The 121,896-nt window shown below is 39.2% G+C and overlaps 6 protein-coding genes, 1 long non-coding RNA gene and 1 pseudogene across 13 annotated transcripts; 4 read left to right on the top strand and 4 right to left on the bottom strand.

The window, feature by feature from the left end:
- Positions 1-3,168: 3,168 nt before the first annotated feature.
- On the bottom strand, positions 3,169-5,674 carry LOC115734457 (putative anthocyanidin reductase). Of its 2 annotated transcripts, none has more exons than XM_030665259.2 (6): positions 5,446-5,674; positions 4,619-4,780; positions 4,279-4,496; positions 4,002-4,161; positions 3,669-3,879; positions 3,169-3,584 (listed from the first exon to the last, which is right to left on the bottom strand). In XM_030665259.2, the coding sequence occupies exons 1-6, from the start codon at positions 5,657-5,659 to the stop codon at positions 3,422-3,424; spliced, it is 1,128 nt and encodes a 375-aa protein (XP_030521119.2). In that variant the 5' UTR covers positions 5,660-5,674; the 3' UTR covers positions 3,169-3,421. The 2 variants fall into 2 exon arrangements, with proteins under 2 accessions (XP_030521119.2, XP_030521128.2); XM_030665268.2 differs by having other exon boundaries at positions 3,169-3,578.
- Positions 5,675-9,182: 3,508 nt separating this feature from the next.
- Positions 9,183-9,666, bottom strand: LOC125313977. The gene is made up of 2 exons (XR_007197717.1): positions 9,613-9,666; positions 9,183-9,580 (listed from the first exon to the last, which is right to left on the bottom strand). It is a non-coding gene; the product is annotated as an uncharacterized LOC125313977 (long non-coding RNA).
- Positions 9,667-9,908: 242 nt separating this feature from the next.
- On the bottom strand, positions 9,909-12,746 carry LOC115734489 (50S ribosomal protein L24, chloroplastic). Its single transcript, XM_030665313.2, has 4 exons — positions 12,521-12,746; positions 11,025-11,063; positions 10,620-10,850; positions 9,909-10,362 (listed from the first exon to the last, which is right to left on the bottom strand). The coding sequence occupies exons 1-4, from the start codon at positions 12,623-12,625 to the stop codon at positions 10,162-10,164; spliced, it is 576 nt and encodes a 191-aa protein (XP_030521173.2). The 5' UTR covers positions 12,626-12,746; the 3' UTR covers positions 9,909-10,161.
- An 892-nt stretch (positions 12,747-13,638) lies between these two features.
- LOC115734439 (calcium/calmodulin-regulated receptor-like kinase 1) lies at positions 13,639-19,117 on the bottom strand. Of its 4 annotated transcripts, none has more exons than XM_030665232.2 (8): positions 18,845-19,117; positions 17,643-18,014; positions 16,915-17,068; positions 16,120-16,246; positions 15,338-15,423; positions 15,167-15,238; positions 14,806-15,009; positions 13,639-14,365 (listed from the first exon to the last, which is right to left on the bottom strand). In XM_030665232.2, exons 2-8 carry the CDS (start codon positions 17,954-17,956, stop codon positions 14,030-14,032), a joined length of 1,293 nt encoding a protein of 430 aa, XP_030521092.1. In that variant the 5' UTR covers positions 17,957-18,014; positions 18,845-19,117; the 3' UTR covers positions 13,639-14,029. The 4 variants fall into 4 exon arrangements, with proteins under 4 accessions (XP_030521092.1, XP_030521102.1, XP_048131353.1 ...); XM_030665242.2 differs by having other exon boundaries at positions 17,643-18,009; XM_048275396.1 differs by lacking the exon at positions 18,845-19,117 and adding an exon at positions 18,643-18,760.
- An 11,215-nt stretch (positions 19,118-30,332) lies between these two features.
- LOC115737309 ((-)-germacrene D synthase-like) lies at positions 30,333-78,132 on the top strand. 2 transcript variants are annotated; one of them, XM_048275391.1, is made up of 8 exons: positions 30,333-30,347; positions 48,524-48,682; positions 75,489-75,768; positions 76,117-76,492; positions 76,693-76,911; positions 77,025-77,163; positions 77,333-77,581; positions 77,707-78,132. In XM_048275391.1, exons 2-8 carry the CDS (start codon positions 48,542-48,544, stop codon positions 78,001-78,003), a joined length of 1,701 nt encoding a protein of 566 aa, XP_048131348.1. In that variant the 5' UTR covers positions 30,333-30,347; positions 48,524-48,541; the 3' UTR covers positions 78,004-78,132. The 2 variants fall into 2 exon arrangements, with proteins under 2 accessions (XP_048131348.1, XP_030525229.2); XM_030669369.2 differs by lacking the exons at positions 30,333-30,347; positions 48,524-48,682 and adding an exon at positions 74,942-75,082.
- Positions 31,053-34,575, top strand: LOC115748333 (scarecrow-like protein 21). Of its 2 annotated transcripts, none has more exons than XM_048275388.1 (2): positions 31,053-31,209; positions 32,523-34,575. In XM_048275388.1, the coding sequence occupies exon 2, from the start codon at positions 32,568-32,570 to the stop codon at positions 34,284-34,286; it is 1,719 nt and encodes a 572-aa protein (XP_048131345.1). In that variant the 5' UTR covers positions 31,053-31,209; positions 32,523-32,567; the 3' UTR covers positions 34,287-34,575. The 2 variants fall into 2 exon arrangements, with proteins under 2 accessions (XP_048131345.1, XP_030540681.2); XM_030684821.2 differs by having other exon boundaries at positions 32,430-34,575.
- Positions 78,133-86,165: 8,033 nt separating the features above from the next.
- Positions 86,166-90,777, top strand: LOC115737298 ((-)-germacrene D synthase-like). The gene is made up of 7 exons (XM_030669346.2): positions 86,166-86,399; positions 88,295-88,583; positions 88,737-89,109; positions 89,210-89,428; positions 89,610-89,748; positions 89,840-90,088; positions 90,343-90,777. The coding sequence occupies exons 1-7, from the start codon at positions 86,262-86,264 to the stop codon at positions 90,634-90,636; spliced, it is 1,701 nt and encodes a 566-aa protein (XP_030525206.2). The 5' UTR covers positions 86,166-86,261; the 3' UTR covers positions 90,637-90,777.
- Positions 90,778-109,917: 19,140 nt separating this feature from the next.
- On the top strand, positions 109,918-112,875 carry LOC115748663 (annotated as a pseudogene).
- The last annotated feature ends 9,021 nt before the right edge of the window (positions 112,876-121,896 follow it).

The following is a 121,896-nucleotide window of genomic DNA, read 5'->3' as shown; positions in this document are numbered from 1 at the left end:
GACGCAATTAATCTAGAATTGGGGGAGTTGTTTGTTGAAATATTGGCAAGGAGAACTTAGGAGGGACTGCTTTAAGTAGAAGAATGAGAAGGCTAAGATAATTAGAATTGAGTTTACAATTAATATTGTTGCAATTGCTGATGATGTCTCGAATGATGATGATGTTTTGTTTGTCATTGAGGATTTGTCGTGTGATGGATGGATTATTAATTTTGGTTGTTCCTTTCACACACACACCAAACGAAAATTATTTCATTACTTACCAAGGTATCAATAGTGATAAAGTGTATTTGGAGAACAACGTAGGAGTGCGATGATGTAAGTGTCGTTGATTTCAAAACCGGAATGTACGACGGTACCATGAGCACATTGAGTAGAGTGAGGCATGTTCTAAAGTTGAAGACGAATCTAATTTCATTGAAATACTGTGGATTCAGTTGTGTGTTGGGAAGGTGGAGTTCTAAAGGTTGTTAATGCATCCCTGATGATATGAGAAGAATCAATCATGATGGCTTGTATGAGCTTCAAGGTGAAAAACTAACGGTTTAGCTACGGAGATGTCGGATGCACGTGTTTGAGAGTATGAACTGTGGCATATGCATTTGAGGCACATTGGTGAGAGAAATCTAAAGTTCTAAGTAAAAGGAATCTATCGCATGTAGTTATGCGATCGAGGAACCTAATGTATACAATTGTTGTGATTTGAGCAAACAACAGAAAACGTAGTTTAGTACGACAGTAAGAAAAATAATGGAGATTATGAAGTTGATTCACTTGTATGTTCATAGGTTATCGCAATTTCTTTCAACAAAGAGTACCAAATGTATGCCAACAATTGTGGATGCCAATATAACCAGGACATTGATGTTTAGGCTAAGATACAAGTCTAATGATACTGTTAGGATATCGGATAGCTAACAACTTTAATTGAAAAGAATGATGGCAAAATGATCAAGCATGTGCGAGGTGACAAAGCATATAGTTATGCTCATAGCTGTTAAATAAATTATGCATGAAGGAGGGCATAATGAGACATTGTACCAGTAATAGTAAACTACAACAGGTTACGGAGTCGATGAGTAAAACATTAATAGAGACTACTCATAAATTGCTTTATAGTGTTGGTATATTTAGGAAATTCCTGGCGAACTACCTAGTGAATAGATATCCATTGACCGCGACCATATGCTTGACTCTCGAAAAAGTGTGGTTAGATGATGTTACCGATCATTCAATTTTTAAATTATTTGTTGCCCGTGTTATGTTCAAGTGAGTTATGATTAGCTCAATGGGATGGCAGGAAAACACACATTCTTAGGCCATGCACATGACGAGCGGAGTTATCTAATCTCCAATGTTTTTTGGTAGGAGTGATTATGACAATTTTATATGGATCTAAACGGTATGGTAATCGACACTCATGATACTTCCGGTGAAGCATGTAATCAGTGTCGTCAAAATTGGGACTTTTGGCATGTAAGAGGTGTGTTCGGGCATTTGCTAACGAGACTCGATTTAAGGGTTGACGGGAAAATCATGCTTCGTTACCGAAGAACCGATCAGGCGAACGCTCGTGCCTTTTCGCGGTGACATTGGCCCGGCATTGAAAGCCCTCCGGGGCCTAACATCATATCATAACTGCTCAATGAATGTGTCACTAACCAATTTATTGTACACACCACTTGTCCGAAACCGTGAATGAATTCAATGAGATGTTCAGAATTTCTAGTACTCCAGAAACCCTAAAGAAGGAGCCTAGGGCCTACAGCTTTTAGGTTAGATGAGACGGACGCACGGACATTTAATGGGGAGGCGGTAGCTTCAACGGAGGAAGGACGAACGCGCCAAAACGGGATTTGATTTTGACAATTCGTCAGGACATTTCAGACCTCGATCCTCCGCAGCAGGAAAAAAGATGAGAAACGGATGAGAAAAGACCCTCCGAGTAAATGAGCGCATCTCTTGTCTCGGGTTTGCTTTTCTGATCTTCTCTGAACGAAAGAGATATGATTACTGGTTAAGATCTGAAATGCTGCAGCACCCAATTGCGATCCATGTCTTTAATGGCGATTGGGTGGAAGGTCACGGTGGCTTTTCTCTTCTAATTGCTTCAGACGGAGCTTGGAAGATAAGAAGATGAAGATGAAGATGAAGATGAAGAGAGAGAGAGAGGATCATGTCCCAATCGGATGTTCTGCTTCGGACTCACTCAAGAACAGTCTTTTGACTTTTACCCTTTTCGCTGAGCTTGAGTTATCATGCCGGAGCTGTGTAACTGATGTTCTTCTGGTTCTTGAAACTTTTTTGTTGACCATTTTCTGAATCCACGAGACTAATTCTCTAAAAAAAATCTTAATTTCGTGTTCAGTCTCTTTCGATTTTTTTTTATCAGAATAGATTCTCAATTTTAGGTTTAGGAATTTTTTTTTGTCTCAGAACAAAAATATGGCTTTACATCCAATTTCAAATCTATTTTGAACTTTTTTTTTTAATCATATAAAAAATTCGAAACTTTAGGTTTAGTCCTAAAATATGCACCAATCTATCCAAAGAAAAATATCAAAAAATTATTAAACTCTCAATCTATCCTCAAATTTATCTCATGATCCGGTTCCAAATTGACATGACTTTTTCACATCACAAAGTAACGGGGTTATATGTATGAACTGACGACCTGAATAACAAATCCACCCCAATAACAAAGATTATTTAATAGAGGGCTAATGAGTATAGATTTGAAATTAGAGTAAAAATTGATGAATATTGGAGACAGGTTTGGGAATGAACCTCAAGTTTGAGATTTTTTCCGAGACAAAATTTTTTTTAGGGCAAATATCGGACTGTACCTAAAATTAAGAGTTTTTAAGGAAATTAGGCCCCGAACATAATCTACTGCTCAGACATGTTTTATTTTAGAAACATTTGTCTTTGGTCTTTGCTCGAGTTCAGAATTAACCCATTTGGGATTTTTCCAAATTAACAAAACGAGAGCAACTTCCATGGCATCTGCCGAGATCTATGGTCAAACCTGGCGTTCATTAATGCAGGTCCCATTTTTGAAACCCATCTCTCATTCAAACGCTAATTGACTGAAAGCTCGTCGAGTCCCATGAAGTTTTAAACTTCGGCATCATCAATGTCTGTAACTGCTATTAATGTGTCGTGACAACAGCAAAAACATTACTTTAATCTGGTTCAACATCCGACAAACATGGTCGAATGGTCCCGGGAGAATTGACTTTGTAGTGTTTGGTGTCAAACTGTATCGCATTACATATGGGGTAAGAGTAAGACAGCTCTAACCCCAACTCCAGAACTTCCATCCTTTCCAATTCAGCCAGAACTGAATCGTTTGTTTTTTCCAGTTTTATAGCCCCATTGGAATTTGGCTTCACAGATTGCAAAACAGAAGACCAAGTTTTTAAGTTGCTAATGGAGGAAGAAAGCCAAAGTTTATGCAGGCAGTCACAGTTTCATGTATGATGTCCTCTGCTCTATGCTCATAGCTGAACCCCAGGTCCCTCAATTTCTTCGAAGAAATCTCAGCTGGGACTGACTCGTTCTGCTGATCCACCAGCCTGACACTGAGCAAAATATAAAGGGTTTAAGTATGAACATTGTCCATGCAGTATGCAATTTTTATTTGTGAATTCATCCCAAAAAATTACCTTGTTATATCCGAGCGTGGATAATTTTTGGCGAGGTTTCGGATCAACTTCGACATGGGGCAGCTTTCAGCACAGCATATGTATTTGCCCTCTGCCTTGGCATGCTCCATCAAGAAAATGTGACCATTGCATACATCTTCAATGTGGACTACACCGACCGATCCCATCCTGGAGTTCACAGCAGATAATATCCGGAACATCTCGACTTCGCCTGCGCAATACAATTGGCCACGAGTTCACGCTTGTTTAATGCCTCAGCGAGCGAAGTCGAGATGTTACCGAACCCCCCCAAGATCCCATAATCTACTCAGAGTTAAACTAGCAAGAAGCTACCTGTGACTGGGGACAGGAGAACTCGTGTGCTGGAAGGAACAGAAGAGGTGAGGAACGGGCCGCCAACTGTGGCGGTGACCACCGATACAATGTCGATCCCTTTCTCTCTTGCAAATTGGAATGCTGCTTCCTCCGTTAGGAGCTTCGACAGCACATAAACCTGCCACAATATCTCATCATCTATTTTGCTAATTTTTCACATTAACCGAAAAATAAATAAGAAATAAATTCACCAGTATGCTCTCGAATATTGCTGGTAAATGAAAAGCGAAACTACCCATCCACTGGTTCTAGTCTTCCACACATGATCAATAGGAGTCTGGCAAGATTCATCAACAACATCTCTCCAATTCCCTGCACTGTCCTTGGCAGTCACTGTACTGATGGAAGATGTGAACACCACCCTCCTCACTGATTTCGATTTCAGGCATGATTTCAGGAGGTTCAGGGTGCCCCGGACCGCCGGATCGATGATGTTCGAATGGACATACGCATCTTAAGGAAAAAAAAAAAGATTCAAGGAGGAAGCACTTCTTATGGGATTCAATGAATCTCTTGGGCTATTATAGTCACCATAAAAAGTTGCCAAAGAAGCTGTACAATATAAGTGAATCTACCGGTGCACTCGTGAACATCGAATTGCATCGAGGCGGCGACGTGAAAGACGCCGTTGCAGCCCTCAACCGCCTCGTCGTAGCTCCCGTCATCCTGCAAACTAGCTCGGAATAACTTCAAGCGCTCACCGCCATCCCACGTCGATAGCAGATGCAATGATTTAGCTGCGGGACGAGGAAAGCCGGAAGCTTTTCTAAGTGATTGGGGCGAATTTTGAAGATAGTGAAATTAGGCGAATTTCAAAGTTAGTAAAATTAGGCTGAACAGTCTCCAACAGAGCTCAAGTCGCAATGCGACATTCTCCAATGTTAGTGAAAGCACCTTTCAAGCCAATCAAATTAATAAAGCCAATGCTAATTCTTGCTGCTAGTCGCTTAGTTGCTTCCCTAGGATGTAACAAGATGGACAATTTTGGTGAGAATGGAATAATTTGGTCAGTCCTAAGATCTTAACCGCCAAAATCCCGGTTGGAAATCTACTTTTGATGGGCCAATTGGGCTGTTCACGATCCCATGGGGCAAGTTTAAGCCCGTCCAGAACCAAAACACACATTGTTGATTTCTCTCTCCGGGGCCAGCGGTCAACATCAACAAGACTTCAGACATTCCAGTAATGAAAGCAAAGTTCGGACGTGTCAACCTTAGCTCAACTTAACTCAGTTTATCGAAAGCCAAATTACGGCCAAAACACGACTGGAGGAAGTTGAGCATCAAAGGCAAACTAGAGGGCTACAAAGGAAAAAAATTCAAGACACTCAAAGCCTTCGGACTAGACTCGGATTCGCCAACAGTAAAGGGAAACAATGAGAGGAAGGGATGGAGATGCACACCGGGATCGCGGACCGCGGCGTGGACCTCGTAGCCGCGTCGGAGAAGAGACTTCACCAACCAGGACCCGAGATAGCCCGTCGCCCCGGTGACACAGTATGCAAGGGCAGTTGAAGTTTTGCCATGGCCTTCCATTGCCGTTCTCTCTTCCTCCTGCTCGTCTTCTTCTTCTTCTTCTTCCTCCTCCTCCTCCTTCTCCTCCTCTCTGCAAAACATGAGAAAGGAGCTTCTTTGTTATGATGGCCCTTTGGCCCCTACGGATGGATAGAGAATTCGGGAAGGATGAAAATGAAATATCTAGTTCTCGGTACTAATGATTTTGCCATCTATAGGCAGCCACGTCTTCTATTTATAACAAGAAATGTATCATGCCAAATAAGTACAAATGTTTAAGTACAGTTGTGTGTGTAGTTATGTACATACATATATATAATATGCAAACCATGTCAGTGCTTTACATCTATACCTTGCCTTATTAGACAGGTGGAAGATTTTCAAATCGAAAGGAAGTCCGATAGCTTCACTTGCCGACATAAAAAAAAAATTTCTATTAGCTTTGATATAAAATCCCAACTTGGGTCATAGCAGGGTGACTTTTGTTTGTGTTGAGCAGCTTGGGTGTCGTATCTTATTGCTTTTGTGCCTCTCCCACAAACATGTATCCTCGCTTTTGGACCTTGAGTTCTCAAGGTAATCATTCCGAATGAGTCCTATTTTTGTTAGAAAGTCCGACTCAAAAGGTTTCACTCATAGGTAAGAGAGATCATACGGGCAACATGGGATATTTTATACCCCTCTCACGTGTGAATCGAGTCAGGAAATGGCACGTGAAATTTAACGAATTAAGATTGCATGTTGTCGCGACCTAAAAATTGGTTTTTTCAGGTTAACGGATTATTAGGTTCAATTACATGCCAAGATTTTAAATTGGAGCCGCCACTAATCTTTTATGGTAGGTAGATTAGAAACCTAAATAAAGTATTCGGGAGAAAATACTTTATTTCATACGAACCAGAGATTAAATGGATTCGGGGACTTGGTTACATTAACTTTTCAATTAATGCCCTTTCGGTACCCGATTTTCATGAAAAATCCTTAGTTTGATGATTTGAATTAATTTTTTTTTGGGGGTTTTCTTTTATTAAATGCAATGCTAATGCAATTTACCTATATGACATGTGAGATGTAATGACATAGCAAAAATACGTGACATGGCATAATGACGTGGCAAATATGCATGACAAGGAAAATATAATAATGCAAACTAAACTATAATGCTATGCAACGTGGATGGTATTGTTTGGTATATTTTTGTGTATTTTCGGATTCATGAAAAAATAAAGGTAAAAACTACCCTAACGTGAAGTAACATCTAATTTAACTTAAGAAATTGATTTCTCAAAGTCCTAATTTTATTAGACATTATTTTCATGCAAGAAGTGAAGAGAAATGTGATTAAGCTTAAGAAAATGTGACATCTTTTTTGGGATTTTTTAGGAAATTATTTAAACCATGAAAACAGTGAAATTTGAACAAAAATAAACAATATTGCCCATAAAACACCTTTAAATCCGAAATTCCGATTTTTATTCACAACATCCCCCGAGATTAGGGTTAGCAAGTGAATATATTATAGAATTACCGTCGTCCCTATATACATAGGGACAACCTTGAAATTCTATTTAGGAATTAGCGATCCGCTCCTCGAGATCGAGGATTTGATATCTAATTCACACGTACGGGCACTATCGTACTTCGAGATCAAAGTCATATGTTGCCTTTAATGTACGTTTTCCGAGAGACAAGGCACAAATAGGGAGCATGTGTTATGGGCAATATTGCTTACTAAAGTTCAAACTTTATGACAATAAATGGCAAACAATATGTAGAATATAAACATGCTAAATATAAAAGTAAAAATCAATCAAGGCCGCATGAATTTCGAAAACCCATAGGGGATTACCAAAATTTTAAAGGGCATATGGCCCTATCCACAAAGGATATCGTTATCTTTTAAATTTAGGAAAAGTTATCTCTTGAGATCTTCAAAGTATATTAGATAATTTTCATGTTTAAAAGATATGATAAGGGTTTTTTAAGGATTCCAATTTAGACACGAGATAATCTTCAATATTCCAAAAGATGTGTGTAATATTTTTAAGATATGATAGGACTTCAGATTATCTTAAATTTAAATCAAATATCCAAAGATATACCATGCTCAAGATATGTACAATTTTGAAAATAGGAGATATGCTCCACGTTCAAAATCCACCAAACTAGACAACCATATATCCGAAATTTACTTCATTCACCAAATATTCAAATCAAGCAACTAATTTTCCGAATATCAATAGATTAGAAAGGTTACCTAATTTGATCTTGAAGCAAACTTGAACGCCAAGCGACTTTGCTTAGACCGATCGGCTGAGATTTGCACGCCTAAGGAAACCTTGGCAAGATGAACTCGCAGCAACTAATTTGAACCTCACTCCATGCCAATTTGCAAGGAAAATCACTCTAAAACGCCAAGCTAATCGTCTTTTAACAATGATACAAATCTGCACCGATTAGTAGCAAAGATACCCAAAAAAAAAACAAAGTTGTTTTGTGTTCAATTCAGCAGTGAAAAGCCACTAAACAGCAGCTAGATTACTCCCTTAACAGCTTGTGGAAAACTGGACTAAACAGTGGCCGAATTACGCACTAATTCGCAGCAAAATAAACCTCAAACAGCAGTGAAAATAGGGCTGGAGAGCAGTGGATCCGGGCACCAATCAGCAGAGAAGAACGGCCCCAGACAGTGGCAAAACCGGTATTGAACAGCAGGAAGATTGGGTACTCAGCAGCAAGATTCGAGGTCGAATCAGTAGCAAAAAAAAAGGCACCTAGCCAGGAGGAGAAGCACCAAACACAACCAATCCACGTTAAAAAAAACTTCTCTCTTTTTTTTCTCTTATGCTCACGTGTATCCCTTTTCTTTTTGTGAGCAGAAAACCCACCCCCCAAACAAATAGTTTGGTGGTCTCCCCTTTTATATTAGAAAAATGTGCATCTTGAGAGAGATGGTCTTTCCTTTTTGTAAATATTCACGCATATCTTCTTGATTTTTATTTCTTTTTGCTCCTTCAGCTGATATATGAATATATTCTGCTTGATTTCCCCACGCCCAGACCATAATTCTTTCTCTCTTTATTGACTTTTTTTTTTTTTTTGGAGAACTAAAACTACCCTTCTTTTTTTTTTTTTTTAATGCATGATAAGAAAAATCAAAATTTAGGTGTCAACACATGTGTTACGTATACCATATTAGAATCCAACTTTAATTATAGATGAAGGAAGATCATATGCATATGAAGAGCTAATGAATTCCGTAAACAATGGATATGATATATTTTTTCAGACGTTTTACTACATTACAAACATCGGATTTTCCTTGCATGCCATGCACCAGTATATGTCCTTTCCTTCTTGATGTTAAATATCCGTGTTCTGAAATGAAAGAGATTTATTTCGCGTTCTAATCATGCGACATCATTTACTCTGTTGATTGTCGTGATTCACGACGGTGGACTACATCGCATTTCCACCCTTTTGAGCAATTTAATAATCCAATCACGTAACAGATAAGAGTTTGCGGGCGCTACACGACTCGACATCGGATATGGCATTTGGGTAGGGTTGGTGGGTCATTTCATCCTACAGTATTCTGCAACACTCAGCTCGAGCAACCTAAACGTTAGAACCGCCAAAACTCGCGCAAAACTCTAAACGGAACGGACAAGAGAGCGTCTCAGAATCTCGAAGATTGTGCCAATTTCGTTCCAACGACGCCACAAACATTTCAGGGTTTCGGCACGGAAAACAAAAGCAAGGCAACTTCAACAGTGGCGTTTAGCAATTGCCTGCTTTCAGAGTACCAAAATCCAAGACTTCACGAGATGAATGCCTAATAGAAGGCTTACCATATAACTACAAGTTGCCAACCTCAAAAACAGATCTCTTTCGTTGGCATGCGGACGAGAGTTGCACCAGATCTCATCCCTTTTCCTTAGAAACAGACGAACGGTTGTCGTAACTGGGAACAAACCAATGACAATAGCCAACTGCAGTGCAAACACAAAGAAAAGGGCCAAACTGCAGTGCAAACACAAAGTAAAGGGCCAAACAGGGCTCCCAAAAAAAAAAAAAAAAGAGAAAGTATGATTACATTTAGTAGGCTCTGAGTTGGCTGATCTTCATGTGATGTATACAAAAGCTGTCCGCATACACGTAAAACTCCAGCAAGTGTCTTTCCTGGTTGCACAACTCATGCTCTCGTTAAGGGGGCAGGAAGAAACAATTCAACAACCATATCAAATAAGAAAAGCACGATAAGCGCGCAGGAGAATAGCAATGGCATCATTGCCAATCCGATGAGCCGTTGTTGCTAAATTGGATAAATGAAACAGTTTGAAGGGAGTGAAAAAAACTAGAGCTTGTCGAAAAATTTGCATCTTATCAATGACATTCATCTTCCAAAAGTGAAACAACCCACATTTCTTTTCGACACGAATGTACGTGAAACTTGTTTTTCCTATCCTACCATCTGAATGAGGGTGTGGAAAGAAATGATACCATTTCAACTCTGGGAAAAGGGTCAAATGAAACTGCTTGAGAGGATTGATGTACATAAAGAGATCCAGAAACTCCAGTCTTATGAAGACATGGAGCCATTTCTATGAGGTTGCTGCTACTTCAGTTTTCTCCTTGCTCTCCTTCAATTTATTCCAGTTCTCCGCACTGTCAATGATCTCCCCAGTTTTTATGAGGAAGCGGACTCTTGTTCCATCATCGAGCACTTTGTGACCCACCCGACTTGCCACTTCTTGATCTTTGGAGTAGAGCATCACATTTGAGCTGTGAATAGGCGCTTCGATCTGGATAAGAAAATTTGACAAGTATTCAGTTCTCATAACAAAAGCCCAAGATGAAATTCATTTGAAATAGACATTCCTATTACATCCAATTGATGTCATTCCAAGTATAAAACTGCTCAATCAAAGTCGCTGGACGGCTATAGGGTAGATGTAAGATACTGATATGTAGCTCTAGAAGATACAATCCATAGATATGAACTAATCATCCAGTATCTTCAAGGAACTAGCTCAAATATCAGTGGTAAAGTGAGAACAACCTTGATAATTTGCCCGGGTTCACCTTCTTCCCTGCTCTTCACATGCTTTGTCTTCAGGTTTATCTCTTTGACAACTATGGTGCTGTTGTGTTTGAAGATCTTAGATATTTCCCCTATCTTTCCCTTATCACGTCCAGCTATTACCTTCACTGTATCGCCCACCTTGACATGCATTTTATGCAAAACAGGAAGGCTGTTTGGCTTACATGTTTTCTCTCCCCAATGTTTGAGCTGCCAATGGGAAAAGAAAAACCAGTTGATAAGTAGTAAAGTTGATAGCAAAAACAGTTCCCTTTTGTAAGCGTAATTCAATTCCAACGCTCTAAAAGAAACAAACCCCGAAAAGTCAGACCAGAGAGAGAGTCAGAGAGAGAGATCGCTCAGAAAAACATAAGCAATGCTAACCTTTGCAACAATGAGGCATGGCTTCTCCACTGAATTGACCTGCATTGAGGAAGGGATCCAATGAACAGAAATGAGTTACGCCTCAAGATATGTTGGTAAGCACAACAAAATAGACACACATTCATGACAAACTACCGCTTTTCTTTTTCTAAAAAAACTACTGAAGAGTCTGCAGACCAGGGCCATAATGTCAGCATGGTGTTCATCAGTAGACACACCATAATATGTCATACAAGACACTCCCCAATAAGAATGTGGTTTCATGGTTACAGCGAGCGCAACAGATTTCACCTCTAATTCACTTTCTTTCAACGTACCTATAAGAACTATCTGCAAGCAGCAACTACTAATTCCCAATCCTAGCTGTCCCTACAGAATGTCTGTCCCAACGACTAAATTTTATCTGAAACAAGAAATCAAAGGTAAAAGACGTCTCTTTCACTTCAATAAAGCATGGTGTGTAGCACCTGCAGAATAATGAGAAGAAGACAATGGAACCCAGCCATGGCCGGTGAGGAGAGCCAGATGGGATATATGCAGGTTTCATTTCAACATTTCTCACATGAACCCTTCACTACTCCTAATGATAATACCAAATTGGAAATAGACTCTGTCATATTACAGATTGAAGCAGTCAGATGAAGCCACCAAATTAAGACGATTCACTTAACATTATCCGCCAAGCTACTTTCGACATGTTTCAATGAACCAATAGGTATATCAATTATCAAATTTCAAATGGCTTTCAGACCATGCAGATCAACAATAGAAGAAGCTTAATCAACTAAAACGCAGTGCCTATCCATCAAAACCAACATACAGCAGCTACTTGCGAAGTGAAACATAGTGAAGGCACATCCATTTAATTTGTGCAACTGCGGAATGACATTTACAGTATTTCTATCTTCGCTGCGTAGACAATGAACGGTCAGACACTGCCATGCCGATACCTTTTCTCGGTGATATGTTCTATGCACGAAAATGAGCTTCTTATCTCATCTCCAACAACTTTGGAGAAACTACTGTTACATGATTCCTAGCAACATAGAGGATTACTAGCAACAAGTCCTAATTTAGTGTAATCACTTTCACCCCGCAGCTCAATCCACGAGAAGCACAATCCTTTAATGCCTCAGATTCATTAGCCAAAGAACATATCCATATGACCCAGATTCGAAGGAATTAACAAACTCGAAAAAGATGATAAAAAACCATCGGTCTTATATGATATAAACAGACATCCCGAATGGGCGAATATCAGGCTCATTCCCTTAAGAATGAAATACATTGGGCATACGCCGAAATCCAGTTTACTGCACTCAAAATCCACCACTGAAACACTGAATTAACAATATGCGACGAAGATCGAGAATTCGACATGTGCGGATCAAGACGTATCGAGGGCAGTAGGGTTTGATTTGGTCCTAAGCAACAAAACAGATGCAGCTTTGAAATTCTGGGAAAACGACTTGAAAGATTGAAAGGACAAAACGTACGGAGACTGGGTGGAGGAAGGAGGGAGGGACGCGTTGGCCGAGGAACGAGCTGGAGGAAAGAAAAAGCGAAGTCAGTGAGCTCTGAAGAGCAGCCGTGGCCGCCATGCTTGTCTTCCCCTGTTTTGCGCCGATGATTTGGTCCGAAACTGAGAAGAGAAGCGAAGCGAAGTCTCCTGCTTCGGCGAAGGTGATGATGATATGGATAATACGGAGAGAGAGAGGGAGATGGGGCAGAGGGAGAGGGAGAGGGCTTATTCATTTCTACAAAACGACGACGTATCTGCTGCTTTTCGGGTTTTTGAAATTTAGATGCTTACAGCAACGACGTGCCGTTTTACAGGGAAAGGGGCCAACCATGGAAAACTGAAAATAGATCTAAGAGAAGGTATTTGATCTGTATTTTTTGAAGGGATAATATTACGAAAAATCTCAAACCGGTACACTAATAACAAATTTACTTCAAAGAACCCTAAACTGTTTGAGAGATCTTGGTGTGTGCTCATCGTTGGCGTGCGCTCATTATTGAATCTCATGATCGCCCACAGATTGTTTACGATGACAGATAATAGAGTATGATTCTAGCTGCAAACCGTACTTTGTTATTTGATTCTTAAAATCTTTCTTTTGACAAAAAAAAAAATGCCTCCTTATTTTGAATTTGAAGCCGCAACTCCAGATAAATTACTTGTGCAACGTCAAAATGTACAAATAACGTATATGAGATATATAATTAATAGAACAAAAAATTAAAAAGGAAAGAGATCTAAAAGATATTTTTCCTAAAATTCCTACTTGGCCCATTTAATTTATTTAATTACCACTCCGGTAAATATTTTCGATTACTAATAAAGCCAAAAGGGCACTGGGAAAATACAAAGACTATATTAAATTTGTATTAGCCCACTAATTCATACATAATTTGCTCCTTATTCCCTCTTTAAAAAAGGCAGTGAGAAAAGGAATGCTTTCTAGATTTTGGCACCCCTCATCATCAAAATGTGATTTTCTTGGAAACCTTCAAGAGAGCGAGCAGATGATTTGATCCCACTTCAATAACCACAAAGCTTCTTAGGATGGTGGCGCGGAAAAAATTGCCGAACGAATGAAGAGTCTTAGCATTTAACAACTGGAGAAAAGGATTCATCTTCACCTCTCAGACAGAGAGACAATGTGGGAAGAAAAGAGGAACATTTTAACAACTAGACATAAGACATTTACGTTCAGTCCCTCTTTGCACGACCATGTACAGAACCAGATGGTGCAGTCAGCTTCGTCTAAAGACCGAGGATTCGGAAATGAAATGAGCAGAATATGTTACACGACATTAGCAGCGAGACCTACTTCCTTTACTCGAAGAAGAAAAACGCCGGCATTGGGAAGATCTGCCCGCCTCCTATCTTCTTTCCCATTGTACAGATGTCACAAAGCAAAACCAAAAACCAAAAACAAGATGGCAAAAAGAAAAAAACAAAGACACAAAAAAAGAACAAATGGCGCAGAACTGTTCATTTAGACGTCAAAGGTGTCGGCTGTACTGTCCACAGACTCCTCTCTCCGGTGGTTGCTGGTTGGAGTCTTACTTTCTTGTTGGTCAATGTCGATGGCAGTTTCATCGGTGGCGGCAGATAAAGACTTCCTGTGATGCTTTCTACTGTGCCTCAACTTCAAGATCCGAGACAAAACCTGTACAATGTCTCTCATGGAAGGTCGTCTTCTTGGCACACGATTGATGCATTTGTATGCCAGAGCCGCCACATCATTGAGCTCTTGCAGATCAAATTTCCCTTCTAAGCGAGAGTCCACAATTTCCTCCCACCCAACTTTTCCATCAGTATTCATGGCCGCCTATCAAGCATACCACGTAGTTGGACAAGAAACAAATTAAGGCATATATACTAAAACCAGGCTTGACGATGATACAGAACATTTGAAACATGAGAAAGAAAAATACGAGACAATTATAATTTCCGCATAGCTTCTTTTTACAGGAAATATAGGCAATATGAAAAGCCACTTTTTCTTTCCTTCCTTTATAGTGCCTTGTGCGATGGGGTGAAGGCGCCGTGGTGTGTGAAAAAACATTAAACAACAAATATGTTTTGTTTGCCCAAGCACTTCCGCAGTAAATTGATCACAGAAATTTCATATTGGTTTATGATATTCCAGTTCAGAAACCTAGAGGCTCGGTACTGCATGTTCTCTTAGCATTTTTTACTTTAAAGAGTGTCTTTCTACTCTCAACAGGCCATTCAGTTTGGGGGGTGGGGAAGAGAGACAGAACTCACAAGCTCAACGTATTCCATGAGACCCTGTTGGGGATTTCTGCCAGCTATCAGTTCAAATAACAGAACTCCAAAACTATAAACATCACTTTTCTTTGTAAAAGCCTTGGTGGAAATATATTCAGGATCAAGGTATCCAAAAGTTCCTCGTATGTTAGCAGCATTTTTGTCTACCATCTCCTCTCTTGAAAGTCCAAAGTCAGCAACCTGATTGAAGCAGATAAGCGAATATTCAATTTAATTCAGAAGTTATGCATATCCATGTGGATGTATGGTTTCAGCAAGCAGCAAATTCATAATCATTCAAGAAACGAAACAAACAAATAAAAAGATGAATCCCCTAATGCATCTAAATGAGATATACCCTTGCTCTCATGGTCTGGTCCAAGAGAATATTGGAAGACTTGATATCTCTGTGGATTACAGGAGGAACTGCCTGAAATGAAATCACAACATTGGCCATATTTCAACCAAGAAAAAAAGATTTAAAAGGAAAAAAAGGAAAAAACAACATCAGTTACAGGCAAAATCTTACCCCATCATGAAGATACTCCAGACCCCTTGCCACATCTAGCGCAATATATACCCTCAAGTCCCAGCTCAATGATTCCTTGACGTCACCTGGAAAAGTATGTGCTACTTACAACATCATACAGCAGAATGCACCGTCTCCATGGTAAATCACACACTAATTTTTCCTTCTACCTAACAAGGGGTACTTAACTAGGAAAGTTGTGCAGTTTCCTTTAAAATGCTCTTTCTTACAGAAAAATCTCTCAGAGAAAGAATTGACTCCACAAAAGGACATTTTCTATACTCATGTCAGGCAAGATAGTTGATGGACAAAAGATTGTCGTACTTCGTCATTCATTCAGCCAGCACTCAAATCATATCATTTAATCGTTAGCCAAACCATTCATAATCATCTAAAATAATAGGATATAGCAGTTTACAGGATTATTCGTAGTTAGGCCTTTTTGTGAGACAGGCATATAGAAGGGAACAACTATCTGTTACATTCTCCCCAGAGCTTTCTCACCACTGAACCAGTGGCAATAAATCAACTGCTGCTGGACTGCCCTATTTTTCATAAACACCTAGAAAGACATTCCTCCATAAATTATAATGCCAAAAAAAACTCAGACATACTTGGGAAAATATGGCGGCTGATGTTACCTTTGCGCACTTGAAATTTTATAGCTTATGAACATGCTTGTCATGTACTGAAATTCATTTTTCTAACATGCATTTCATTCATTTGAATAATGCTCTCTGAATATGTAATCTCCTCTAACAGGAAGTAGATTTTAAGCTTACCATACAAGTGAGAGGCCAAGCTGCCTTTACTCATGTAGACATATACAAGCATATGCTGGCCCTTTTCTGCACAATAACCAATCAAATTCACAAGGTTCCTATGATGCAACCTTCCCAATAACTTAACCTGCAAAAGAAATACCCATATAGGCACATGTCAAGGAATACTGTATAACCTAGGATGAGAAGGAAATCAAAGAGAAACAGTGAAGACTTATGTGGAAATTCATATTGCTGAATCCAACTAGGACAAGCATCGGTAAAAGGTAACGTTTATATAATATCTGCCATGGCATATCTTTTTATTTGGTTGGTTCGAACAAACAACAGATTCCATCAAATTCATGCTCCAAACATTGAATGAAGCATAAAAAGTGTAGACAATCAATAGATGATTCAAATCTAATTTTTGCAGGATTTTAGAGAAGATCCCCTATTTAGGATTGGAAAAGAGACATTTCTCTAATTTCTTTTAAGTCCTTCCTTTGGAGTAAATATTCAAGGTGGGAATATGCAACTCAACAACCAAAGCCTGTAAATACACTAAATTGTCCACCTCACTAGACTTTTGTCCAGAACTGTCTACCTCACTCCAGTGAGTGCTTCCTTTTTGAACCCATATTACTGAACACGTAATTAAGTGGTGAGCAATTTATTAGTCTTGGGATGCAAGCTATAACATGTCCACCAAAGAACAAGAGAGTAACATAACTGCTAGTGTGAGTGGCAACAAGGTCAAAACTGTGTAAGCTGTAATGTGCCAAGTTAACAACGAATAACACCTATAATCTCTACCTCTGTATGGAATTCTCTCTCCCCTTGCTTGGAATCGGTGGCAAGCACTTTGACAGCAACTGTCTCTCCGGTTGACATCTGAGCTTTGTACACTGGACCAAAGGCACCTTGCCCAATGACTGTCGTGAAATTGCAGGTTGCTTTCTGTAGGTCTCTGTAGTAGCATCATAAAGCAACCTCAGCCACGAAAAGGGCAAAAAGCACAATCAACTACTGTAGTCAGAAAGGTCATATTCCATGATATGAACTACAGTCCAGCGTGAAGATTTATTGAGATGCAATAATTTGTATTTCCTATATGAAAGGGGAGTATCAATCACGTTTACTAGCCCCAACAAAGGAGAGCCGCAAGCAAAGACGTGCAGGTAAACCCGCAAGTCTGGAAGAGGACTTAGACAATCAGATGATAATATCAGGCACATCACGTGTAAACAAGAAAGAGCAGCAGGACAACCACGCCACCAGAGTTATATATTAGGAAATTTCAGTGGACCTCTATAAGTCTCAAAACATTACATTCTTACTATCTCCACCATGTGCAGGAGCAAGAGTTGAATCGAGTAGAAAGATAATCATGCTTCAGCTGATATCTGCTAAAGAGCTAACTTGCAGAATCTACTGTCTTGTTATTACTAAATTTAAGCAGCAGCCAACCCAAAACTTCTTAGGTGCACACACACTCCAAAACTATATGAGTAATTTAAGCCAAAATATTAAAACCAACATACCTGTAAGAATACTCGGGAATTCCAGAGACAGACACCGTGTTACTCTTCTTAAATCCATCAAGCCACACAGACATGCCAATGCGTCCAGATTTCACGGGTGATTCTGGACCAATTGTGGAGTCCGATAGAATAGCACAGGCGTCAACCCCATTTGCTCGAATCGGGATAGTTGCAGCCCTCCTGGAACTGCTGTTCCCTATCTGAGACCGCTTCCTCTGGTATCTAATGCAAAAGAGTGCCAAAAAAGCCAAAAGCACTCCGATCACAACCCCTGCCGAAAGCCCGATGATCAACCCGGATGATTTGGCATTCATCTCCTTTGCCTTTGGTGCTTTGACGCGTCCTATTCAGTTCTCCAATCCATTGCCTGCACTGCAAAATGGCGTTCAAGCTCTTAGCAAAACCAGGTCAAACCATTGCCTTCACAGTCTACTCTGACGAGTCGTGGGTTTTGATAATTCAGAGGTCAAACGCAGAAACATACTTTGATTTTCCCAGCCACCAAAGAGCCACCAAACAAAAAGTCAAAGGGAAATTCGACCACAAAATGAACGAGGCATCATCTAGAACTCAAGAGGGTAAAAGTCTTTCTCTGGCCGGAAGAAGAGACTTAAACTAATGACAAATAGTTATGATGAAAGGACATATTTAGGGATGATAACGTTTTTTGTCCTCCAGCTCTCGTAAACTCCACAGAAGCTACATCACAGATTCGTCTTCTGAAGAAACGGAACAAGCTTCCTCACATAAGATCCACCATTAGAGACAGTTGTTCGACTTGATCGAGCTTAAAGTTCAAATTAGTGCGAGCTGCTTAGCCCGAACCCAGAAAAAAAAATGGATGTCTCTACAATTTATTTTACTTCCATATTTGCGAAAATGCCAGCACCGGAGAAAGAAAATTTCGCACCGGCAAAAGAAAAGGACCAACCACAAAGCGATGAATTCTCCGATTGGTCTCAGAAGAAGATGGAGAAAATGCACACAGAACTAGAGCTGCGAAGACATTCGAAACCTCAGGAAGAGAGAACTGCGACACAGGCTCGCATCTCGCCGATGGCGGACTCCCCAGATCGAAGACGCCTTTAAGCGAGCAAGAAAACCCAAGAAGAAAAGCGAAGCAAGACGCGCACGCACACTGCTTGAAAACAAAGCGTAATGGCGACCGCTAGATGTAACTGAAAGTAAACTCCGAAAATTACCTGCCAGCACAAGTTTTCCCGAAACGGTCACATGCCTTGCTTCTCTCCTTCTGCTTCACCCCCGGAAAGAAGTTACAGAGAGCGAGGGAGAGAGCGAGCTAGAGACAGAGAGAGAAAGAGAGCGACGGCTAGCTTGGGAACGAGACGGGAGATTCGAAGGGTCCGAGCCGGAGGAAGGAATCGGCTAAGAGGAGAGGCGTGAGGAACACTGGAGAGTGTGGCGATGAAGACGACGATCTGTCCCGGACTCTGCAAAGGAAAGCGAGGGGCCATTGCCAGGAGAAATCAAGTTAAGTTGTCTCTCGTCGAGGGTCGGGTCGGGTAGCTCACGATTTTAAAAATAGAGAAAAATAAGCTGTCTCTGTTATGAAATACATGAATTAATATTTAGAAAAAACCTAAAAAAAAAAAACTTTGGGAAAAATTTTTTTAAAATTTTTATTTGAAAAAAAATCCTAAACTACCATGTGACACATTTATCTCAAACTCTCACATTTATCCCAAACTTTTTTTAATTATAATAAATTCAAAATATTCGACACATTTAAAATAAATTTTGAAATGTGCCACAAATATAAGTTTAGATTTTTATGTCACAAAAAAATTTTGGGGGTAAATATGAGGTATAATTTTAATGTCATAAAAAATAAATGGCACAGAATAAAAATTGGGATTTTGGTGTCAAAAAAAATGGAAATATGCACAATTGGCATAGTTCAGGGTTTTTAGTAGTTTTTTCCCTAATATTTATTATATTCATGTATTTATTATAATACATTTGTATCTTACATTCTATATACATCTCCATATCCAATGAATATTCATTTTTCTATCCGATGTATGTATTAGCAATAAGTACATCCTTATTTTTCTATAAATAGAAACTTAGTTTTCGTCATTTGTAGTGAGTCAGAATAAAAAATCTCCCTATTGGTTTTCTCTACTCTCTGTTTTTTCTTTATTGCATACTTGCAACATAATATTTTACAACAAAATCATTTTTCTAAAAAAAAATTAGAGAAATTACAAGTAAATGATTATTTACACGAATATTTTTGTTGGGAAATGTATTGCCATGTTGCCAATAACGGAAAAAATGTCCTAAAAATAAGAAAAAAAATGAGTGGGGTGTGACCACATAAAATTTTTTAATATAATATGTTACATTTAAACTGTCTTAAATAGAACTTATTAGCATCATCAATTGAATGCGATACTTGTAACGAACATTTTTCAATGGGTCGTACAGGCACGCGTCTGTAGAACAATTGTTGAGCATGCTTGGCATAAAACAGTTCATGCAAGTTATTTCTCGCTTGGAATTCGTGCCATTTCTTGTTATATGCAATCGGAGTTTCGAGAAAAATGAGATATTCTTTTGGTGTTACGCCTCATAATTCAAAATCGCAAGCTCATATCACGGCCTTTGCATCCGAATAAAAATCCTATTTCGTGCGTACCAGAAATCCGGTTCAACCCGACCCGCTCGTTCGGCGTTCCGGATCCGTTCCCCAAATTGCCATTCACCTTTCGCAGGTTTGACATGTGTGTCCTCTTTGAAATTGGTTGGGAATTTTGGGGATCCGCGCTTTGAGACCTTTTGAATTTTTGCGCCTTCTCTTTTTTTTTTTATTAATTATTTTTTTAAACTTTTCCCGAGTCTGGTGACCCCTTTTATATTTGTTGCTGTACAACTGGAGCACTTAAGTTGGATTGGTGCTGTATAGCCCGGAAAATTATTTTAACTGCAGTAAAAGTCAATGAGAACAAGAGCTTCCAACTAACAAGAAAAATCATCGTCCGTGGACGTTTTGGCATTTTGATTTACTGAAATGAATGATAGATTTAACCCTCCCTAGCATAACAGGATATGAGTCGAAAGTGACGTCGCCCCAGTTTCATATATTCATGGGAAGGCGAGACTTGTTGAAGAATAGGTGAATCGATATCTCAGATAGGTTTCCATTTTTGTCGGGGTGGTGTGAAGTTGAGCTAACCCAAGATAGGAACAAGCCAAGTCTATTGACTCTAGTGTTGGATAGCATCAGCCTAACTTGGGAGATTAATTGAAGATGGGGGTCTATCTCTTTCTACTAAGTATGGTATGTCTAGTGCCTAGGGATGGAATTTTCCAACTTCGATGGTATTAAATGCTTTGAATTCATCAAATACGGAAAGCCACTCAGGTTGGCATGATAATCATACTTGATCTTAGACCAAAAAAAAAAATCCAAAAATAGGGGGAAGCTATCGCCACCCTCATCTCGTATCAATCGAACTAGACGTGATCGGTTTTTCGATTTGGTCCCACCCTCGTTTTTTTTTTTTTGTGATTTACTGTTAAATTTTTATTGTCAACGACATATTCACAAAACCATTTCTTGTTAATTGCATCACGTCGTTACTAAACCTGAAAGTTACTAAACATCTTAGGTTTAAGTTTACGTTTAGGAAATTTTAAAAAAAAAATTATTCAGTCCAATCCTATTTTCCTTGAAACCGAGAACCGGATCGATTGCAACCGGTTCCAGTTTCACGAGAGTCAAGAATAGGACCCAATTGGTCGGTTTGATTCGATTTGGTCCGGGAAGTTCCCCGATTCAGGCGAGCCATTATGCTCGGTCCTAAGTCAGAATACCAAACCTCGTCATCATGGTGACGAAGCCTGTTCAAAGAGGTCTCTCCTCCTTTTCCAAACATTAATCCACTCGAAAGCAGAATTCTTCATTGCCAGTTGAAGTGGTTGGCAGTGTGCGTGGGATTCTTTTGCACATGGTCTGTTCAATCGAGCATGAAGAACGCTCGTGAATATTGCTTCGGGTAATTGAGGAACGGATTAGACGGACAGGTGGGGCGAAAAGTGGTTTCGGTGAATTCGCAACCGTCGATGTTGGAAGTTTAGATAGGTAAGAAAAATAAAATCGACGGTGGTTAGTAAGCAACTGTCAACCAAATCCCCACCTAATCCCAAAACAAATTAATTAATGAAGAGACCATCATCGAGTAAACATGCTGGGAGATTTAAGGGGAGACCAATTGAAACCCCCCCAAACGGATGACGTACCATGAAAACAACTCGGGAAATTTTATGATCGATTAGGGTTTTGGACTCTTCTTGTAGAAATCAATGCTCTGTATTAATAATAATCTTCGGTTGACGAGGGGTTCGATCGATATCGACAACGCACACACGTCGGTTGTCGATATCGATCTCGCGTGGGTAGATTAACACGGGACAAGATACTTCGAGATTGAAAACTTCCTTGGCTATAATTCGGCGAGCGAGCTGAAAAGGTGGAGAGGGTGGGTTGGTAATTTCAGTTCGGAGCAGATTATTTTGACCGATACTCCGAATAAAGGCGAAAAATTGGGTATTCGATGGCAATAAAATGAAAAATGGAAATAAAATTAAAAGGAAAGAGGATACAAAATAAAGTGGAAAGGGAAAGGAGGGAGTGAGATTGCCCCACACTTGAGGTTTTGTTGCTCACTTTCTTCGTAAAACCCCACACGAGGTAAAGCACGAGCCTTTTTAGGCTTTTAATTATTTTGAAAACGGTCCAATAAGAATGCCTTTTTTCTTCAAAAAATCCTCGCGTGAATTCATCCTCGAAACGAGATTTTGCTTTTGATTATCATGTTTGATCGCGATTTGCTGTAATAATTTTACGCGATAACTGCTTCTACGTATTTTTGAAATACAGATATTTTTGAAATACAGTATGATCCTAATCTCTTTAGACATTCGATACTATTAAGTTCGGCCGCTTTGTGTTTGCACGCATTAGATCACCCTCGACTGCCGTCGTGTGTGAAATAATCGCCGAGGTGAGGCGAACGTGAGTTAGGGTCGAATATCATAAATGGCACGTGGGGACTAAAATGTAAAGATTTGCAGATCGGAGGGCACGGCTGCAATCTAGAAGGTCAAATTTGAGGCGGAATAAAGCCGGCGGGAGAGGGTGCGGCGCGTGAAACGACCCGACGAGGCATGCCGTTCAGACATTCATTCTCTGTGGGAGTCAGCCCCAAAATTAAGAAGTGGGCCCCAATTCGTACGGTCAATATTATGTTTCGTCGTGCCTTCCCACGATCGGCGTTTTGGGCCACCGTTGCATTTGGGTGTTGGGTCCTTTTCTCAACGCGATCCGTAATAGAAGGCAGGAGTGGAGCACCAGTAAGGCGGCCACAGAAACAAATCCGAACTTCCAAAACACCTTCCTCGATCGATTCACCGGGCACGACGGGAGCTAAGAATTCGGTACATTTACGATTCGTGGTATGAGGAATCGAATTTGCGACTCGTACTCTTTTTTTTATTATTTAGCCGACCCGACATGCCGGAACTCTTGAATGGAAATGGAAAATAGGCGAAATTCCAGTTCCAGTTCCAATTCCTGAAAATGGCACAATCTTTAGCGCAAATTTTACGGGCAAATGCAAATGGCAAGACGACGTGCGTGCGTATGTATGGGAAAGAATTCGTAAAGGTTAAAGATCAGTCACCCCCACCCCCCATAAGTCAAGTGCTCGGCCAGCGGATGACTGATAGCGGGTCGTGTTTCGGAGCTAACTTGGAGGTGAAGACGTTTGGTAATACCTTTTGGGAGAATGGATCATCATGGGTGGGTGTCCCTTGAAGCAACGACTGGATCGCTTTGATTTGCCACCTTCTCCCGAGGGGGGGCCCAAGGTGCATGTGACGATGCACATGTGGTCTCATGTGCTCTTTCGTTTCCTCAACTCATTTTCCACGAGTTCGCTGTATCTCTTTTGGATCTCATTTGCATGTTGGTGAATTGATTAAATGTCTCTGTTGGGAACTATAAAATCCGCCGAACGGGTGGGTGGATCGGATTAGAAATGATCCGACTTAGATAGACACATTCATGTCCGACCCGTGTCATATTTCTAAAAAACTAACATATTTAACCCAATTTAAGAAAACCCATAACCAAATCGACGAGAGGGTACAGAGCGAGCGAGCTCGGGATTGATTGAGGGCGAGAGAGAACGAAGAGAAGAGATGGTTATAGAGATTAGTTGGTCTAACTAAGTAGCAAACTCATTTATATCTCATTAACGACCCATTTAACTCGTAATACGCTTAACCATATTTATGACATATTTATTGAATATAACCAATCCATGTACCAACCCATCCTATCATAAACGATTTAAAAGATGAACTTACGATCCATTTTTGCAGGGATTTTCTTCTCTTCTTTACTTTTTTCCGCTTCCAATTCCGTCGCCATGCCTGGGAAGAGGCTTGACGAGGGGCTCTGCAAAGTCCTTTCATGGGCCGCCGAAGTTGAACACAATGGGCTACAAAGGCTTGACCCAAAGCTCTTACCAAATCCTTTTTGCCTATTGTAAACAAACGTAGCTACGCAGCTCCTCAACGCAAGAGCCACCATAGTAATAAATGGCGGTTCCGCTTCATATAAGCAAAAGGTTTTGTCATGTACTTGCATTGCAAAGGTGCCTCCGTTCCGCAAAAAACGAACAATTTAATTAAAAAAAAATTCCAAAAATTACCGCTCGTACTGCCTTCGCAAATGAGTGAACGAATAAGTATGTTTATTATCTGCAAAGATGCTTTAAACATTTTTTTTTATATTGACTAGTTATTTCGAGCGGCATGAATACGATGAAAAACGGTTTTCAAATCGTTAATTTTCAGCCAAACAAACAAAGAATCGCGATCAATTATTAATCCAATAAAACCTTCAATAGGTTTTATGATAAATAGCACATCATGTTTTAATAATTAAAAAGAACACAGAAGATTAGAGCGCACATGGTAGATGTACGATTTATCCTCGAGACTATGCGGGTTGACGTTTTAACCAATTCCAGTCAAGAACATTCCGTTTGTCGATATGAATTCGAAGTCGACAGCGTTAAATAGACCTCCCATTTTCATTCAAACATTCGGGTGGTCAAAGCGATTGAGGAGGTGTCAAAATCAAAGTGGGCAAACCTACGTTTGACTCTGCCCCTCCGAGCTTCGACCGACAGAAAAATTGTCCAAAAAATCTTAAGCCTATTGTACGACGGTTATTTCAATCCTAAGCTTTTTAATTATGTCAATTTAGTTCTAAATATTTTGACGATTTCATAATTTAATCATGATTTTTTTGACATTTTGTTAGTATAATCATTTCAGTTGATTATAATCGATAAATTTTCAAATGTTCAATACTAAATCGAGACAATTGAAAGGTTTAGGACTAAACCGACAAATCATCAAAATATTGACAATTAAATTTGACACGATTAAAATGTTTAGAACTTGATTAACCGTGAGATTAATAATATAATTAGATTTGTTAGACAATTATCCCACCGGCCGACTGTGTAACCTGGACTGGTTGGGTCCCAGTCAGGGTGACGTGGCGAGGACCTTTTGATAATCGCACGTGGGGAGCGCGGCGGGCGGTATGAAATGGGCAACTTCCGAAACGGGAACACAACCTCGTTGGTCGGGTTCCCACGTATTTCCGTGGCTGGGGACCCCTGGTTTGATCGTCGGCCTTCGATTGCAAAAGTGGACTGGCGGCGGAAGGCGACTATTCCTTTGATTCACAAAAAAATCAACGTGTGTCGCACGTGTGTTTCTGTACCTTTTGCGTGTACTTGATGTGAAAACTCTCGTTAGATCTCTCCCTATTTGGTTGACAGGGCAGCTACTTGATATCAGCGCACGTTGAACTTGAAACTAGTCGTCCACGGTCCAAAGTAGTATGGTAAAATTATCTAACCAGTCCTAAACATATTCAATAAAGGCATAGACATCACTTAAACGCAGCCTTAGGGTCATGTCGGTTTGGCTCACTGAACAAAAAGCCTATGCTGTGCACGATTTCCGCTCTTGCCATGATGAAAGCGCAACTAGCAATCAAAAGGCGATTGAAGAATGTCGTGAGCAGAAGCAACTGATGTTTCGGCCATTCAGTTGACTCCTTGCCGCTAATTCGTGCTTGCTGTCACGCCGGCAAAAGCCGGAGTTCTAGCCTATTTATCTTATTGGATTTGAATTAATGACTATCGTCGTATAAAGACGCTAATCTAATCATACAAATTAAGTCGTACACTTTTCAATCTAATCCATTAGTAGTAAACCTTTGAGTGAAATTTCAATATTGTCATTCAAGTAATTTTTCACCGGAAATAATGAACACGACAATTTAGTTATTGACGGACGCCTTCCGTGGCACACCGCATTGACTGTTGATTTCTAGTAAAATTTGAGCGGTGGGACTATGTGAGAAATTGCGCAAAAGTTTAGGATTGAATTGGTAAAAATTGAAAGTTTAGGAACGAATTGATATTTATACAATATGAGATACTCTTCCGAAATGAACGAGATCAGAACGTCGACATCTATTCATTCCCGCATTCTCCAATTCCGAATTTTGCAGCTCAACACAACCGACGCAGTACGCAGGAATCTGACTTCATTCCCCCAGCCCAAAGCAAAATCAGAAATGTAAACGCAACTTTCACAACATTTTTATTTTTTGCTAAAAGAAAATACTTCCATTCCATCAAAGCAGTGCAAATATTACAAGAAGGAAAATAAGCCTGCATTAAGATGATGATTAAAGAAGATTCTACTAACACGATATTTCTTAATTAATCCCACGCAAGTGAGAATCTCCGGGTTTGCTTCCCGGAGATTCTTGTCATTATTGAAGCAAGCTCTTTTGTCTTTCTTTTGGTAACTATTTTCACGTCGATGTTAGTCACTTTCGCTTATGTAATGAGGGATGATGTGTAATCAATGAAAAGCAAAATCTTTTTCTGACTTTCAAAGTAATGGATTACGTTAGATCCTAATACTTTAGGATTTGTACAAGTTTGACTTGCAACAAGATTGAAAAACTTACCGAAAGAGTCAAACACTTGTTACGTTTATGTCAATTTAAGCATCCACGTCATTAATTTAGAGACAAAATTGATCGGATAAACTCAATTGAAAAAAAAATGATTAAATTGACACAATTGTAATAAATTTATGAATTTTTAATAATTTTTCCCAACAAAATTGACTTATTGGGTATTATGTTAGATCCCCCTTTCTCTATTAGTTTTTTATTTTCCATTTTTTCTTAGCAGTTTTTTTGGCCAAACGCTTGTTTTTCTTTAACACTGGTTGGGAGTGGTATGCCCCTTTCGAGATAATATTCAGTAGTTTGCAAGCTACTCGTGGCGTGCATTTTTTCACTTTGAATTTATTAAAAATTGACATGTATATACCAAGGTGGATTTATTTAAGTAAAACAAAAAATCTCAATCCATATCAGTTTTTAAGTTTTCCATCTCCTTCAATGTTTACTCCTCCATCTCCAGCCACCTTGAGCCAAACAAACCTCCTCATCTCGCTCCGCTGTCGCGTGGAGTTGCTGGCGGTGCATCCAAGGCAACGCTACCGGGTGTCCAACCCTCTCCACCGACCGCCATTGCTCATAGCCATGGAGGAGCAGCAGTAGCTGGAGCCATGGTCGCATATCTTCAACCTGTCGCGAGGAATGACTCATGGATTGCCAAGCTCCTCTTCCGTCATACTTTAGGTTGGCTCCATCTTCCTTTGTTGTCGCTCACCCTCGGCTGGTTGTCGACCCCATCCATGGCCGAGCCACCTCTCCATGTCATGGCGACTCGTGACTTTGCCCGTCCAGATCCGGATTGGAGGTGTGCCTCCAAATGCAGTCGCGTCCTTGCCTTGCGGTCATCTACAACAAGCTCAAACAAGGAAGAAAAAATCGAAGAACAAGGTAGACGCAGGAGTTTGAAAGCAGTCCATGGCCGGCGATTTCGCCGATGGGGGTCGGCCTAATCACGGTGCCGGCGACTCCACCGGTGGCGACGATGGGAGAAGAGCAGGCGGACGACTATGAGACTCTGGCCGGATCCGAACCCTAGCTAAATTGTAGTAAGGGAAAAGGGAGGAAGAGATAGAAAATTTTAATTTTTGTATTTGTTTTAAGGATATATTCACTAGAAGTTCTAAAATTTATCACAAAAGCGAAATTGAGATCTAAAACTTGCAAAAAGTACAATTGAGTCCTAAACCTTATTAAATTGGTGCAATTGAGTCCTTTCATTAACACTGTCAATTTATCTAATAAAAAATGCTGACGTAACATTTTTTAATAAATTTCTCTATTCTAGCATGGTATTTTCTATTATTTTTTAATTCTTATTTAAATCAAATTGAAAAAACTAAAAAAATACTACAATAGTAAATTTAAAAAGCTAAAATAGAGAGAGAGAGAGAGAGAGAGAGAGAGAGAGAGAGAGAGAGAGAGAGAGAGAGAGAGAGAGAGAGAGAGAGGAGGGGCACAGGGCTAGGCAGCCTCTTATGAGCCCCATTGCCGAAGGGATCAGCAGAGGTCACCAACCCTAGGCAAGAACGAGTGAGACTTGCTCAAATCCGGGCGACGTTGACCCTTCCCCGAGGGCGGCGACCATCGCTTGCTCCTAGTGAGGCCTCGTTAGGGCTCACCAGCAAAACAAACAATTGTCGAGTGGACGTGAGAGGGCTAAAGACACGTCCATGGCTATGTCTGTACAAGAGAATCGACTCGGTTGGGTTTGAAGAGGGAGAGGGGAAGAGCAAGGAACATATGCGATGGAAGTGAAGTGTAAGCAATGATAGGCTTGCCTAGATTCGAAGTTGAAATGCCTCGCCCACGTGGGTTGGCGATGCCTCGTTAGGGGCGGGCGATGGATGCCAGCCCCAAGGAAGGGCCGACATTGCCCGGATCTAGGCAAGCCTCACCTGGGGCCGGAGAGGCCGGCGAGCATCGGCCACCTCGCCCGGGACCGGCTACTTTTGTCGGCCCCTCTAGCGATGGGTAGTGGGGTTGCTGCGCTTCACCGGTGAGGCCCCGCCCTATAGTTTTTTGTTAGTTTGTTTGTTTTTTGAGCCTTTTTTTTAATATAATATTTTAGTCTTTTTTAGTTTTTTAAATTTGATTTAAATAATAATTGAAAAGAAAATAAAAAAATGCCACTTAGGATAGAGAAATTAATTTAAAAATGTCATGTTAGCATTTTCGTTAAACAAATTAAAGGTGTTACTGGAAGAACTCAAATTTTATGACTTAATTATATTTTCATGATAAATTTTAGGACTTCTAATTCTAGGAAACGTATTGCTTTTTTTAATTTCGGGTCATACCCATGTGTCAAGTTCTGTTGGATACAAATAAAAAAAAATGCCACGCTGATGTGGCGCTTTGAAACCACTCAATGTTTTCTCGCTCTTTTCGGTAGGAGGTACTTACGCGTGCCACGTAATATCAGAGTGTCAAAGGGACGAGAGTCTGATTGCCACGTGCCATCGCATTTTGCGTCTGCTTTTTCCTATTGGGATTTCTTTTTTGGTCAAAATATTGGGAATTTAATGGATAAGGTCAAATTTGACGATCATTCCGACCACAAAAAAAAAAAAAAACAAACAATCTGACGATCAGAAAATATCTGACCTGCCCTGGTCACGCTAGTGTCACGTGATCAACCACGTCACTCAGTTGATGACAGACGGAACTCAACCAACACCGCGGTCCACGCGCCTCCACTTCCACTTTTTTTTTTTGGTGATCTTTGTGGTCCCGCATCCTTCTTTCTTCCTTAAACTTAAAAAAGAGTTAGACCAAAAAAATAAAAAAAAACTAAAAAAGAGTTCTATGCAAAAATAGAAATTAATTTTGGACAGAATAAAAGATTTAAGAACTATTTTGTTGGTAATGAAAATTGTATTTGATTAATTAAGTCCTTGGAGCTAGTGGACTGATTGAAAATTACCGATGCGGACACCAACAGGGGTAGGTGGATAATTTTTGCACTTTTTATTTATAATTTATTTTTTACATTTCCACTTGTGAGTGGCGAGGCCTCGCTCAGCCTTACCGGTCCCGGGTGAGGACGTCCTCAACCAGATTTACAAAGGTCATCGACGGCGAGGGCTTGCAAGCCCTCGCCAACCATTTTGAAAAAAGAAGAAAAGAAATAGAAAATAGAAAAAGTAAGAAAAATTCATAAAAAATTAGAAAAAATACTCTAAATAAGACAACCGATATCTATTTCAGCGATTTTCAGGCCAAAATTAGACGAAAATACTATATTGGCAAATAGTTAAAAAGATCGTGACTAAATTGCCCATATTGAAAAGTTTGTGATTGAATAGGGTGCCGCACAATAGGTTTTATGATTTTTTCAATAATTATCACATAAATTATATGAGAGGATTCGTACGAGCGATCAACGTGGATTTTCTTTTGTTTGATTTCTTGCGGTTTCCCTCTTTTAAAACTCTAGAAATGAACAAAAAAAACAAAAAATCCAAGTCGAGCATTGAGAAAAATTGACAAAGCTTCTCGATCCATTTGTACAAAAACACCGGTGTCGGTGATTGATTACGAAGAGGTTCCATCTCCAAAATATATTCCCTTTTCTTGTCATGGTGGAATCCCTTTATCCATGCTCTGTTCTTTTTTCTACAACGAGAACGAATCGAAACTCTAATACAGTTTGGTTTTTTGTAGAAGAAAACTAGAGAGTAGCGGAAAAATCACGCATTAATCATAATCCCTAACTAACCATTTCTAAATATCAATGATATCAATTAAAATTTCATGGTCACGTCTCATTTCTCTAGTCTATAGAGCGAATAAAAAGGAACATATATGCCGATCCTAGTCAAAAACCTTGTTACTCCTAACCAACATTCTCGAAAATGTTATAAAAACGAAACGGATAATGCTGCGCATGTTATATTAAGAGAAATCACTATTAGGTCGACAACAATGGGAAATCTCCCTCCTCGATTATAATATGAAGTCTTTTTGTAAAGCGTCTTATCATCCATAGTGACATTCTTTTTGTCACGTGGCCTTTAGAGAAATAAATTAATTTTCAATTTCTTTTTGCGGTCAGAAAACAAAATTTCGGATTACATATCCAAGCTTTGCATCAATCAAAGCGCGTGGTTCTCATGTAAGAAAGAGCGTGGAACTTTCGGCGTTCGCACATCTCGCGGCGAGTGTGGTCGGCGCGTTCATCCGTTAAGAACGCGGGTCTCCGTCGCTCCGACCAGCATCGCCGTTACCGTTAGTCCATCCGTACGGGAGAAGACATAAAAGCATCCGTCATCTCTCTCTCTATCTCTTCTATATAAACGACCACATGCGAGCTTCGTCTTCTTTCGTCTTCTTTCGATTCTTCGTCGTCGAACTCCAATTCCGAGTCGCCTCACGCGAAAAACATAGGAACGAAGAACATTTTGTCAGATTTCTCTTCGAAGGCGGTCAGAGTTCCTCGATTTTGACTCCGGAGGTGTCGTGTGAGCTGAGGTAATCCACCGCCGTTCATTTTTTCATTCTGCTTTTTTTCCGAAAGTTCATCTACATGTGGTGGAGTTAGTGTTGTGTTTGATGTTGTGTTTTTTTTTTTTTTTTTCTGTTTGGGCCTGATGAAAACAAAGACTGAGGAGACATAGCCAATTCGCTGTCGAACTCTGTTGTGTTCTTTTGGTCGGCGATTTTGGGATTTGAGTTGGGTTGATTAAGCAAGGGGTTGATGAATGATGAGGGCGTTGTTCTGGTATGCTTCTGCTCCTCTTGTAATACTGCCGCACAGGTGTTTGAGGACATTTGAATGTGTTTATCTTCATTTAAATAGTTGGGTTTCGATTCTTCTTCTTTTTGAGCCACTAACATCTTGGTTTCTCTGTTGTATCGAGACACTACAAAAGTATAACCTATGGTGAAGTTTCTTTGAGTTTACGATTTCAAATTTTTTTCTTGAACCGAGTTGAAATCGAGAGTTGATTGATCTAGGTGCTTTTGTTTCATGAATTTTTTCTCGCGGATTTGAAACTTCTTTTGAAGCGAAAGAAGTGAAGCTTTTACATTGTTTTTGGTTGTGTAAAGCTTGTAGAGTGCCATAAGCATGGATGGCATCTAGATTTTTTAGTTTCCTAGTACAAAATAGTCTTCACAATGAACAAAGAGAGTAGTATATGTGCAGTTATGAGGAATGAGAGCTTAGAGCCAAGGATGTCTTTTCTGAGAGCTTGTAAGCCACCTGGCAACCTCTCTGCCTGAGTTTCGTCCAAGAGCTAGTTGAGATGCAAGTATTGAATAGCTTATAACTCAGAGTTCTACATTTTTTGAGTTGCCTAGGCTTTTGAACAAAAAGAGGTCCTAACAGAACCTGAAACAATAACCTCAAATGCAACATTTTCAGATTCTGATAACAAGGGATATTTCAGTTTTGATTTCTTAAGACAGTGGAATTTCATCTGTTTAAAAATCAAAATAAACTGATATCGATACTCTCTGTTTGGGTGTCCGTGCGTGCATGTTACAGACATGAGATTCAATAGGGCAAATCCTATCTTTTGTATTCGCTTTGGCTGTTTTAGTCTTCCTTTTCTCGTGCGTGTTTCATGAAGCTTGGATCTTCTGTTCTCGATCCTCTCTATTTTGCACCTCACAAAATCCTTTATCCTTAGTGCCTCTGTACATCTTAATGACCGTGGGACTTAACTAGCATCTGCAAATAATTGCAGGGGGCTATATCTGTTCATCCTGAGCCACTGTTGAAAGTCCACTAGCTATTGGAAAGCCCAGGGGATACATCTCCTGTTGTGATCTATTATGAGCTAACTGAGAGTTTTCTGACCAGAGGCTCATGATACTGCTAAAGCATGGAATCACACCCACCATACAGATACAGTGAGACAGGTGCTGGCTTATCTTTCACATCTTCTCATCCAACTGTTCCATCTCTTCCCAGCAGGTTATTTGGGCATTCGAAGTTTGAAATTAGGGAATCTCCTATCTCACCCTTTTCGACACACTTTGATAGTGAGACACTCAGCGTGTTAAGCGATAGTCAGGAGCAGCACAGTTCTACGGACAATTATTCAGGAGTTAGCTCTTCTTGTAACTCTTCACTCGAGACCACCAGCTGTTTCCAAAGGTCAAGCCCATCACAAGACGGGTGCAGAGACAGCTTGCTTTCATGTTCTGGTAGGCCCATCTCACTGCAAAATGAGCTTCATTCACAGAACGCAGCTTATACCTTACAAGAGCTAGAGAACGTCTTAATGGATGATAAACAAGAAATGCGTGTCACAGATACTTCTATTGGGGAACTCATGTGGGACCAAAATCCCCATGGTTCACAATTTATTCGCCCTGAGGATGCTGTTGCTTTCATTCAGAGCCAAACGGGTAAAAGCGTTCATGCGGAGAAACATAAAGAAACTGTTGAGGAATCATCGGTTCAAGATGTTCCTCCAGGTGATTTGAAGCAGCTGCTGATTGCCTGTGCGAAATCTCTTTCTGATAACAACATGCACGAATTTGAGAAGTTGATTGAAAAAGCCAGGAGTGCTGTATCCATCAGTGGAGAGCCCTTACAGCGTCTTGGTGCCTACATGATAGAAGGACTTGTGGCCAGGAAAGAGGAATCGGGTTCTAACATCTACCGTGCCCTTCGATGCAGAGAGCCTGAAGGCAAAGACTTGCTTTCCTACATGCACATTCTGTATGAGATCTGCCCATACTTGAAGTTTGGGTACATGGCGGCGAATGGAGCCATTGCCGAAGCATGCAAAAACGAGGATCGGATACACATCATAGACTTCCAAATTGCTCAGGGCACCCAGTGGATGACTCTCCTTCAAGCGCTTGCCTTGAGACCTAGCGGTCCCCCTTACGTGCGGATTACAGGGATTGATGACTTGGTCTCCAAGTACGCTCGTGGGGCCGGATTGGAAGCAGTTGCTGGAAGGTTGGCGGCTATCTCTGAGGAATTTAAGATCCCGGTGGAGTTCAACGGTTTGCCGGTGTTTGCCCCAGATGTTACTCGTGGCATGCTTGATGTCAGGCCTGGGGAAGCTCTCGCAGTGAACTTCCCACTCCAGCTACACCACACGCCAGACGAGAGTGTTGACGTCACCAATCCAAGGGATGGGCTCCTGAGGATGGTGAAATCGCTTTCTCCGAAAGTGATCACATTGATCGAGCAGGAGTCAAACACGAACACGACGCCGTTTCTGACTAGGTTTGTGGAGACCCTCGACTACTACTTGGCAATGTTCGAGTCCATCGACGTGACCCTGCCTAGAGACAGGAAGGAGAGGATAAACGTAGAGCAGCACTGTTTGGCTAGGGACATTGTGAACATCATTGCGTGCGAGGGGAAGGAGAGGGTGGAGCGGCACGAGCTGTTCGGTAAGTGGAAGTCTAGATTGACGATGGCAGGATTTAGGCAATACCCTTTAAGTAGCTACGTTAATTCAGTCATAAGGAACCTGCTGAGGTACTACTCTGAGAATTATACGTTGGTAGAGAAGGATGGTGGCATGCTTCTGGGCTGGAAAGACAGGTTCCTGGTTTCTGCTTCTGCATGGTACTGAAAATGGGCCGGAGTTTCAAATATTCACGGAGAAAAAACTGAAAAACCCCATCTTAGTAATAAGAGTTATTGGATGTACATGGCGTTGCAGATCGTCTTCACCATGTGATCCAATAGCTTGCCCTGTTATATTCATGTTCCAACTGCCTAATGGTATTCTATCTTTCTGTTTGTTCATTCTTTATTTTAGCTACCTGTTGTTCTTGCGTGATCTTTTGTATCTACTTTTCCTTACAGCAGACATCCTTGTGTATATAAGTTCCATTAAATTCCATTATTAGGTTTTATCGTGAGGACGTGCTATTCTATATTATGTGCAAAGTGACGAAGTTCCGTTGTCAAAGCAGCTCATGTCTCCTGCTGGATTATGCCTTCAATGAGTTGATCATACTTTTGAAAGTATATCAGCACATATTCGACTAAGCTTGCAGAAAGTGTAGAGAGAGGATTTTTATTTTGTACATCGTATTTATCGGGTTTAGGACATCCGGAATCATCAGGATCTTAGTTGACGCAGAGGCTCTGGACATTCCGAATAAGTCCCCTTTGAAATGATGTGCAGCCCATCGCTGTTCTGTCTTTCCAAAGCTACTTGAGCCTCCGTCGACTTTTGACGAGTTTATTATACGGCGAATGGTATGCGTTCGTTTCGCGAAATAAATTAGCTAACACGAAATGAAAAATTCTCTCCCTCAAACGATATTTTCAACAAGAATGGAAAATTTTGATCCCACGCCCAATTTTTACGTGCTCGAACTATTATTTCTATCAATTGTTTATGTTTAATATTGAGGCAATACGTGCAGCAACAGAGCAACATAATTTCATCGTAGTAGAAATGTCGCACATTCAAGTAAAAAGGAAGCCTTTTCAGTTGTTGCATTTCATAAGAGAATGGGGAAATCACATTGGTGGGGCCATAGGCGTAATCGATCACTAGACAATTTCTTTAGTGAACATATCATATCGATGAATAGGTCAATTAAGTTAGTATATGTATCATAGACAATTCTTGTATCGTATGATAATTTGTTCATTTCTATGATTTCATTCTAGTCCATGTAACAAAGATGGTTCTTTTTTTCAGTAAACAAGTACAAGGTATTTCTAATCATTTTTAATCACAAAATTCACAATGTAATTCTTTCGTTAATAATAGACTTCTTTTCTTAGACCTTTTACAGGAGCCAATAGATGCCAACTTTTTATGGATATTTGACGGCAAAATTATCAAAAAAGCCATAAATATATTATATTTGTGCCAATTCAGTATTAAACCTTTCAATTTGATCAATTTAGTTTTGAACCTTATAATGGTTTGCCAATTTAGTCTTTCCGGCAAATTTAGGCAGAAATCCCTAAGTGGACATCGGTAGTGCCACGTTGGATAGACAACCAACGCCGATGTGGATAGTCTTTATTATTCTTTTATACTATATTTTGTTTATTTATTTTCTTATTTTCTTTCTTTCTACGAAGTTCGGTGAAGGCTTCACGGCCCACGCCCGCGATTGGCAAGGGCTTCGTGGTCCTCACCTAGTGGTCAACAAGGTTTGGCTCGCCCTCACCTGTGATTGGCGACTCTCGCTGGGCTTAAACGAGAAAAAAAAAGAAAAAAAAGAAAAAAGGAAAAAGAAAAAAAAAAACAAATTATAAAAAAATTAGAAGTCTACGTCGGTGCCAAATGTGTCACATAGGACGTCCCACGTCCACTTTAGTAATTTTCGATCAAAATTAGCCGGAAGGACTGAATTGACAAATTGTCAGAAGGTTTAAATCTATTTTGGCCAAATTGAAAAGTTTAGGATTGAATTGACACAAGTGTAATATGTTTATGACCTATTTTTGGTAATTTTCCCTAGACTTAACATTACCAAACTTGCATCTTACAGTAAATGTGCTACTTCCATAGGCACAAAATGCTGTTTCTCAACTTGGAAACAATCAGCAGCTTCATAATCTCTCTCGCATTTATATGCATAAAAGTGACCTTTCTGTTAAGTTAAAGCCATAGACACCTCATCCTCATATACCCATTGAAGTTAAACTATAAAATATGACAGAATGTAATTCACTTGTGAAACATGACATCGCCTTTCATGCACGACAAGGAAGTGACTGATATATTTAGTCATTTTATAGCAGTTCCGCAATTATCACAATTGCTGTACATTCTGCAGAAATTATTCAGAAGCGACTCTTTATTATCCTGGACTGTAATTCTGCAAACTTTTAGTCGATTCACGGGATTATTGCAACAAGATGTGTTGTTCAACAAATGTTACCTTTGCCTGGTTTTCACATCAGTAGGTGTCGGTGAGGCAGAATCCCAAAGTTTGAATATGCTATTTGTCATCTGAGGGGCAAAAGCATTCCGTGCGCTTAATCGTTGAGAACGGCATGGGTTACTTCTGACTATATGACTTAACAGAGTTTGAAGAGGCAAGTACTTTAGTTTGTTATCTCTTAGGACTAATGCAAAAGAGCAAACAAACGATGCAATTTGAGTGAGAAATAAAGCATAAAATGAAATTCGACCACGGTGGATTTACGTGGTTTGGCAATGTGCCTACTCCACGGGCAGAGATCGACAAGATCATTCTACTGCAGTCAACAAAGAGAAGATTACAATTGTTTGAGACACTTACATCAAGCATTGTCCAATCCTAGATTACAACTGAACCCACAAGAATCAATGACAAAATAGGAGTTTCTCATGCTCTCAACTCTCTTGAATGACAGGTTTCAGAAACTCCCTAGGAATAAGATATTAAAAACCAATGCTTAAAATGAGGCTAAAAACCTCTCTTCAATTAGAACTTGGATGATTACAGCTGAAAAAGAACTAACTGGATATTACCAACCAAGTTGATATATGGTTCTAGAAAAGAGAAAAAAGAACAAACTACAACTGGACATCAGTAACCAAGTTAGTTTTTGTAATATACGTTTGGGGGTGTTAGTGGTACGGAAAAAGAATTTGGTGTATGGGTGTCACATTGGGCAAAGTTTGGGGTAACAATGTTACACCGGCAAAATTTAAGCTTTGGTGGAACTTGCCTAATCCAATGCCAACTCCGTCTACTTGCATTTGTTAGGGATATGCATGAATTATGCCCTTAATTGACAATTAATCGATGAAGAAATCGAGACAATCAAATCCTTGAATTAAGGAAATGATCACGTACATTCCAGGGAAGTAGAATTAGTATAATTTCTTTCCTTTTCATTAGCTATAATACAAATGTTATAAATAACTTCATTGTACAAAACATTTTGATATAGAAAATGATACACAAGATAACCGTTCCTTTTTTAACAAATTCTTTGTCCGTGCGAGCTGCCAATTTTTACAGTCCGACGATAGTTTTATCATATCGGCAAAAGTTCGGGATTACAAAGAATTTGGAGGAAGTGATGCCCCGGTGGACATAATCGAAGGTTTTCAGGTTGTGGAGGAGCAATCACCAACATGCATTTAGCTCCGACAGGAGGCACCGCAATTAGGGTAAACAATGCATGAGGCTATTCAATTACAACTCTTAAATGGAGCGCAAACTTTTCATAGTTCCCAACTCTTCTTCCCCTTTTCTCTCTGTTTTCTTTGCGGCGCAAACTGTTCTCCATCTGCAGATCGTAGCTAAACCCTCAGTTACATATTTCAAAGAGAACCGAGTCATGTGAATTCGTCGGTCCATATTGTCTAACAATACTGAAGTATTTGATAAATGAAGTGCCTAACATGCATTGGATTTGGCAAATAATTTACAGGTGGTGGAGGGAATCAGACGTAGCAGAGGAACTTTCCATTTGCAAGAGACAGGCTTGTGGAGTGCTACTTCTGGATTCTGGGAGTATATTACGAGCCAGAGTTCGTACTCGCTAGAAGAATTCTGACCAAGCATGACTTCCATTATTGATGACATCTATGATGTCTCTGGAAGAATTGGAACTCTTCACTGAAGCTATTGAAAGGTAATAACTGAGGTCTTGCTCATCCAGAAACAAAAATACGAGCTCTCGATGGTATCCATATAACAATCTGGCGTATTTCCATTAGGATTGCGGGTGGAGCATTGATGCCATAGATGGACTGCCGAAGTACATGCAAGTATACTATAAGGCACTTCCTGATGTTTATGATGATACTGGGAAAGCAATGCCCGAGAATGCGTTGGGGTGCGGTTCATACTCTCCATCTATATGAAAGCACAAAAATCTCGCTCTTTGGTGATCAAGTGAGAATACGAGGGCCGCTCCGATGGGGATTTCAAGGGGATAGTGCCTCCTGGACGTCACGGAGCTTTTTTAGTTTGAGTATGTGTTTTATTTATAGTTTGGGTTTGGGCCCATGAATAACTATTGTTTAATATAATCTCTCTTTCTCTTGTAATTGAGAGTTGTAATAGAGAGGTGGAAGGTGTTAATTATAATGGAATACTCTGCTAGATGTAGCCCTAGTTTAAGGGTAAACTTAGATAAACCTATGTGTCTTGATTTCTTTTTCTCACATTTACTCTCTATTTTGTTGCTTTTGTGCGCCTAATCCTAACATAAGGGAACATCATACGAGCTCTACTATGCAAAAGAAGCGGTAAGAACTTTCCATATTGCATCCGTTCAACTATTTTTAATTCAGACTGGCAATGAGAATATAGTTTCTATCGGTATCTCTATTAGTCTAGAAGAAAATTGTTCATAACCGTTGTTGTCTGACGACGTGTGAGAATTCGATTATGTAATTGACTATCGAACTCCCATATCGCGCCTTTCTCTTTCACCAGTTGTCCATAGAAGATGCGTAACTCTCCAATGAACTACCTTGTGTATTAGGCGATCTGATTATCCAATTACCATGTTGATCCAAGAAAGAACAAAAAAAAGATGCGTGCAAGTTGCATTTCCAAAGTTCTTCTTCGTCGCCAAGTAGTTCTATATTGATGGGATATGAGGAGCGACCAAAACGTTTTGCATCGTTTGTTCTCTCTTGCTCAGACGAAAAAAACCCGTAACAGGGTACTTTTGCTGAAGCCAAATGGTTCCATCAAGATCACGTACCAACCACTTCGTTTGTGAGAATGGGAGGATAAAGAGTTTTGCTGATGCGGGCTACTTTAATTGAGATTATAATTTACCGTTTTACGGGGTTGATCTAATAAGGTAAGATATAAAGATTCTTAATCAGTTTAATATTGGCTTGGCTTGTGCGAGCCGAGTTGAGCTCGGCTGTGGTGAGACGGTGAAACTCTATAAACAGTGGTCAAGTCTCTCCTCTAATTGTATGAACTCATAAACAGCCTCGAGAGAGATTGCCTTAACACTTGATTTCTGCCCGGTTAGGAAAACAAAATCAATCACTTCAATAACGAAGGGCGCACACAACTTTCTTGATTCGTCTTTTGCAATGAAATTGATATATCAGTAGTTTTTCTACTGTGAAGTTGCTTTTCATTAGTCGAACTAAACAATCTCACATCAATAGTTTCTTTTAATCAAGCGAGCTAAAAGTAGTGATGGAGGCCATCGAATGAACAGATGACAATGCATTTATGATTGACAGGCTTTCACAAAATGTTCGACATGTAAAATTTGGGAAAATTGAACAGTCGGTCCTAATTAGGGGCAATTGTCCAAAAAGTTGTAATCCAGTAGCCAATTTAGTCCTAGACCTTTTGAGAGCTTGCCAATGTAGTCCTAAACCTTGTAATGAATTACCAATGTAGTTTTTTTTTTTTGAAAAATGCTTCCATGACAGTCCGGTAGTACTTGTCGGTTATTTCGATCGTAGATGCACACACCATCACCACGTGTTTTGCATAAAGCACTCATTAATTGAAAAATCGCGGGGTCAAAAAATAATGACAGTCTTGTCAGACTGCTAGGGAACAACTTTTTTTTTTTTTGGGTCGAATTACCAATGTAGTTTGCCTAGCTAATTTCAGCCCTAAATCGTTGACGTGGAAGTCTACTCTTTAGTTTCCTAGCATAATTGTAGGACATCCAAAGTGGGAAGTTCCTTGTTGGTCTTTTTGAAGTAGCTTTAGGTTTGATAATGATTTCTTTATGAAAATCCAAGTGAGAGCATACTTGGTGGAAGCCAAATAGTTCCACCAAAGCCACGTTCGGATGATGGAGGAGTACCCGCCCGTTGCATTAACCAGCATCGGTAGCGAATTGATATTTGTGACATCGTTTCTGGGAATGGGAGATATCATTCATAACGAAAGATGCTTTTGACCGGTTATTATTCGGCCACCCCAAGACAGTGAAGGCTTTGCAAGTAATCGGGCGGCTCAGGAATGACATTGCCAGACACGATAAGGTATACAAAAGCTATACAACTTTTTGTCTCATAGGTTTTATCAACAGGAGAAAACTAACTTCCACGAGAAATTATTTTTTTTTTTGTTTTTTCAGTCTGAGCAAGAGAGTGGTCACGAGATGTCTTCTGTGGAGGGTTTCATGAAACGATACGGAGGAAGAGGCGAAGTGTGCAAACAAGTGTATGAAGATTAAACGGACCACCACGTTAATGCCTGGACCAATTTTAAAGAGTTTGTGACTTGTCTGCTCCTCGATCCAATGCCAATGTAATGGGTTGGAAGAACAAGATTTAGGATGTGCTTGTTTCAAGAAAAATATTTTCCGGGAATTCGTTTTCCGGAAAGCGATTTCCTGGAAATCCTTTTCCCCGAAAAATGGTTTGTTTTTCTTTGTTTAGTAATATGTTGCCGAATATTTTTTTTTTTTGGTGTTGGTTCTCATTTAGAAAACGATTTTAATATAACTAATCTCACATATAAAAAAAAGCCGATTTGATTAGCACCAAAAGGTTTATACTATTTTTTATATTATATTATTTCTTTATTAATTATAAGTTATTAATTTTATTTCCTTTTCTTTTGTCTTTTTCTTCTTCCTCCGCAGGTCGCTAGGCCTCGGAGATGACCAGCAACCGGCCACACAAGGTCAAGCTCGCCGGCCTCGGGCGACCGGCCACAATGGTGGGCCTCTCACTTCCAAATTAATTTATTAAGTCAATGTTACTTAATAAATGGATTTTCTTGAGGACTCTAGCAAATCTAGTGTTTGAACTCGCAAAATGAAAAGGAAACCTGACTCTCTGGAAGTGTTCTCCTGAAATGGAAAATGGACATGATTTCAAAAAGCAAACCGATAGAAAACATTTCATAGTTGGGTTAGTACCAATGTATCTATCTTTCCATGAAACATTAGAAAAACCTGCTTGGATAGCTACTGCAACAACTAATAAAAAAACAAGTCCATAGTTTAGATAGTATCGGATAGTATGAAGAGCAAACATCCAAAGTCTAATACTTGTCAATTTCCATTTCCTCTTCTATTTACAAAATCTTCAAGTCGTAACTTCTTTAGCTTGGCACTCTTGATAATGAATGCTTTTGCAACTTTCTCATTGTCCACCAAATAACAAAAGGCATATACAAGGGTGGCTTCATCAAAACCTTCAACCTCCATCGCTTCTTGGTAGAGCTCAAGAACATCCAACTGATTTTGACTCATCTTTTTTAATGCACAAGCAACCTCTCCAATTTGCTCCGAGAGCATTGCAAATTTATCATCATTATTAGTGGCACGACTTCACTTTCTATTAACTCTTGATGGATCTTCCATTCCTTCCGTAGTATTGTCACTACTATCATCTAAGTCAATTGAGCAGTTCGCATCCACAGTAGGAGACAAGTCAATGTAACCAAATTGTTTTGCAAAGTTTCTTGTGGCCGTGTCTTTTCCAGCCACCAGAGTGAGTACATTGTACATCTCGATTTTCTTGTTCAAGCACTTCTCATGGGTAGGATGTGCCTGCAAAAAAATCATAAAAACACAAGTATATAAACAGGTAGATTAAGCCAGCTACGATTACAGCAAGACATACAATATGCTCATCATCTATCAATGTCTTAGTTTTGTATATGTAAAGAGCATACGATGCATAAACAAACAAAAAAACTATAGGAGCCTCCAATTTTTGCATATCTCAACATGTTGCAAAAGAAACCTCATGGATCAATGAATTTCTAACAACCTGGATATGACAAACAGACATGTAAAGTTACAATAATAACCAACACCATAGGTACATGCATCCTTTTCCATGAGTAACAATGCTAAGAGTATAAGTTACATTGAAACCCGAAAGGCATATTACCATTATTTCTTCATCATAAAGTTCCTTTCGAAGAATTGTGATCATCTTCAAGTTGTGGTCCCATTGAAATCCACTCTTAACCCGCAATTTTTGGATGATAGCCCAATTGTTTTTAATAGTTCTAAGATGATTGTCCACATGGTCATGCTTAGATTTAGTCCCAAATCTATCATTTATAGCTTCAGCAACTCGAGCAAAGAAAGATGGTTTAAAGGTGGCTGAAGGTTTGTTCCCCTTTGAAGCCTCATCAACTAGTATCTCTTAAAAATTATGCTCCATTGGACCTGACCATTTGAAATGCTTGGCCTTCCCTTCTCTAGTCTTGTCCATTACTACATTATCGGATATATCCAACACAAGAAAAAAGAATAACACAAAAATAAACGTCATTTTACTAATGAGACAAGGGAAACATCATGATGATTTGGAGTAGTAAATCAAGTTCACATTGTAAAAACTCCTTCAATCACAAAGTAGTAATCTATACTTCATATCACATTAAAAACAACATACAACTTCTAAGAAAAGTACTAAACATTCATTCTATGCCTACTATAGTCATCCCACATTACACGTGCGATATCATCTTTTTTTCCTACCCACTCTCTATTTTCCTCCCTCTCCTCTCTTTGTGTTTGTTGATGTCTTCTTTCTTGACTTTGAGATTCAACCTCATTAGGTTCTTGCATAAAAGGATCATTTGGCTCAACTCCCATAATGAAGTTATGTAGAATACAACATGCTAAGATCACGTCGACTTGAGTATCAAAAAACCAATAGGGTTCCGCATCCAATACATGAAAACGCCTTTTAAGAACCCCGAATGCCCTTTCTACCGTAGACTGTAAAGATGAATGACGATGGTTGGACAACTCTTGTGAGCGGTCATTAAACTCCTTCCTGTGATATCGAACTCCACAGTATGGTGAAATAGTTCCCATTAATTACAATATTTCAGGTCCATTCTCACTATTCTAATTGGCATGACAGACCATTGGGTTAATTCTAATTAGGGATATACGGTTCTAGGTTCCTTACAGGTTTCACCCGAAACATAGAACCTACCCGTTAGAACAAGTTCATTGTTTTTTGGAATCTATAACCTACCATGCATACCCTGGAACTTGGAACCTACCCTGTCACAAGGTCCAGAGTCCCGTTCCTGGGTTACCCGAGAACCCGTAAATTTTAATTTATTCTTTTTTTCATATTTAGTTAAGCAAAATGAGAGTGAACGTAATAACAAAAATTAAAGTATCTCATCTTTCAATAGTAACAATCCGTAAGAGATGAACACATTAACAAAATAAACAATCCATAAAATGAATAGTGTAGGCAAAAAGCTTTCCATAGTTCATATCATGGAACTTCTTAACTTTCAAATTTTGGCCACCAAATGGACCAAAGTTCATCGAAGTTGGATGGAAGCACCATGTTATCATCCCTGTAGAGATTCTCCTTGTATCAGCTAAAGAAAAATATCACAGAAAGTTGGATGGAAGCACCATGTTATTTTGATACATCAACTTAATTGAAATTATCTACAAACCATGCTTTATCCGACAATGTCAAATTTGACCACCTAAAGACCTATGTTTTCACAACCTGCCCAGTATGCAAACTGATAAATAAGGACCTGTTCAGCGCACTGTTAATTAAAGTCATTGTCCAGCTATGTTAAAACAGGTAGCACAGAATAGTGGTTAGCAATGGATGCACAAAAGTTCAATAAGCTCGGACAACTTTGGTTCAAGGGCATCGACCCGATAGAAGTTCTGTTCACCCAAAATCTAGTCAAACACGCCGAACATGGTTGACTTAACTAGCACCTAAAAGGACGCGCAAGAAAAGTAAAGAAAAGAAGCGAATAAAAATAGATGCTTTGACTTACAAATCTAGTGACGGGTTCGAGTTGCACAATCATAGAATAAACGAAATAATAGAGAAATAATTTTTTTTTAAAACCTTTAAAGTACAACCGTGTATAGAAATTAAATATTTCGGTTGAGACTTGTCTATTTGCATTTGTTGGGGGGAAAAATAGGGTAAAGAAGATGGGAACCGCTTGCACTAAATGCAAGCCCTTTTTTTTGAGTTCCGATGCAAGTTCCTAGAAAAATAGAACCAGCAATCGGATCCTGGCCAATTGGAACTTGGAACCGGATCGGGAACCGGCAATTCAGTTCTCCAGTTTCCATTCTACCCTAAAACCATGCTCACACCTAATTCTAATTTGTTTGCCCCTTGTAGTTTGGGAAAATTGTCCAAAAAGTCCTAAACATATTGCACTTTTCCCAATTAAATCCTAAACCTTTTTTGTTTTGCCAATTGAGTTCATCCGATTAATTTTAGCTGGAAATTACTAATGTGGATAATGGCCGTTCTATGTGTACGTGGCACGGCTGGCACCGATATGGAGAATTTCTAATAATATTTTATAAAATTTTAGTTAGTTTTTTTGTTCTTTTTCTTTGCTTTGTCGACCCTCACCCAAATTTGGTGAGGCCAACCTCGCCATGTCCTCGTACGCGGTCATGATGGTTTGGGCGAGGACAGTAAAGAAAAAGTAAAGAAGAAAAGAGAACAAAAGGAAAAAGAAAAGAAATTAAAAATTCAAAAGAATAATAAAATATTTACGGCAATGATGGTTGAGCCGATAATGCCACATAGTACTGCTGGTGGCCACGTCAGCGAATTTCTGTAAAAATTAGCAGGATGGATTCAATTGGCAAAACATAACAAGTTTATGACTTAATTGACACATATTTAGGACTGAATGGACAAAAATACTGTATGTTTAGGATTTTTTGGACAATTACATAGCTCTCATCATCGAGTTTAAGTTGAAAGCAAAGGCCTTTAATTTTATACTTTTATATTTTAAATTGTAATCGGTTGCTTGAATTAGGAATGTGACAGAGTTATAATACACCATAAAATAATCAAATGCATATTCTTCGCGTTCTTCCACAGAAATACAAGTAAACCTAGAATTGAACTCAACGAAGCGCATCTACTTTACTACTCCCAGAGCATTGACCACTCCTTCTAACGTGATTTGCACGGACATCTTCAACAAGTTCAAGGACGAAAATGGGAACTTCGATGAAAAGCATGTGGGTTCATTCGAGAAGATATTCTGGACGAAGCGCTTTCTTTTATTTTGATCATGTTGAATCCAAGGATAACGAACAACTTAGGCCCTCCTCTTGCGAGACAAGTCCTTCATGTCCTAAAGCGGAAAATAAGTCGAGGGCTGTTGAGGCTCAGGGGAAGACGTTGCGTTCCTTTGTCGAAAATGGAGTCGTCACATTATCTTCTTATTGTGACTCATCTTATAATCGCTGATCGTAAACTTTAAATAGTCATATTTTACTTTTTGGAGACCCTACGCACAACTAGACTTGTCAAACGGCTGAGTAGGATCACGTCATAAGTGGTCCGAATCAAATTAACCCGTTAATTCATTTATGACCCATTTATTTGTAATGCAAATTTCTTGAACATACCCGACCCGACTCATACCCAACCCATGCCCGACCCGACCCATATTGTTAATACCCTTCCATATTAATCTCAGTCTAAGAAAAACTTGTTTCTTATAATATTTTAATTTTTTAGAAATATTATATTGCTAAAACACTTCCATATAATAAATTTAATGGAAAAAATTTATAATTTTTTAAAAATAAATTCTTATTTTTTATTTTCCTTTTTTGTATATTTTTATTATATTATATCTTTTATTTCTCTTTCTTTCCTTTTGTTTTTTTTTTCCTTATGAAATCAAGCAATGGTCGCCGGTCGACCCTTGTTGGCCACTAGGCGAGGCCCACGAGGTACCCTAGAAAGATTATATCCCATTTGAATGAATGAGGGTTAATATATGAGGTGAAAATTACCAAAGAAGTCCTAAATCTATTGCAATTGTGCCAATTCAATCCTAAATTTATTAAATTCCTGCCAATTCAGTCCTAAACATTTGTATTTGTGCCAATTCAATCCTTTCGATCAATTTTGGCAAGGAACTGCTGACGTGGTGCGGTCGGCGCCGACAATTATTAATAATATTTTTATTTTTATTTTTATATTTTTCATTTATTTAATTTTTTTTGTTTTCTCTTCTTCTTCTTCTTCCTCCTATGGCCAGCCGCCAAGCCCGATGATCAACCAAAGGAGAGGGTCGACGAAACTCGCCCCCGCCGGCCACCAATAATGGCGAGCGTTGCTCGCCAGCCTCGCTGTCGCCGTACAAATGGGTTTTGAACCCATTTTGATAGTTCTATGAACAAGACACAAAAATTGTTATCGTTCAAATTATGCACTGTAGTTATGGCTATAGTTTCCAGATAATTCGTCATTGACTAAATTCCCGCTTATATCTTTGCTGTAGTTTCTGGGTGCTTCGTTGTTGATCGGCGTTGTATCTTTATATTTTCAGGCTTTGTCGTCGGTTAAATCCAGCAAAGTTATGTACTTTCAATTTTGTTCGAAGAAAATTTAGTAGTTTCCTTATGTACCTGTGGTATTTCTTGTTCGGAATTTCCACAGAACCTATAACTTTTAATAATAAAAAAAAATGGCTTTCAATAAAAGGATTTCGTTGAAGACACAAAATTCAGCGAAACATCTTTTTGGCACGCTTGATGGGACAAGTGTGATTGATTTGAGGAAGTATGATGCCGAGAACAATGAACCATCCATAGCCTGATCATGTTATATGACTACCTAGTCTGAGACCTTAACTTTTCCGGCAGTAGAGCCAAGCCAAGGATGTAATGTCGGAATCCCAAGGCACTTTACGGAGGAGTAGGTGATGGAGTTAGCACCAAACCCCACTTTGGTGGCTACCATGAAGAGGCTGTTCGAGGAACAGAAGAATAAGATAGCAAATCACATAGTGAGATGCATCTCTGATGTGATCAGGTCGATGATTTTCAATGCAATCAACTATGTCATCTCCAAGCCCTTCGAATTAGTCAATGTGAATCCAACCCAAGACGACAGTTTTCGGGTATGTTCCTCCAACTAATAGGCAATTGAACGGTGTAAATAATTTAGGCCAAATAATCCCGCCACCAGTGAGAATTTTGCAAAGTTCTGAAAATTCTATTTATACCGAACCTAGGGGCCAGGAAAAGCAAGTTTATTGACTTCAAATCTTGATCAAGTGGCTGTATTCGTATTACAATAATTAAGTACCGACAAAGCAATGATCACGCCAGTATATAGGAAGTTACGTGGGTTGACCCTATATAATACTCAAGGGAATTCAAAACGCATGACTTTATTGTTTTCACTAGCGAAGATGATCAATTGTTGTCAAATAGGTTAGCCAACTTTTGGCCCAATGTGGAGAGGCAGGAACAATGAATTCCTGAGACTTATGTTGTTCCATTTACTGGGTGTACAAATTTATCTCCTAATTCCATTCATACTTGGGCTGAGATGAAAGACAATTTCATTCTTAATCTTAATAAAAAGATACATGGATTGCTGAGTTGACCAAAATCTATCAATACGATAATGAGTCCGTTGATTAACTTGTTACTCGATTCAAGAGGGCTAAAAATAAGTTCTTTACTTCTCTCTCAAAGAAAGAATTCACAAACTTGCATATCCTACTCCAAATTGAAGCAAAGCATTGTGATGATCCTCGTGGATTAAAAATCCCAGCGGGACCCGAATCGTGCGAGTCCGGCTAAGTTATAAAACTTGACAAGTTTTAGAACTTGATTGTACTTTAGTTTTAGGACTAAATTGTACTTTTGTACTAAGTTTTAGGACTTGATTGTACTTTTTGAAAGTTATAGGACTAAATAGCACTCTTGTGACATGTTTTACGACTTGATTGCATTTTTAAAAGTTTTAAGACTCAATTATACTTTCATGATAAGTTGCATTTATCCCAATAAACAATTATCTTTTCTGTTCCTCGGATGCTATAGCCTATAAATACACATCAACAAGGTTTGGACACTCCCAGAAAAGCCTCTACCCTCCCTCCCTCCAGTGTTCTTTTGCTATATTCGGTCAGACGCCTGAATCTAGGAAATAGCAAAAGAGAAATGTCTCTTCAGAGTTCAGCAGTCCCGTCCTCTTCTCCTGCTCAAGAAGCAAGCCCGGTCGCTGAACGCCCATCAGCAATTTTTCATCCAAGCATATGGACTGATTACTTTCTCAAATATGCTTCTGACTCCAACTCGATGGTACCATTTCAGTTGTTTTTTATTTTCCTTTGATTACTTTCTGTAAACTCTTCTGTTGTTGTGTCTTTTAGAAACTGAAAGTAGAAAGAACATTATCTTTGGTCGATCGGGTCATGGGGCAACCTAATATGTTTCTTGCATTCTTACTAAATTTACTTTTTGTTGAACTCTCTATTTTATGTTTTCCGTAGAGTTCTCATGGCATAGTAGATGAACGAATTGAGAGATTGAAAGGAGAAGTAAGGAAGATGTTGACAGGTGCTACGGATAAGCCTTTGCAGAAGTTGAACTTGATCGATCAGATCCAACGCTTGGGAATTGCCTACCATTTTGAATCCGAGATAGATGAGCAGCTAGAACAAATTCATAGAAGCTATTTTGAGTTTCACTGCGGCGATAATGATGCCAACCTACACACCGTCGCTCTTCTCTTTCGATTGTTACGACAACACGGTTACAATATTTCATGTGGTATGTAATGTTCCAATTCTCATTGGGTGATCAGTGAGCGAAATTATATTGTAGAGACTGGCTCGATAATTCATTTGATTGATTATAGTGAACAAATAATGTCACTAACATGTTTAATTTACTTTGATGCTGATTTGTTTGTTCGGTAACCTGTTTGGGTATAGAATTCTCATATCCCGAGTTCTTCGAATTTTCTTGCCTTGAAAGTTGAATAGTCCTTTCTCCTAATTCCTTGTTTTAGGACGTCATTTTTCCATGGTTTCCACTTGATCTAGATATTGAATATGATGCTTTTCACAGCATCATCTAACGACAGCATCTTCTCCCACATTCCGTTTGGCCATACAGAAATCTTTAACAGGTTCAAGGACAGCGAAGGGAATTTCAGTGAATCGATCATCGCCGACGTGCAGGGACTGCTAAGTCTATTTGAAGCTTGCCATCTAAGTTATCACGATGACAATATTTTGGACGATGCACTCGCTTTTACTACAACTCACCTTGAATCGATTGATAAAACAAATGCAAGCGCAAATCTCAAAAAACAAGGGAGTCATGCTCTACATCAGCCAATCCACAAGGGTTTGCCAAGGCTAGAGGCGAGGCGTTACATTCAATTCTACCAAGAGGAACCTTGGCATAATGAAGTCCTGCTCTCCTTGGCTAAGCTCGATTTCAACTCATTGCAAGAGCAACACCGGAAGGAACTCGGCAACCTAACAAGGTTAACTTCCTGATAGCATGTCTAAAGTACTTTCTGCATCATTGATGCGTTTGCCTTAAACTGATTTGTTGGTAAACTGTAGGTGGTGGAAGGATTTACACATAGAGAGGGAGTTCCCATTTGCTAGAGATAGGCTCGGGGAGCTGTATGTCTGGATGTTAGGGGTTTATGTCGAGCCGGAGTATGAGAATGCTAGAGAAATAGCAACCAAAATGCTGGTCCTTCTTTCCATTCTCGACGACATCTATGATGTCTATGGCACATTCGAAGAACTAGAACTCTTCACGGCAGCAATTGAAAGGTATAGTTGGCACTCGGAGGCCTTTCAAAGTTTGCCTATTCTGAACTTACTATAATTTGATCAGCTGTTGATTAGGGTCAAGTTTTATATTTTCTAAACTCGAACTCAGGTGGGAAGTCGATGCCAAAGAAGGATTGCCAAAGAGCATGCAAGTGTTCTATGAGACGCTTCTTGATTTTTATGATGAAATTGGCTATGAATTGACCAGAAAAGGAAGATCATACCGCCTCTTCTATGCTAAAGAAGCTGTAAGCCTTTGATGTTAATCATTCAAATTTTTACTCTGTCCAGATAAAGATTAGAGACCATCGTATATCTAAGTCCACCAAATACATTAAAGCTCGAATATTGACGTAGCTTTATGTTTGATAATGAATTTTCAGATGAAAATCCAAGCGAGATCGTACTTGATCGAAGCCAAATGGTTGCACCAAAGCCAAGTACCGACGATGGAGGAGTACATGCCTGCTGCATTAACGAGCATCGGTACTGAATTGACATTCGTGACAATGTTTGTGGGAATGGGAGATATTGTAACAAAAGATGCTTTAGACTGGTTATTATTCAGCAACCCCAAGATAGGAAAGGCTTCGCAAGTAGTAGCTCGGGTCATGAATGACATTGCTGGACACCAGGTATACAAAAGCTATAACAGTTAACAACATCAATTTATCTAAATTTTGTCTCGTAGGTTTTATCAAGAGGAGAAAAAATAACTTCCGCGAGATCTCTCTCTCTCTCTTTCCTTTTAGTTTGAGCAAGAGAGAAGTCATGTGGCGTCTTCGGTGGAGTGTTTCATGAAACAATATAGGGTTACCGAGGAAGAGGCGAAGAAGGAACTTCGTAAACAAGTGGTCAATGCGTGGAAGGACATGAATGAAGAGCTGCGCCGTCCGACCATCGTCTCCATGGAGCTCCTCGTGCGAATGATCAATCTTTCGCGATCCACGCATGCGGTGTATGAAGATGAAACAGATCACTACGTGAATGCTGGGACCAATTTCAAAGAGTTTGTGAGTTCTCTGCTCGTCAATCCATTGCCAATGTGAGGGGTTGGAAGAACAAGATTTAAGAATCAAACCGTCATCGATCGCGTTAGACATTTCCGAATCTGCTTTGTATACTATTTGAATTGTGTGTTAGCCCTTGATCGTTGCGTACTATGTGGGGTTCCTTTTCTTGATCAATATCAAAGACAATTTATTTTGACTATGCTTATGACGGTCTTAGTACTCTGTCACCAGCATAATTTACAATATCTAATGCTTGTTCTCACTGTTTTCGAGTCAATATCTTATACTTTAGCTCTGTTCTTCTTTTTTTTTTTTTTTTCCGTATTGGATGGATGTTCCACCCAAAATTCCATCTCCGACTTCCGTGGATTAGTAAGTGCAAAATAATAAGTTCCGTTTATAAGGTATTTGTATGGAACGCATAGCAAAAGCCCGATGCCTTTACTCGGGAAGACCGCCAAAAGGGAGCTCAAATCTGAGCTAGTTTGCATATTCAATTGGATCTACTTTCATTCAAAAATTTAAAACAATGAGTTACGAGTTAATAATTATGATATATTAATTGCTCACCACTACATCAATTCTCCGATAGAAGACTTCTCTAACAAAACTCACACGTGTTTATCAACAATCTTCCCCTCACGTATGTGCTCAATGTTAGGTATGGTTTGGCTTCATTTAGGTATCTTTCTGCTTCAACTTATCTCAATGTGAATTTCCACGTGATGTAATCTCAAGTTAGCCATTGATGATGATTGTTGTTTCCCCTCATGTATGTGCTCAATGTTAGGTATTCTTTGCCTCAACTTAAGTATCTTTCTGCATCAACTTATCTCAAGTTTAATTTTCACGTGATTGCAATGCACCTGCAACTATGTACAACAAACATCATCAATTGCGAACTTGAGATTACATCACCCATTATTTCTATCTTGCGTTCACCAAATCAACTGTTCATTGTTGCTTCTCGACGGACCAAACATGATAGCAAATTTTCACCCGAAACAAGCATTGATCATGAGATTTCTTTCTTGAGATATTCACCAAATACCGGAATGGATTGAGGGTGAACATTAATCAATCATCGGCTATGATACCATTTATTGGGAGCACACAGTAGAAGCCTTATACCTTCATTCAAGGAGATTGCCAAAAGGCAGCCCAAATCCGAATCCGTTAACATATTCAGTTGGACATACCTTCACTCAAAAACTTAAGTCAATAAGTTAGGGGTCAACTATAATATGTGAGACTTCTATAATAAAACTCATACGTGCATCTCAAAAGTATTAACCAAGACCAAAAAGTTCCACGAGAGGGTTCTTCCTATGGCCTAAGATATGTCTTCAAGATTAAAACTTCAATCCGAGAAATCTAGGTCCATCCGATTGTATTTTTGATTTTCTTCCGATTCTTTCATTTTTTGGGTAGTAAGAGCAAAAATACTGTCGCGACCTAAAATTTCAGAAAAATTTCAGGTTAATGGATTATTAGATTAATTATTTAATTAACCTAACTCGGACTCTCCTAAGGCTATACCAAATCGCAACTTAAAGTTCAATTGATTAACATGCAATGTATTTTAATTTTGAAGCCGCCACTAATCATTTATGGTAGGTTGATTAGAAACCTAAATAAAATAGCGGGAGAATTATTTTATTCCTACAAATCAGAGATTAAGAGTTTGGGAACTTGATTACGCCAAATTACTCTGATGCCTTTTTGGAACCATTTTATTTCATGAAAAATCATTTGAGAAGGCAACATTAATTGATTTTAATGTAAGTCACTAACAAAGGTTATCATGTGGGTGCACGATCAATTAATGAACATCCAGAAGTCAATATAATCAAGGGAGCATGCGCCACACAAAATTATTATTATTTTTTATTTTCGATTTTTTTTATATGAATGCATGAAAAACTATGCTATATGCAATGCAATGTTATGAAAATGCAAGACTAAACAAGATGTCATGCAAATTAAATTAAATTAATATACAAGTAAGACTATGGTTTAATTAAATTAACTACATGACATATTAATTAAAACCTAGACATGCAATTCTAATACACAATATAAGCTAAAATGCAACCTAATATGACATGGCAAGAAATAATGACATGACAAAGATTACGTGGCATGGATGACATGGGAAGTATGACGTGGCAAGGATGATGTGGCATCGATGACATGGCAAGGATGAATGATTTTTTTTTATATTTTCGGATGAATTAATTTCCTAAAATAGAACTATGTCAAAACAATTTTTATCTTGTATATTTTAGAGTTTACATTGACCTAAACCCTAATATATTGAAGATACATTATTTTAAACATAAGATTCTATTTAAACATGCAATTTCTATTCTAGTATGCAATCTAACCTAAATAAAAAAAAATTAGATATGCAATATCTACATGATGCTATTTTTGAAAAGATATGCAATTTTAAATAAGGAAAATGAATGAATGCAAATCTTTTAGAATTTTCAAGATTACATCATACGACGGATATATTCTAAAAGATATAACAATCAAACAATTCAAATCAAATGAGGAAAGTGAATATGCCTATCAATGTCAATCAAGAAAATGGATATATCAATTAAGTTTTGAAATATTTCTCGAATATTTAAGTGAATCTTTAATTCGTAATCCTACGATTAACGATTGAACCCAAATCCTTGCCCAATCAAGTATTTCATCAATAATCTTAAAGGTGGACATTCTCGATCGTGTGACAAGTTGCGAATTAGGAAAGAAAATTTTTCTAATCAACCTGTATTTTAAAAAAAATATCCACTTCGATGCAATATTCAGGATATGCAAAGAAATCACAAAATAAGCAAGTGAATATATTAAAGTTCAAGATAGGAAATTTACCTTGTCTTGCAAAATTTGCACTTTCCACAAATTGCACACCAAGCTTCAAGCGATGGACCGAACGGCTAGGGAAATTCGTACTCACGATTAGGATTAGCAAAGCGAAATCATAACAGCTATTTAGCACCTTAAACAGCACCGAACAGTGGAGATATTGCGCCAAAAAAAAAGTGATGATCGGTCTCAAAGGACTAGCAAAATCTGCACTGAAGCATTAGCAATAACATCCAAAAAACTGCACTGTTTTTCAACCTAACAGCGGCTAAATTGAGCACCAAACAGTGATGAAATCAACCTCAAACGACAAAGTATCCAACACCAATGCACAAGGACTTCAAATGCTAAAATCTAGCTCGAACGGACACCGGACATCAGCGGAAAAAGGCTTGGACAGCAGCTGAAACCAGTGTGGACAGCAGCGATTTTGGACCCTGAATAGCAATCAGAAGCACCGAACAGCAGCAAGGGATCTTCGGTTGATAAGCAGAGGCGTTGAACAGCAGTAAAAGACCTACGAACCAGCAGGCAAAGGTGCCGAACAGCAGCAAAAAGGGGCCTCGGGGGGAAACCTTCAACCTTTGTCACCGTTTTTCCTCTTCACGCCAATCTCGCGTGAATTTGATGTACGTGCAGAGAGTCTTTGCTCCCCTCCTCCGTAGACGTCTTCTTTGGCTCACTCCTCCGTGAGTTTTCCACCAAGAAGAAAAGAGACCATGATTCTCTCTCTGGCCGTATGTGTATAATGTTTGGTCCCCTTCTGGCGAATAGTCCATGACATATGTATATATAGGCGTGAGATTAGGGTTTCTTGCCCATATCTCTTTCCTATTTTCATTCAAAGGACATATTCTGATATTTCTACGATATTATCAAAACAATTCGCTCATTTATCCTTTAAGATTTGAAATATGATAATATCTAGATTAATTCCCCCCAAACCAATATTACGAATTTTAATGAATTAATTGCTTCCGTCGCCCGTCCTATAAAATGCAAATGTAATGCATGAATGCTAAAATTAATGATAAAAATGATTTAATTATTTTTTGTGACAACTAAAACTAATCCTCTCTTTTTTATGCAAGATAAATGATTTAAAAAAAATCAAAATTTAGGTGTCAACAAATACTTGAATGAATGGGACTAAACTAAGCTCACCTGTACTTTAATCTGCATGCTATTGACATTCACTTTGTCCTTTTATACGATGTAGGAATCTTGGCTTAATTAGCTCAAGGACCATGGTGGACAACGTTGACACTTAAGCTCCATATGTTTCGCAAAACATGAATACTTCAAAAAATATTTTTCTAAAAATGATCACTTGTATTGCTTATAAAAATGAATGAATGGAAAATATTTTCATCGTCAAGGGAAATATTTAGACATAAATTGTTGTTGGTAATGAAAATATTTTTTATTGACTAACTATTTCGAGCGAAACAAATAATTACTTTTAGGAACATGTTGTTCAAATCATTTATTTTTCGCGATACAAATGGAGCCTTGTATACAATCACTTGTTTTATATGTTGCAAGCTATGTGGTCATTTTCATATTTACGAGCATTACGTGAATTATGTAGCTCTCTTCATCGAGTTCAAGTTGAGAGCAAAGGCCTTAAATCAAGTACTTTTAGCTTTTAAATTACAACCGGTTGTTTGAATTAAGATTATGATAGAGTTATTGAATGAGTCAAAACCAAATTAGAAAACCATACCGAATCGAAATTTTTTGCATTTTCAGTTCGGGTTATTTCGGTTCGATTTGGTTAACTGAATTGTAACCGAAATTCTCAACAAAAGCAGAAGGCGCAATTTAAAAGTCCCTCTCTTTTTATCCGATCAAAAACACAAAAGTCCCTCTGTTTTCTCACCCAGTCAAAATCGCCCAGAACCCTAATCTCAATCTCTCTTCCTATCTCAAAAGCTTGAACCGATTTCGTAGTCAGTTTGTGTCGCGATTCTGTTTGATTCAACTACTCACCTTATAGATTCGCTTCGGTTTTCCTGAAAATCTGGAGCGAACCGAACCAAATCATTGAGACCCTTAATTATAATACACCATCCAAAAATCACATCATATGCATGTTCTTTGCGTTCTTTCACAGGAATACTAGTAAACATAGAATTAAACCTAGCGAAGCGCATCTATTTGACTACTCCCAGAGTATTGACTGCTCGTTCTGTCGAGACCGGTGCGGACATATTCAACAAGTTCAAGGACGAAAATGGGTACTTCGATGAAAAGCACGGGGCTGGTCGCCAAGGATTGCTAAGTCTGTATCAAGTCGGCCATTTGCGGGTTTCATCGAGAACATCTTCCCGACGGAGCGGTCCAAATATTATTGACTAGTCCTTCTGTTGTGGTTTGTACAGACATCTTCGATAAGTTCCACGGACGAAAATAGGGAACTTCGATGAAGACGATGTGGCGAAGTCCGCACGAAGCCAGCCATTTGCGGGTTCATCGAGGGCATATTCTCGATGAAGCACTTAGAGTATTATTGACTATTCCTTGTTCAAGGACGAACACAGGAACTTCGATGAAATATGCACGTGGCTCGATGAATAACTAATTTATTTTCGTAGAATGAGTTTGGATAACAACTTGTTGTTGGAAGAGAATATTGGCAGGTAAAGAGAAATCACAATGTTGAGTGATCAAAGTGGAATCAAATGGTAAACCTCGTAATCGATTGAACTTGCACCACACAAGATCATCGTAGACCAAAATCTTGGCTGTTTCTTGCGTACCAGTAAAATGTGTAGACAGACACTTGCCAGCTGGAGTGGTTTGTATTCTGCGTCTTTTCAGAAATCTCTTTTAGAATGACCCTGCGATCATAAATTTCAAAATAACGTGAATGGAGTTAGTAGCTCTTGGAAAGGAAAGAAGAGTTTCTTTTACCTGAAAAATGAGGAGGTCAAGCAGAAATAACACCAGGTACAACTACAAGGGAGGGCCAGTGTACACACATCTTTTTTTTTTTCTCAGCCATCTACTTAAGTAGTGCAATGTAAACACCTTCAGATATATTTTTTTTAACCGAACAGAAAATAGTGTGAGATGTTTGGTATGTCGTCACAAACATATATTTGATGCCAACACATAGGTTGAAACTAGAGACGGACGACATATGCGGTATTAGTAGTGCAACGTAAATACTTTGTAGCATGATTAGATATATCACAGGACAACTATTAGGGTAGCTTGATTAATGGGAAAATTACCAAAAACGTCCTAAACCTATTGCAATTGTGTCAATTCAGTCCTACACCTTTTTTTTTTGTGTCAATTCAATACATAACTTTTTGCGTTTGTGCCAATTTAGTAGTTCCAGCCAACTTTGTCCGGCTGGCACCGACGTAGATGTTGACCTACGCTAATGTGGACACCGTTGCTAATGTGGACAATTTGTAATAATATTTTACTTTTTTTCAATTTTTTTCCTTTTTTTCTTTCTTCCTTTTTTTTTTCTTTCTTTTCCTCCTTCCTCTAGCCGGTCGCCAGTGAGGGCGAGGTTGGCCTTGCCTAGGCCGAGCCTCGCCACCATCGCTGGGCAAGGCCAACTTCACGCTCATCGGCTCTAGTGGGTCACCGATCCGGCGACCGGCCAAAGGAAAGGAGGAAAAAACATAAGAAAAAAGAAAAGGGAAGAAACGAAAAAAATGAAAAAATAAAAAAATATTATTAAAAATTGTCCACATTAGCACTGTTGACACCTAAATTTTGATTTTTCTTAAATTATTTATTTTCACAAAAATGAGAATTGGCCTTGATTCTCACAAAAAAAAATTTAATTAGTTTTCATGCATAGCATATATAACTTAAGCATGCATTGCGTTTGTGTTATTTCGCGCCAATGACGGGATTTGGATCCAGATTGACATGCGGAAGACCAGAGCCCATATTCCATAATTCGGCCATCATAAGGGAGCAAGTGTCGAAAATCACAAGGCCTCGGGGTCTAATTTTCAGTCCACTAAATTTTGATTTCGAAAAAGGCCTTTTAATTAAAGTTTACTAAACAAAATAAGGCCAAAACTTAAGCCCGCATTATCGGATTTTGACCTAGGGTTTCTCTATATAAACATGGCTAGGTCACGTGAAGAGGGGGACGGAGAAAAAATTCAGAAACTTGAGAGTAAAATCGCGAGAGGAAAGAAAAGAGGAGAAGCTCTCTCGGAAAATCCCTCCAGCCGAGAACTGCGTCTTCGTTTTGGGCAATCCACTGTCCTTGTTGAAGTTGCTGTTTTCATCACTAATCCTTGTTGTCCACTGGTCTTTGCCCATCAATCCAGTCCACCCATGAAAGCAAAACCGTGAGACGTGGCCTCCGACTTCATCAACTTTCGTAGCAATCATTGTGGTGATGCAATCCGAGAACTTCAGCCATAGTGCCGCTTAATCCCGCAGCTCGCTGTTGAAAATCCACTGGTGGTTGGTTTGCTCGCACCTAGCCATTCGGACCGAAGTGCTAAGCGTGGGGTGCAAGTTTTGAACGAAGATTCAGATCGAAAACTCACCTTGATCTTCACGGTGCTACCAGCCTTTCGACACCACAACCGTAGCTGTGCCATCGCCGAACCGCAGATTGTCCAATACTATTTGTTCACCGATCGAGCTGCTGTTCAAGGTATTCTTGTGCTCTTGTTTAGTCTTCAAGTCTAGCCACGATCCAGACGTTTCTTAGCTGCTGCTCAAGTGAGCCTTGGGGCTGTTTTTAGAGCTGTTTGTGGGTTGATTTTTCTTCATATTGGTCTTGTCGTTTGCTGATATTCCAGATTCATTCCGCTGCTGATTTTTCTGCAAGTTGACGTCAACACAATTTTTTTTTTTACGATTGCTTGTCGCTGATCACTGCATGCTTCTTTGTTCGCTATTGGGGCTGATTTACACATTATCTTGAATCAATTATCCTTGCCATTCGGTGTTGTTTAGCGGAGTGTTCTGTAAAGGTCCAAATTTGTTTTTTTGCAAATCCTATGAGTCGAATATCTACGGGAGCCGCAAGTTCCACCCGCGGATTGATCTTTCGAACTTGGCAATTGATTCTCCAAATTAGATAAATTATAGTTACTCAATTTAAAATTTCGAATTTGGGAGCATCTCGGGATATTGTGCATATATACTTTCGGATTACTTTGAGCATATCTATGAAAAAGTTTGTTGCTTGAATCTGGTATGTTCGAAAATTTCTGAGTAAATCTGGGATATCATCCTTATCTTCCTAGATACTTAGCATATTATCTGGTAATTTGATTGTGAAGTGATTTGGATCATGTCCGCAAGATAGCAATAGATTTTTTTTTTTAAATGTTTGAGCATATTTCGTAGCCTAATATGACTTTCGAATATATCAGGTATATCTATTCGGCTATTGGAACACATCTTTAAAATTTGGAAAGCTATCTAATATACTTTGAAAAATTTCAGAAGACAATTTTTCCATATTTTAAAAGATTTGAAATCCTTTTTGGATAGGAGCTTATCTCCTTGAAAATTTCAGAATCCCTTAAGGATTTTAAAAATTCAATAAATATTTGCACATCTTTAAACAAAACTGCCCATAACACATGCTCCCCAATTGTGTCTTGTCCCTCGGAAAACGTACATTAAAGGCAACCTATGACTTCGATCTCGAAGTACGATCGTGCTCGTACGTGTGAATTAGATATCAAATCCTCGATCTCGAGGAGCGGATCGCTAATTCCTAAATAGAATTTCAAGGTTTGCCCTATGTATATAGGGACGACGGTAATTCTATAATATATTCACTTGCTAACCCTAATCTCGGGGGATGTTGTGAATAAAAATCAGAATTTCGGATTTAAAGGTGTTTTATGGGCAATATTGTTTATTTTTGTTCAAATTTCATTGTTTTCATGGTTTAAATAAATTCCTAAAAAATCCCAAAAAAGATGTCACATTTTCTTAAGCTAAATCACATTTCTCTTCACTTTTTGCATGAAAATAATGTCTAATAAAATTAGGACTTTGAGAAATCAATTTCTTAAGTTAAATTAGATGTTACTTCACATTAGAGTAGTTTTTACCTTTATTTTTTCATGAATCCGAAAATACACAAAAATATACCAAAAAATACCATCCACGTTGCATAGCATTATAGTTTAGTTTGCATTATTATATTTTCTTTGTCATGCATATTTTCCACGTCATTATGCCATGTCACGTAGTTTTGCCATGTCATTACATCTCATTTGTCATATAGGTAGATTGCATTAGCATTGCATTTAATAAAAGAAAACCCCAAAAAAATTTTAATTCAAATAATCAAACTAAGGATTTTTCATGAAAATCGGGTACCGAAAGGGCATTAATTGAAAAGTTAATGTAACCAAGTCCCCGAATCCATTTAATCTCTGGTTCGTATGAAATAAAGTATTTTCTCCCTAATACTTTATTTAGGTTTCTAATCTACCTACCATAAAAGATTAGTGGCGGCTCCAATTTAAAATCTTGGCATGTAATTGAACCTAAGTTGCGATTCGGTAGGACTTGGGAGAGTCCGAATTAGGTTAGTTAATCTAATTAACCTAATAATCCGTTAACCTGAAAAATTCAATTTTTAGGTCGCGACAAGCACCGGTATCCACGTCAGCATTGATGTCCACATTAGCTCCAATCAGCGTCCACGTCGGTGTCGACCGACCAAAGTGGATCGAAAAGACTGAATTAGCACAAATACAAAAGGTTTATGACTAAATTGGCACATGAAAATATTTCTGACTGAATTGACACAATTTCAATAACTTTAGACTTTTTTAGTAATTTTCCGTTGATTTTTTCAAAACCAATTTAATATGTTGTTTTTTTTTTTCATTCTTCTATGTTGGCTTTGGTTCAACGTCATAACTAGAAACATGAGACATGATGGAGTGTGGGGAGGGTAACACGCGCGATGTTGCTATTTTGTTTTCATGGAGTTGAGTGCCCAGTAAAATAAAGTTAATTAATTATGTAACAGTCATTGGTGACTGTAATACTAACGGTCTATTTTGGATTGCAAAGAAAATGAAAATTAGTTAAAAATTAATGCGGGGTCAACTCTTTTAAGAATTTGTGGCTCGCAATATATTGTTATTCTCCCAATCAATCAAAAGGCCATTTTTTTAGGTGATTGTGAAAATAGCGGTCACCAAAAGACTCTTATATAATAAATTCTCTAAAATAAAATAACAACAGAAAATAACTTATGTTGTTCATTGTATAGTAACACGCTGGTTGCCAACCTAACAGAAGAAGTTGAATCAATTAACAATAAAAAAAAATGCACAAAAAGTTCAGCGGGGCTCTTTGCGCCCCATTTTGACTAAAACACTCATTTATCTTAAATTAACTGACCGTAATAGCCTTCTCTCTCTCTACTCTCTCTCTGTTCAATTTGTTGTTTTTCTTTTACCAAGCTAACCGACAAAACTGACTTTAATATATCTCTCTCATCGGTTTCATAATATAAATGGCGAATTATACCTAACAAGACTTCATCTTATCATGCATCATGCTTTACCTGGAGAAGGTTGTCAATTTTAATTAATGGTCTCATGTTTCAATCACAAAAGCTAAATAGAAGACTAGAAATTTGTGCAAATGAAGGCTTACAAACGCACATTTAATTGCCTATTTTGTTATCAAATAGTTTGAGCGAAGCTATATTTCAAAAGTTGAAATCTAAATTTCAATCCAAATTTCAATCCAATTATCTAGTCGATCTTGATCAAAAATGAAAAGAATTAAAAACCGATTAAGATGTTGGGCGGGTTAATTTGTTTTAAGTATGATAAAAAGTTAAACATGCTTATATTTAGATCATATTGAAATGAAAGATAAGCACAAAAAGCCAAAAAAATAGTGGGGAGAGAAGCGTACAAAGAAAGGCCCTGCTCCTAATAAGTTGCGGAGTTCTACCAATTATTTATATCGCAATGGCTTGAACGAATCCGACGAAGAATCCCTTGCTTGATAGGGCTTGAGGTTAAAAATCCAAGATGAAATCTCGATGCACCAGATGTGGAAAGTGGCCTTGTTGTTCTACTTCTACCATGAAGGAAATATTAATTCAATCTAATAGAAAGTGGATAAAAAATTTTGAAATATGGTTAAAGTAAAACTTTCCTCTCAAGCAAGTTAATGTGAGTTTGAAAAGTGAAAAAGGTATAACAAATTTTTCAACCCCCATCTTGTAATTCAGATTAAAACGAGAAAAGCTCAAAAGAAAATACAAAATAAGCCATGTTTAACTTTAGAAAGCTAAAAAAAAAAAAAAAATTTAGAAAGCTACAAATTTATTCTAGAAAAACAAAAAACCGACAAGATCAAGATTGGCTAGATAATTAGATTCATGTTTAATTTTCAACTTTGAAATATACACTCATTCATATTTTTGAATTAAAAATAGGCGATTTAATAGCATATTCATAAGCCATTTGATGCAGAGGAAGGTAACTTGGAAAACAATTCCAAAAGATAAAAGTTTGTTTTGAATGATGACGATGATCTTAACAATGACTTAGGCACCTATTTATAGATGGGTCGCCCTTTAGGAAACAAACAAATACTCAAAATCAACTAATAGAATTAAAAGAAATTGACAACGGGGAAAGTCTTCAAAACAAACTTGAAATCTCTTGCCGCGTCTAATCAAGGGAAACGACGCTCTTACAACGATCTCGCAATCTTCGTTGATTGCCAAAATCAACGTATTGTATCTTCTAAGAACTCCCAATCTTCTTTGATTTGATATATTGTTTGCTTTTACGACGCTCGAACTTTTCGATATACGCATTTGCTAACTATTCTACATCACCATCATAAATAAAATTTCTAATCTTCTCTACAGCTTTTATTATTAAAAACATGAGACCATAAAATTGGTAACTTTTTTTAGGCAAAATAATAATAGGATGACATCTTGTCAGGCGTAATGAGGCATCTATATTATGGAGATGGAAATGTCGCCGCCTTAAAAGTCCATAGTAATTGGGGTCGCCCTCTAATCCAGCCGACAGAACAACACAAACCACCCCCCGCCTCCCCCTTCTTATATTTCAAAATCAACGCGGGCCAGCAAGACATGATATGTACGAGTCTGGGGAGTGGTCTTTTCCTTCGATTTTTGTTCTTAAGGTTTGAATTTGACACAAATTTTATATGAAATTCAATCACAAAAAAAAAAAGTCAAATATCACGTAAACAGTCAATACAAAAACTAGCCCCAACCAAAAAAGAAGTAAAAGGGGGAAAAAAATTACCCCAACAGCATTGGTTGGGTCGAGCAATGGGGTACGTAACAATTTCTACCCAAATAAGACTCAATAAGAACAAGAAACAACAATTAGGTAATACAATTATTTGTTCATTTCTAAGTTTTATCATTTTCAAGAAAAGATTTGGTTGTGTCAATGTCCTTTTTTATGCGACATGGTCCTGCACCAAAAATTGTTTTAAGCTATTATCAACTTGCATCATTCGGATGTAAAAGATCAAATTGATTAGACACATAGTAATAACATAAAAGAATTTATTCGCGTGACTTGAGACAATGGGCCTATTTGGTTCAGCATTTCCAAAGGACAATGGGGCTCCATAATCTCTTGGCCAAATACAAATAGCGTTTGGTTCGTTTTTTGCTCAACTTTGAGAAAATGTAATTGCATTTCCAAATGCCTCTAAAGGCCTTTAGCCTAAAGTAGCTCTAGAGCTACTTTGAAAAGTTACATTTCCGGAATGCAACTAATGTTTTTTCCTTTTAATTTTGTCACCTCCACCTGTTGCCACCTGCTGTCGCCCACCGCCGCTCGTCGATCGCAACCCATCGGTGCTCGTCCACTCGCCACCCGCAGCCCGCCGCCCGTCGACCACCACTCACCACCGCCGCCGGTCGACCGGCTCACCACCGTTGCCGCCTGTTGCTCACCATCGCCGACTGTCAACCGCTGCCCACCACCAGCCGCTCACCACCATCGACTGCGCCCCATTGCCGCCTACCGCCGCCCGCCGTCGCCCGTCGATCGCTACCCATCGCTCACCACCGCTGTCATGCCCCGATCCCCGGGTACGCAATAACCCTATCAAATCGTCTCGGGTAATAAAAGGACAACATCTCGGGCACATCATCAACCCATTCTTTTTATCTTTTATTTAAGCGCATGTGGAACGTTCTACTTCCCGGGACAATAATATAAACAACATAGATAGAACAATATGTAACCCAATCATGACATCAGCAAAAGATCATTTTTATTTATATATATCGTTAACCCCGTGAAGTATATGTAAACACAAGCTTTACCTCAGGGCCACTTTCTACAACCGCACAAAAGATACCCGTTTAGGGTCGTGGTTAATACTACTCCAAGCTACTCCATAAAGAGACCAACGTTCACGTTCTCTACTCAGATCCAGTATATCGCTACTCCATAGTTAAGAACCTGAAAAATTATTAATAACAACGGGTGAGATATAAAATCTCCATTAGTCAACGTCTAAGTCCAAATAGAGCGCCGATTTGCTTAGGGCGGCCTAAACATGCAAGATAAGTATCGATAATAGATCAATAGCATGTGACTATCGCCATGCTTTATCTACTATAGGATCGGGCACAACCCATTAGTCAATCATCAATCACATGCAATCTTACCCTACTTTGGCCCACACGTTGAACAATACATAACATGACAATTAATTGCACACAATCCAAGGCATACAAACCGAACACTCATCACAACTTGCATGCGCAATGCGTCACACGTGTTCTAATTATTAATGACCACTTGGCCACGGCACAACCCTAAGGTTGGCGGTCTTTTGGCATGACCAGGCATCATCTTGCCCCCATCGGGCATGGCAACCGATAAACCATGTGATTCCGAACTCCGGCTGGCATGGACATATCGAAATAAGGAGCATCGGTCCGCAACTTGCTGCGACCGGCATCCGATTAGCCGTGTTATTCCAAACAACCATCAGCACGGACTGCCATGCATCCAATAAGTCATGTGATTTCGAATTCCCGCCGGTACGAATATATCGGGCATCTAATAAAGCGTGTGATTCCGAATTCTCGCCGGCACGAACATATCGGGCATCCATCATGTGACTACACGAGCACACCATCCAATCAAACCAATTTATATCTTTGCATTTAGTCCAATACACAAACGGTCGTGCTCAAAACTCGACTCAATACCATTTTTCACGCTTACAAATGTAATGGGATATTCACACACGATCACATGAACATACCTTATCTACGACGATTTGCATTCATTAAAAGGTGATTAAACATTAACAAAATATTTATGCACCCAAAGCACACATCAATCACCAAATAATCGTCCAATAATAATTAATTAATTATTCGACCATAGTTAATTAAATTAATTAGTCCAACCATAATTAATTAAAGTCTACTTTAATTAATTTACCCAACTTTAATTAGCTAACTCACCTTAATTAATTAACCTACTCCAATTAATTAACACATTAATAATCGACCAACTCGATTTCGGGTAAATAAAATGATCACGATTAATTAAAGTAACTAGAGTTAAATAGACTAACCATGATTGGTCATAAAGTAATTATGGTTAACGAAAAGTAACTCCAGTTATCTAAAAGTAACTACGGTTAACTAATAACTAAAAGTAACTACGGTTAGCGAAAAGTAACTACAATTAATAAAAAGTAACTATGGTTACTTTAACTAATCGAGATTGACTTAAACTAATCGTTGTCAACTAACTTAATTGTAGTCACTAATCTAATCCAACCACGGTTAAATAAACTAATTCATAATTAACACTAATTAATCTATCCCCTAAACGAAACTAACATCCTTATCGGATATTAGGGATTAACTCACTATTAACGACATTCGACAAGGAAGGCGGCGGCGACTACTTGGGCGCAACAATGGGAGCGATTTGCTAGCAGCAATAACCGCTTGGCGACAGCACAACTTACGGGTCGGCGGAGGTCGGTAGTGGGTGCCGCGGGACATGGCTTAGATGCACAATTAACTAACGGAGCAGGAGGAGGCGGCACGGCACCGTGGCGGCGCGGCGACGTTGAGGGATGGTTGGCGACGACGAAAGGAGGAGGAGATGGTAGTGGGGTAGAGTTGCCGCAAAAGAAAAATGGAGGGGGAGAGAAATGGGGTTCGGCTGCTGGGGGGGGGAAGGGAAGAGAGAGAAGAGAGAAAGAGAAAATGAGAGAAAAAAAAAGAGAGAAACAGTGATGGTGATGGTTGGTGGGGACCACAAGTCAAATCACTATTCACTATTTCATCATATATATATATAATATATAGGAGTAAAACGGTAATTTGGCTCACGGAGATAAATTAGTCTACCGGTGCTAAAAAGGGAGGGCTATTTGTCAATTCACATCCAGGGTTCGGTTATGGTCAGCTCGGGTGTGAAGGATCTCGATATTACGACGTGACGGTTCGACTACCCCGACTTGACTTTCTTGGACCGACGTCTCGGGATATTTCAATTATTGTCCCTTAAATCTTAAAAAATCCAATTTTATTTGCCAGTCTGGAATTCATGATTTGAAATTCATCGAATCGCCCGTCGATCACCACCCCCCGCTCATCACCTGACCCCACCGCTGCCCATCGACCGTCGGTAATTGGCTAGCGCAAGTAGTTTAAAAGTTCTTTTTTTATATAGTAAAAATACTTTACAAAGTGTATTTTTGTGATGCCGGAAAATTCGGATTATGTAAATTGCCCGAGTTCAATAAAAGGAAGAATTATTATTGAATTCCGGTTGGTAAAATTTTGGATCGTAAGGAATTAAGGGACGAATTTTGGACGGTTCTCGATTTGTCGTTTGATTTCGATTGGGTTTCGAAATCGTAGTCACCGCGACTTAGGATTTTTAATCCTTGCGGCTAGACTTTTTCCCGACCGAGCCTAGCTCGTAAAAATCCAAATTTTATTCTCGGTCAATTGAGCCAAATGACTAATGTTACTCATTTTGCCAAATTATGAAATCGCCGTTGGATATTATGCATATGAGACGAAGAAAATTGATTTGATGAGACCCGTGGGCCGCAACTACCAGTCAAATCTGGTCAACCAGTCAAAGTCTCTCTCTCTCTCTCTCTCTCTCTCTCTCTCTCTCTCTCTGCGTGCCTGCTTGCTCCCCCCTGTTCACTACGCGACGCTTTCTTCTTCCTCTTCCCTCACTCATTGAGCCACCATCTTCTTCCTTGGTTGTTTTTGTGCGACCACCACCTCCGACCACTTACGTCATAGTCGCTCGTTCGTCGCTGGACAAGACCCACGCACCCCTTGCTCCGTTTAGAGTCCGAGAGGGCCGGTCTTTGGCTGGCCACTCTCTAACCACCACTATACAGCGCCCACTCCGCCCCCCCCTACCCCCCGCACGGGCAGGACACCTTAATGAGAAGCCACCTACACCTTTTTCGTCCAGAGCCCTTGTGGTTGTTCCACCCTCTCCCGCCTCACCTTCGACCCACCGCCCGCCGACTACCCCAACCCGTCGCCCTCGACCTCTAGTCATCCCACGGAGCCATCGGAAGCCGGCCGCCGCTTATAGAAACCTGAAATAGCCCCGCCCCGCCTCCCCTATTTCACCCGAACATCCCATGTTTAACGTTGCCTGGACTTCTTGTGCCTAAGACCTCCGAAGACCCCGATCGTGGCCGAACCTTCCCTCAGCCCTTGGACCACCCGAATCCCCTCCGAGCAGCCCCAAATGCTTCTGTCCTACTCAGTTTTTCTTTGCCCAGCTACTGTTCATTGCCGACCAGCCACTATTAGCCTAGACCCTGTCCCCAAGCCCTGTCGTCTGTCCCGAAGAGGTTATTGCCTCATTGGACCGCCCTTGGCCAAGTTCGAAACCCGGAGTTTAAGTTGGATCACGGGTCGTCGATTGGATCGTCGTGCCGGGCCGAGTTCGGGTCGTCATCGCCCGGGTTGAGTTTGCACGAGCTAATTAAAATTGTGAGTTACCCCCTAACCCTTGGTTAGGATGCTAATTGCGTTCGGAATTAAATTAATTAGCTAATTAGGGTGTTTAGGTAGATTAATTACGGTCGGGCAAGATAGAAACGTGGTTTAGGCTAAATGACCTTAATTAGTTAAGATTAGTCAATTAGCTAGGTTGTCAATAGCTAATTGGTGAGTAGAACTGATTGATTGGATTGATTGTGTTGATTGATCGCGAGCGAGCGATAGGTCAGAGACGAGAGCGCGATTGGCGGTCAATTGAAATTGAAATTGTGACTAATAATTGACTAGCTGCAATTGATGAATTGATTATTGAATTATTGGATGTCAATGTTGGATTTGACTGTAGATTGCTTTGGGGGTCCGATTAGAGGATAATCGCTCCAAATTACTTGATTTGTCAATCGATATAATTGCGCATTCATGTGACCTCGTATGAAATCAAATTGCATGATTTTGCACGAAAATGGCCTTGGGCCAAGTATTTGGACATGCGAGCGTGAGCATTTGACCTAATTCAAAGAAATGAATTAGCTGGTTGTCGAAGTGCTTGAGTGGTCACATAATGGGATAATTCTGACAACCATTGTCTTCCGGTTGGTCGGTCCTGGAAATCATTGTCTTATCATTGCTGGACGCGCGCCCATTGTCTTCTAGTTGTTCGTTTGCCGGTTGTAGCTTGTGAAGGGTCGAAGCCTTTTTAGGATTCCTATTAGCTCAGTGCCGTGTCGACAATCATTGTCTTCTCGTTGCTCGAACGGAGTCACATGGACTATCAGAAGTCGTCGCCGGAAGTAAGAAATGATGCCGGGTCTTGCCGGAAGAGCACCAACTAGCCTATTGGATCTACGGGTCGGTTCCGATAATAAATGGATTACGTGTGGTGTCCTGTGTATGCAAATCTTGTGATGCTTTGCCAATGGATTAATTGGGGTGGTCGGTCTGACTGTTGAGTCAAGTCCGCATCGTATTATGTGTAGCTTGGAGATTAAGCTTGCATGTGATTGAAATATCTGCTCTATGTTGATGTGATTGTTTGTTAGGACATCCGAATGAATCAACGCCCTAGCCGGGCTTAGGCGTTGACTCACCGAGATTAATTTCTCACCCCGTCATTGTTAACCATTTTCGAGCGGTGATGGAGCTTGTGGACATTAATCCGAGGATCGTTGTAGGATTTTTGGGAGTAGATGAGGGTTTAACCTTACCCGACCGTATGTGTTTTTGAGGTCTCGGTGAGCCGCCATAAAGAATGGGGTTGTATATGTTTACTATAGCTCAGTAGGGTTAAAATTCATCTACTTTGGCTTTTTGAATGAAATCCATATAAAAATCATTATTGTAATGCAAATTTTTCAACACAAATCCGACCCAATCCGATCCATATTGCTAAAATACTTTCATATTTAGTATAATTTAGAAAAACTTGTTTCTTATGAATTTTTTTAAAAAAAAGTTATATTGCTAAAGCTATTTTTTCTTTTCTTTTTTTATTATTTTTTCTTTTAAGTCCGACGTGGGGTCCAACCCTCGCCTAGATCTAGCGAGACCCACGAAGCCCAACCGTTCGCTGGTGAGGGCCATGGCCCTCGCAGAGTGGCCAGCAGCCAGCGAATCATAAAGATGCTACACTGGAAGCACCTAGAAACTGCAGCAACGATGCACCGCAAATGGCTGGCTTCGTACGGACTTAGCCACATGCATTTCATCGAAGTTCCCGTGTTCTTCCTTGAACAAGGAATAGTCAGTAATACTCTGAGCGCTTCATCGAGACAATGCCCTTGATGAACCCGCAAATGGCCGGCTTCGTACGGACTTGGCCTCATCCTTTTCGTCGAAGTTCCCTATTTTCGTCCTTGGAACTTGTTGAAGATCGTCTGCACAAACGCAGCAGAAGGAATATTCGATAATAGTCGGAGCGCTTCATCGGGAAGACATCTCCAGCCACCTGCTTTTCATCAAAGTTCCCATTTTCGTCCTTGAACTTTTTGAAGATGTCCATACCAGTCACGACAGGATGAATAGTCAAATACTCTGGGAGTAGTAAAATAGATGCGCTTCGGTAGGTTTAATTCTACGTTTACTCGTATTCCTGTGAAAGAGCGCAAAGAACATGCATGTGATGTGGTTAGGCATAGAATAAGAATATTGAGTCCATAATAATAACATAAAAAAATTCTTTTCTTTTTTACTATGGACGTAGCCAACCTAACAGAAGAAGAAAAACAAGTGTTGATCCCTAACTCATACGAGATCCAGTCGCATTTTCTTGGCTATTAAAAGACTCTACTAAACAAAGATGGGTTGTCAAGAATATAGAGGAGATAGGATGAACAATTGGTGAGATCTAGTATGGATAGTACCGGCAGATCTCTCGGGATTTCCTCATTTATTATCCCTGAGGAAGAGGTTAAGTTGGCCATTGCGAATAGCTTAATGCACTATCTCTCTTCAATCCTTTGAACAAAATGCGGCAAAAGAACAGAAAATTTATGGATCAGCTCCATCGTCTTCACTTAATAAGAACTATGATATCACCCCAATGATGCTTCATTGACCAACCATAGAATCTTATTTATTAAGTGGAACACATCAGCTGCCTGCTTTTAGGTTGAGCGGTAAAGGTTGGAGAAGAACAATCATTTATTCTTAAAATTTGCATTCTTACGAACAAAGAGTCGGATGAAAAAAAAGGGAAAAGCCCTCCATTCCTAATTTTTCTGTAGCTAAATCCTCCAAAATTACAAGAATTTTTAATTAGCATGGAATTCAACCTCGTGCTTTTTGAAATTTCGAGAAGAGTTGCTTTTTTTTTTGGTCAAGGAAGTGTTGCCCTTTGGAGAGCGGTGAAAGTTGTCAAACTCGGAACTGATGTCGATTTGGAAAGCACAATCTTGACAGATATATCCTTCGTCCTCTTCGGTGGTGGCGGTGGTTAGCGTTATCTCTGGCACATGAGAGAAAAAGACATGAGCCTCCAATATCAACCGGCAAGCACAATCTTCATAGGTATATTTCTTTATCCTCTTCGGTCATCAAACCTGCAGATTTGGTTCTCTCTTTCTTTGAAGTATCTACCATCGAGTTTTGCGTTTTACTTTTATGGCTGGCACGAACAAGTCAAAGAACGCAAAGCAGAGGTTTGGAGAGTCTTTCGTCCATGTGTGAGCGTGCCGTGACGAAGCCGCATAGTGAAAGAGCCGCCGTGCGAAGGTGAAAGTAAACGATGGGCTTGAACACTCGATTTGTGATATTTATTTATTTGTAAATACTTTAGATTTGAATGTAATCCAAGAAACACTCAAGTATGTGGGTGATTGATTGATTGATTGTAACTTTGATTCTGTGATTATTAATGAATTATTTGCTGCTCTCTCCCCATACAGCACGTATCGACATTCGGACCGAATCATGTAAATCTCTAATGTTTTTATTGTTGTTTGTTGTATTTCTCCGGCAATTTCACGTCAATTTAAATTGAGAGGTTCTGTCAGTTTCTGCAATAGCATTACAACATGAATTAAAAAAATAGTCCAAATGAATTTAACTTTCCTTTTTTTTTTAGTTTTCAAAATAAATTCTCGACGGCCAGAGCCATCCAATTTAACCCTTCAAATAACTAATCAAATTTTTTAGATCAAATTGGTTGGGTCTAGAATAAGAATATTGAGTTCATCAACTAGCGCCATTCGGATGTAACCTTTTAGAAGTAATTCATCTAATTTTTTACATCAAATTGGTTGGGTTTAAAATAAGAACATCCATTTTATATGATCTTCTATCGGTATCAAACTGTCCCACGTCACTACCCATTATATTATTTCTTCCACGGTTTCATTTTGTATGCCTTTTTTCTTGACGTTACAATAATGTCCTAGCTAAACCCAACCATAACAGGCCCCCTTTTTTGTACTTCAAAGTCAAACTTCCTCCCTAAATTGAATAGCCTGTCAATCCCTTTTCAATGCGTATGACCGTGACCGGTGATGGCCTGATTCTTTAGTTCATGCATATAAAGTATAAACTACATCTCTCTAAACTGGACTCTTTTCCCTGCCTCAAGGGCGGGAATGCCGCCATCATGCTTGGCAACGCATGTGGGAAGCATATCACCGGTACAGTACAAAGTGTATTTTATTGGAGTTGAGGAAATAGTCTAGATGGATTTTACTTTCTTTCTTTTTTTTGGTTTCGGAAGTAACATTATCAAATTGCGTCATTCGAATGTAACCCGTTAGAAGTAATTTATCTAATTTTTTAGATCAACTTGTTAGGTATAAAATAAAAATATTGAGTCCATAGTAAGATAGATAATAACAGAAAATATTTCTCTTGTTTATTGTATAGTCAAAGGGATGTTGGCAACCTAACCTAAGAAGAAAAATAAGTTTTGAACGCTAATTCATACTAGATCCGGTACCATTGTATTGGGATTAATAAAATAGGCCAAATGAATTTGACTTTCTTTTCTTGGTTTCTGAAGTAACTCCCATAAGCTAATGCCATTTAGTTGTTTAGATTAAATTGGTAAGCTCTAAAATAAGAATATTGAGTTCCTTAACTAGCGCCATTTCGACGTAACTTTTTAGGAGCAATTCATCTAATTTTTTAGATCAATTTGGTTAGATTCAAAACGAGAATATCGTTTTATATGATCTCTTGTACATACCCACTTATAATTGTAACAAAAAGAGGCATTGAAAATCCATATATGTCCCGTGTCACTACCCATATTTTGTTTTTCGTGATTTCATTTTGTAGCCCCTTTTTCTTTAAGATACAATATTGGTGGAGCTAAATCCAGCCATAACAAGTAAACAAGTAGGGTAATAGATTACTTTAATGAATTAAGGGCTTGTTTTGTAATGTTTCTATTCCTCTAATTCTATTTCACGAAATTTGAAAAAAAAATTAGAAACATATTTGGTAACGCAAATGGTTTCGATTTCGATTATGCTCCCGGGAACACTTTTGGACCAAAAATAAGAATCAAAATAAAATTAGTTCTTCAAAAAAGAACACTATTGAGGATAAAAAAGGCAAGAATAGTCTTCTCTTATTATTGTTGAGCGCCCGCGAGGTGTGGACTAGGTCAACCTGACCCGGTCCATATTATTTTTTTAATAAAAATTTCGAAAATTAATAAAAATAGAAAATGATTAAAAATTCAAAAAATGGAAAATGATTAAAAATTCTAAAAAAAGGAAAAAAATCATAAAAATTCCAAAAATTCCCAAAAAACCTCAAAAATTAGGAGATGGGTCATTTTAACTGGAAAATCCTATTTTTGATGATTTTTTCTTTTGATTTCTCCCAAATGATGATTTCGTCCCTCATGGGGAAATTGTTCCAAAAAATCCCGAAAATTTCAAAAAAAAATCCCGAAAAGTAGGAAATTGGCCCATTCAACTAGCCAATCCTATTTTTAGTGAACTTTCCTTTTGATTTTTCCTAAGCCTTGCCTAATTTGTTGCCGGAGTACCATGCTGCATCGGTGACCATCCGTATGGTATCCAAAGATAAAACCGAGCTACCTATGTGGCAGAAATGGATTTTATTCATTATGAGCAATAAAGAATCATTAGAGTCATCTATTTCATCCTTGGCATATGCATAGCCTCAAGAGAAGCATAGGACAACAACGATTTTAGCGTATTATCTTTTCAAGGAACAAATCTAAAGCATCTCTATTTTGGCAAAAAAGATGTTATGGTGCAAGAGGATCACAATTGTGGGGTCTAAGGAAAGTCATCAAATTTGATTAAGTAATTATTTGATTTAAATAAAAAAATTGAGAAGAGAAATTATTTTCCAGAACAGAAATTTTGTGCAATTACTTAACGAGTTTCTATTTCAGGAACAAAAAATTTATACAATTACTAAACGCGTTATGATTCTTTAAAACTCATCCAGAGAATAAAATAAAAAAAATTGATTCTAATTAGACTCACTTTTTTTTTGGAATAGAAATATTATTAAATAGGCCATAAGTGATTGGTGAATTTATTGATATTGGGAATGACTCTTTTATTTTAATTTTGGTTCTTAGGATCTGCAATTTGAGATACATTATTTGTCAAAGCAAAGCAGCCATTATGACATTCGGCCTGCCAGTCCCCCCACATACGAATGGCTTACGTCTCTTTCCCCTTTCTACAGTTTGAACGAAGCTATCTCCCTGATGGAGTGGCGTCGTTGACATTGACGGGGGGCATTATTGCATTTCCGCCCATCAATCTTGACCATAATTCTCACCAGATCAAATTCTCATCAGATCAAATTTTCTAATAAACTCGACGCACGTTCTAACACGATACGCAGACATTCACGTAATGAACAGAACATAGATGGAGGCAGAATAAATAAGGCTCTATTTGTTTAGTAAAAAATAAAATAATCTGGAGAATATTTTTTTTTAAAATGATGACCTTTTTGTTAGGAAAATAAAATGAACAAAATATATTTTTTTGTCTATGAAAATGTTCATACATAAATTATAGCCAATAATAAAGACATTTTTCATTAGCTATTTCTTTCAAGCAACACAAATAATCATTTTTAGAAAAAATATTTTTCAAATTATCTATTTTTCACGAAACAAACGGACCCTAAATTTATTATTGCCTTTTTTGTTCCCTAGATGCTATGGATAAAAATTCTTAAGCGGGCTCCATATCAATTTTTAATTTATTGTTAATTATTTTTTATGTCCCAAAAGCGACTGTTAGCATACAGTCAAATCCAAAGGCGGTTATACAATGAATTCCCGCCTATAAATACCCATCAACAAGGTTTGGACACTACCCACAAAATCTTCTACCCTCCCTCCGGTGTTCTCTTTATCCATACTCGAGAAATGTCTCTTCAGAATTCAGCAGTCCTATCCTCTTCTCCTGCTCAACCAAAAATCCCGGTGGCCGAACGCCCATCGGGAATTTTTCATACAACCATATGGGGGGATTACTTTCTCAAATATGTTTCTGACTCCAACCCCATGGTAGCATTTTAAGTTTTTTTTTTTTTTTTTTGTTCTTCTTGGATTACTTTCTGTAAACTTTTCAGTTGTTATGTCTTCTGAAAACTGAGGGCACAAAAGAATAATGATCTTGGATTAATGAGGATCATCCCACAGCATTTGGTAAGCAAAGAGAAATGAAGTTCCAGTTGATTGGAAACTCCATTTGGCATGCCCATATGGTCTGACTTAAACAAATGTAGGAAAGAACTTCTCTACTATTAACAAAACTAGTCTTAATGGCGTAATCTTTAGGCGATTTCGGTTCGCACTTATCGTGGTCGAGCGGGTCCTGGCCAACCTAATTTACTTTATTCATGTCATTTTCCTCTTATTTTTGTTGTTGTTGTTGTTGTTATTGAGCTTTCTGTTTTTGTATCGATCGTAGAGCTCCCATGGCCTAGCAGAGGAACGGATTGAGAGATTGAAAGGAGAAGTGAGGAAGATGTTGACAGGTGCTTTGGATAAGCCTTCGCAGAAGTTGAACTTGATTGATCAAGTCCAACGCATGGGAATTGCCTACCATTTTGAACTTGAGATAGATGACCAGCTGGAACAAATTCATAGAAACTATTTTGAGCTTCACCACGGTGATAACGAGGACGACCTACACACCGTCGCTCTTCTGTTTCGATTGTTTCGACAACAGGGTTACAATGTTCCCTGTGGTATGTCATAGTCCAATTTCATTGATTGATGGATGAGTTGGTGAAATTATATTGCCGACAGTAGCTTGATAATCCATTTGATTGATTAGAGTGCACTAATAATATCACCACCATGTTTAATTTACTATGATGCTGATTTGTTTGTTCGTTAACCTTTTTCTGTATATAATTCTCATATCCTGAGTTCTTCAAATTTTCTCGCTTTGAAAGTTGAACAGTCCTTTTTCCTAATACCCTGGTTTAGTATGTCATTCTTCCATCATTTCCAACTGATCTAGATATTGAACATGATGCTTTTCATAGCATCTCATGATAGCATCTTCTCCCACATTCCATTTGGCCGTACAGAAATCTTTAACAGGTTCAAGGACAGTGAAGGGAATTTCAGCAAATCGATCATCGCCGACGTGCAGGGACTGCTAAGTTTATATGAAGCTTGCCATCTAAGCTATCACGGCGAAGACATGTTGGATGAGGCACTCGCTTTTACTAGAACTCACCTTGAATCAATTGATAAAATAAAAGCAAGCCCTAGTCTCGAAAAACTAGTGAGTCATGCCCTACATCAACCAATCCACAAGGGTCTGCCAAGGCTAGAGACCAGGCGTTACATTGAATTCTACCAAGAGGATCCTTCGCATAATGAAGTCCTGCTCTCCTTGGCTAAGCACGATTTCAACTCATTGCAAAAGCAATACCGGAAGGAACTCGGCAACCTTACAAGGTTAACTTCGTGATAGCATGTCTGAAGTAGCTGGATGTTCTAAAATCACCAAATTGCTGTAGATTGATTAGTATGATTGCAATCTATCCTAAATCATTTTTACGTGACAAGGAGCGGTGATCTCTTTCGATCATCAGTCTAAAGTACTTTCTGCATCATTGATGCGTTTGCCTTAAACTGGATTTATTGTTTAACTGTAGGTGGTGGATCGATTTAGATATAGAGGGGGAGTTCCCATTTGCTAGAGACAGACTTGCGGAGCTGTATGTCTGGATGGTAGGAGTTTATTTCGAGCCGGAATACGAGATCGCTAGAGCAATAGTCACCAAAATGCTGGTTTTTCTTTCCATTCTCGACGACATCTACGATGTCTATGGTAAATGGGAGGAACTAGAGCTCTTCACGGAAGCAATTCAAAGGTATATTTGGCACTCGGAGGCTTTTCTTAGTTTACCGATTCTAAACTTACTTATTATAATGTGATCGACTGTTGACTAGGGTCACGTTTTATATCTTCTAAACTTGAACTCAGGTGGGATGATGATGCCAAAGAAGGATTGCCAAAGCGCATGCAAGTATTCCACAAGGCGCTTCTTGATTTCTCTGATGAGATAGGCCACGAAGTGACCAGAAGAGGGAAATCATACCGCCTCTTCTATTTTAAAGAAGCGGTAAGCCATTCGACAGTTCCATCAATCAAATGCGATCTCTACTCTGTCCACTTGAAGCAGAACATCGAGTTTTCAGATAAGGATGGGAGAGGGCCATATATCTAGGTCCACCAAATACACTTAAAGGTCGAATGTTGACGTAGCTTTACGTTTGATTATGAATTCTCAGATGAACATCCAAGTGAGAACATACTTGGCCGAAGCCAAATGGTTCCACCAAAGCCACGTACCGACAATGGAGGAGTACCTGCCCATTGCATTAAATACCATCGGCTGTGATCTGACGTATGTGACATCGTTTCTGGGAATGGGAGATGTTGTAACAAAAGATGCTTTCGAATGGGTATACCGCTACCCCAATATAGTGAACGGTGGGCGAGCAGTCGGCCGGATCATGAACGACGTTGCCGGACACAAGGTATACAAAAGCTACACAACTGAACCGAGCAAAATTGACTTATCTAAAAGGTATGTCTCGTAGGTTATAATCAATCGGAGAAGAAATTAATTTTCGCGAGATGTGTTTTTTTTTTTTTAAAATAGTTTGAGCAAGAGAGAGGTCACGTGGCTTCTTCAGTGGAGTGTTTCATGAAACAACATGGAGCAACGGAGGAAGAGGCGAATGAGGAGCTGTGCAAACTGGTGGTCGATGCATGGAAGGACATGAACGAGGGGCTGCGCCATCCGACCGTCATCCCCATGGCGGTCCTCATGCGAGTTATCAATCTCGCACGAGCCACACACGCTGTATATGAAGATAAAACGGATCACTACGTCAATGCTGGGACCAATTTCAAAGAGTTCGTGACTTGTCTGCTCGTCAATCCATTGCCAATGTGACGTGATGGGTTGGAAGAACAAGAGTGAGTGCCGAGCCGTCATTGATTGCGTTAGGCAGCTTCGCGTACGATTTGAATTGTGTGTTGTGTTAACCCTTAAGCATTGCTCCTCTGGCCTTAGAGCCCCCTTTTCTTTCTAGTTGATTCCAAATAAAGGAAAACAAGAGGAGTCTGTAAGAAATGTGAACGTTGGAACATATTAATGCTGTGTACTATGTGTGGTTCATTTTCTTGATCAATGTCAAAGATATTTTATATTTGACATATGTGTATGACGGTCTTAGTACGGTATTACGATATCGAACAGAAATGGAAACCTAACCTACATTGCATAGTCTTCGTCATATTATACTCATCCATATCATTACTCAATGCGACTGAGTAATCGCATCTTAGAATGACCCTGCAATCATAAATTCCAAAATAAACGTGAATGGAGTAGTAGCTGTTGGAAAGGAGAGAAGGGTTTCTTTCACCTAAAAAAATGAGGACGTCAAGCAGGAATGACACCTGGTACAAGTGCAAAGGCCGGCGTACAGACATCTTTTCTTCTCACAGAGAGTGATGCTACCGAGTCGGAAAGGGCCTAATGAGAGCTCTCCCTACATGGACTTGGTCCCGTAGAATTTCATTACAAGCGTAACAGGAGAATCCCACAATTGAGATAGGGACCAAGCATCTTCCACATTTGAGATAGGTCCTGTTTGGTTCAATTTCGGGAGAGTGTCTTTAGGAAAATGCAAAAGCCTTTCGGCTAAAGGAGTTTTTCCGAGATCTAAGTAGTATTTGGTAGAGTGTATTTTACAAATACATAGGGAAGTAACTTTGACTTTAATGCGTCCGGTAAAAATTACACTTTATAAAAGACTTTTGTTAATATATCTTTAAAAAAGAAAATCTCAAACTATTTGCTGATCGAGCTCAGCCACCGGCCTGGGTTGCGCGACCCAAGCATCACTTGAGGTTGCCAGACCCTAGGCCAATTAGAATTTTCGAGGACATTCCCGAAATTATGAAAGTTGAGCTAGGTCAAAGTTGGAAAGAAAAAAAAAACGTCTCTTTGCATTATGAGAATGCTACTTTTCAAAGCAGCTCCGGACCTACCTTGGGCAAAGGCCTTGTCGCATTTCCTAAAAAACTGAGCAAAAAAACGAACCAATAGTCCATGTAACTGCAGCTCTCGACACATTCAAATGAGCTTTCCAGAGTTTGGCACTCTTAACTGGTACATACTGTCTAAAAGCAATGCGAAATCCAATTGGGAAGTAAGAAACTAATGATGTAGAGGCAGCTTTCTTGAGTGCTTTGAGAGGTGGGATGGTCCCAATGCGATGAGCTAAGAAAACACTGCAAAATAGAGGGAGGGAGGAGCTTGTGAATCCACGTCCACGTGAAATGAAGTATCTACGCTCTCTGCCAATCCACATATTAGAAGCACTTTACGCATTGTCGACACCTGAGTTTTGACCAATCATTTTAGAAATTTATCGCGTAGAAAATTAGGAATCGACCCCCAACTCCTATCAAAACAACATCATTTAATTCCATATAGTTCCATAAGCATATATATGTGTATATATAAACTCATGAAAAGTGTATTTTAATGTGACCGGTGGTAGACGGACTCGAAGATTCTGAACTTGACTAACTAATTGAACCGAGCCCGTGGATTGAAAATACGGCCAAGTCCATTAATAATTTAAAATGGCCGATATTTTTGCACATGCACGTGGCGTGCTAAACATGGACAGACTATGTTAGTTGATCAAAACTTGAGAAGCAAACGGGCAATCATATCATGAAATTTCCGGGGGTGCACAACATGAAAAGGGAAGAATAAATCTCACAGCTCATGACATGAGTATGGGAAGGCTCGGTCGAATAGAGTAAAAACATGAAAGGAAATAGAGTTGAGGACACGAGTGGGAACGAACACATCTCTAGATTTCCTCAAGGTAAGAGCGGCATATACTCTGAAGTCTGTTGCACGGACACGACACGGGACACGGGACATGACACGACACGACACGACACAACACGCCGACACGCCGTTTCTCAAAAAATAGAAAATTCCGACACGTTGGGACACGTTGTATATTAAAAGAATATTTTTTATATACAAAGATAATTTATTATTTTTATGACATTTTATAGAAATAGAGAATTTACAAAAAATAAAAAATAAATTTCTACTGTAATTCAGCCGGTAATTTAAGCTCAGCCAATCAAGGAAAAAAGATAATAAAATAAAAAAGAAAAATGAATCACTTGACCGAAGGATGCTTCCCGAAATGACTTGATGAGACACAGACTGAACGCTCTCTCACTCTCTCCCGTCATCTTTCGTCTTCCCCACGTCAATGGCTCTCTCATCTTCATCTTCTCATCTTGCGTTTTCCCAACGATCTCTCTCCTCTCTCTGATTTTGTGTTGCCCCCCTCTCCCCCTCCCCCCACTCTCTCTTTACTTTTAGGAAATATCTCGTTCCCCACGCTAACGCTCTCTCTCCTCTCTCATCTTCTCTTCTCATCCTGTGTCTTCCCAGCGCTCTCTCTCATCTTGCGTCGCCCCTACCTCTCTGTCTCGCGAAGCAAGCGACGGCGACGGCGACGGCGACGGCGACGACGACCTCCGTGATTTTAGCTGCCTCGTCTCTCCTCCGGCGTTCGCTCTCTGCTCGCTCTGGCGCTGGCTCGCTTTCTACTCGTCGCTGCATCTGCTTCTACCTACAACTCTGCACTCTGTCTTCTCCTCCAGATCCGCGCTTTCCCCGCACTCCTTCTCCACCGACTTGCGGTCGCCGGCTCTCTCCTTCATCTCTGTCATGGCTCCAGATCAGTACTTTTCACGCCCTCCTTCCTCTCCGACTCGCGTGTCCCGAGCGTGTCACTGGCGTTGACTCCGTGTCAGATCTCCGACACGCGTTGACCGCGTGTCGGACGCGTATCGGAGCGTGTCGGACGCGTGTCCGTGTCCGATGCGTGTCCGACACCGACGCGGTTGCCTTCTTCACGTGTCGGTGCTTCATAGCTCTGAAGTCTCTTGGCAAGGGAGAGAGAGAGAGGAAGAGGAAGTGACGATAGAGAGAGAAAGGAGCTAGTGACGACCAGAAAGCGAGCAGCGAGCGCCGAGCAGAGATGAGCTTCGTGTGCACCGGAGCAGAGAGCGAATGAGCAGTGGAGGACAGAGTAAGAGAGCGCCGGACGAGAGACGAGGTAGCCAAAATAACGGTCGTTGTCGCCGAGTCGTTGGCTTCTTGAGGGCTTTTTTCCAAAACATAAGTAAAAATAAAAGTAATTTTCAAATCAAATGTAAAAAAAAATTATTTACCAGACCAGGTGCTCGGGCGGCCTGCTCGGCACTTAAATTGCCGAGCTAAGTGGGTTGCTCCACAATTAAACTACCGAGCAACCAGCAGCTTTTTTTTTTTATTGTTGCTCGGCACAGTGAGTGCCGAGCAACAATCTCTTTTTTGTTTTGTAATTTTTTTATTTTCTTTTAATTATTTTTCAATTTCTTTTTCTTTTTTTTTAATCTTTTTATTATTCAATTTGTTTTCTTTTAATCATTTTTTAATTTCTTTTTCTTGTCGCTCCGTCCGTGGCCTTGTCATCTCGCTCACTCGTGCACCACGATGATGTGCCTTGACTCCGCGGCCCCGTCGCCTCACTCGTTTGCTCACTCACTCGTGCATCACAATGATGCACCTCGACTCCACGGCCCTGTCGCTTCGCTCATTCGCTTCCTTGTTCGTTCTTCTTTTTCTTGTTTTCTTTTAATCATTTTTTTATTATTCAATTTGTTTTCATTTAATCATTTTTTTAAATTTCCTTTTCTTGTTGCTCCGCGCCCCGGTCGCCTCGTACGTTTGTTCGCTCAATGACGCGCCTTGACTCCGCGGCCCCGTCGCCTCGTTTGTTCGTTCGCTCGCTCGAAGACACGCCTCGAATCCGCGGCCCCATCGCCTCGCTCTCTCATGCACCACAAACAAGGGAGGCCATGGGGCCGCGGAGTCAAGGCGCGTCATCGAGCGAACGAACAAGCGAGGCGATGGGGCCGCGGACGGAGCGATGAGAAAAAGAAAGTAAAAAAATGATTAAATGAAAGCAAATTAAATAATAAAGAATGATTAAAAGAAAATAAGAAAAAGAAGAATGAGCGAGCGAGGGAACGGGGCCGCGGAATCGAGGCGCGTCATCATGGTGCATGAGCTAGCGAGACGACGGGACCGCGGAGCAACGAGAAAAAGAAATTTAAAAAATAATTAAATGAAAACAAATTGGATAATAAAAAAATTAAAAGAAAACAAGAAAAAGAAATTAATAAATGATTAAAAGAAAATAATAAAAAGATTACAAAAAAAAAAAAAAAGATTGTTGCTTGCCACTTTGAGTGTCGAGCAACAATAAAAAAATTTCAAAGAAAAAAGCAGATGGTTGCTCGGCAATTAAATTGCCGAGCAATGAAGGTTGCTAAATATAGAGCCAAGTTCCACTCGATAGTAAGATTTTTTTTTTGATATGGTAAATATATATTTTTTCTTTTATTTCTGCATTTGGATAAGCCTGCTTCTCGAGACAGAGGTGAGGCGTTTGTGTTCCAAAAGAGAGAGAGAGAGAGGGGGGGGGGGATAGATGTCGCGGGGAAGAACACAGGAGAGAGGAGAGTGAGCTTGGGGAAGTGTGACGATTTTTTGAAAAAGTAACGAGAGAAAGAGAGAGAGAGAGAGGAGGCTGGGGTAGGGTAAATAAGACCGGTCCCCATATTTTCGACTAGATGGCCCCTAATTATTTTGAAAATTTAGTCAACTTAATAAATTATCCAGGTAAAAATACAACGACTGATATGACTTTTATGATCGACAAACTTGACCAAAATATTCGAATTCAATACCAAAAAATGCATGATAAAAACATCACCAATCGCACTCAAAAACAAAATGACAAAAACAAGATGAAAATAAGACTAAAAAGAGAGTCTTGAGGAAGAGAGTGCGAGTTGGGAAAAATATGAGCATGACTTTTATTATTCTGTTTGTTTTCAATTTTTTTTTGATTGTATAATTTATATATAAATAATTATATATTATTGTGCGAGCAAAAAACCCGAGAGGACCGTCCGGGCACGGTCCCATTTATTGGGACCGGGACCGACCATCCACCTCAAGACCGGACCAACCCGGCCGGTTGGGGGTCATTTGCACACCCCTAAACTGGGGAAGACGCAAGATGATGAGAGAGGAGAGAGGAGTGGAAGAGACGCAAGATGACAGAGGAGAGAGAGATGAGAGAGAGAGCGTGGGCATTCAGAATCAGAGGTCTAGCCACATCTGGAGCATTCAATTCAAATGGTTTAATTTTCTTTTTATTTTATTGTCCCCCCCTTTTTTTTTCCCCGTAAGCTGGCCGCAGTCCATGCTGGAAAATTTCCTTTTTTATTATAAGATCTCTTTTTATAAATTCTTTATTTTTATGATTTTATACATAATATATATATATATATATAAATATATATATATATATATATATCTTACATACAACGTGTTCAAACGTGTAGGAAACCTCTATTTTTTTTAAAAATGTTGTGTTAATGTGGCGTGTCATATCACGTATCGATATCGATGTTATTTAGATTGAGACACATTCTCAACAGCGATGTTGCTTTTGGTTTGCTGATTCAAATCAGATCGCTGTCCAGCACTCTCACGTTCAACATTCGACAAGCTTTGCTGTCTTTTTTTTGTTTTTTTTTCCCGGACGTTCTAGCAGCCGGACACATTGGTTCTCCTGCCGTGCCCGTGAAGTCCGTTTGCAGCCACCAACATTCAGATGGCATGTCAACATGCCATGTCATCCATCTTTGCTATATTGTTATCCTGCATGTCGCCATGCCTTGTCATCAAGTTTGCTACATAGATGGATGTTTAAGAGTCTGTTAATGCTTTTAGAGAGTTGTGCCTTATCTACAAAGTGTTGTCGGCCGCTTAATCCGGGTGCATTTGTTTTAGGAAAAAGTGTCCAAGATGTTCTAAACTTATTGCATTTGGGTCAATTTAATTGTAAATCTTTTGATTTTGCCAATTGAATTCTAAGCCTTTTCACAATTTGCCAATTGTGTCTATCCGATCAATTTTAGTTGGAAATCCCATACGCGAACGCTGACCGTTCTACATGGCACGACGAATGTTGACATGGATAGTTTCATAATTTCCTTACAAATTTCTAATTTTTTTTTTATTTTCTTTTTTTTATCTTTCTTTCTCACTATGTCATATCATTCATGTCATGTTCACATGTTTGCCATGTCATTGCCATGTCATATCACACTCGTGCCGTGTCATTACTTGCATGTCATTTATGTTGCACATTAGGTTCATCATTTGTGCGTCATTTAGATTGCATGTTAGGCTCATTTAATTACATGACATTCAAGATTAGAATTCATTTTTATATGTCATTAAAGTTAGGTTATTTAAATAAATGATTTTCATGACATTCTAGAATAGCGAGCCTCTTTCATGTCATACCTGTGTATTTGCATTTAACAAAAGTTTGCATTCATGCATCGCATGTAGTATCGCTTTCATTTAGATAAAAGAAAACATAAAAAGAATTAATCCGAGTTGTTAGACCATAGAATGATTAAAGCCTAAACTTAGCAATCTAAATAAAAGCTTTGTGGCAGTTAGGGAATTAATGCGCTTGCATTGAGGTATCTAATTTCTTCCACTCCCCAGAAATTTATCTATTGCTTTGATTTATTGAGTGTTCATTGATGTTTGCGCACCTGCATGATCACGTCATATGTCGGTTAGGTTAAAACTAATCCAACTTGCTTGACAAAACATTTTTTTCGAAACAAATCAGAAAAAGTACCGAACGAACGTTAGAGTAATTTAACGTAATCAAATTCTCGTAGTCGTAGTAACCCCTAAAGAATTGAATTACAACATTAAACCCAAGTATGGGAGGGCCACGAGCTCAGCCGAGTCCACTGAAATCTCTCAACTCCAACATTCATGCACCTTCCACGTTTTACACCACGTCAACTATCCCCTTCAGGTTTTTGTTTTTTTTTTTCTTTTGGTCAAAATCAGGAGCCACACGACATGATGAACATGTCCATTCTTGATCAGACGCCGCGCGGGGCCATGAAAGCGGAAAGTTGTGGGAACAAACACTTACATCTCCATCGCCGAGCTAAATTTGTGGAAATGCTGATTGGAAAATGAAGGGTGGAGTAGCTCTAACAGCCTGCACCAGTCGCGGGTTAAACAGCCATTGCAAAATTCTGTACGCTACTCATGTTAAATGTGGTCGATCAGTCGGCCCCATATCTTGTAACCCCCTTTTTTTCCGCATAAAACCCGATGATGATGTAATAAAAAATAATTATGTGATTATCTTTAATTTATTGAGAAATTACCGATATGTTCTAGGCCACAAAAAAATTAAATAATAAATAATTAAAAATTATTATGGGGTTTACTTCTTTCAAAAATTTGTGACTCACAAGATGTTACTTTCACAATCATCCAAAGGCGGATATACTAACAAAACTCTTTGGGAAGGAAAATTAATAATGCAATCGCTAAATGCCAGTGTTTCATAATACACATCAATAAGGCATCTCAACAAACAAAACCAAGGTGAATCAGGACCTCAAATGAACATTTCCAGTAGTTTGGGATGATTGAACATTTAACAATAAATTAAGGGACCCTATCAAACAAATTAAAACTTAAAGAATGGCATCGCAAGTTAGGTCAAAACTCAAGCACCATTTATGTCATCCTCCCTTCGTGTAAGGGGCACATAAATCTCTATACATAGTGTCAAATCAGATTACTAATCCGTTTTAGGAACCCTTAGACAAGACTTTTTAACCCACGTGTATTAAATGCCAGTTGTTGTTAACCAAAAATGTGACTTTGTAGTTGGCATTTAGTAGAAGGATGGAGTTGCTTTAACAGGGCATAGGAACGCCAAAGCTCCTCGTTAGGAGTATCTTTTCGTGAATGTTGACAAAAGTGGCGGTGGTGAAATCTTAAGCCATTGATAATCTCACTCGTGTATGATTCATCAAAATGTGATTGGTGGGTCTCAAAATAAGTCTAAGACGAGGTGGTTATGAACACGATGTCTATAAATAGACATCAAGTTTTGATTGTTCCGACGGCAAAGAAAACCTTTCCTTGCTCTTCCATTTGTGTATCGGTCCAACACCCGCAACCGAAACATAAAGAAAGAGACAGAGAAGATGTCGCAAGTTTCAGCGATTCCATCTTCTTCTCCGGGTAAAGGAAGAAGCCACGCGATCGAACGTCGGTCGGCGGGTTATCATCCGAGCATATGGGGGGACTACTTCCTTAAATATGCTTCTCCCTCCAACTCAGTGGTCAGTAATCCTTCTGTTATCTTCTGCTTTTGTTTTTCCGCAATTGCATTTTGTAGACTTACTTCGATTTCCTTCAGTTCCACCACATCGCTTACATGATAACATTTGGTCTCCTACATAAACGCGTTCCCTACTCCGCACAAAAAAGATAAAGTTGGAAATTATAAGAAGACAAAAGAAGGTTGAAAAACAACAATACCACACTATGTCCTCGGGAGATTACCAAAAACGTCTTAAATCTATTGTATTTATGCCAATTGAGTCTAAAATCGGGAAAATTACCAAAAAACTCAAAAACCTAATGTAATCGTGCCAATTCAATCAAAAATCTTTTTTTTGTTCAATTGAGACTCAAATCTTTTGTATTTGTGTCAATTCAGTTCATCAAGCCAATTTAGGCCGAAAATCACTGACATGGACATTGGCTGTCCTACGTGGCGTGACCGAGACACTAACATTGACAATTTTAATAATATTTTTAATTTTTTATTATTTTATTTTATTTTTCTTTTTTTCTCTTTCTCTTTCTTTTATTTTGCTTCGCTTCCTTCTTCCTCTTCTAGCTGGTCGCCGTACCTTGTTGGCCCTCACCTCCAGCCGGTCGTTGAAGTCCGAGCAACTAGCCGGAGGAAGAAGGAAGGAAAAAAAGAAAAAGAAAGAGAAAGAAAAGGAAAAAGAAAAGAAAAAAAAAAATAAAATTAAATATTATTAAAAGGTGTCCACGTTATTGCGGGCCGTGGGTTGCGTCACGTATGATGGCCAACGTCCATATCAGCGATTTTCAATCAAAATTGGTCGGATGGACTGAATTGACATAAATGCAAAAGGTTTATAATTGAATTAACACAATTGCAATAGGTTTAGGACTTTTTTGGTAATTTTCTTGTCTAAAACATTTCAATTGTGCCAATTGAGTCCTAAATTTGTTCATATTTTGCCAATTTTGGCCGAAAATCATGAATGTAGACTCTAGGCATCCTAATGGCACAGCCAACGTTGACGTGAGATAATTTTTAATAATATTTTTTTGGTCTTTTATAAATTTCTTCCTTTTCTTTTTTTATTTTTTTTTTTATTTTATTTTTACCCCTTAGACTTTGGCCGAGCGAGGGTCAACAAATCTGGCTAGATGAGGGCATTGTGGCCCTAGCCCACCCTAAGTCTAGGAGAAAAAAGAAAAAGTAAAGAAAACAAAAGAAATTTCTAAAAAAAAATATTAAAATATTATTAATATTGTTCACATCGGCGCCGATCGTGTTACGTGGGATGGTCGGCGTCCACATCAGCAATTTCCAGTCAAAATTGGTTAGATGGACTCAATTGGCAAAATGTGAAAAAGGTTTAGGACCCAATTGATTACAATTGAAATACTTATGACTGAAATTGGCACATGTACAATAAGTTTAAGACTTTTTTGGTTATTTCGCCTTATGCCCTCTGCTAAAAGAAACATCTCATTATGGCATTGACCCCCTCCTCTCATATGGTCGTGGTTCTCTCACATGTCATGTGAATGAGAGCATGGAACATCGAAATACGTAAATCGGGTACACAAAAGGGGCCATGAAGATTAAATCCATTTTGTAAAATATACGTATCTCATGCTTGCTTTTATGGTTCACCATTTTGTATCGGTCTGACATCTACGTACGAAGGCCAACAAAAAATGTGTCCAGAAAATTCAGCAAATCGTCGTCTTAATGCTAAAGAAAAGAGCCAAGTGTAATTTTGCCTAGCAAAATGCTATTACGACATCGATTCCTTACTAAAGTTAGAAAAAGAAGTAGAAGATAAACCAAAACGCAACATTATAGGAATAGGTCTTGGGCCAATGAACTTTTAATGCACTTAGTATCGGAGAGAAATTGACATATGTTTTTGTCTGTTGTGCGTAGGATGATGGCCATGATCAGGAGGCGGAACAAGAAATCCAGAAGCTGAAGGACGAAGTGAAGAGGTCGCTATACGCTAATGCGGACAAGCCGCTCCTGAATCTGGACATGATTGATCAAATACAACGATTAGGCATTGCGCACCACTTCGTGAGTGAGATCGATCACGTGTTGACACAGCTTAATGAGACATGTTTTGTTCGCAACAACGGGGATCGGGATATTGATGACCTCTACACGGCTGCTCTCCTCTTCCGATTGTTGCGACAACATGGCTACCGAATTTCATGTGGTGAGTCGCCCTTTCTTGTTGTTACTGATAATATCTACTCTTCCGGTAACCAGCACGTCACTGGTGTTTAAGACCGGTCGTGAAGGATCTCCGTCTAATTAGGGATGTTTACAATTGAAATTCCTTATTTCACTCACTCTGGTCTATAAGCAGACATCTTCAACAAGTTCAAGGATGCCAGTGGAAAGTTCAGTGAGAAACATGCCGGCGACGTACGGGGATTACTGAGTTTGTATGAAGCTAGCCATTTGAGCGTGCATGGAGAAGAGGTTCTTGATCAAGCGCTTTCTTTCAGCTCAACCCATCTTGAATCCATCAAAGAGCAACTAAACCCTCCTCTCGCAACACAAGTCCGCCACGCCTTAAAGCAAACAATTCGCCGAGGCGTGCCGAGGCTCGAGGCCAGACGATACATCTCCATGTACGAAGAGGAACCTTCACATAACGAAGTCCTAATTTTGCTAGCCAAGTTAGATTTCAACCGCTTGCAAAAGCAACACCAGGAGGAGTTATCTGATCTTGCAAGGTTGATCAATAGTGCAATCACATGATTAAAATTGACTCAGAGTTTATACTCCGTGGAAGGATTTCACTAAGTAATGGACATTGCTCCCTTTTACATGTAGGTGGTGGATGGGTCTAGACTTCAAGAGCAAGTTACCATTCGCAAGAGATAGGCTCGTGGAAGGATACTTTTGGATATTAGGAGTTCATTTTGAGCCCGACTTAGCGGTTGCTAGAGGAATGATGACCAAAGTGATCGCACTCACTTCAGTTCTTGATGACATATATGATGTCTATGGCACCTATGAAGAGTTAGAGCTCTTCAGTCAAGCAATCCAAAGGTTAGATTCTCATCTCTGCTTCTTGGTCGATTTTGTTTCATCTATATTTGCATGAAATACTAGATGTGCCGAAAGATGATGGAGTCGATTGATCAACCTTTTCATAGTTATAACGAGGGCAATATAGTGGTTCCCAAATCCTCGTGTGTATACCCTATCTTATAATATCTTATAATTTCAGGTGGGACATCGATTGCATAAATGAACTTCCAGGGTACATGCAAGTGTTTTACAAAGCACTTATTGATGTGTACATCGAAATTGAAGAAGGACTGGCTTGCACAGGAAGATCGTACCGCCTCTACTATGCGATAGAAGCGGTAAGATCGGACTGTCTCTAGTGTAATCTAAAATCGTAAGTGTTGTTTATCCTCTATTGGTATCAACGTAATAATCTTTTGCATTCTTCAGATGAAAAGGCAAGCGAGATGCTACTTTGCTGAAGCAAAATGGCTGCACCAACAACACAAGCCCACGATGGACGAGTACATGTCCATTGCACAGGTATCCAGTGGTTATCCATTGTTAGCCATCACGTCCTTTGTGGGAATGCCGGAAACTGTCACGAAAGACGATTTAGATTGGTTGTTCAACGACCCAAAGATCCTCAAGGCTTCAACAGTCATTTGCAGGCTCATGGATGATTTGTCCACTCACAAGGTACCTTTTGTTCCGGCACGTCTCCCAACTACTAGGAAACATTTTACGTACCATGTAGGGATGATCAGGGTCAACGTCAGCGACTCTCAATCAATAGAACTCAATTGGCAAAAAGCGAAAAAGTTTAGGACTTAGACAAAATTAAAAGGCTTAGGAATAAATTGGCAAAAATGCAATAGGTTTAGAACTTTTTGGATAATTTTTTCAAACATCGATGGTCTTGTTTAAGCGTCTTTTTATATGTATCTTTGCAGTTTGAGCAATCGAGACAACATGCGGACTCGGCAATGCAATGTTACATGAGGCAACACGGCGTCACTGAACGAGAAGCGGAGAACGACCTTCGCAAGCAAGTTGAGGACGCATGGAAGGACATGAACGAGGAGTGTCTTCGCCCGACCGCCGTCGCAATGCCGCTTCTCATGGGAATTCTCAACCTCACCCGAGTGATGGACGTGCTGTACAAGGACGGAGGAGATCACTATACCAATCCTCATATTTCGCTGAAAGATCACATAAAATCGGTGCTTATGGACCCGGTGCAATAGGTTGGACATGCAAGTTAGTGAATTAGAAGTTCATAAGCTGGACATTGGAAAACCAGACCGATAATTCTATGGATGATGCATCTGTACGTGTGTACCATGTTAATGAAGTGACATTAATAGTATGTTTGATTGATTATTGAATATGGCCAATGCAAAAATCTATGACATAACGTTAGAGAGCTTGAATGAAAGAATTTAAGAAGGGCTCCTTTAAACTGACAGGAGCTAATGTCACAAAGCATTTCATTAGATATTTTATACTTAACAGACAAATCTTTCATTAGTGATCATAAAAGTTCAATATATTTGGCAATCGGGTCGCTAAAATTTGATTTCAATCACCCAATACACTTTAACATTTGGTCTTGTGATTGATGCACTTTAACGAGAATTCAATCAGTTTGCCAACGAAGTGCTAATATGGAAAACATACAAGCAATTTTCTAACCGTCACATTGTTATCATTGCATATCCCTTGTGTCACCATTCGCCGGTCACCTTCTGATCAAAATGTACTAACTACTGAGAAATTGAAAGTTTGGTACATTCGATAAAATGACTACGATTAGAAGTCGGTGGCCAATTATAAAATAAACATTAGTAGGATAAATGTTAGTAAACGTTTGTCGCGACCCTTCCAAAACGGTCCAAGGAAGGGGGTTTAGAACTAATGTTGAGTTGGGAGCCAATCGTCCTTAGTTAGAGCTGGTTCTCTCAAACACTTATCCGCGCGACATCGGGGTTTTCGTTTTAGTTCTATTTATTCTATGGGAATTGTACATGATAAGGAGTTGTCAAGTGATATACATAAGTATATCTCACTTCCTACACAACGAGAGATCTAAGTGTCGGAACTTGTTTGTACTAGTTATTTAACTCCCTTTCGGTACTTAAAATCGATTATTTATCAACTTTGTATCTCATGGCGTCTTTTGATTCGGTCAAACTTTAAACATTTATTAACCAGAAAGAAGGGAAAAGGAAAAGAGTAAAAAAGAAAGTAAAAATACCGCCGCTGCACCTAGCTTATCAGTTGGAAATATCTAGTATGTACTAAAAACCCGGTTTAAGGGATCAGATTGAATCATGTTTCATTAGGGCCTAATACCAAAAAAAAAAAAAAAAATCCAACTTTAGCATTTGAGACAATTATATCAAATTTTTTTTTTGTCTCATAAAAAATCTCAGATTTTATTTTTGTCTCAATCCTACCGGTCTAATATCCAAAAAACCCATCAACTTTAGCATCTATCCTAATTATGTCCAAAACTTTTTTTTTTTGTCTCATAAAAAATCACCAACTTTTACTTTTATCCCAATTTTATCACCGTCAGCCTTCCGTTCATAATCACTATTAGTTAATCATACGTGGCTTGAATTTTCTCACTAAACTTACCAATGAATCTTTAAAATTTAGAAATAGTAGGTTTCGGGGATAACGAGATTTTAGATAATTCGTCCGAATATCTCCATATCTAGTCATTCTTTAGGCTGTTGAGTGTCGAAGAGAATACGAAACGCGCCGTCTTGAGTGACTATGTATCTTTTGGCAATATGTAGGGGAAGTAAATAACAGAAGAGAAGTTCGGGTTTTTCTCATATTAGCTTTGCTGAGGTGTAATTCATTAATGACATGAAAACGCCACATAAAATTAACTAATGATGATTATAGATGGAAGGCTAATGGTGGTAAAATTGGGATAAAAGTAAAAGTTGAAGATTTTTTATGAGACAAAAAAAAAGTTTTGGATATAATATGGGACATATGCTAAAGTTGAGGGGTTTTTTGATACTAGGCCCGGTAGAATTGAAACAAAAGTAAAAGTTTATGGTAGAATTGAGATAAAAGTAAAAGTTAGAGGTTTTTTATGAGACAAAAAAAAATGGATATAATTGTCACAAATGCTAAAGTTAAAGGTTTTTTTTTTTTTTGTATTAGGCCATTTTATTAGTGTAATAATGATGTGATTTTCAGGTTATGCCCCTTTTCTTACCTAAAAAAAATCCGTATTGTCGATGTAAATCTGTTTAGATAGTCTCTGAATATCCTATTCATCAAATCAAAAGGGGTAATAAGAAATCTATATTTCAATACAACATGCAGACTTGACTATGCAATGTTACATGAGGCAATACGGCGTCGCGGATGCAAAAAAAAAAAAAAAACAAAATAGATTTTCCTTAACAAACGACAAAAAATATTTTTCTATTCATTTTCAAGTCTTAGCCGAATACCGAAAAATATTGTCATTTTTGGGAAAATGACTTTCCGAAAAATATTTTTCAGAAATATCATATCTTCCGTGAAGCGAACGGAAAGGGCAGTACCCATTGCTCACGAGAATACACTTCTCCGTCCTTGTTCATGGCCACACCCGCGGGAGTCCAGCAATACCGCGCCCTGTTGCTCCACCGAGACCCATTCCTGACGGCGTTGCTGCTCTTGGTTCGCTGATTCAAATCAGATCGCTGTCCAACACTCTAACGTTCAACGTTTAACGTGTTCTGCTGTGTTTTTGTAGATTTCCCCGAGGTTTAACAGCTCTAGCACATTGGCGAGTCTCCTGCCGTGCCCGTGAAGTCCAGTCGCAGCCACGAACATTCAGATGTCACCTGCACGATCTTGCACTGGTCCGACGTGACGCGTTCCTCTCTAACGATCCTCAAAGCGTTGGGCTACACGAATTAGCTTCCTTGCAGAGTTTCCGAATTTGTTGAGTGCCAGTTCAGCCACCGCAGTCTAAGCCCTCGCCCATTCCGACGGGGTTATTTCCTGAAAAGAAAAGGATCTAATCTGAACTATCTCCTAGAACGGATAGGATAATCTTCATTTCGAATAACTTTTATTTCATTTTTTTAAATACGAACTTTAATAATAAAAAATATCAAAAATATCATGTGCATGTGCATGTGCATGTGACACGGACGAGAAGTTCCACGTCTTCCAACCGTAATTGCATACCCTGATGAGTGGAGCTAGTGATGTCGTCATGAAGAGTGAGGGATGCATAGAGAGAAGATACAACTAGTTCGTGGAAGTGGCATTAGGTAGAGGTGTCAAATAGGTGGGTTGGGTCTGGTTTGGATCGAGTCGAATATAGTCCTACCCATATTGACCCCTCTAACCCGTTTTGATCCATATTTGACAACTCATACCCGACCCGACCTCAACCGACCCATACCCGACTCGACTTGTTTGGACCCAATTACCAAAATACATTAATATTTTAGGAAAATCTATACAATTCATTTAACGTATTTTAAGCTTTTCACATGCATATGTTACCATACAAAAACATCACATCAAATAAAAAAGAAAAAATTAAACAATAAAAAAATTAGTAAATAAAATAAAAAATGATGGAATCCCAGAATTTTTACATGTCTAGTTAACAATATAATGGTGGAAAGTAAAGTATTTACAACATTAGTTAACAATTGTCATGATATATATTTTATTCACGAGAGATGATTCACTAAGGCTAACTTGTTAGTTTCAATAAAATTTATCCTGTCAAAGAAAAATATGCCTGCATGTCACAGTTGTTAAATCCTCAATCTCAATCAAATTGGAATTAGAAAGTATAGATGTAGAATTTCGTTTCAAAAGATTAACATATCTCTAAGGCCACACCCACAAAAAAAACGTCATATAAATCAAATCTTTTACACCGGAACCGAAGGAATCAAACATGGCCAATCTTAACTTTTCTCTCATCCCCGATACTTTCTTTGCAGCTCTTTTCGACTTTGCCTCTTGCATTGATTCTCCACTGGTCCATTCCATTCTTGATGGTCTCGTGTATTATATATGTCGATTGCCATGTTTGCGTTGTTCATATACGAACTTGTTACCCGTGGCCCTGCAAAGGTGGCTATCGGTAGGGCGGTTGGCGGCGGGTGGTGGTGATTGTTGGCAGTGATGGTCGGTGGTCCGCGGGAGGCAGCAATGGTGGGTGACAAGCGGTGTTCAACTGGTGCAAGCGATGGCAATGGTCGTCGGCGGCGGCGGCGGTATCATGCGGTGGCGATGGTAGCGGGAGATTGGAAAGCTATAACCCATGGGTCGAAAATAGGTTAAGTTAAAATCCATTAAAATTCATATTTGAATAGGCTTCATAAGCTTAGACCCATATTTGATCCATTTTTTAAATTTAGTGAACTCATATATGACCCAAGTGTATATAAGCGAGTTAAAAAGTGGGTCAATGACCTATATTGACACCTCTAGCGTCGGGATAGCTTGTATTAGGAGTTCTAGGTTATAATAAATATACTCTTAGGAGCTCTGAAGGTGGGATTGGTCTCCCGTGTACCAAATGGTTGGGAGTTGATGCTGCTCTCCTGATGTGACCATAGCATGCCAAAACCAATTGTTGTACCAAAGTGGATTGTGTGTCTCGCTCGATAGACTGGATGCATGAGCTAAGCTGGGTGTAGTATGATTCGATATGAAGATGCTATTCACCGTACTGTTCTTAGGAACAACTATATAAGGAATGCTAGCTTGGCGTGTTCTTGGCTCGGCGAGCGTGCAAGCTATTTCCCAGCTAAATCTATCGACTTGTGACAATTTGATATCAGAGCAAGGATCCCTCCAAGAAGTGGGTGAGTCGGAGAAAACCCGTGGCCTACCCAATCCCATGAGGGCAGAAAGTGAATTGCCGGAGCAAAAACATGCTCGGACAAAGTGCGACTCTTGAAACTAGTTCTAGGATGCCAATAGAGACACATGAAAGAACCGATTCCTCACTAAATAGGGATAATGTTTAGGGATCAATGGGCGAATGCCAAACGGGGTCTGCTACCTCGTTTTTAACAAGGGGAGAAACCTTAATTGGTCGGCTAAGGTCGGGATGAGTTTAGTACGTGAAAGAGGGTGCTACCAAAATAGCTTAGAATGCCACACTTGAGAGCACAAATGACCGAAGGTGTCCGAATAGCTTTGATCAAGGAAAGTTACCAATGGAGTGGAGTTGTTTTGTTGGGCAAGTGTCCACCACTCATGTAAGACCCAAGCGAGTGCGACGTTGATGGTTCGAAGCGATGCGGGAAAGCGGCGAAATAGCCTGCTAAGAGGGAGTTGTGGATTTGACCGAGGAAGGATGACATGAACTAGAAGTTCCGTGTCCCCCAACCGTAGTCGCGTACCTTTGTAAGTGGAGCTAGTGGTATCATCATGAAGAGTGAAGGATGCACAGAGGGAACATACAATTGATTCGTAAGAGTGGTGGTAGGGTGGTTTATACTAAGAGTTCTCGGTTAGAATGAATATACCCTTAGGAGCTACGAAGGCGGGGTTGGCCTCCCGTGTACAAACTCATCGGGAGTTGATATTGCTCTCCCGATGAGGCCATGGCATGCTGAAATTAGTTATTGTACTTGAGTGGACTATGTGTCTCACTCGATAGACTGGATGCCCGAGTTAAGTTGGGCGTGGTATGATATGATACGAGGATGTTATTTGTCGTATTGTTCTTATAACTATAGAAGGAAGGTTGACCTGACATGTTCCCTATTCGCCAGGCACCATACGGGCTAATTCCGTGGCCAAATCTGCCGGCTCCTGACATGTGCAGATCATATAGTTGAAATTGTATTTATTCAATGTTATCTATCTTTGCTATGTGTTGACACCTAAATTTTGATTTTTATAAATTCATTCATTAGTGCATAAAATGAGAACTTGTCTTACAAAAATAAATTCCTCATGCATTGCTTATTTATTTTTCATTAGTCGTGCATATCATTACATTTAGGCCAGAGAAAAACAATTGAGCTCAATTTGACAAGCGGTTGGACCAGAATTAATCCAAGAGTTTTTGACCAAAGTAACAAGAGGGTGTGCTGAATTTTATAGTGGCCAATTGGATTGGGTTTTAAGGTCAATTTCTTTTATTCATGACCGTTTTATTTATTAAGGCCTTCAATTAATTATCCATTATTTAGAAGAAAAAAAAGCCTTAATTTAAGCCCGAAAAAATTTGAGACGAGCCCAGTTCTTGATGGAAAGGAGTTTGAGATTTGCAACTTTGACAGGAGAAGAAAAGGACAAAAGAGGGGAAGTTGATCCTTCATTATCATCACGTTTCTGCTTTTCCTATTCTTTCTTTCTACTATTTCTTTTTTCTGGTTTCATTGGTGGTTTTCACTTGTAGAGACCACAGAGAAAAATCCAAGGTGGAGGAGAAAAGAAGAGAAGACTCAGCCGATCTCTCCCTTTGCCCGAAGTCCTCTATGTACACCCTCGTTCGTCGCCGCAATTGGCCAGCCCGGCGAAGCCACGATAGTTGCTAATCTGGGTCCACGAGCAGCCCCCACTCTTGAGTTTACTGCTCCTACACCTGCGAGAAACAACGTCGGCAAAACTTTTTCCCTAGCTTCTTCGTCTTGCATCACTCATCAGTCCCCGACCCAGCTGCTCCCAACCTTCGAGAGACATCATGACAGGCTATCTTATTGGGGTCATCCCACATCGATTGGGGCTAGTGATCGATTTGTAAATGTGAGAAACCTCTTCATTTGAGCTAACTTTTAGAATGAGAGTGGCCCAACACTACCCAATGATGATATCGGGGTCCAGATTACCAACAAGTCTGGACTCAGCAGTCACACGAAAGAAATACGAGTTATCGCTCTTCCGACCCAAGGTCCGTGTGTGAGGAGGAGATTGTTGGGGTTGTCCTACATCAATTGTGGAAGGGGCTGGTGGACGATTTATAAGTATGATTGAGCTAGCTTTTGGAATGAGAGAGATCCAACACCACCCAACAATATCAATGTCTCATCCACTGCTCAACACTGGATTTTTATAATGGTTTGGTCAAAGAAAAATTCAAGTTTTGTGCAGACCAATTGAGAATAGCCACTACGGAAGTCAAGCTCGAAAAAATTAGCCAAATTAAGTAACGATTCTCATCCTCAGCATATTTTTTTGAATTTGTTACTCGATTTTGTTTGATTGCATATCTATGTGATTTTCATGCATATTTTAATGTCTTGCAAATAAATATTGCTTTGAACTAAAGGTATCTTTTCTAATTTGGAAATTATCTGAAAATATTTTCAAAATCTCATAAGATAATTTCCTAATCTTGAAAAGATGTGAATCTTTTGGTCCCCCTTGTAATTTTCGAAATTCACTTAGATTTGATGGTTGATTTTTATCTTGTCTGGTTGACTTTTATTGTGTTTGTTTTATTTAATTGTTTTACTTTTACTATAAAGTTTGCACATTAATAAATAATCTTTCCCATAACACATGCTCCCTAAATATGCCTTGTCCTTTGGAAAACGTACATTAAAGGCAACATCTGACTTCAATCTCGAAGTACGATTGTGCCCTTTCATGTGAATTATACATCAAATCCTCGATCTCAAGGGGGATTGATAATTCTTAAATAGAATTTCAAGGTTTGCCCAATATTTATAGGGACGGTAGTAATTCTATAATATATTCACTTGCTAGCCCTAATCTCGGGGAATGTTATGAATAAAAATTGAAATTTCGGATTTAAAGGTGTTTTATGGGCAATATTGTTTACTTTTGTTCAAATATCATTGTTTTCATGGTTTAAATAAATTCCTAAAAAAATCCAAAAAAAGTCTCATTTTCTTAAGTTAAATCATGTTTTCTCATACCTTTTCATGTAAAATAACCCTAATAAAGTTTAGACTTTGAGAAATCAATTTCTTGAATTAAATTGGGGGTTATTTCACTTTAGGATAGCTCTTTATGTCGATTTTTCATAAATCCGAAAATGCACAAAAAAATAAAAAAATGTCATGCATATTTTGCCACGTCATAATTGCCATGTCATGCATTCTTGCCATGTCAATATGCACATCATTCATGCATTTTTCATAGCATAACTGCACGTTATTTTGCATACTAAATTTCACATATAGAATAGTTTTATCATGTCATTACATTTATATCATGTCACATAGTTAGATTGCCTTTGCATTCCATTTAACAAGAGACAACCTTAAAAAAAATTAATTTAAATCATCAAACTAAGGATTTTTCATGAAAATTGGGTACCAAAAGGGCATTAATTAAAATTTTAATGTAATCAAGTCTCCGAATCCATTTAATCTTTGGTTGGCATAAAATAAAGTATTTTCTCCCGAGTATTTTATTTAGATTTCTAATCTACCTACCATAAAAGATTAGTGACGGCTCCAAAATTAAAAACATTTTTTGTATAATTAATCATGAACCTTAAGTTGCGAGTTGGTAGAGCTCGGAAGAGCTCGAACTACGTTAGTTAATTCAATTTAATTAATCCGAGAGTCCATCAACCTGGAATTTCCTAATTTTAGGTTGTGACACTATGTCATCATTGTTTACCACGTCATCATGTTTGCTCCATAGATGTATGTTTAAGAATTTGTTAAAGTTTAAGAGAGTTATGCATTTTATATGAAGTGTTGTCAAGCGAATAATGATTGTGCGTTTGTTTCAGGAAAAACAGTCCAAAATGTTATATACATATTGCAATTTGGCCAATTCAGATGGAAATCTTTCAATTTTGACAATTAAATCCTAAACATTTTCACATTTTGCTAAGTCAAAGTTGGAAAAAAAAAAACGTCTCTTTGCATAATGAGAATGCTACTTTCCGAAGCGACTCCGGACCTACCTTGGGCAAAGGCCTTGTTTGCATTTCCTAAAAAATTGAGCAAAAAAACGAACCAATAGTTCCTGTAACTATAGCTCTCGACACATTCAAATGAGCTTTCCAGAGTTTGGCACTCTTAACTGGTGCATACTGTCTAAAAGCAATGCGAAATCCAATTGGGAAGTAAGAAACTAATGATGTAGAGGCAGCTTTCTTGAGTGCTTTGAGAGGTGGGATGGTCCCAATGCGATGACCTAAGAAAACACTGAAAAATAAAGAGAGGGAGGAGCTTGTGAATCCACATCCACATGAAATGAAGTATCTACGCCCTCTGCCAATCCACATGTTAGAAGCACTTTACGCATTGTCGACACCTAAGTTTTGACCAATCATTTTAGAATTTTACCGTGTAGAAAATTAGGAATCGACCCCGACCCCTACCAAAACAATATCATTTAATTCCATATAGTTCCAGAAGCATGTATATATATATATATATATATAAACCCATGAAAAGTACATTTTAATGTAACCGGCGGTGGATGGACTCGAAGATTCTGAACATGACTAACTAATTGAACCGAGCCCGTGGGCTGAAAATACGGCCAAGTCCATTAATGATTTAAAATGGCCGATATTTTGCACATGCACGTGGGGTGCTAAACAGGGACAGAATAATGTTAGTTGATCAAAACTTGAGAAGCAAATGGGCAATCATATCATAAAATTTCCGGGGTTGCACAATATGAAAAGGGAAGAATAAATCTCACAGCTCATGACGTGAGTATGGCAAGACTAGGTCGAATAGAGTAAAAACAGGAAAGAAAATAGAGTTGAGGACACGAGTGGGAACGAACGCATCTCTAGATTTCCTCAAGGTAAGAGCGGCATATATTCTAAAGTGAGAAATTAGAGATAGTGGAGATGATTAAAAAAATTTGAGCCGAAAATTATTTTTCAGTTCCTGAATCTCATCTGAACATCGATAAAAAATTTTATATTTCTGAAAAATAATTTTTCAAAGGATATTTTTTGGAAACATCATATTTTTTCTATAAGCGAACGGGGGCCTAAGAGAGAATTCGTGGGATTTGTTTACATCGCTCACGGGAATACACTTCTCTGTCCTTGTTCATCGCCACACCGTGGGAAAGGCCTTGTTACTGAGGCCTAGGTAGCACGGACGTGCAGGAGGCCGTCGCGTCGGTGTTGAACACGTGTCGAACACAACACGCGTTTGACACGTGATCAACAAGCCGGACATGCCGCCAACACGAGTTGTCGGACTCACAGAGTCCCCTAAAAAAAAAGTAAGTCTGAGGCCTCTAGGCGATTGAGGATGAGGTCCGGCGACTCCAAAGCCTCTTGGCGAGAGAGAGAGAGAGAGAGAGAGCGGAAGAGGAAGTAACGATAGAGAGAGAAAGTGAGCAGCAAGCGGCCGAGCAGAGATAAGCTTCTTGTGCGCCGGAGCAGAGAGCCAACGAGCAGCGGAGGACAGAGCAAGAGAGCGCGGGCCGAGAGACGAGGCAGCCAAAATAACGGTCGTCGGAGAAAATATTGGGTAGCCCGGCCTCTCCACGTCACCATGTGGCCCGCCCAATCGTACGTCGCCACGTGTTACATTTGGGTTCCATTTTGCCAGATTTTTCAGAACCCTATGGGCTTCTCTATCCATTACTCTCTCTCCTCCCTCTCCCTGGCTTCCGTCTCCGTTAACGTCTCTCTCACTCTCTCTTTTCTTCTTCTTCGTTTTTAAGATCTTCTTCATCCAAAGGCGTCTCTCTTCGTTCCAACCACGCCTCCTCCGTCGCCTCTCCGATTCGTTGTATGTCCTCTTCGTAACTGTCTCGATTCCAACAGGTGGAATACGAGATGAAATTGTCACTACTGTTTGAGTTCTTCCTTCTTCCTTCTTCCTTCTTCTCCCATCTCCGCTTCTTGCCCGTCAAAAATTGAGTGCCCGTTCCTTTGGATCAGGGACTTGATGAAACTGACGACCAAGATGGGCTTTTTGAGACGAAATGGGCAGAGGGTAAAGGTTTGAAGAGACCTTTTTTTTTTTTTTTGGTCGAAAGGTCCGAAGAGACTTAAAACAGGGGATGATGTTGTAATTCCGCAAGCACAAGTTCCCTTCTGATTTTTTTTCCCCTCACAAATCACTTTGTGAAGCGGCACAAACGTACATAAGTTGGGCAATCGAAGAGAAATATCGTTCCTTTGCTTGGAAATGTCATTGTTTGATTCAAAGAAAGAGGAAGAGAAATGACGCTTGGATGAGGAATGCTTACCCAAAATCGCATAGGGCTTCACCTTTTCCTTCCTTCCCTCGCTCACCACAAACCTCCTTACCAAGACAATTCAATCCAAAACCCCCCACTCCCCAGAAACCCTAAATCCCTCCCTCTCTAGTCTATCCTCCATTTCTCCGGTTCTCTCGGGCAATACACCAATTGATAATCCATGGAGTCCAACCAGTCGCTCCTGAGATGAATTCGCACTCGTTGGGTTCCTCTTTTTCTTCGTCTCGTGATTCCGATTATGCACCTAATCGTTGTTGCCAGTCCCGTTAAGGTCAGTAGTAGTGGCAATAACAATCGCGAGTTCCGTAGCAAAAGATGTCCGAGGACAGGGGCTTTGTGCGAAGGCAATTTTCCAGGTGGATGATGATTACTGTGCCAGAGAGCTTCAGGCCGGTAGCGAAGGTGTCCAGCGAAAATGACGGTGATGAGGGTGGTGGCTATGGTGAATCGAAAGTGATTTTGAGGTTTTGGGTGCTGCGATTTAAGGCGGTGAGGAATTGGGGACCCACGGATGAAGGAGACTTGAACGAAGAAGAAGAAAAGAGAGAAGGTGAAGAGACTGACAGAGAGAGAGCATTAACGGAGACGGAAGTCAGCGAGGAGAGAGAGAGAGTAATGGAGAGAGAAGCCCATCGGGTTCTGAAAAATCTGACAAAATAGGACCCAAATATAACACGTGGCAAACCACGATTGGGAAGGCCACATGGTGACGTGGAGAGGCCGGGCTACCAATATTTTCTCGGTAAGATCGGGAGCATTCCATTCAAATGGTTTAATTTTCTTTTTATTTCCCGTAAGCCGGCTGCGGTCCATGCTAGAAAATTTCTTTTTTATTATAAGATCTCTTTTTCTAAATTCTTTATTTTTATTAAAAAATCATAAAAATATATATTTTAGATGCAACGTGTTCAAACGTGTAGAAAATCTTTATTTTTTTAAAAATAATATGTCAATGTGTCGTGTTGTGTCGTGTCGCGTATCGATATCGGTGCTATTTAAACTAAGACACATTCTCAACAGCATTGTTGCTCTTGGTTTGCTGATTCAAATCAGATCGCTGTCCAGCACTCTTACGTTCAGCATTCGACGAGCTTTGCTGTATTTTTTATTTTTTTAATTTTTTGCCTCCCGAACGTTTAGCAGCTCTAACACATTGGTTCTCATGCCGTACCCGTGAAGTCCAGTTGCAGCCACCAACATTCAGATGGCATGTCAACATGCCATCTCATCCATCTTTGCTATATTGTTATCCTGCATGTCAACATGCCATCTCATCCATCTTTGCTATATTGTTATCCTGCATGTCAACATGCCACGTCATCAAGTTTGCTACATAGATGGATGTTTAAGAGTCTGTTAATGCTTTTTTAGAGAGTTGTGCCTTATATATGAAGTGTTGTCGGCTGCTTAATCCAGGAACGTTTGTTTTAGGGAAAAGTGTCCAAGATGTTCTAAACTTATTGCACTAGGATCAATTCAATTGTAAACCTTTCGAATTTGCCAATTGAATTTTAAGCATTTTCATGGTTTGCCGGTTGTGTTTATCCAATCAATTTTAGTTGGAAATCCCGGATGCGAACGCCGACCGTTCTACATGGCACGACCAATGTTGACATGGATAATTTTATAATTTCCTTACAAATTTCTAATTTTTTTTATTTTCTTTTTTTATCTTTCTTTCTCACTATGTCATATCATTCATGTCATGTTCACATGTTTTCCATGTCATTGCCATGTCATATCACACTCGTGCCATGTCATTACTTGCATGTCATTTATATTGCACATTAGGTTCATCATTTGTGCGTCATTTAGATTGCATGTTAGGCTCATTTAATTACATAACATTCAAGATTAGAATTCATTTTTATATGTCATTAAAGTTAGGTTATTTAAATAAATGATTTTCACGACATTCTAGAATAGCAAGCCTCTTTCACGTCATACCTGTGTATTTGCATTTAACAAAAGTTTGCATTCATGCATCGCACGTAGTATCGCTTTCATTTAGATAAAAGAAAACATAAAAAGAATTAATTCGAGTTGTTAGACCATAGAATGATTAAAGTCTAAACTAAGCAATCTAAATAAAAGCTTGGTGGCAGTTAGGGAATTAATGCGCTTGCATCGAGGTTTCTAATTTCTTCCATTCCCCATAAATTTATCTACTGCTTTGATTTATTGAGTGTTCATCGATATTTGCGCACCCGCATGACAACATGTCATGTCATCAAGTTTGCTACATAGATGGATGTTTAAGAGTCTGTTAATGCTTTTTTAGAGAGTTGTGCCTTATATATGAAGTGTTGTCGGCCGCTTAATCCCGGTGCGTTTGTTTTAGGGAAAAGTGTCCAAGATGTTCTAAACTTATTGCACTTGGATCAATTCAATTGTAAACCTTTCGATTTTGCCAATTGAATTCTAAGCATTTTCATGGTTTGCCGGTTGCGTTTATCCAATCAATTTTAGTTGGAAATCCCGGATGCGAACGCCGACCGTTCTACATGGCACGGCCAATGTTGACATGGATAGTTTTATAATTTCCTTACAAATTTCTAATTTTTTTTATTTTCTTTTTTTATCTTTCTTTCTCACTATGTCATATCATTCATGTCATGTTCACATGTTTTCCATGTCATTGCCATGTCATATCACACTCGTGCCATGTCATTACTTGCATGTCATTTATATTGCACATTAGGTTCATCATTTGTGCGTCATTTAGATTGCATGTTAGGCTCATTTAATTACATAACATTCACTATTAGAATTCATTTTTATATGTCATTAAAGTTAGGTTATTTAAATAAATGATTTTCACGACATTCTAGAATAGCGAGCCTCTTTCACGTCATACCCGTGTATTTGCATTTAACAAAAGTTTGCATTCATGCATCACACGTAGTATCGCTTTCATTTAGATAAAAGAAAACATAAAAAGAATTAATTCGAGTTGTTAGACCATAGAATGATTAAAGTCTAAACTAAGCAATCTAAATAAAAGTTTGGTGGCAGTTAGGGAATTAATGCGCTTGCATCGAGGTTTCTAATTTCTTCCATTCCCCATAAATTTATCTACTGCTGTGATTTATTGAGTGTTCATCGATATTTGCGCACCCGCATGACAACATGCCATGTCATCAAGTTTGCTACATAGATGGATGTTTAAGAGTCTGTTAATGCTTTTTTAGAGAGTTGTGCCTTATATATGAAGTGTTGTCGGCCGCTTAATCCCGGTGCGTTTGTTTTAGGGAAAAGTGTCCAAGATGTTCTAAACTTATTGCACTTGGATTAATTCAATTGTAAACCTTTCGATTTTGCCAATTGAGTTCTAAGCATTTTCATGGTTTGCCAGTTGTGTTTATCCAATCAATTTTAGTTGGAAATCCCAGATGCGAATGCTGACCGTTCTACATGGCACGGCCAATGTTGACATGGATAGTTTTATAATTTCCTTACAAATTTCTAATTTTTTTTATTTTCTTTTTTTATCTTTCTTTCTCACTATGTCATATCATTCATGTCATGTTCACATGTTTTCCATGTCATTGCCATGTCATATCACACTCGTGCCATGTCATTACTTGCATGTCATTTATATTGCACATTAGGTTCATCATTTGTGCGTCATTTAGATTGCATGTTAGGCTCATTTAATTACATAACATTCAAGATTAGAATTCATTTTTATATGTCATTAAAGTTAGGTTATTTAAATAAATGATTTTCACGACATTCTAGAATAGCAAGCCTCTTTCACGTCATACCTGTGTATTTGCATTTAACAAAAGTTTGCATTCATGCATCGCACGTAGTATCGCTTTCATTTAGATAAAAGAAAACATAAAAAGAATTAATTCGAGTTGTTAGACCATAGAATGATTAAAGTCTAAACTAAGCAATCTAAATAAAAGCTTGGTGGCAGTTAGGGAATTAATGCACTTGCATTGAGGTTTCTAATTTCTTCCGTTCCCCAGAAATTTATCTACTGCTTTGATTTATTGAGTGTTCATCGATATTTGCGCACTTGCATGATCACCTCATATGTCAGTGGCTAGGTTAAAATTAATCAAACTTGCTTGACAAAACATTTTTTTCGAAACAAATCAGAAAAAGTACCAAATGGGCATTAGAATAATTTAGCATAATCAAGTTCTCGTACTCATAATCTCTGATTTGTAGCTTATTAATGATGACTCCTAAATGAATTGAATTTGACATGATAATTAAACTCCAAATTGTGATGGGTAGGGCTTGCGAGAGCTGAAGCCGAGTCTCCCGACTTGACAATCTCTCTGACTTCCAAATTTCCTCTCGGGAGGTCGCGACATTCGTGCACCTTCCACGTTTTACACGACGTCAACTATCCCCTTCACGTTTTTGGTTTTTTTTTTTGGCCGAAATCAGGAGCTACACGACATGATGAACATGTCCATTCTTGATCTGACGCCGCGCGGGGCCGTGAAAGCGAAAAGTTGTGGGAACAAACAGTTACATCTCCACGGCTGAGCTAAATTTGTGGAAATCCTGATTGGACAATGAAGAGTGGAGAAGCAAAGACACAAAAGGCAGGACAGCTCCGACAGCCTGCACCATTCGCGGGTTAAACAGCCTTTGCAAAATTATGTACGCTACTCATGTTAAATGTGGTCGATCAGTCGGCCCCATATTTTGTACCCCCTTTTTTTTCCGAATAAAACCCGATGGTAATGTAATAAAAAATAATTATGTGATTATTTTTAACTTATTAAGAAATTACCGGTATGTTCTAGGTCACAAAAAAATTAAATAATAAATAATTAAAAATTATTGTGAGGTTCACTCCTTAAAAAATTTGTCGCTCACAACATTTTACTTTCACAATCATCCAAAGACGGATATACTAACAAAACTCTTTGGGAAGGAAAATTAATAATGCAATCACTAGAACTGCTAAGTAGTTCCTTGCCTATAATTACACATCAATAAGGTCTATCTCTAACAAACAAGATAGGAGCTCCCCAAGGTGAATCATGGGACCGATCAAATTGAACATTTTCCATGTAGTCCGGGGATGGGATTGAACATTTAACAATAAATTAAGGGACTCTATTAAACAAATTAAAACTTCATGAATGGCATCGCACGTTAGGTGAAAGCTCGCGCACCATTTATATCATTCTTCCTTCGTGTAAGGAGCACATAGATCTCTATACATAATGTCAAATCAGATTACTAATCCGTTTTAGGAACCCTTAGACAAGAACTTTTAACCGACGTGTATTAAATGCCAGTTGTTGTTGTAGTTGGAATTTAGTAGACGGATGGAATAGCTTTAACAGTGCATAGGAACGCCAAAGCTCCTCGTTAGGAGTATCTTTTCGTGAATGTTGACAAAAGTGTCGGTGGTGAAATCTTAGGCCACCGGTAATCTCGCTCGTGTATGATTCATCAAAATGTGATTGGTGGGTCTCAACATAAGTCCGAGACGAGGTGGTTATGAACACGATGTCTATAATTAGACATCAAGTTTTGATTGTTCCGACGGCAAAGAAAACCTTTCCTTGCTCTTCCATTTGTGTATCGGTCTGACACGAGTTAATTGAAAATTTAATGTAATCAAGTCTCCCAATCCATTTAATCTTTGGTTGGCATAAAATAAAGTATTCTCTTCCGATTACTTTATTTAGGTTTCTAATCTACCTACCATAAAAGATTAGTAGCAACTCCAAAATTAAAAATATTTTTTGTATAATTAATCATAAACCTTAAGTTGCGAATTGGTAGAACTCGAACTAGGTTAGTTAATTCAATTTAATTAATCCGGTAGTCCATCAACCTGGAATTTCCTAATTTTAGGTCGTGACACTATGTCATCATTGTTTACCACGTCATCATATTTGCTCCATAGATGTATGTTTAAGAATTTGTTAAAGTTTAAGAGAGTTATGCATTTTATATGAAGTGTTGCCGAACGAATAATAATTGTGTGTTTGTTTCAGGAAATATAGTCCAAAATATTATATACATATTGCAATTTGGCCAATTCATATGGAAATCTTTCAATTTTGACAATTGAATCCTCAACATTTTCACATTTTGCTAATTGATATCATCCCGTCAATTTTAGCCTGAAATCCCTGGCGTTGACGTCGGCCGTCTTACGCGGGACAACCAAAGCCGACATGGGCAAGTTTATGATCTTTCTTAAATTTCTGATTTTTTTTTATAATTTTTCTATTTTCTTCTTCTTCTTTTTTTCTTACGTACTATGTCATATCATTCATGCCATGCTCACATGTTTGCCACGTCATCTTCCATGTCATATCACACGTGTGCCATTTCATTAATTTTGCATATCATTTATACTGCATATTAGGTTCATTATTTGTGAGTCATTTAGATTGCACGTTAGGTTTATTTGATTGTATGACATTCTAGATTAGAATTCATTTTCACATGTCACTAAAATTAGATTATTTATATAACTAATTTTCATGACATGTTAGACTAGTGAGAATTTTACATGTCATATTAGTGTATTTTCATTCAGCATAAGTTTGCATTCAGGCAACAGATGTTTAGAATGATTGTACTCTAAACTTATTAAATGTTCATTAATATTTGTGCACCAGCATGATCACCCCAAATGTTAGTGGCTACGTTAGAAACTTATCCAAATTGCTTGGCAAAATACTTGTTTCTTCAAAATGAAAGAGAAAAGGTACCGAAATGGCGTTAGAGTAATCTAGCATAATCAAGTCCCCGTACTCATAATCTCTTGTTCGTAGGAGTATAGTAGTCTCTCATGTATTGCTTAGGTGATGATCAACCTATCAAAAGTAATTAATGGTGACTCCTAGGTGAATTAAATTTGGCACGATAATTAAACCCTAAGTTGCGATGGATAGGCTTGGGAGAGCTCAAGCCGAGTCTCGGGAGTTGGCGATCCCTAGACTTTCGAATTTCCTCCACACACACATCCACCTTCACGTTTTACACGGCATCCACCATCACCCTCACGTTTTACTTCGAAATCAGGAACCACGCGACATGATAAACATCTCCTTTCTTGATCTGGTGTCAGCCCCGCCTGGGGCCGTTGAATTGAAGGGCGGAGAGAAACATGCAGGACAGCTCCCAGAGTCTGCAGCATTCGCAGGTTATACGGCCTTTTCCAAAAATCTGTACGCTCCACACATTTACATCTGGTCGATCAGTCGGCCCATTCTTAACCCGGTGTCAGCCCCGCCTGGAGCCGTTGAATTGAAGGGCGGAGAGAAACATGCAGGACAGCTCCCAGAGTCTGCACCATTCGCAGGTTATACGGCCTTTTCCAAAAATCTGTACGCTCCACACGTTCACATCTGGTCGATCAGTCGGCCCAATATGTTGTAACCCTCTTTTTTTTTGTGGTTTTGTGTGTTTGATTTTTTTTTTTTTTGGGGAGGTTGTGTGGGGGGCGATTTATTAAAAAAAATACCCTTTTCTTTTTCACATAAAACTCCATTATATTGCAATAAAAAATAATTACGTGATTATCCTTAAATCATTGAGAGATTATCAGTCTATTTTGAGCCATAAAAAAATAAATGATTAAAAATTAAAAATTACAGAGCAATCTACTCTTTCAAAAATATGTGGCTTACAATATATTACTTTCAGTCACTCAAAAACTGTTATACTAGCAATGCAATCGCTAGAATTGCTAAATAATTCCTTGCCTATAAATTACCCATCAATAAAGTCTTCGGCACTCGCAGAAAAGCCTCTTGTGCTCTTCATCTTTATCGGTCAAGCATATGAATCTCATTAGAGATAGCAAAAAATTAAGTGGAAAAACGTCTCTTCAGATTTCTGCAATTCCATCTTTCTTTTGCACCAATAAGACGGGTGCTCCTCAAGGTGAAATACCGGGTTGAACATTTTTCATGTAGCCTGGGGACGGGATTGAGCATTTAATAATGATTAAGGAATCTCGTCGAACAAATCAAAAGTCCAGAAATGACATCCTACATCGGACCAAAGATTATGGATCATTATGTCATTTTCCGTTCATATAAGCTACACATAGATCTCTATAAGTAATGTCAAATCAAATAACCAGTCCATTTTAGAAACTCTTAGGCAAGACTTTTTAACCGATGTGTATCAAATGCCGGCGGTTGTTACCCAAACAATGTTACTTTGTGGTTGGTAGAAGCATGGAGTCACTTTAATAATACATAGGATTGCCGAAGCTTCATGAATGTTGACAAAACCGACCGTGGTGAAATGATAAGCCGCTGATAATCTCACTCGTGTATGATTCATCCCAATGTGATTGGTTGGTCTCAAAATTATGAAATTGATGCCTATATATACCCTTCAAGTTTTGAATGTTTCGAAACGCAGATAAAACCTCCCCTTGCTCTTCCAATCGTGTATTGGTCCGACATCCGCAACCGAAACATAAAGGAAAAGAGAGAGAAGATGGCGCAAGTTTCAGCGATTCCACCTTCTTCTCCGAGTAAAGGAACAGGCCACGCGGTCGGACGTCGGTCGGCGGGTTATCATCCGAGCTTATGGGGGGATTACTTCCTTAAATACGCTTCTCCCTCCAACTCGGTGGTTAGTAATCCTTCTGTCATCTACTGCTTTTGTTCCCTCGCAATTGCATCTTGGAGGCTCACTTCGGTTTCCCGTAGTTCCCCCACATTGCATATATGATTCCAATTGGCCTCATATGTATATAAATCATCCCTTCCCCGCCCAAAAAGATAGAGTTGAAAATCATGAACATCGATATATTTAACTAGGGTACACAGACGGGGCCATCAAAATCAAGTTAATTCCGTAGAGTATGCGTATTTCATGCTTCGTTTTATTTTGAAATAGCGTACATTATATTTTTGCAGAAGTTCAAATTCCTTGGAAGAGTGGAGGGACAAATTGAGGAACCGAAAGGAGAGGTCAGGAAGATGCTGGCTGGTATCGTGGATAAGCCTTTACAAAAGCTTCACTTGATTGATCAAATCCAACGCCCGGGAATTGAGTACCATTTCGAACGTGAAATAGATGAGCAATTAGAACAGATCTACAAAAGTTACTCTCGACTTTATCGTGAAGATTTTAAGGTAGATGACCTTCACATGGTTGCTCTTATCTTTCGATTGCTGCGACAGCAAGGGTACTACATCCCATCGGGTATGTCTTTAATGTAGCGAACCAATCCGATCTAAGATACCTAATGAAATCCTTCTATTGCCAAGTCGAATTTCAGGAGAAACATGTACAAGAAAATCTAGAACACTAATAAGGCGTATCACCTTCCTAATTCCTAACTCGATCGCATCTTTTTTCCCACGTTGGTTGGTTGCACAGAGGTCTTTAACAAATTCAAGGATAGTGAAGGGAACTTCGGAGAATCGCTCATCACCGATGCACGCGGATTGCTAAGCCTATATGAAGCTTGCCATCTAAGGTGTCATGGAGATTCTATCTTGGACGAAGCACTTCCTTTTGCTATAACTCATCTTGAATCGATCGATAAAAGCAAAGTGAGCACTGTTCTCACGAAACAAGTGAGTCATGCCCTAAAGCAGCCGCTTCGCAAGGGATTGCCGAGGCTCGAGGCGAGGCATTACATTCCACTCTACCAAGAAGAGCCTTCACATGACGAAGTCTTGCTCGCCTTGGCTAAACTAGATTTCAACTTACTACAAGAGCAACACCAGAAGGAACTTGGCAAGATTACTAGGTTCGTTAACTTCGTGTGATAGCATAATTTAAATTAGCTTCTAGATTATGTCTTAACAATGCCCGAACTATCGATTTTTCTTGTGTTTTCCAAAGGTTAACTCGTCTTGTTTCAATCTACCCTTCTCAATAGTGCTTTTCAAAGTCCTTTACTAGTGAAAAGAGGAGTTTAAACTATGCGAAGTCATTGGGCTAAAGAACTTTCAGTTACGCTTATGTTCGTTTAATCGTAGGTGGTGGAAGGATATAGATGTCCCGAGGAAGTTCCCATTCGCTAGAGATAGGATTGTGGAGTTGTTCTTCTGGACCTCGGGAGTATATTTCGAGCCGGAGTTCGCGATGGCCAGGGAGATACTAACCAAAGTGATCTCCATGGCTTCCATTCTCGACGATATCTACGACGTCTATGGCACACCGGAAGAACTTGCCCTCCTCACCGAAGCAATCCAGAAGTACGGAACCCACATTCTCTTTCTCAAAACTTCCGAATTCAATCAGCCTTGTATAGAGTCGAGTGTGTCATTTTCCAGGACTTTGAATTCAGGTGGGACGTTGATGCCATGGATGGATTACCGGAGTACATGCAAGCTTATTACAAGGAGCTCCTCCATGTCTATGAATACATTGGGAATGAAGTGGCCGCAAAAGGGAGATCGTACCGCCACGTCTACGCGAAAGAAGTCGTAAGCAGCATCATCGGCACACTTTAACATGCATTGAACGCAAGTTCTACTTAGAAAAACCCGACATTATTAGTCATGTTCAATTTCTCGATGAAGAAGTCTGGCGAGGGGGTACTTCCAGGAAGCCAAATGGTTCCATAACAACTACATACCGACACTAGAGGAGTACATGCCCCTCCAACTAATAACCACCGGCTACGGCATGTTGGCAACGACATCACTCGTGGGAATGGGCGATGTGGTCACCGAACATGCTTTTGAATGGTCGGTTGGCGATCGCAAGATTGTGAAGGCCGCACAAACCGTCCGTAGGCTCATGGACGACGTTTCCTCTCACCAGGTATAACAAGAACAAGATTTATCACTCCAGCAATCTGATTAAATCAGATAGACCACCCCTTGATCTAAAATAATACCTATGTCGTTCCACGTACGGTTTGAGCAGGAGAGGGGGCATGTCGTGTCTGCGGTGGAGCTGCTCATGAAATATCGCGGCCTCTCGGAGCAGGAAGCGGGGGAGGAACTCCAGAAAGGAGTTATCAACGCGTGGAAGGACACGAATGAAGAGTTCCTTCGTCCGACAATGGTCCCAACCCCGATCCTCACCCGAGCGCTCAATTTCTCGCGGGTGATGGATGTGATATACAGCGATGGAGATAATTACACCCATTCTGGAACCAAGCTCAAAGATTTTGTGACATCTCTCTTCGTCAGTCCCTTGCCGATGTGAAATTTGGACCAAACGTTGTCACACCTATTTGGTCGTCATACGAGAATATTCTATCGATTATGCCTTTGAAATCCTAGTTTTCCCCCGTATGTATGAGGCAAAATATCATCCCTTGTATGCATACTTTCGGATAGATGTACGTGATCAGACTCATAAATAATGGATGCATATGTATGGGTATGGTGTTGCTAAGTTTGCAAGTCTAGTGCATCATGTAATTGTAAATATTTCAATTATTCCTAATGCTTGGAAAAATCCTCCATAAAATTCAAAACTTATTGTACCACTTATAATGCAGTTCTAAACCTTTTAATTATGCCAATTCAGTATTAAACTTTTTGACGATTTACCAATTTAATCATAAACCTCTCAATTATGCTAATTTACCTTCTAAACATTTAAACAATTTGTCAATTTAGTCCTAAATCTTTTGACAATTTTCCAATTCAATCATTCCCGCTAGTTTTGACCGAAAATCGCGGAGGTGGCAAATCAATCGGTGACGGTTTTCCCACGTGGCACGATAGTAACACGTTATGAATGTTTTTCCTTTTTCTTATTCCTTTCCCTTTCTTTCTATTTTCCTTATTTTCCTCCACCGGTCACCAAAGAAAAGAAAGGAAAAAATAGTTTTTTAAAATATATAAAAATAGTCCATTTCAAGGCCAGCTGTACAGCGTAGGACAATTGGCGCTAACTAGATTATCACATTAGCGATTTTTGGCCAAAATTAATCGGAGTGACAAAATTGGCTAATTATCAAAAGGTTTAGGACTAAATTGACAAATCCTCTAAGGAATTAGGACTAAATTGGTTTAGGACTAAATTTGCATAATTTAAAAGTTAAGGATTGAATCGATTGCTGTACAATAGATTTATGACTTTTTGGATAATTTTTCCCCTAAGGCTTTGATGTCGAGGTATATAAGGGCATTAATTGAAAAATTAATGTACTCAAGTCATCGAATCCATTTAATCTCTGGTTGGCATGAAATAAAGTATTTTCTCCCGAGTATTTTATTTAGGTTTTGATGTGGATGTCATTAGTAGTGCGTTCCTGGATCGAGTAGATCGACGTAAATCCAATTGGAAGGCGAAACGGTCTTGCGGCTAGAACCGGCGGATCGGGTCGACGATGTCGGATTGAGCTCAAATTCGGTCGGCTGAAACGAAATAGCGTCCTGATCAATACTCACCGCCTTTAGCTGTGACTAACGATGGATTTTGGTGGTTCAGGAATGTCTAGATGGGTTTTCCTAATTTTTTTAATATTTTTCGGGCTTAATTTTATTTCAGTGGCACTTTTGTAATTTTTCATTTTTTTTTATATTTCTATTCCTAGTCGGACTAGGGTTAGGATAACACCCTATAAAAGGTGTTTATCACATTTTTTTGGGGACAAATCATTAATAATATTCACAAATTTCTTTCGAGATTTCCCTTCCTTAGCAAGGATTTACTTTCGATCTTCGCCGAACGCCGCATCGTGTGGTATCAAAGCCTATGGCAACTAGCGGTGGTCTTCGTGATGATGCTCGGGAGACTAGAGCCCCAATCCTTGGGGACAACGCGCTGCCACGTCCGGAGCAGCGTTTAATGGAACGCATAGATCAACGATTTAATAAGGCCTTCGTCGTTTCGAAGAGCGATTTGACGAGATAGCAGATCGATTCGAGGGTCTCGGTGTTGATGTGAACCGGAATCGGCGACATGGCGTAAGGCCGGGTGCAGATTTTGCTCGCAGTGACCCTTGTCGATAGGCCTGTTCATGTTCGTGAGCAAGATAATCCTCTTTATTCAGAGAGTTCGAAAGAAGAGGAGACCGAAGTTTCGAATGAAGAGCGTGCTGATTATGCAAACAGGAATCATTATGGAGAAATTCGAAGGGGACGTTACAACGATCGTGAAAGAAGAGATAGCAAACGACGCTACGACGATCGTGAAGGTAACGACTTTAAACTAAAGGTCGATATTCCTTATTTTAATGGAGGTCTAGGAATAGAGGAATTTCTGGATTGGGTTGCTAATATAGATAAATTCTTCGATTATATGGAAACCCCTAGCAAGAAAAGGGTACGTTTAGTAGCTTGGAGATTGAAGGGGGGTGCATCCGTATGGTGGGAGAGATTGCATAATAGGAGAGAAAGGGAAAGAAAAGAGCGAGTTTAGACCTGGCAAAGGATGAGGAGGTTGCTGAAGCAGGAGTTCCTTCCTCCCGATTATGAGCATATTATGTTCCAGCAATATTAACGTTGCCAATAGGGCAATCGGACTATACATGAATACACGGCAGAATTTATGAGATTAGCGGTGCGTAATAATCTGCTGAAGACAGAGGGGTAACAGGTGGCCAGATATCTATATGGTTTGAAGCCCTTCATTCGAGATAAGAATGGAGTGCAGTTTTTGCGGAATCTGTCTCAAGCGAAGAACATGGCGATGAAGGCAGAGTTAATGCAGCAAGAACGGGGTAAGAGGGGCTATGAGAGCTATAGAGGTAGCAGATTCGAACAGCCCGTAGAGAAGAGCGGCTTCAACAATTGTTATAATGCAGAGTGAAGTTGGGATGATAAGGCGGTGGAGAAGTGCCCTATGAACAAGGCGAGGGATAAGGGAACGCAAGCGCAGAAATCTACGAACCCAAATCTTTACGCTAAACCAGCAGTGATAAAGTGTTACAGGTGTAATCAACTTGGGCACGGATCTAATGAATGCCCCCAGAAAAAGGCAATCAATATGGCAACGAGAGAAGAGGAGGAAGATGAGTATTGTTGTGAACCGGATGGTGACGATGATGATTTTGAAGAAGAGGAAGATGAGGAGGTGAATTGTGTTGTGCGCAGGATGATGTTAGCCCCAAAACAGGAGGATGATTCGCGGCACCATCAATTATTCGGAACCAGATGCACAATTCTAGGAAAAATCTTCGTTATAGTCATTGACAGTGGAAGCATGGAAAACATTATCGGGAAGAAGGCAATGAAGAAGCTGGAAATACCTGTGGAGAAGCATCATAATCCATATATGTTAGGATGGATTAAATCAAAGGCGGAAAGCATTAAGGTAATCGAGCGATGTAAAATTCCATTCTCCATTGGCAAATATCATGATGAATTGTATTGTGATGTGGTAGATATGGATGTATGTCATGTGTTATTTGGGAGGCCGTGGCAATTTTTTGTAGATGCTTAGCATTCGGGAAGGGGAAATCAAGATAGTCTCGTGAAGGATGGTGTAAAGTATACATTGCTGCCCCCGAAGAACAAAAGTAAATAGATTGCCAGAAGTAATTTCCTTACACTTACAAGGAAATTTGACTCTGAAATTAAGGAGATGATGGAAATTCATGTTTTGATAGTGAAGCATACAATTGAGATAGAGGCTGAACTACAAGTGGTAGAGCAACCTAAATCGCTTAGCCCTTTATTGAAAGAATTTAGCCGACTAATGCCCGAAGAGATTCCAGACGGATTGCCTCCTATGCGCGATATTCAGCACCATATAGACTTAATTGCTAGTGCTAGCCCACCTAATCTATTGTACTACGTAATGAGTCCGAAGGAGAGCAAGATTCTAAAGGAGAAGGTGGAGGAGTTGCTGCAAAAGGGGCATATTCAAAATAGTATGAGCCAATGTGTTGTTCCCGCTTTGTTAACTCCTAAGAAATATGGGAGTTGGAGGATGTGTGTAGATAGCAGAGCCATCAACAAGATAACTGTGGGCTACAAGTTTCCAATTCTGAGATTGGATAACATGCTGGATAGGTTGCATGGAGCTAAGTGGTTTTCAAGGCTGGATTTGAAGAATGGGTATCATCAGATTTGCATTTGGCTTGGAGATGAGTGGAAGACGGCTTTCAAGACGAAAGAGGGGCTATATGAATGGTTCGTGATGCCGTTTGGACCTTTTAATGCTCCAAGCACTTTCATGAGGCTTATGAATCAGGTTTTGAAATCTTTTATTGGCAAATTCGTCGTAGTTTATTTTGATGATATCTTGATTTATAATAAAATAGAGAAGGAGCATTTGAAGCATTTGAGGGAGGTGTTGACAGCTTTACTGATTAATAAGCTGTATGTAAATCTTAAGAAATACAATTTTCCGACTAATAAGCTGTTATTCTTGGGATTTATTATCACTAATTAGGGAATAGAGGTGGATGAGGCGAAAGTAAGAGCAATAAGAGAGTAGCCAACTCCTAAAACGGTTTTTGAAGTTAGGAGTTTTCATGGATTAGCTACCTTTTATAGGCGTTTTATTAAAAACTTCAGTACTATTGCAGCCCTGATTACAAAGTGTATGAAGAAAGGTAAGTTTGTATGGGAGAAGAAGCGGAAGACAGTTTTGCTATATTAAAAGAAAAATTATGTACAGCATCTGTTATTGCGTTACCTAATTTTGATAAACTGTTTAAAGTGGACTGTGATGCTAGTGGAGTAGGCATAGGAGCTGTTTTATCTCGGGAGCGCAAACCGGTTTGCTATTTCAATGAGAAGCTTAGCGACATGAGGCAGAAGTGGAGTACGTATGACAAAGAATTTTATTCTGTCGTAAAGGCTTTAAAGACCTAGGAGCATTATCTGATTGGAAAAGAATTCGTGCTATATTCTGATCATGAAGCTTTGAAGTATCTAAATAGTCATAAGAGGATTAGCAAAAACATGCATGCGCAATGGTGTCAATTTTTACAAAAATTTCCTTTCGGATTATAGCACAAGTCAACTATGCAGAATGTAGTAGCTGATGCGTTGAGCAGGAGAGCTGGTTTGTTGATTACTAAGCCAAGACATTTTGGGATTCGAGCAGCTAAAAGACTATTATGCAAGCGATGATGACTTTGGGTGGATTTGGGACACTTATGTTGCTAGTTAACTTGTGCAGGAATTCTATGCCATGGATGGTTATCCGATGCGAGGTAATCAGCTTTACCTTCCTTGGACCTCATTACGAGAGAAGGTAATTCGTGATTTACATGAAGGAGGATGAGCTGCACATCCGGGACATGACAAAACTATTACTGGAGTTAGGGAGCAATTTTACTGGCCCCGATTACGTAGAGATGTCGGCAGGTATGTGCAAAAATGTTATATTTGTCAGACCGCTAAGGGGCAATCTAAGAATACAAGTCTATACATGCCTTTACCTATTCCCGACAATATATGGGAAGATCTGTCTATGGATTTTGTGTTTGGTTTGCCACGAACCCAAAGATACGTAGATTCTGTTTTTGTTGTGGTTGATAGATTTTCCAAGATGACACACTTCCTTCCTTGTAGGTAAATGTCCGACGCAAGTAAGTGTAGCCGATTATTTTTCAAAGAAGTGGTTCGCTTGCATGGAGTGCCTAAATCTATTACTTATGATAGAGACAGTAAGTTTCTAGGGCACTTTTGGAGGACTTTGTGGAAGCTTTTTTACTCTTCTTTGAATTTTAGTAGCACAGCACACCCGCAAACCGATGGTCAGACAGAGGTGGTTAATAGGACTCTAGGGAACTTGATTCGAAGCATTTGTGGAGATAAGCCGAAGCAATGTGATGTCGCTTTTATCCCAGGCAGAGTTTGCATATAATAATGCAGTCCATAGTTCTACTTGCGGGTTGCCTTTTTCTCTTGTTTATACAAAGGCGCCTCAACATACTCCGGATTTGATACGATTGCCTAAGCAAGCAGACATGAGTGTTGCAATGGATCATATGGTTAAACAAGTTGTAGAGGTATATCATGAAGTCAGAAAGAAGCTGGAGAAAGCTAATAAGAAGTATAAGGTAGCTGCAGATAAACACAGGCGAAAGCGGATGTTTGAGGTAGGTGATCGTGTCATGGTATTTCTTCGTAAGGAGAGGTTACCAACTGGATCTTATAGTAAACTGCAGCAGAAGAAGTACAGGCCTTATACTGTCGGTAGGAGAATCAACGATAATGCTTATGTTATAGACCTTACACATAGCATGGGCATATCCAACACTTTTAATGTTGCTAATTTGTCTCTATCTCATGAGTCAACCGAACCGATGTACCCGGATTCCGATTCAAACTTGAGGATGAGTTTTTCTCAAGTGGAGGAGAATGATGCGGATGTCGTTAGTAGTGCGTTCCTGGATCGATTGGATCGACGTAAATCCAATCGGAAGGCGAAATGGTGTTGCGGCTAGAACCGGCGGATCGGGTCGACGACGTCGGATTGAGCTCAAATTCGGTCGGCTGAAGCGAAACGGTGTCATGATCAATACTCACTACCTTTGGCTATTACTAACGATGGATTTTGGTGGTTCGGGAATGTCTAGATGGGTTTTCCTAATTTGTTTAGTATTTTTCGAGCTTTATTTTATTTCAGTGGCACTTTTGTAATTTTTCATTTTTTGATATTTCGATTCCTAGTTTGACTAGGGTTAGGATAACACCCTATAAAAGGTGTTTATCACATTTTTTGGGGGACAGATCATTAATAATATTCACAGATTTCTTTCGAGATTTCCCTTCCTTAGCAAGGATTTACTTGCGATCTTCGTTGAACGCCGCGTCGGGTTTCTAATCTACCTACCATAAAAGATTACTAGCGGTTCCAAAATTAAAAATATTTTTTGTATAATTAATCATGAACCTTAAATTGCGAGTTGGTAGAGCTTGGGAGAACTCGAATTAGGTTAATTAATTCAATTTAATTAATCTGGTAGTCCATTAATATGGAATTTCCTAATTTTAGGTGGTGACACTATGTCATCATTGTTTACCACATCATCATGTTTGCTACATAGATGTATGTTTAAGAATTTGTTAAAGTTTAAGAGAGTTATGCATTTTATATGAAGTGTTGTCAAGCGAAAAAAAATTGTGCGTTTGTTTCAGGAAAAATAGTCCAAAATATTATATACCCGTTGCACTTTGGCCAATTCAAATGGAAATCTTCAATTTTGACAATTGAATCCTAAACATTTTCACATTTTGCTAATTGATACCATCCGGTCAATTTTAGCCCGAAATCCCCGACATTGGCGTCGGCCATCTTACGCGGCATGACCGAAGTTGACATGGGCAATTTTATGATCTTTCTTAAATTTCTGATATTTTTTTATAATTGTCGCGACCTAAAATTTAGGCTAATGGATTATCGGGTCAATTAAATCAACCAACCTAATTTGGACCCTCCCAAATCCTACCGAATCGCAACTTAGGTTTATTCATGAAAAAAAAAATATTCAATTGGAGTCGCCACTAATCATTTATGGAAGGTTGATTAGAAACCTTAATAAAATAGAGGGAGAACTATTTTATTTCTGCACACCGTAGAAAAATGGGTCCGGGGACTTGGTTACGCTAATTGAAAAATTAACGCCCTTTCGGTACCAATTTCATGAAAAAGCCTTTCCGATTGATCGATGTGAATTTGATGATTAATTGAAAAAATGTGATATGAGGACCATATATTATGTGCCCAGAGGATTTTTTTTGGTATTTTCAGCAATAAAAGAAAACATTCAAAAGCAATAAAAAATTCTGAACAAAAATAAACAAAAACGCCCATAATATACCTTTAATTTCCGATTTTTCCGAAAATCCTCTCATTCCCAAAGATCCGGGCTAGAGCGAGATTTTATCCGCTACATCCTCGAGGATTCGAACCAATATGCGGATATGTGTATAGAAAAACAACATCCCTTTTGCCGAAGGGCGTAACACGAATTTCTATACTAAATCACCATCACATTCCACGAGATCGTGGCCAAGGCGTGTGATTTATTTTTTCCGACGGGTCTAAGCACATGGGGAGCATATATTATGGGCATGTTTGTTTAAAATTGTGCAAATTTTATTACAAATCAAAACAAACAAGCATAACAAAAATAAAATGAAAATGAGTCAATTTATTTTGGATATTTTGAAAATATGAGAGGGGTGGCAAAAAATATGGCATTGGGGTCCACCTTTCCTTATCTAAAAAAATTGATCCATTTTTAATTTGAGAAATTATCTTTGAGATTTAAAAATTTAATTTCAAATAATCCTCATAAAAAAATAAATAGACATCCAATCCAACCAAACCTTATCTCCAATCAAATGTGTTCAGAAAATTCACCAGAGATAAGATAAGATAACAACATATAACATCCAAATCATTTCGCATGTGTTAAAGATAACGACTAGCTCAAAAAAATGTATCCATGAGTCAAAAATTATCTAATTTAGCTAAATCAGATAAAATTTCAATTTAATCGAATCTTTATTCACACCAAGAGATAACATCGAACAATCACAAATTCCTATCAATAACACGAAGTTATGATCGAACACCCAATGGATAACATCAAATCAACCAATTGGGATAAAAATCAAAACAATGCTCATCCATCTATATGCAGTTCGGCCAAGAGAGTGAGTATGCCGAAAATTCAATCCTTAATTTGATAAAGTCCTCAAATTTTAACCTAGTTCAGTTTGATCTTGAAAGTGCTTGATTTACATTGAGAAAAGATAAATTTCCAATTAAACTTAATCAATTCCTAAGAGTGTCACAAGTCAACCAAATTAATGAACGTGTTAAGAAAAATCAGAATTTCATTCCAACATGATCAAATTTCTGCTCTTGATTGGAGTTGATAAAAACATGTCCTTTTCCAACCTTGATCATAAATCAACATATATTCATTGACATCCATGAAGTACATGCATGTTACCAATTTAAATAAGCACATATAGCAACCAAAGATGTAAGGATCTTACCCTTTTTTTAGAGCAATTTCCAGCACACATGCAGTCAAGTAATCGCCTAAAACAGCCCCTTTTGAGCCAAATTTGAGCTCTAAACAGGACGGGACTCTAGCACCAAAAAGTACACAAATTAGTGACAAAATATCAGTTGAATAAAAGGCTGAATCAACCTTGAATGGAGCTGGACAGAGGCAATCTTGTGCTCCAAACAGCTCAAGGAACCGAGTAATAAATCGGGGTGTAAGCAGGAGCAAAAAGCAGTGCAATTAACACCAAACAGCAGTGTAAACGCAACAAATCAGCAGAGAATTAGGAGCACTGAAGAGCAGGTGAACTGGTGTCAAACAACTGTTGAATCGGCGCTGAATCAATGCACAAAACCTGCTGGAGCAGAAGATAAAACACACCTGGACAGCAGCAGGATTGATGCGGCTCCGCGGCTAAATTCGTGGCGACAAATATGCATGAACAAGTATTGAAGTTGGAGCCTTTGGTGAT

This window comes from Rhodamnia argentea, chromosome 2 (genome assembly GCF_020921035.1).
Source record: "Rhodamnia argentea isolate NSW1041297 chromosome 2, ASM2092103v1, whole genome shotgun sequence".
NCBI lineage: Eukaryota > Viridiplantae > Streptophyta > Magnoliopsida > Myrtales > Myrtaceae > Rhodamnia > Rhodamnia argentea.
This window is presented reverse-complemented; position numbering and strand designations above follow the sequence as displayed.

What these genes read in the sequence shown, in the direction of transcription:
- LOC115734457 (XM_030665259.2), bottom strand. Translation starts at nt 5,659, where the DNA reads ATGTTTTGCAGAGAGGAGGAGAAGGAGGAGGAGGAGGAAGAAGAAGAA. An exon ending in AGACTAGAACCAGTGGATGG is followed by an intron (nt 4,162 to 4,278) that starts GTAGTTTCGCTT and finishes ATATTGTGGCAG; the next exon opens with GTTTATGTGCTGTCGAAGCT. An exon ending in CCACGCTCGGATATAACAAG is followed by an intron (nt 3,585 to 3,668) that starts GTAATTTTTTGG and finishes TATTTTGCTCAG; the next exon opens with TGTCAGGCTGGTGGATCAGC.
- LOC115734489 (XM_030665313.2), bottom strand. Translation starts at nt 12,625, where the DNA reads ATGGCGGCCACGGCTGCTCTTCAGAGCTCACTGACTTCGCTTTTTCTT. An exon ending in CCTTCCTCCACCCAGTCTCC is followed by an intron (nt 11,064 to 12,520) that starts GTACGTTTTGTC and finishes TCCTCAATGCAG; the next exon opens with GTCAATTCAGTGGAGAAGCC. An exon ending in AACCCGGGCAAATTATCAAG is followed by an intron (nt 10,363 to 10,619) that starts GTTGTTCTCACT and finishes TTTCTTATCCAG; the next exon opens with ATCGAAGCGCCTATTCACAG.
- LOC115734439 (XM_030665232.2), bottom strand. Translation starts at nt 17,956, where the DNA reads ATGAATGCCAAATCATCCGGGTTGATCATCGGGCTTTCGGCAGGGGTT. An exon ending in CTTGGCCTCTCACTTGTATG is followed by an intron (nt 15,424 to 16,119) that starts GTAAGCTTAAAA and finishes ATACTTTTCCAG; the next exon opens with GTGACGTCAAGGAATCATTG. An exon ending in TCATGGAATACGTTGAGCTT is followed by an intron (nt 14,366 to 14,805) that starts GTGAGTTCTGTC and finishes TATGCTTGATAG; the next exon opens with GCGGCCATGAATACTGATGG.
- LOC115748333 (XM_048275388.1), top strand. Translation starts at nt 32,568, where the DNA reads ATGGAATCACACCCACCATACAGATACAGTGAGACAGGTGCTGGCTTA.
- LOC115737309 (XM_048275391.1), top strand. Translation starts at nt 48,542, where the DNA reads ATGTCTCTTCAGAGTTCAGCAGTCCCGTCCTCTTCTCCTGCTCAAGAA. An exon ending in GAACTCGGCAACCTTACAAG is followed by an intron (nt 76,493 to 76,692) that starts GTTAACTTCGTG and finishes GTTTAACTGTAG; the next exon opens with GTGGTGGATCGATTTAGATA. An exon ending in ACGACGTTGCCGGACACAAG is followed by an intron (nt 77,582 to 77,706) that starts GTATACAAAAGC and finishes TTTTTAAAATAG; the next exon opens with TTTGAGCAAGAGAGAGGTCA.
- LOC115737298 (XM_030669346.2), top strand. Translation starts at nt 86,262, where the DNA reads ATGTCGCAAGTTTCAGCGATTCCATCTTCTTCTCCGGGTAAAGGAAGA. An exon ending in GAGTTATCTGATCTTGCAAG is followed by an intron (nt 89,110 to 89,209) that starts GTTGATCAATAG and finishes TTTTACATGTAG; the next exon opens with GTGGTGGATGGGTCTAGACT. An exon ending in ATGATTTGTCCACTCACAAG is followed by an intron (nt 90,089 to 90,342) that starts GTACCTTTTGTT and finishes GTATCTTTGCAG; the next exon opens with TTTGAGCAATCGAGACAACA.